The following is a 144,179-nucleotide window of genomic DNA, read 5'->3' as shown; positions in this document are numbered from 1 at the left end:
CATGTTTATGGAGATGGCAGTGTAGATATTTTCATGTTTATAGAGATGGCGGTGTAGATGTATCCATGTTTATAGAGATGGCGGTGTAGATATTTCCATCTTTATACAGACGGCTGTGTACATATTTCCATGTGTATACAAATGGAAGTTTAGATATTTAAATCTTTATACAGATGGTGGTATAGATATTTTTCATGTTTATACAGATGACTGTGTAGATATTTCCATGTTTTTACAGATGGTTTTGTAGATATTTCCATGTTTATAGACTTAGCGGTGTAGATATTTCCATGTTTATGCAGATGGTGGTGTACATATTTCCATTTTTACAGAGATAGCAGTGTAAATATTTCCATGTTTATACAGATTGCCGTGTAGATATTTCCATGTTTGTACAGATAGCGGTGAAGTTATTTCCATGTTTATAGAGATAGGGCTGTAGTTATTTCCATGTTTATGAAGATATCAATGTAGATATTTCCATGTTTATGCAGATAGTGTTGTTGATATTTCCATGTTTAAGCAGATAGCGTTGTAGATATTTTCATGTTTCTACGGATAGCGGTGTAGATATTTCAATGTAAATACAGATAGCGGTGTAGATATTTCCATGTTTATAGAGATGGCGGTGTAGATATTTCTATGTTTATAGAGATGGCGTTGTAGATATTACCTTGTTTATTCAGATAGCGGTGTAGGTATTTCCAAGTTTACAGAGGTATCTGTGTGCATATTTCCATGTTTATATGGACAGCGGTGTAGATATTTCTATGTTTATACAGATTGGGCCTTAGATATTTCGATGTTTATACAGAAAGCGGTGTAGATATTTCCATGTTTATAAAGATAGCGGTGTAGATATTTCCATGTTTATAGAGATACCAGTGTAGACATTTCCATGTTTATACAGGTAGCGGTGTAGATATTTCCATATTTATAGAGATAGTGGTGTAGATATTTCCATGTTTATACGGATACCGGTGTAGATATGTCCTTCTTTATAGAGATGGCGGTGTACATATTTCCATGTTTATACAGATATTGATGTAGATATTTCCATGTTTATACAGATAGCGGTGTAGATATTTCCATGATTATAGAGATGGCGGTGTAGATATTTCCATGTTTATAGACGGAGCGTTGTAGTTATTTCCATGTTTATAGAGAATGCGGTGTAGATATTTCCATGTTTATAGAGATAGCGGTGTACATATTTCAAAGTTTTACAGATAGCTGTGCAGATATTTCCATGTGTATAAAGATAGAGGTGTAGATATTTCCATGTTTATAGAGATAGGGCTGTAGTTATTTCCATGTTTATAAAGATATGAATGTAGATATTTCCATGTTTATGCAGATAGTGTTGTTGATATTTCCATGTTTAAGCAGATAGCGTTGTAGATATTTTCATGTTTCTATGGATAGCAGTGTAGATATTTCAATGTAAATACAGATAGCGGTGTAGATATTTCCATGTTTATAGAGATGGCGGTGTAGATATTTCTATGTTTATAGAGATGGCGTTGTAGATATTACGTTGTTTATTCAGATAGCGGTGTAGGTATTTCCAAGTTTATTGAGGTATCTATGTACATATTTCCATGTTTATATGGACAGCGGTGTAGATATTTCTATGTTTATACAGATTGGGCCTTAGATATTTCGATGTTTATACAGAAAGCGGTGTAGATATTTCCATGTTTATAGAGATACCAGTGTAGACCATTCCATGTTTTTACAGGTAGCGGTGTAGATATTTCCATGTTTATAGAGACAGTGTTGTAGATATTTCCATGTTTATACAGATCATGGTGTAGATATTTCCATGTTTATACAGATAGCGTTGTAGATATTTCCACGTTTATACAGACAGCGGTGTAGATATTTCCATCTTTATACAGATAGCGGTGTAGATATTTCCATGTTTATACAGATCACGGTGCAGATATTTCCATCTTTCTGCAGATGGCAGTGTAGATATTTCCATGTTCATACAGATGGCCGTGTAGATATTTCCACATTTATATAGATGGCGGTGTAGTTATATCCTTGTTTATGTAGATGGCGGTGTAGATATTTCCATGTTTATAGAGATGGCAGTGTAATTATTTCCATGTTTATAGACATAGCGGTGTAGATATTTCCATGTTTATAGTGCGCGCGGTGTAGATATTTACATGTTCATACAGATGGCAGTGTAGATATTTCCATGTTTATACAGATGGCGGTGTAGATATTTCCATGTTTATACAGATGTCGGAGTAGATATTTCCATGTTAATGGAGATGGCAGTGTAGATATTTCCATGTTTATAGAGATAGCGGTGTAGTTATTTCCATGTTTATAGAGCTAGCGGTGTAGTTATTTCGATGTTTATACAGATGGCTGTGTAGATATTTCCATGTTTGTACAGATAGCGGTGTAGATATATCCAAGTTTATAGAGGTAGCGGTGTAGATATTTCCATGTTTGTACAGATAGCGGTGTAGATATTTCCATGATTATAGAGATGGCGGTGTAGATATTTCCATGTTTATAGACGGAGCGTTGTAGTTATTTCCATGTTTACAGAGAAGGCGGTGTAGATATTTCCATGTTTATAGAGATAGCGGTGTACATATTTCAAAGTTTTACAGATAGCTGTGCAGATATTTCCATGTGTATAAAGATAGAGGTGTAGATATTTCCATGTTTACAGAGATAGGGCTGTAGTTATTTCCATGTTTATAAAGATATCAATGTAGATATTTCCATGTTTATGCAGATAGTGTTGTTGATATTTCCATGTTTAAGCAGATAGCGTTGTAGATATTTTCATGTTTCTACGGATAGCGGTGTAGATATTTCAATGTAAATACAGATAGCGGTGTACATATTTCCATGTTTATAGAGATGGCGGTGTAGATATTTCTATGTTTATAGAGATGGCGTTGTAGATATTACCTTGTTTATTCAGATAGCGGTGTAGGTATTTCCAAGTTTATAGAGGTAGCTGTGTACATATTTCCATCTTTATATGGACAGCGGTGTAGATATTTCTATGTTTATACAGATGGGGCCTTAGATATTTCGATGTTTATACAGAAAGCGGTGTAGATATTTCCATGTTTATAAAGAGAGCGGTGTAGATATTTCCATGTTTATAGAGATACCAGTGTAGACATTTCCATGTTTATACAGGTAGCGGTGTAGATATTTCCATGTTTATAGAGATAGTGGTGTAGATATTTCCATGTTTATACGGATACCGGTGTAGATATTTCCTTCTTTATAGAGATGGCGGTGTACATATTTCCATGTTTATACAGATAGTGGTGTAGATATTTCCATGTTTATACAGATAGTGGTGTGGATATTTCCAAGTTTACACAGATAGTGGTGTAGATATGTCCGTGTTCACATAAATAGTGGTGTAGATGTTTCCATCTTTATACAGATAGCGCTGTAGATATTTCCATGTTTATAGAGATAGCAGTGTCGCTACTTCCTTGTTTATACAGATAGCGGTGCAGATATTTCCATGTTTATACAGATCATGGTGTAGATATTTCCATCTTTATACAGATAGCGGTGTAGATATTTCCATGTTTATACAGATCGCGGTGTAGATATTTCCATCTTTCTGCAGATGGCAGTGTAGATATTTCCATGTTCATACAGATGGCCGTGTAGATATTTCCACATTTATATAGATGGCGGTGTAGATATATCCTTGTTTATGTAGATGGCGGTGTAGATATTTCCATGTTTATAGAGATGGCAGTGTAAATATTTCCATGTTTATAGACATAGCGGTGTAGATATTTCCATGTTTATACTGCGCGCGGTGTAGATATTTACATCTTCATACAGATGGCAGTGTAGATATTTCCATGTTTATACAGATGGCGGTGTAGATATTTCCATGTTTATACAGATGTCGGAGTAGATATTTCCATGTTAATGGAGATGGCAGTGTAGATATTTCCATGTTTATAGAGATAGCGGTGTAGTTATTTCCATGTTTATAGAGCTAGCGGTGTAGTTATTTCGATGTTTATACAGATGGCTGTGTAGATATTTCCATGTTTGTACAGATAGCGGTGTAGGTATATGCAAGTTTATAGAGGTAGCGGTGTAGATATTTCCATGTTTGTACAGATAGCAGTGTAGATATTTCCATGATTATAGAGATGGCGTTGTAGATATTTCCATGTTTATAGACGGAGCATTGTAGTTATTTCCATGTTTATAGAGAAGGCGGTGTAGATATTTCCATGTTTATAGAGATAGCGGTGTACATATTTCAAAGTTTTACAGATAGCTGTGCAGATATTTCCATGTGTATAAAGATAGAGGTGTAGATATTTCCATGTTTATAGAGATAGGGCTGTAGTTATTTCCATGTTTATAAAGATATCAATGTAGATATTTCCTTGTTTATGCAGATAGTGTTGTTGATATTTCCATGTTTAAGCAGATAGCATTGTAGATATTTTCATGTTTCTACGGATAGCGGTGTAGATATTTCAATGTAAATACAGATAGCGGTGTAGATATTTCCATGTTTATAGAGATACCAGTGTAGACATTTCCATGTTTATACAGGTAGCGGTGTAGATATTTCCATTTTTATAGAGATAGTGGTGTAGATATTTCCATGATTATACGGATACCGGTGTAGATATTTCCTTCTTTATAGAGATGGCGGTGTACATATTTCCATGTTTATACAGATAGTGGTGTAGATATTTCCATGTTTATACAGATAGTGGTGTGGATATTTCCATGTTTACACAGATAGTGGTGTAGATATGTCCGTGTTCACAGAAATAGTGGTGTAGATGTTGCCACCTTTATACAGATAGCGCTGTAGATATTTCCATGTTTATAGAGATAGCAGTGTCCCTACTTCCTTGTTTATACATATAGCGGTGCAGATATTTCCATGTTTATACAGATCATGGTGTAGATATTTCCATGTTTATACAGATAGCGTTGTAGATATTTCCACGTTTATACAGACAGCGGTGTAGATATTTCCATCTTTATACAGATAGCGGTGTAGATATTTCCATGTTTATACAGATCACGGTGCAGATATTTCCATCTTTCTGCAGATGGCAGTGTAGATATTTCCATGTTCATACAGATGGCCGTGTAGATATTTCCACATTTATATAGATGGCGGTGTAGTTATATCCTTGTTTATGTAGATGGCGGTGTAGATATTTCCATGTTTATAGAGATGGCAGTGTAATTATTTCCATGTTTATAGACATAGCGGTGTAGATATTTCCATGTTTATACTGCGCGCGGTGTAGATATTTACATGTTCATACAGATGGCAGTGTAGATATTTCCATGTTTATACAGATGGCGGTGTAGATATTTCCATGTTTATACAGATGTCGGAGTAGATATTTCCATGTTAATGGAGATGGCAGTGTAGATATTTCCATGTTTATAGAGATAGCGGTGTAGTTATTTCCATGTTTATAGAGCTAGCGGTGTAGTTATTTCGATGTTTATACAGATGGCTGTGTAGATATTTCCATGTTTGTACAGATAGCGGTGTAGATATATCCAAGTTTATAGAGGTAGCGGTGTAGATATTTCCATGTTTGTACAGATAGCGGTGTAGATATTTCCATGATTATAGAGATGGCGGTGTAGATATTTCCATGTTTATAGACGGAGCGTTGTAGTTATTTCCATGTTTACAGAGAAGGCGGTGTAGATATTTCCATGTTTATAGAGATAGCGGTGTACATATTTCAAAGTTTTACAGATAGCTGTGCAGATATTTCCATGTGTATAAAGATAGAGGTGTAGATATTTCCATGTTTATAGAGATAGGGCTGTAGTTATTTCCATGTTTATAAAGATATCAATGTAGATATTTCCATGTTTATGCAGATAGTGTTGTTGATATTTCCATGTTTAAGCAGATAGTGTTGTAGATATTTTCATGTTTCTACGGATAGCGGTGTAGATATTTCAATGTAAATACAGATAGCGGTGTACATATTTCCATGTTTATAGAGATGGCAGTGTAGATATTTCTATGTTTATAGAGATGGCGTTGTAGATATTACCTTGTTTATTCAGATAGCGGTGTAGGTATTTCCAAGTTTATAGAGGTAGCTGTGTACATATTTCCATCTTTATATGGACAGCGGTGTAGATATTTCTATGTTTATACAGATGGGGCCTTAGATATTTCGATGTTTATACAGAAAGCGGTGTAGATATTTCCATGTTTATAAAGAGAGCGGTGTAGATATTTCCATGTTTATAGAGATACCAGTGTAGACATTTGCATGTTTATACAGGTAGCGGTGTAGATATTTCCATGTTTATAGAGATAGTGGTGTAGATATTTCCATGTTTATACGGATACCGGTGTAGATATTTCCTTCTTTATAGAGATGGCGGTGTACATATTTCCATGTTTATACAGATAGTGGTGTAGATATTTCCATGTTTATACAGATAGTGGTGTGGATATTTCCAAGTTTACACAGATAGTGGTGTAGATATGTCCGTGTTCACATAAATAGTGGTGTAGATGTTTCCATCTTTATACAGATAGCGCTGTAGATATTTCCATGTTTATAGAGATAGCAGTGTCGCTACTTCCTTGTTTATACAGATAGCGGTGCAGATATTTCCATGTTTATACGGATCATGGTGTAGATATTTCCATCTTTATACAGATAGCGGTGTAGATATTTCCATGTTTATACAGATCGCGGTGTAGATATTTCCATCTTTCTGCAGATGGCAGTGTAGATATTTCCATGTTCATACAGATGGCCGTGTAGATATTTCCACATTTATATAGATGGCGGTGTAGATATATCCTTGTTTATGTAGATGGCGGTGTAGATATTTCCATGTTTATAGAGATGGCAGTGTAAATATTTCCATGTTTGTAGACATAGCGGTGTAGATATTTCCATGTTTATACTGCGCGCGGTGTAGATATTTACATCTTCATACAGATGGCAGTGTAGATATTTCCATGTTTATACAGATGGCGGTGTAGATATTTCCATGTTTATACAGATGGCGGAGTAGATATTTCCATGTTAATGGAGATGGCAGTGTAGATATTTCCATGTTTATAGAGATAGCGGTGTAGTTATTTCCATGTTTATAGAGCTAGCGGTGTAGTTATTTCGATGTTTATACAGATGGCTGTGTAGATATTTCCATGTTTGTACAGATAGCAGTGTAGATATATCCAAGTTTACAGAGGTAGCGGTGTAGATATTTCCATGTTTGTACAGATAGCGGTGTAGATGTTTCCATGTTTATACAGATGGCTGTGTTGATATTTTCATGTGTATACAGATGGTGGTGCAGATATTTCCATGTTTACACAGATGGAGGTTTAGATATTTCCATGTTTCTGCAGCTGACTTTGTAAATATTTCCATGTTTTTACAGATGGCGGTGTAGATATTTCCATGTATATACAGATAGCGGTGTCCCTATTTCCATGTTTATAGATATAGCGATGTGGATGTTTCCATGTTTATACAGATAGCACTGTAGTTATTTCCATGTTTATACAGATAGCGGTGGAGATATTTGCATGTTTATACAGATGGCGGTGTAGATAATTCCATGTTTATAGAGATAGCGGTGAAGATATTTCTAAGTTTGTACCTATGGTGATATAGATATTTCCATGTTCATACTGACAGCGGTGAAGATATTTCCATGTTTATACCAATAGCGGTGGAGATATTTCCATGTTTATACAGATAGCGTTGGAGATATTTCCATGTTTTTAGAGATGGTTGTGTATATATTTCCATATTTAGACAGATAGCCGTGTAGATATTTCGATGTTTATTCAGATGGTTGTGTAGATATTTCCATGTTTATAAAGATAGCGGTGTGGGTACTTCCATGTTTATACTGATGGCAGTGTGGTTATTTCCATGTTTATACAGATAGCGATGAGGATATTTCCATGTATATCGAGATATCGGTGTAGATATTTCCATGTTTATACAGATGGCTGTGTGGATATTTCCATGTGTATATAGCTGGCAATGTAGATATTTCCATGTTTACACAGATGGAGGTGTAGTTATTTCCATGTTTATATAGATGACTGTTTAGATATTTCCATGTTTTTACAGATGGTGGTGTAAATATTTCCATGTATATACTGATAGTGGTGTGGCTATTTCCATGCTTATACAGTTGGCAGTGTAGATATTTCCATGTTAATACAGATAGCATTGTAGATATTTCCATGTTTATACAGATAGCGTTGTATATATTTCCATGTTTATACAGATAGAGGTGGAGATATTTTCATGTTTATACAGATAGCGGTGTAGATATTTCCATGTTTAAACAGATAGCGGTGTAGGTATTTCCATGTTTATACACATAGCGGTGTAGATATTTCCATGTTTATAGAGATGGATGTGTTGATATTTTCATGTGCACACAGATGGCAGTGTAGATATTTCCATGTTTACACAGATGGAGGTTTAGATATTTCCATGTTTCTACAGATGACTTTGTAGATATTTCCATGTTTTTACAGATGGCGTTGTAGATATTTCCATGTTGATACAGATAGCGGTGTGGCTATTTCCATGTTTATAGAGATAGCGATGTAGATATTTCCATGTTTATACAGATAACAGTGTAGTTATTTCCAAGTTTATACGGATAGCGTAGGAGATATTTCCATGTTTATACAGATAGCGGTGTAGATATTTCCATGTTTATACAGATGGCGGTGTAGATATTTCCAAGTTTATGCAGATAGCGGTGTAGATACTTCCATATTTACAGAGATAGCGGTGTAGATATTTCCATGTTTATTCAGATGGCGCTGTAGATATTTCCAAGTTTATACAGATAGCGGTGTGTCTGTTCCATGTTTATACACATGGCAGTGTAGATATTTCCATGTTTACACAGATAGTTGTGTAGATATTTCCATATTTATAAAGATAGCGGTGTAGGTATTTCCATGTTTATAGAAATAGCGGTGTAGATATTTCTGTGTTTATACAGATGGCTGTGTAGATATTTCCATGTGTATAAAGATGGCGGTGTAGATATTTCCATGTTTATAGAGATGGTTGTGTAGATATTTCCATGTTTGTACAGATGACTGTATAGATATTTGCATGTTTATACAGATGGCGCTGTAAATATTACCATATTTATATAGATAAGGTGCAGATATTTCCGTGTTTATAAAGATAGCCGTGTAGATATTTCCATGTGTGTAGAGATAGTGGTGCAGGTAGTTCCATGTTTATACAGATGGCGGTGTAGATATTTATATGATTATACAGATGGCAGTGTAGATATCTCCTTGTTTATACAGATTGCAGTGTAGATATTTCCATATTTATACACATAGCGGTGTAGATATTTCCATGTTTACAGAGATAGTCGTGTAGGTATTTCCATGTTTATACAGATTGCGGTGTAAATATTTCCATGTTTATACACATAGCGGTGTAGATACTTCCATGTTCATACTAATAGCTTTGGAGATATATCCATGTTTATACAGATAGCGATGTAGATAATTCCATCTTTCCACAGATAGCAGCGTAGATATGTCTATGCTTATACTGATGGCGGTGTAGATATTTTCATGTTCATGCAGATGGCGGTGTAGGTATTTCCATGTTTATAGATATGGCGATGTAGATATTTCTATGTTTATAAAGATAGCGGTGTTGATATTTCCATGTGTAGAGAGATGGCGGTGTAGGTATTTCGATGTTTATAGAGATAGTGGTGAAGATATTTCCATGTTTCTACAGATAGCGGTGTCGACATTTCCATGTTTATACATATAGTGGTGTAGATATTTCCATGTTTATACAGATGGCGGTGTAGATATTTCCATGTTTATGGAGATGGTGGTGTAGATATTTTCATGTTTATAGAGATGGCGGCGTAGTTATTTCCATGTTTATAGAGATTGCGGTGTAGATATTTCGATGTTTAAAGAGATAGCGGTGTAGGAAATACCTTGTTTATAGAGATAGCGGTATAGATATTTCCATCTTTATAAAGATGGCTGTGTAGATATTTCCATGTGTATACAGATTGCAATGTAGATATTTCCATGTTTATAGACATGGTGTTGTAGATATTTCAATGCTTATACAGATGACTGTGTAGATATTTCCTGGTTTATACAGATGGCGGTGTAGATATTTCCATGTTTATACAGATAGCGTTGTACATATTTCCATGTTTTTACAGATAGCGGTGTAGATATTTCCATGTTTATACAGACAGCGGTGTTGGTATTTCCATGTTTATACAGATAGCGGTGTAGATATTTCCATGTTTATACAGCTCGCAGTGTACATATTTCCATCCTTATACAGATTGCAGTGTAGATATTTCCAAGTTTACACAGATAGTGTTGTACATATTTCCATGTTTATACAGATGGCGGTATAGTTATTTCCATGTTTCTCGAGATGGTGTTGTAGATATTTTCATGTTTATAGAGAATTTTCCATGTTCATAGAGACTACGGTGCACATATTAATTGTTTATTGAAATAGCGGTGTAGGTATATCCATGTTTATAGAAATATCAGTGTAGATATTTCCATGTTTATACAGATAGCTCTGTAGATATTTCCATGTGTATAAATATAGCGGTGTAGATATTTCCTTGTTTATAGAGATGGTGGTGTAGATATTTCCATGTTTATACAGATGACTGTGTAGGTATTTGCATGTTTATACAGATGGCGGTGAAAATATTTCCATATTTATAGAGATAAGGCGTAGATATTTCCTTCTTTATAAAGATAGCCGTGTAGATATTTCCATGTTTATAGAGATAGCCGTGCAGTTATTTCCATATTTATACAGAGAGCGGTGTAGATATTTCCATGTTTATACAGATGGCGGTGTAGATATTTCTATGTTTAAGGAGATAACGGCCTAGATATTTCCATGTTCATAAAGATAGCGGTGTGGATATTTCCATGTTTATAGAGATAGCGGTGCAGTTATTTCCACATTTATACAGAGAGTGGTGTAAATATTTCCAAGTTTATAGTGATGGCGGTGTAGATATCTCCATGTTTATACAGATGGCGGTGTAGATATTTGCTTGTTTATACAGATAGTGGTGTAGTTATTTCCATGTTTATACAGATAGTGGTGTAGATATTTCCATGTTTACAGAGATAGCAGTGTAGATATTTCCATCTTTGCACAGATTGCGGTGTAGATATTTCCATATTTACACCGATACCTGTGATTATATTTCCAAGTTTACACAGATAGCTATGTAGATATTTCCATGTTTACACAGATAGCGTTGTAGAAATTTCCATGTTTATACAGATAGCAGTGTAGATATTTCCATATTTATACAGATAGCGATGTAGATATTTCCAAGTTTATAAAGATGGCAGCGTAGACATTTCCATGTTTATAGAGATTGCGGTGTAGATATTTCCATGTTTTTAGAGATAGCGCTGTTGTTATTTCCATGTTTATAGAGAGAGTGGGTAGATATTTCCATGTTTATACTGATGGCTGTGTAGGTATTTCCATGGGTACACTGATAGCGGTGGAGTTATTTCCTTTTTTGTACAGATCGCGGTGTATATATTTCCATGTTTATACAGATAGCAGTGGAGGTATTTCCATGTTTATAAAGGTAGCGGTGTAGATATTTCCATGTTTATACAGATGGCGGTGAAGATATTTCCATATTTATACAGATGTCGGTATATGTATTTCCATATTTATACAGATAGCGGTGTAGATTTTTCCATGTTTCTAGAGATGGCGGTGTAGATATTTCCACATTTATACAGATAGCGGTGTAGATATTTCCATGTATATACAGATTGCAGAGTAGATATTTCCATGTTTACACAGGTAGCGGTGTAGATATTTCAATCTTTCCCACATTGCGTTGTGCATATTTCCATATTTACACAGATAGTGTTGTAGATATTTCTGTGGTTACACAGATAGCTCTGTAGATATTTCCATGTTTACACAGATAGCATTGTAGATATTTCCATGTTTACACAGATAGAGTTGTAGATATTTCCATGTTTATAGAGATAGCGGTGTAGATATTTCCGTGTTTATACATGTGGCGGTGTAGGTATTTCCAAGTTTATAGAGAGAGTGGTGTAGATATTTCCATCTTTATAGAGATGGCAGTGTAGATGTTTCAATGTTTATACAGATAGCGCTGTAGATATTTCCATGTTTATACAGATGGCGGTGTAGATATTTCCATGTTTGTGGAGATGGCGGTGTAGATATTTTCATGTTGATAGATATGGCGGTGCAGATATTTCCATGTTTATAGACATTGTTGTGTAGATATTTCCATGTTTCTAGAGATGGTGGTGTAGATATTTCCATGTTTATACAGATGACTGTGTAGATATTTGCATATTTATATAGATGTTGGTGTAGATATTTCTATGTTTAAAGAGATAATGGCGTAAATATTTCCATGTTTATTAAGATAGCGGTGTATATATTTCCAAGTTTATAGAGATAGCGGTTCAGATATTTCCATATATATACAGATGGCGGTGTAGATATTTCCATGTTTATACAGATGCTGGTGTAGATATTTCCATGTTTATACAGATGGCGGTGTAGTTATTTGCTTGTTTATATTGATAGTGGTGTGGATATTTCCATGTTTATACAGATAGCGGTGCAGATATTTCCATGTTTACAGAGATAGCGATGTAGATATTTCCATCTTTGCACAGATTGCGGTGTAAATATTTCCATCTTTACACAGATAACTGTGTATATATTTCCAAGTTTAAACAGATAGCTCTGTAAATATTTCCATGTTTACACAGATAGCGTTGTATATATTTCCATGATTATACAGATAGCGGTGTAGATGTTTCCATGTTTATAAAGATAGCGATGTAGATATTTCCATGTTTATACTGATAGCGGTGTCGATATTTCCATGTTTATACAGATAGCGATGTAGATATTTCCAAGTTTACATGGATGGCGGTGTAGATATTTCCATGTTTATAGAGATTGCGGTGTAGATATTTCCATGTTTATAGAGACAGCGCTGTAGATATTTCCATGTTTATAGAGATAGTGCATAGATATTTCCATGTTTATACTGATGGCTGTGTACGTATTTCCACGGGTATATAGAAATCGGTGGAGTTATTTCCTTTTTTATGTAAATCACAGTGTATATATTTCCATGTTTATACAGATAGCGGGGTAGATATTTCCATGTTCACAGACATAGCGGTGTAGATATTTCCATTTTTTTAGAGATAGCGTTGTAGTTATTTCCATGTTTATACATATAGCGGTGTAGATATTTCCATGTTTATACAGACAGCGGTGGGGATGGTTCCATCTTTATATAGATAGCGATGTAGATATTTCCATGTTTATACAGATATCGGTGGAGATATTTGCATGTTTATACAGATAGCGGTGCAGATATTTCCATGTATATACAGATAGCGGTGTAGATATTTCCATGTTTATGCAGATAGCGGTCTAGTTATTTCCCTGTTTACACAAATAGCGGTGTTGATATTTCCATGTTTATAGGGATATCGGTGTAGATATTTCCATCTTCATAGTTACAGTGGTGTAGGTATTTCCATGTATATACAGATAGCGGTGTAGGTATTTCTATGTTTATATATAAAGCGGTGTAGATCTTTCCATGTGTACAGAAATGGCGGTGTAGGTATTTCCACGTTTATAGAGATAGTGATGTAGATATTTCCATATTTATACAGATACCGGTGTAGAAATTTCCATGTTTATACAGATAGAGGTGTTGGTATTTCCATGTTTATACAGAGAGCGGTGTAGGTATTTCCATATTTATACAGAGAGCGGTGTAGATATTTCGATGTTTATACAGCTCGCGGTGTAGATATTTGCATCTTTTTACAGATGACAGAGTAGATGTTTCCATGTTTACACAGATATTGGTGTAAATATTTCCATGTTTATACAGATAGCGATGTACATATTTCCATGTTTACATAGATAGCGGTGTTGATATCTCCGTCTTTACTCAGATAGTGGTGTAGATATTTCCATGTTTATACAGATAGTGATGAAGATATTTCCATGTTCATACAGATGACGGTGTAGATATTTCCATTTTTGTAGAGATTGTGGTGTAGGTATTTTAATGTTTATAGAGATGGCGTTGTAGATATTTCCATGTTTAAACAGATGGCGGTGTAGGTATTTCCATGTTTATAGAGTTGGCGGAGTAGTTATTTCCATGTTTATACAGATTGCGGTGTAGAGATTTCCTTGATGACACAGATAGCGGTGTAGATATTTCCATGTTTATACAGATGGTGTTGTAGATATTTCCATGTTTATACAGATAGCAGTGTTGATATTTCCATGTTTATGGGGATACCGGTGTAGATATTTCCATGTTTATACATATAGCGGTGTAGGTAATTCCATGTTTATACAGATAGTGGTGTAGATATATGCATGTTTATACAGGTGGCTGTGTAGATATTTCCATGTTTATGCAGATGGCGGTGTAGGTATTTCCATGTTTATACAGATGGCAGTGTAGATATTTCCATATTTATAGAGATGGCGGTTTAGATATTTCCATGTTTATACATATAGCGGGGTAGATATTTCCATGTTTACACAGATAGTGGTGTAGCTATTTCCATGTTTATCGAGATGGCGGTGTAGATATTTCCATGTTTATGCAGATAGTGATGAAGATTTTTCCATGTTTATACAGATGGCGGTGTAAATATTTCCATTTTTATTCAGATAGCGGTGTTGATATTTCCATGTTTATGGGGATAGCGGTGTAGATATTTCCATGTCTATACCGATAGCGGTGTAGGTAATTCCATGTTTATACAGATAGCGGTGTAGATATTTGCATATTTATACAGGTGGCTGTGTAGATATTTCCATGTTTATACAGATGGAGGTGTAGATACTGCCATGTTTATACAGATGACTGTGTAGATATTTCCAGGTTTTTACAGATGGCGGTGTAGATATTTCCATGTTTATAGAGATAGCGGTGTGGCTATTTCCATGTTTATACAGATAGCGATGTAGATATTTCCATGTTTTTAGAGATGGCTGAGTGCATATTTCCATGTTTATACAGATGGCAGTGTAGAAATTTCGAAGTTTATAGAGATGGCTGTGTAGATATTTTCATATTTATACATATAGCAATGTAGATATTTCCATGTTTACATAGATATTGGTGTAGTTATTTCCATGTTTATTCAGATGACTGTGTAGGTATTTCCATGTTTATACAGATAGCTGTGTAGATATTTCCATGTTTATAGAGATAGCCTTGTAGATATTTCCATGCTTATACAGATAGCTGTGTAGACATTTCCATGTTTATAGAGATAGCAGTGTAGATATTTCCATATTTATACAGATAGCGGTGTAGATATTACCATGCTTATACAGACAGCGCTGTAGATATTTCCAAGTTTATTCAGATTGCAGGGTAGTTATTTCTATGTTTATACAGATGGTGGTCTATATATTTCCATGTTTATACAGATGGCAGAGTAGATATTCCATGTTTATAGAGATAACGGTGTAGATATTTCCATGTTTATACACATAGCCCTGTGGATATTTCCATGTTTATGCAGATGGCAGTGTAGATATTTCGATGTTTATACAGATAGCGATGTAGATATTTCCATGTTTATACAGATAGCGGTGTGCATATCTCCATGTTCATACAGATAGCATTGTAGATATTTCCGTGTTCATACAGATAGTGGTGGAGATATTTCCATGTTTATACACATAGCCATATAGATATTTCCATGTTTAAACTGACGGAGGTGTAGATATTTCCATGTTTATACAGATGACTGTGTAGGTATTTCCATATTTTACAGATGGCGGAGTAGATATTTCCATGTTTATACTGATAGCAGTGTGGCTATTTCTATGTTTATACAGATAGCGATGTTGATAGCGATGTTGATATGTTTATAGAGATGGCTGTGTAGATATTTCCAAGTTTACACTGATGGCAGTGTAGATATTTCCATGTTTATACAGATAGTGGTGTAAATATGCCCATGTTTATACAGATAGCGATGTAGACATTTCCATGTTTATAGAGATGGCAGTGTAGGTATTTCCATATGTATACAGATAGCGGTGTAGATATTTACGAGTTTATACAGATATCGGTGTAAATACTTCCATGCTTATACAGATAGCGGTGGATATATTTACATGTTTATAGAGATGGCGGTGTAGATATTTCCAAGTTTATACAGATAGCGGTGTAGATATTTCCATGTTTACACAGATAGCGGTGTAGATATAACCAGGTTTATACAGATAACGGTGTAGATATTTCCATGTTCATAGAAATAGTGGTGTAGATATTTCCAGGTTTATACAGATGTCTGTGTAGATATTTCCATGTGTAAACATATGGCAGAACAGATATTTCCATGTTTATACAGTTGGAGGTGTAGATACTTCCATGTTTATACAGGTGACTGTGTAGATATTTCCATGTTTTTACAGATGGCGGTGTTGATATTTCCATGTTTATACAGAGAGCGGTGTGGCTATTTCCATGTTTATACAGTTTGCGATGTAGATATTTCCAGGTTTATAGACATGGCTGTGTAGATATTTCCATGTTTATTCAAATGCCAGTGAACTTATTTCCATGTTTATACAGATACCTGTGTAGATATTTCCACGTTTATAGAGATAGCGGTGTAGATATTTCCATGTTTATACAGATAGCGATGTAGATATTTCCATGTTTATAGAGATAGCGGTGTAGGTATTTCTATGTTTATACAGATAGCGGTGTAGATATTTCCATGTTTATAGAGATAGCGGTGGAGATCTTTCCATGTTTATACAGATAGTGATGGAGATATTTCCGTGTTTATACAGATAGCGGTGGAGATATTTCCATGTTTATACAGATGGCAGTGTAGGGATTTCAAAGTTCATACAGATGGCGTTGTAGATATTTCCATGTTTATACAGATGGCAGTGTAGTTATTTCCATGTTTATACAGATATTGGAGTAGATATTTCCATGTCTATAGGGATGGCGGTGTAGATATTTCCTAGTTTATACAGATAGCAGTGTAGATATTTCCATGTTCATACTGACAGCAGTGTAGATATTTCCATGTATATACAGATAGCGGTGTCGGTATTTCCGTGTTCATAGAGATAGCGGAGTAGATATTTCCAGGTTTATACAGATGTCTGTGTAGGTATTTCCATGTGTATAGAGATGGCAGTGCAGATATTTCCATGTTTATACACTTGGATATGTAGATACTTCCATGTTTATACTGATGAATGTGTAGATATTTCCATATTGTTACAGATGGCGGTGAAGATATTTCCATATTTTTACAGATGGCGGTAAAAATATTTCCATGTTTATACAGTTAGTGGTGTAGGTATTTCCATTTTATATAGAGATAGCGGTGTAAATATTTCCATGTTTATACAGATAGCAGTGTGTCTACTTTCATGTTTATACAGATAGCGATGTAGATATTTCCAGGTTTATAGAGATGGTTGTGTAGATGTTTCCGTGTTTATACAGACAGCAGTGTAGTTATTTCCATATTTATACAGATAGTGTTGTAGATATTTCCATGTTTATACAGATGTCTGTGTAGGTATTTCCATGTTTATACAGATGGCGGTGTAGATATTTCCATGTTTATACAGATAGCAGTGGAGATGTTTCCATGTTTATACAGGTATCGGTGGATATATTTCCATGTTTATAGAGATGGCGGTGTAGATATTTCCAAGTTAATACAGATAGCGGTGTAGATATTTCCATGTTTATACAGACAGCGGTGTAGATATTTCCATGTATATACAGATAGCGGTGTAGGTATTTCCATCTTCGTAGATATAGTGGTGTAGTTATTTCCAGGTTTATACAGATGTCTGTGTAGTTATTTCCATATGTATAGAGATGGCAGTGCAGATATTTCCATGTTTATACACTTGGAGGTGTAGATACTTCCATGTTTATACAGATGACTGTGTAGATATTTCCATATTTATTCAGATAGCGGTGTAGATATTTCCATCTTTATGGTGATAGCTCTGTAGATATTTCCATATTTATACAGATAGCAGTGTAGATATTTCCATATTTATACAGATAGCCGTGTAGATATTTCCATATTTATAGAGATAGCGGTGTAGATATTTCCATGTTTATACAGATAGGGTTGTAAATGTTTCCTTGTCTATACAGATAGTAGTGTTGATATTTCCATGTTAATACAGATCGCGGTGTAGATATTTCCATCTATTTACAGATGGCAGTGTAGATATTTCCATATTTATACAGATAGCGATGTAGATATTTCCATGTTTATATAGATGGTGGTGTAGATATTTCCTTGTTTATGAAGATGGTGGTGTACATATTTCCATGCTCATAGAGATGGTGGTCTATATATTTCCATGTTTATAGAGATAGCGGTGTACACATTTCCATGCTTATATAGATGGCGTTGTAGATATTTTCTTGTTTATAGAGATGGTGGTGCAGATATTTCCATGCTTCTACAGTTGACTGTGTAGATATTTCCATGTTTTTACAGATGGCGTGGTAGATATTTACATTTTTTTACAGATGGCGGTGTAGATATTTCCATGTTTATACAGATAGCGGTGTAATTATTTCCATGTTTATACAGATCACCGTGTAGATATTTCCATGCTTACACAGATAGTGGTGTAGATATTTCCATGTTTATACAGATCACGGTGTAGATATTTCCATGTTTATACAGATAGCGGTGTAGATATTTCCATGCTTTTACAGATGGCGTTGTAGATATTTACATTTTTTTACAGATGGCGTTGTAGATATTTCCTTGTTTGTACAGATGGCGGTGTAGATATTTCGATGTTTATACAGATGGTGGTGTAGATATATCCATGTTTGCACAGATAGCGGTGTAGATATTTCCATGTTTATACAGATCACCGTGTAGATATTTCCATGTTTATACAGATAGAGGTGTAGATATTTCCATGTTGATACAGATGGTGGTGTTGATATTTCCATGTTTATACAGATGTCCGTGTACATATTTCCACTTTTATACAGATGGCAGAGTAGATATTTCCATGATTATGCCAATGGTGGTGTAGATATCTCCATATTCATAGAGATGGCGGCGTAGATACTTCCATGTTTATAGAGATAGCAGTGTAGATATTTCCATGTTTATAGAGACAGTGGTGTAGATATTTCCATGTTTATACAGTTAGTGATGTACATATTTCCATGTTTATGGAAATAGCGGTGTAGATATTTCCATATTTATACAGGTAGCAGTGTAGATATTTCCATGTTTATACAGATAGCGGTGTAGATATTTCCATGTTTACACATAGCGGTGTAGATATTTCCATGTTTATAAAGTTCATGGTGTAGACATTTCCATGTTTATACAGATATCGTTGTAAATTTTTCCATGTTTATACAGATAGTAGTGAAGATATTTCCGTGTTAATACAGATCGCGTTGTAGATATTTCCATCTATTTACAGATGGCATTGCAGATATTTCCATGTTTATGCAGATGGCGGTGTAGATATTTCCATGTTTATATATATAGCGCTGTAGATATTTCTTTGTTTATGTAGATGGCGGTGTAGTTATTTCCACGTTTATTGAGATGGCGGTCTATATATTTCCATGTTTATAGAGATAGCGGTGTAGATATTTCCATGTTTATATAGATGGCGGTGTAGATCTTTCCATGATTATGGAGATGGCATTTTATATATTTGTTGTTTATAGAGATGGTGGTGTAGATATTTCCATGTTTATAGAGATAGCGGTGTAGGTATTTCCATGTTTATAGAGATAGCGGTGTTGATATTTCCATGTTTATACAGATAGCGGTGTAGATATTTCCATGTTTATACAGAAAGCAGTGTTGGTATTTCCATGTTTATACAGATAGCGGTGTAGATATTTCCATCTTTATACAGCTCGAGGTGTCGATATTTACATCTTTATACAGATGGCAGTGTAGATATTTCCATCTTTATACGGATGGCGGTGAAGATATTTCCATGTTTATAGAGATAGCGGTGTAAATATTTCCATGTTTATAGAGATAGCAGTGTAGATATTTCCATGTTTATAGAGATAGCGGTGTAGTTATTTCCATGTTTATAGAGATAGCGGTGTAGATATTTCCATGGTTATACAGATAGCAGTGTAGATATTTCCATCTGTATGGTGATAGCTCTGTAGATATTTCTATATTTATACAGATAGCAGTGTAGATATTTCCATATTTATACAGATAGCTGTGTAGATATTTCCATGTTTATACAGATAGCGTTGTAGATATTTCCATGTTTATACAGATAGCATTGTAAATATTTCCATGTCTATACAGATAGTAGTGTTGATATTTCCATGTTAATACAGATCACGGTGTAGATATTTCCATCTATTTACAGATGGCAGTGTAGGTATTTCCATATTTATACAGATAGCGATGTAGATATTTCCATGTTTATATAGATGGCGGTGTAGATATTTCCTTGTTTATGAAGATGGCGGTGTAGTTATTTCCATGTTTATAGGGATGTTGTTCTATATAATTCCATGTTTATAGAGATATCGCTGTACATATTTCCATGCTCATATAGATGGCGGTGTAGATATTTTCTTGTCTATAGAGATGGTGGTGTAGATATTTCCATGGTTCTACAGTTGACTGTGTAGATATTTCCATGTTTTTACAGATGGCGTTGTAGATATTTACATTTTTTACAGATGGCGGTGTAGATATTTCCATGTTTATACAGATAGCGGTGTAAATATTTCCATGTTTATACAGATCACTGTGTAGATATTTCCATGCTTACACAGATAGCGGTGTAGATATTTCCATGTTTATACAGATAGCGGCGTAGATATTTCCAGGTTTATACAGCTCGCCATGTAGATATTTCCATTTTTATACAGAGGGTGGTGTAGATATTTCCATGTTTACACAGATGGCGGTGTACATATTTCCAGATTTATAAAGATGGCGTTGTTGATAGTTCTATGTTTATGGAGATGGCAGTGTAGATATTTTCATGTTTATAGAGATAGCGGTGTAGGTATTTCCATGTTTATAGAGATAGTGGTGTAGTTATTTCCATGTTTATAGAGATATCGGTGTAGATATTTCCATGTTTATACGGATGGCTCTGTAGATATTTCCATGTGTATACAGATGGCATTGTGGATATTTCCATGTTTATACAGATGGTGGTGTAGATATTTCCATGTTTATAGAGACAGTGGTGTAGATATTTCCATATTTACACAGATAGCAGTGTAGAAATTTCCATGTTTATACAGATATCGGTGTAGATATTTCCATGTTTATACACATAGCGGTGTAGATATTTCCATGTTTATACCGATCATGGTGTAGATATTTCCAAGTTTACACAGATAGCATTGTAAATATTTCTATGTTTATACAGATAGTAGTGTAGATATTTCCATGTTAATACAGATCGCGGTGTAGATATTTCCATCTATTTATGGATGGCAGTGTAGATATTTCCTTGTTTATACGGATACCGGTGTTGGTATTTCCATGTTAATACAGATAGCCATGTTGATATGTCAATCTTTATACGGCTCGCCATGTAGATATTTCCATTTTTATACAGATGGTGATGTAGCTATTTCCACGTTTATACAGATGGCGGTGTATATATTTCCATGTTTATACAGATGGCGGTGTAGATATTTCCATGTATTTACAGATGTCGGTGTGGATATTTCCATGTTTATGGAGATGGCGGTGTAGATATTTTCATGTTTATAGAGTTGGAGGTGTAGATATTTTCATGTTTATAGAAATGGCCGTGTAGGTATATCCATGTGTATACAGATGGCGGTTTTGATATTTCCATGTTTATACAGATGGCAGTGTAGGTATTTCCACGTTTATGCAGATGGCGGTGTAGATGTTTCCATATTCATAGAGATGGTGGCGTAGATATTTCCATGTTTATAGAGATAGCAGTGTAGATATTTCCATGTTTATAGAGATAGCAGTGTAGATATTTCCATGTTAATAGAGACAGTGGTGTAGATGTTTCCATGTTTATACAGATAGCGCTGTAGATATTTCCATGTTTATGGAGATAGCTGTTTAGATATTTTCATATTTATACAGACAGCAGTGTGGATATTTCCATGTTTATACAGATAGCGGCGTAGATATTTCCATGTTTATACATATAGCCGTGTAGATATTTCCATGTTTATACAGATAGCTTTGTAGATATTTCCATGTTTATACAGATAGTAGTGGAGATATTTCCATGTTAATACAGATCGCAGTGTAGAGATTTAAATCTGTTTACAGATGTCAGTGTAGATATTTCCATGTTTATGCAGATGGCGCAGTGGGTATTTCCATGATCATATAGATGGCTTTGTAGATATTTCCACGTTTACAGAGATGGCTGTCTATATATTTCCTTGTTTATGTAGCTGGTTGTGTAGATATTTCCATGTTTATAGAGATGGCGTTGTATATATTTCCATGTTTATAGAGACAGCGGTGTAGATATTTACATGTTTATAGAGATAGCAGTGTAGGTATTTCCATGTTTATAGAGATGGTGATGTAGATATTTCCATGTTTATACGGATAGCAGTGTAGGTATTTCCATGTTTATTCAGAAAGCGTTGTTGGTATTTCTATGTTTATACAGGTAGGCTTCTAGATATTTCCATGTTTATACAGCTCACGATGTAGATATTTACATCTTTATACAGATGGCAATGTACATATTTCCATGTTTATACAGATAGCGGGGTTGATATTTCCATGTTTATACAGATAGCGGTGAAGTTATTTCCATGTTTATACAGATGGCGGTGTAGATATTTCCATGTTTATACAGATAGTGGTGTAGATCTTTCCATGTTTATACAGATCGTGGTGTAGATATTTCCTTGTTTTTAGAGATAGCGGTGTTGATATTTCCATGATTATACTGATGGCGCTGTAGATATTTCCATGTTTCTAGAGATGACTGTATAGATATTTCCATGTTTTTACAGATTGTGTTGCAGTTATTTCCATTTTTTTACAGATGGCGGTGCAGGTATTTCCATGTTTATACAGATGGTGGTGTAGATATTCCCATGTTTATACAGATGGCGGTGTAGGTATATCCATGTGTGCACAGAGAGCGGTGTAGATATTTCCATGTTCATAGAGATAGCGGTGTAATTATTTCCATGTTTATGCAGATCGCAGAGAAGATATTTCCATGTTTACACAGATAGCGATGTAGATATTTCCATGTTTATACAGATCGCAGTGTAGATATTTCCATGTTTATACAGATAGCAGTGTAGATATTTCCATGTTGATACAGATGGCGGTGTTGATATTTCCATCTGTATACAGCTCGCGGTGTAGATATTTACATCTTTATACAAATGGCAGTGTAGATATTTCCATGTTTATACGGATAGCGGTGTAGATATTTCCATGTTTATAGAGTATAGTGGTGTAGATATTTCCATGGTTATACAGATGGCAGTGTAGATATTTCCATGTTTGTACAGATGGCGGTGTACATATTTCCATGTTTATACAGATGACTTTGCAGATATATCCATGTTTTTACAGATGACGGTGTAGACAATTCCGTGTTTATATAGATAGCGCTGTAGATATTTCCATGTTTACACAGATAGCGGTGTATATATATCCATCTTTACACTGATATCGGTGTAGATATTTCCATCTTTACACAGATGGCCGTGTAGATATTTCCATGTTTCCACAGATATCTTTGTAGATATTTCCATGTTTACACAGATAGCGTTGTAGATATTTCCATGTTTATACAGATGACTCTGTAGGTATTTCCATGTTTTTACAGATGGCGGTGTAGATATTTCCATGTTTATACATATAGCGGTGTAGATATTTCCATGTTTATACAGATAGCGGTGTAGATATTTCCATGTTAATAGAGATAGTGGTGTAGATATTTCCATGTTTATATAGATAGCCGTGTAGGTATTTCCATGTTTATACAGATAGCGGTGTAGGTATTTCCATGTTTGTACAGGTAGCTGTTTACATATTTCCATGTTTATACAGATAGCGGTGTAAATATTTCCATGTTTATAGAGATAGCGGTGTAGATATTTCCATGTTTATATAGATGGTTGTGTAGATACTTCCATGTGTATACAGATGGCAGATTAGATAATTCCATGTTTATTCAGATGGTGGTGTAGATATTTCCATGTTTATACAGATGACTGTGTAGATATTGCCATGTTTTTAAAGATGGTGCTGTAGATATTTCCATGTTTCTACACATAGTGGTGTAGATATTTCCATGATTATACAGATCCCGGTGGAGATATTTTCATGTTTATTCAGATAGCGGTGTTGATATTTCCATGTTTATACAGATAGCGGTGTAGTTATTTCCATGTTTATAGAGATAGCGCTGTAGATTTTTCCATGTTTATCCGAATAGCAGTGGAGATATTTCCATGTTTATACAGATAGCGGTATAGATATTTCCAAGTTTATAGAGATATCGGTGTAGATATTTCCATGTTTATACAGCTAGCCTTGTAGATATCTCCATTTTTATAGAGTTGGCAGTGTAGATATTTCCATGTTTATACAGATGTCGGTGTAGATATTTCCATGTTTATACAGATGGCGGTGAAGATAGTTCCATGTTCATGGAGATGGCAATGTAGATATTTTCATGTTTATAGAGATGACTCTGTAGATATTTCCATGTTTTCACAGATGGCGGTGTAGATATTTCCAAGTTTATACAGATAGCGTTGTAGATATTTCCATGTTTACAGATGGCAGTGTAGATATTTCCATGTTCATACAGATAGTGGTGTAAATCTTTCCATGTTAATTCAGATCGTGGTTTATATATTTCCTTGTTTATACAGATAGCGGTTTAGATATTTCCACGTTTATACAGATGGCGGTGTAGATATTTCCATGTTTAAAGAGATGGAGGTGTAGATATTTCGATGTTTATACAGATGACTGTGTAGATATTTCCATGTTTATACAGATGGCGGTGAAGATATTTCCATGTTTATACAGATAGAAGTGTAGATATTTCCATGATTATACAGATAGCAGTGTAGATATTTCCATGTTTATAGAGATAGTGGTGTAGTTATTTCCATATTTATACAGATATTGTTGTAGATATTTCCATGTTTATACAGTAGGCAATGTAGATATTTCCAGGTTTATACAGAAGGTGATGTAGATATTTCCCGGTTTATACAGATGGTGATGTAGATATTTCCATGTTTATACAGATGTCGGTGTAGATATTTCCATGTTTATACAGATGTCGGTGTAGATATCTCCATGTTTATAGAGATGGCGGTGTAGATTTTTCCATGTTTATACAGATGGCCGTGTAGATATTTCCAATTTTATAGAGATGGAGGTGTAGATATTTCCATGTTTATACAGATGACTGTGTAGATATTTCCATGTTTATACAGATAGCAGTGTAGATATTTACATGTTCCTACATATGGTGGTGAAGATATTTCCATGTTTATATAGATAGCGGTGTAAATCTTTCCATGTTTATATAGATATCGGTGTAGGTATTTCCTTGTTTATGGAGATACCGGTATAGATATTTCCATGTTTAAACAGATAGCATTGTAGATATTTCCATGTTTGTAGAGATAGCGGTATAGATTTTTCCATGTTTATACGGATAGCGGTGTAGATATTTCCATGTTTATAGAGATAGCGTTGTAGATATTTCCTTCTTTAAACAGATAGCATCGTAGATATTTTCATGTTTATTCAGATAGCCGTGTAGATATTTCTATCTTTACACAGATAGCGGTGTAGATATTTCCATGTTTATAGAGATAGCGGTCTAGATATTTCCATGTTTATACGGACAGCGGTGTAGATATTCCCATGTTTATACAGATAGCGGTGTAGATATTTCCATGTTCATAGAGATAACGGTGAAGATATTTCCATGTTTACAGATGGCAGTGCAGACATTTTCATGTTTAGAGAGATAGCGGTGTAGATATTTCCCTGTTTTACTGATAGCAGTGTAGATATTTCCATGTTTATACACACAGCGGTGTAGATATTTCCCTGTTTATACGGATATCAGTGCAGATATTTCCATGTTTTCAGAGATGGTGGTGTTGATATTTCCATGTTTATAGAGATAGTGGTGTAGATATTTTCATGTTCCAACAGATGGGTGTGTAGGTATTTCGATGTTCATAGAGATAGCGACGTAGTTATTTCCTACTAGAGATAGCGCTGCAGATATTTCCATGTTTATAGAGATAGCGGTGTAGATATTTCCTCGTTTATACAAATAGCGGTGTAGATATTTCCATGTTTATTGAGATATCGCTGTAGATATTTCCATGATTATAGACATAGCGGTGAAGGTACATCCTTGTTTATACAGATAGCGGTGGAGATATTTACATGTTTGTACAGAGAGCATTGTAGATATTTCCATGTTTATACATATAGCAGTGTAGATGTTTCCATGTTTATAGAGATAGCGGTGTAGATATTTCCATGTTTATACAGATAGTGGTGTAGATATTTCCATCTTTTTAGAGATAGCTGTTGAGATATTTCCATATTTATACAGATGGTGGTGTAGATATTTCAATTTTCATAGAGATGGCATTGTGGATATTTCCATTTTTATACAGATGGCGGTGTAGATATTTCCATGTATATAGAGATAGCGGTGTAGATATTTTCATGTTTATACAGGTAGAGGTGTAGATATTTTCGTGTTAATGCAGATGGCGGTTTAGATATTTCCAGGTTTATACAGATAGCGGTGCAGATATTCCCATGTTTATAGAGATAGCCGTGTAGAGATTTCCATGTTTATAGACATAGCGGTGCAGATATTTCTGAGTTTATACACATAGTGGTGTAGATATTTCCATGTTTATAGAGATAGCGGTGTAGATATTTCCATGTTTATAGAGATAGTGGTGAAGATATTTCCACGTTTGTACACATAGTGGTGTAGATATTTCCATGTTTACAGAGATAGAGGTGTAGATATTTCCATGTTTATACAGATTGCAGTGTAGATATTTCCATGTTTATACGGATAGCAGTGTAGATATTTCCATGTTTATAGCGATGGTGGTGTAGATATTTCCATGTTTATAGAGATAGCTGTGTAGATATTTTCATGTTCCTGCAGATGGGAGAGTAGATATTTCCATGTTTATAGAGATAGCGATGTAGATATTTCCATGTATATAGAGATAACGCTGTAGATATTTCCATGTTTATAGAGATAGCAGTGTAGATATTTCCTTGTTTATAGAGATACCGCTGTAGATATTTCCATGTTTTCAGAGTTAGCGCTGTAGATATTTCCATGTTTATAGAGATAGCGGTGTAGATATTTCCATGTTTATACAGATATCGTTGTAGATATTCCCATGTTTATACAGACAGCGGTGTAGATATTTCCATGTTCATAGAGATAGCCGTGTAGATGTTTCCATCTTTATACAGAAAGCGGTGTTGTTATTTCCATGTTTATAGAGACAGCAGTGAAGATATTTCCATGTTTATACAGATAGTGGTGTAGATGTTTCCATGTTTATACAGATAGCAGTGTAGACATTTTCATGTTTATAGGGATAGCGGTGTAGATATTTCCATGATGTTTTACAGACATCAGTGTAGATATTTCCATGCTTATACTGACAGAGGTGTAGATATTTCCATGATTATGGTGATAGAGGTTTAGACATTTCCATGTGCATACAAAGAGCGGTGTAGATATTTCCGTGTTTATACAGATAGTAGAGGAGATATTTCCAAGTTTCTATGGATTGTGGTATAGATATTTCCATGTTTATAGAGATGGCGGTGTAGATATTTCCATGTTTATACAGATAACGGTGTAGATATTCCCATGTTTACACAAATGGCGATGTATGTATTTCCATGTTTGTGGAGATAGCGTTGAAGATATTTCCATGTTCCCACAGATGGCGTTGTAGATATTTCCATGTTTACACAGATAGCGGTGTAGATATTTCCTTGTTTATAGAGATAGCAGTGCAGATATTTCCTTGTTTATACAGAGAGCAGTGTAGACATTTCCATATTTATACAGATATCGGTGTAGATATTTCCATGTTTATGGAGATAGCGGTGTAGATATTTCCTTGTTTATACACATAGTGGTTTCGATATTTCCATATATATAGAGATTGCGGTGTAGATAATTCCAAGTTTATACAGAAGGCTTTGTAGATATTCCCATGTTTATACAGATAGCGGTGGAGATATTTCCATGTTTATGCAGATGGCGGTGTAGATATTTCCATGTTAATAAAGATGGTAGTGTAGATATTTCCATGTTTATAGAGATAGCGGTGTAGATATTTCCATTTTTATACAGCTCGCCATGTAGATATTTCCATTTTCATGCTGATGGTGGTGTAGATATTTCCACGTTTCTACAGATGGCGGTGTAAATATTTCCAGGTTTATACAGATGGCGGTGTAGATAGTTCTATGTTTATGGAGATGGTAGTGTAGATATTTCCATGTTTATAGAGATAGCGGTGAAGATATTTCCATGTTTATACAGATGTCTGTGTAGATATTTCCGTGTGTATGCAGATGACATTGTGGATATTTCCATGTTTATACAGACGGTGTTGTAGATATTTCCATGTTTATACAGATAGCGGTGTAGATATTTCTATGTTTTTAGAGATAGCATGGTAGATATTTCCATATTTTACAGCTAGCAGTGTAGATATTTTCATGTTTATACAGATAGCGTTGTAAATATTTCCATGTTTATACAGATAGTATGGTAGATATTTCCATGTTAATACAGATCGCGGTGTAGATATTTCCATCTATTTACAGATGTCAGTGTAGATATGTCCATGTTTATACAGATGGCGGTGTAGATATTTCCATGTTTATACAGATGGCGGTGTGGATATTTCCATGTTTATGGAGATGGCAGTGTAGATATTTTCATGTTTATAGAGAAAGCGTTGCAGATATTTCCATGTTTATAGTGATAGCGGTGTAGATATTTCCATGTTTTTACAGATGACGGTGTTGATATTTCCATGTTTATATGGCTGGCGGTGTAGATATTTCCATGTTTATACAGATGGCGCTGTTGATACTTCTATGTTTATGCAGATAGCGGTGTTGATATTTCCATGTTTATACAGATGGCGGTGTAGATATATCCATGTTTGCACAGATAGCGGTGTAGATATTTCCATGTTTACACAGATATTGGTGTAGGTATTTCCATGTTTATATAGATGGCGGTGTAGATATTTCCATCTTCACACAGATAGCGGTGTAGATATTTCCATCTTTAAACTGATAGCGCTGTAGTTATTTCCATGATTACAAAGTTAGCGGTGTAGATATTTCCATGTTTATACAGATGGCAGTGTAGCTATTTCTAAGTTTATAGAGATGGTGGTGTAGATATTTCCATGTTTATACAGCTGACTGTGTAGATATTTCCATGTTCATACAGATGGCTCTGTTGATATTTCCATGTTTATAGAACTGGCGGTGTAGATATTTCCATGTATATACAGATGGCGGTGTAGACATTTCCATGTTTATAGAGAAGGCGGTGTAGATATTTCCATATTTATATAGATGGCGCTGTAGTTATTTCCATGTTTTTGGAGATAACAGTTTAGATATTTCTATGTTTACACACAAACCGGGGTTGATATTTCCATGTTTACACAGATAGTGGTGTAGATATTTCCATCTTTATTCATATTGCGGTGTAGATATTTCCATGTTTATACAGATAGTGGTGTAGTTATTTCCATGTTTATACAGATAGCGGTGTTGATATTTCCATTTTTATAGGGATAGCATTGTAGATATTTCCATGTTTATAGACATAGCGGTGTAGGTATTTCCATGTATATACAGATAGCGGTGTAGATATTTCCATGTTTATACAGATGGCGGTGCAGATATGTCCATGTTTATACACCTGGCGGTGTAGATATTTCCATGTTTATACACCTGGCGGTGTAGATATTTTCATGTTTACTCAGATGCCAGTGTAGATATTTCCATGTTTATAGAGATGGCGGTGTGCATATTTCCATGTTTATACAGATGGCGGTGTAGATATTTCCATGTTTATACAGACAGTGATGTAGAGTTTTCCATGTTCACAGAGATGATGGTGTAGATATTTCCATTTATATACAGATTGCGGTGTAGATATTTCAATGTTTATACAGATGGCGTAGTAGATATTTCCATGTTTACACAGATGGCGGTGTAGCTATTTCCTTGTTTATAGAGATGGCGGTGTAGATATTTCCATCTTTATATAGATTGCGGTGTAGAGATTTCCATGATTACACAGATAGCAGTGTAGATACTTCTATGTTTATACAGATGGCTGTGTAGATATTTCCATGTTTATACAGATAGCAGTGTAGTTATTTTCATGTTTATACAGATAGCCGTGTTGATATTTCCATGTTTATGGGGATAGCGGTGTAGATATTTCCATGTTAACACACATAGCGTTGTAGGTAATTCCATGTTTATACAGATAGCGGTGTAGATATTTGCATATTTATACAGGTGGGTGTGTAGATATTTCCATGTTTATACAGATAGCGTTGTTGATATTTCCATGTTTATAGGGATAGTGGTGTATATAATTCCATGTTTACACAGATAGTGGTGTAGATATTTCCATGTTTATGCAGATGGCAGTGTAGATATTTCCATGCTTATACAGACGGGGGTGTAGATATTTCCATGTTTATAGAGATGGCGGTGTAGATATTTCCCTGTTTATACAGATGACGGTGTAGTTATTTCCATGTTTATACAGATAGCGTTGTAAATATTTCCATGTTTAGACAGATGTCGGTGTAGATATTTCTATGTTTATAGAGGTAGCGGTGCAGATATTTCCATGTTTATACAGATAGCGATGTAGATATTTCCATGTTTACATAGATAGTGGTGTAGATATTTCCGACTTTACACAGATAGCGGTGTAGATATTTCCATGTTTATTCAGATAGCGGAGAAGATATTTCCATGTTTACACGGATAGCGGTTTAGTTATTTCCGTGTTTATAGAGAGAGCGGTTTTGATATTTCCGTGTTTATAGGGATAGTGGTGTAGTTAATTCCATGTTTATACAGATAGCGGAGCAGTTATTTCCATGATTATACAGATACCGGTGTAGATATTTCCATGTTTATACAAATGGGACTGAAGATATTCCCATGTTAATACAGATGGCAATGTAGATATTTCCATGTTTATACTGATGGTGGTGTAGATATTTCCATGTTTATACATAGGAGTGTGTAGATATTTCCATGTTTATACAGATTGCAGTGTAGATATTTCCATGTTTATACAGATGGTGGTGTAGATATTTCCATTCATATACAGATGGCAGTGTAGATATTTCCATGTTTATACAGATGGTGTTGTAGATATTTCCAAGTTTATAAAGATAGCGGTGCAGCTCTTTCCATGTTTATACAGATAGCGGTGTAGGAATTTGCATGTTTATACAAATGGCGGTGTAGATTATTCCATCTTTATACAGATCGCGGTGTAGATATTTCCATGTTTATACAGATAGTAATGTAGATATTTCCATGTTCATACAGATGACGCTGTAGGTATTTCCATGTTTATAGAGATGGCGGTGTAGATATTTCCATGTTTACAGAGATAGCCATGTAGATATTTGCATGTTTAAACAGATAGCGGTGTAGACATTTCTATCTTTATAGAGACAGCAGTGTAGTTATCTCCATATTTATACAAATGGCGGGGTAGATATTTCCATGTGTATAGAGTTAGCCATGTAGATAGTTCCATGTTTATACAAACAGCGATGTAGACATTTCCATGCTTATAGACATAGCGCTGTAGGTATTTCCATATTTATACAGATAGCCGTGTAGATATTTCCATGTTTATTCAGATGCCGGTGTAGATATTTCCATGTTTATACAGATTACGTTGTGGCTGTTTCCATGTTTATACAGATGGCAGTGTAGATATTTCCATGTTAATACAGATAGCGATGTAGATATTTCCATGTTTATACAGATAGCAGTGCAGATATAACCATGTTTACATATATCATTGTAGATATTTCCATGTTTATACAGATAGCGGTGTAGATATTTCCATGTTTATACAGATAGCGGTGGAGATATTTCCAACTTTATACAGATAGCGGTGGAGATATGTCCTTGTTTATTCAGATGGCAGTGTAGATATTTCCATGTTTATACAGATGGCGGTGTAGATATTTCCATGTTTATGCAGATAGCGATGTAGATATTTCCATGTTTATACAGATAGCGGTCGAGTTATTTCATGTTTATACAGATAGTGGTCGAGGTATTTCCATGTTTATACAGATTGCGGTGTTGATATTTCCAACTTTATGTAGATAGCGGTGTATATATTTCCATGTTTATAGAGATAGCAGTGAAGTTATTTCCATGTTTATAGGGATAGCGGTGTAGATATTTCCATATTTATACAGATAGTTGTGTAGATAATTCCATGTTTATTCAGATGGCGGTGTAGATATTTCCAGGTTTATACACATAGCAGTGTGGCTGTTTCCATGTTTATACAGACGGCAGTGTAGATATTTCCATCTTTATACAGATAGTGGTGTAGATATTTCCATGTTTATAAAGATATCGGTGTAGATATTTCCATGTTTATAAAGAATGCGGTGTAGATATTTCCACCGTTTATAGAGATAGCGGTGGAGATATTTCCATGTTTATAAAGATTGCAGTGTAGATATTTCCATGTTTATAGAGACAGCGGTGGAGATATTTCCATGTTTATATGGATAGCTGTCGAGATATTTTCATGTTTATACAGATAACGATGTAGATATTTCCATGTTTATACAGATAGCGGTGTACATATTTCCATGTTTATAGAGATGGCTGTGTAGACATTTCCATGTTTATGCAGATGGCAGTGTAGATATTTCCATGTTTATACAGATAGTGGTGTAGGTATTTTCATGTTTATACAGATGACTGAGTAGTTATTTCCATGTTTATAGAGATATCGATGTAGATATTTCCATGTTTATAGAGATAGCCATGTAGATATTTCCATGTTTAAACAGATAGCAGTGCAGACATTTCTATTTTTATAGAGATAGAAATGTAGGTATTTCCATATTTATACAGATAGCCGTGTAGATATTTCCATGTTTATTCAGATGCCGGCGTAGATATTTCCATGTTTATACAGATTACGTTGTGGCTGTTTCCATGTTTATACAGATGGCAGTGTAGATATTTCCATGTTAATACAGATAGCGATGTAGATATTTCCATGTTTATACAGATAGCAGTGCAGATATAACCATGTTTACATATATCATTGTAGATATTTCCATGTTTATACAGATAGCGGTGTAGATATTTCCATGTTTATACAGATAGCGGTGGAGATATTTCCAACTTCATACAGATAGCGGTGGAGATATGTCCTTGTTTATTCAGATGGCAGTGTAGATATTTCCATGTTTATACAGATGGCGGTGTAGATATTTCCATGTTTATGCAGATAGCGATGTAGATATTACCATGTTTATACAGAAAGCGGTGGAGTTATTTCATGTTTATACAGATAGTGGTCGAGATATTTCCATGTTTATACAGATTGCGGTGTTGATATTTCCAACTTTATGTAGATAGCGGTGTATATATTTCCATGTTTATAGAGATAGCAGTGAAGTTATTTCCATGTTTATAGGGATAGCGGTGTAGATATTTCCATATTTATACAGATAGTTGTGTAGATAATTCCATGTTTATTCAGATGGCGGTGTAGATATTTCCAGGTTTATACACATAGCAGTGTGGCTGTTTCCATGTTTATACAGACGGCAGTGTAGATATTTCCATCTTTATACAGATAGTGGTGTAGATATTTCCATGTTTATAAAGATATCGGTGTAGATATTTCCATGTTTATAAAGAATGCGGTGTAGATATTTCCACCGTTTATAGAGATAGCGGTGGAGATAATTCCATGTTTATAAAGATTGCAGTGTAGATATTTCCATGTTTATAGAGACAGCGGTGGAGATATTTCCATGTTTATATGGATAGCTGTCGAGATATTTCCATGTTTATACAGATAACGATGTAGATATTTCCATGTTTATACAGATAGCGGTGTAGATATTTCCATGTTTATAGAGATGGCTGTGTAGACATTTCCATGTTTATGCAGATGGCAGTGTAGATATTTCCATGTTTATACAGATAGTGGTGTAGGTATTTCCATGTTTATACAGATGACTGAGTAGTTATTTCCATGTTTATAGAGATATCGATGTAGATATTTCCATGTTTATAGAGATAGCCATGTAGATATTTCCATGTTTAAACAGATAGCGGTGCAGACATTTCTATTTTTATAGAGATAGAAATGTAGGTATTTCCATATTTATACAGATAGCCGTGTAGATATTTCCATGTTTATTCAGATGCCGGCGTAGATATTTCCATGTTTATACAGATAACGGTGTGGATATTTCCATGTTTATACAGATGGCAGTGTAGATATTTCCATGTTAATAGAGATAGCGATGTAGATATTTCCACGTTTATACAGACAGCAGTGCAGATATTTCCATGTTTATACATATATCATTGTAGATATTTCCATGTTTATACAGATAGCGGTGAGATATTTCCACGTTTATACAGATAGCGGTGGAGATATTTCCATGTTTATACAGATAGCGGTGGAGTTTTGTTCTTGTTTATTCAGATGGCGGTGTAGATATTTCCATGTTTATACAGATCGCGGTGTAGATATTTCCATGTTTATGCAGATAGCGTTGTAGATATTTCCATGTTTACACACATAGTGGTGAATTTATTTCCATGTTTATACAGATAGTAGTGTAGATATTTCCATGTTTATAAAGATAGCGGTGGAGATATTTCCATGTTTATAAAGATAGCAGTGTAGATATTTCCATGTTTGTAGAGATAGCGGTGGAGATATTTCCATGTTTATAGAGATAGCGGTCGAGATACTTCATGTTTACACAGATAAGGATGTAGATATTTCCATGTTTATACAGATAGCAGTGTAGATATTTCCATGTTTATAGAGATGGCTGTGTAGATATTTCCATGTTTATGCAGATGGCAGTGTAGATATTTCCCTGTTAATACAGATAGTGGTGTAGGTATTTCCATGTTTATACAGATGACTGTGTAGGTATTTCCATGTTTATAGAGATGGCGGTGTACTTATTTCCATGTTTATAGAGATAGCCATGTAGATATTTCCATGTTTAAACAGATAGCGGTGTAGACATTTCCATGTTTATAGAGATAGCGCTGTAGTTATTTCCATATTTATACAGATAGCCATGTAGATATTTCCATGTTTATTCAGATGGTGTTGTAGGTATTTCCATGTTTCTACAGATAGCGGTGTGGCTATTTCCATGTTTACACAGAGGGCAGTGTAGATATTTCCATGTTAATACAGACAGCGATGTAGATATTTCCATGTTTATACAGATAGCGGTGCAGATATTTCCATCTTTAGACAGATAGCGTTGTAGATATGTCCATGTTTATACAGATAGTGGTGTAGATGTTTCCGTGTTTATACACATAGCGGTGGAGATATTTCCATGTTTATACAGATAGCTGTGGTGATTTTTCTAGGTTTATAATGATAGCGTTGGAGATATTTCCGTGTTTATAGAGATGGCGGTGTAGATATTTCTAAGTTTATACAGATAGCGGTGTAGATACTTCCATGTTTATACAAATAGCGGTGTAGATATTTCCATGTTTATAGAGATAGCAGTGTAGGTATTTCCATGTTTATAGAGGTAGCGGTGTATATATTTCCATGTTTATACAGATGGCTGTGTAGATATTTCCATGTGTATACAGATGGCAGTGTAGATAGTTCCATGTTTATACAGATGGAGGTGTAGATATTTCCATGTTTATACAGCTCACGGTGTAGATATTTCCATGTTTTTTCAGATAGCGGTGTAGATATTTCCATGTTTATACAGATAGCGGTGTGGCTATTTCCATGTTTATACAGATAGCGATGTAGATAATTCCATGTTTATAGAGATGGCTGTGTAGATATTTCGACGTTTATACAGATCGCGGTGTAGATATTTCCATGTTTATGCAGATAGTGGTGTAGATATTTCCGTGTTTATGCAGATGACTCTGTAGTTATTTTTATGTTTATACAGATGGTGGTGTAGATATTTCCAAGTTTATACAGAGAGCGGTGTAGATATTTCCATGTTTATACAGATAGCGGTGTAGATATTTCCATGTTTGTACATATAGCGGTGTAGGTATTTCCGTGTTTATAGAGATAGCGGTGTAGATATTTCCATGTTGATACAGATGGCTCTGTTGAGATTTTCATGTGTATACAGATGACAGTGTAGACATTTCAATGTTTATACAGATGGAGGTGTAGTTATTTCCATGTTTCTACAGATGAGTGTGTAGATATTTCCATGTTTTTACAGATGGCGGTAAAGATATTTCCCTTTTTATACAGATAGAGGTGTAGCTATTTCCATATTTATACAGATAGTGGTGGAGATATTTCCAGGTTTATACAGAAGGCGGTGTAGATATTTCGAAGTTTATTCAGATAGCGGTGTAGGTATTTCCATGTTTATGGAGAGAGTGGTGTAGATATTTCCATGTTTATAAAGATAGCGGTGTAGTTATTTCCATGTTTATAGAGATAGAGGTGTAGATATTTCCATATTTATAGAGATAGCGGTGTAGATAATTCCATGTTAATAAAGATAGCGGTTTAGATATTTCCATGTTTGTAGAGATAGTGGTGGAGATATTTCCATGTTTATAGGGATAGCGGTGGAGATATTTCCATGTTTATACTGATATCGATGTAGATATTTCCATGCTTATACAGATAGTGGGGTAGATATTTCCATGTTTATACAGATAGCGGTGTAAATATTTCCATGTGTATACAGATAGCGGTGTAGGTATTTCTATGTTTATACAGATTGCGTTGGAGATATTTCCATGCTTATACAGATAGAAGTGTAGATAATTCCATGTTAACAGAGACAGTGGAGGGGATATTTCCATGTTGGTAGAGATAGCGCTGTACATATTTCCATGTTCATAGAGATATCGGTGTAGATATTTCCATGTTTATACAGATAGCGGTGTAGATATTTCCATGTGGATACAGATGGCAGTGTAGATATTTCCAGGCTTATACAGATGGAGGTGTAGAAATTTCCATGTTTATACAGATGACTGTGTAGGTATTTCCATGTTTTTACAGATGGCGATGTAGATATTTCCATGTTTATACAGATAGCGTTGTGGCTATTTCCATGTTTATACAGATAGCGATGTAGATATTTCCATGTTTTTACTGATAGCGGTGAAGATATTTCCATGTTTATACAGATAGTGGTGGAGATATTTCCATGTTTATACAAATGGCGGTGTAGATATTTCCAAGTTTATGCAGATAACGGTGTAGATATGTCCATGTTTATAGAGATAGCAGTGTAGTTATTTCCATGTTTATACAGATAGCGGTGTAGTTATTTCCATGTTTATAGAGATAGCGGTGTAGATATTTTCATATTTATACAGATAGCGGTGTAGATAATTCCATGTTTATTCAGATGGCGGTGTAGATATTTCGAGGTTTATACACATAGCGGTGTGTCTGTTTCCATGTTTATACAGATGGCAGTGTAGATATTTCCATGGTTATACAGATAGTGGTTTTGTTATTTCCACGTTTATATAGATAGCGGTGTAGATATTTCCATGTTTACAAAGATAGCATTGTAGATATTTCCATGTTTATAGAGATATCGGTGGAGATATTTCCATGTTTATAGAGATAGCGGTCAAAATATTTCCATGTTTATACATATAAAGATTTATATACTTCCATGTTTATACAGATAGCGGTGAAGATATATTGATGTTTATACCGATAGCGGTGTAGATATTTCCATGTTTATACAGATAACGCTGTGGCTATTTCCGTGTTTATACAGATGGCAGAGTAGACATTTTCATGTTAATACAGATAGCGATGTAGATATTTCCATGTTTATACAGATAGCCATATAGATATTTCCATGTTTATACAAATAGCGCTGTAGATATTTCCTTGTTTATACAGATAGCGCTGTAGATATTTCCATGTTTTTACAGATAGCGGTGGAGATATTTCCATGTTTATATAGATTGCGGTGGAGATATGTCCTTGTTTATTCAGATGGCGGTGTAGATATTTCCATGTTTATACACATGGCGGTGTAGTTATTTCCATGTTTATACAGATAGCGTTGGAGATATTTTCATGTTTATACCGATAGCGGTGGAGATATTTCCATATTTACACAGATGGCGGTGTAGATATTTCCATGTTTATACAGATAGTGGTATGGCTATTTCCATGTTTATACAGATAGCGATGTAGATAATTCCATGTTTATAGAGATGGCTGTGTAGATATGTCCACGTTTATACAGATCGCGGTGTAGATATTTCCATGTTTATACAGATAGTGTTGTAGATATTTCCGTGTTTATGCAGATGACACTGTAGTTATTTTTATGTTTTTACATAAGGTGGTGTAGATATTTCCAAGTTTATACAGAGAGCAGTGTAGATATTTCCATGTTTATACAGATAGCGGTGTAGATATTTCCATGTTCATACAGATAGCGGTGTAGTTATTTCCGTGTTTATAGAGATAGCGGTGTAGATATTTCCATGTTGATACAGATGGCTCTGTTGAGATTTCCATTTGTATACAGATGACAGTGTAGACATTTCCATGTTTATACAGATGGAGGTGTAGTTATTTCTATGTTTCTACAGATGAGTGTGTAGATATTTCCATGTTTTTACAAATGGCGGTAAAGATATTTCCATTTTTATACAGATAGAGGTGCAGCTATTTCCAAATTTATACAGATAGTGGTGGAGATATTTCCAGGTTTATACAGATGGCGGTGTAGATATTTCGAAGTTTATGCAGATAGCGGTGTAGATATTTCCATGTTTATGGAGAGAGTGGTGTAGATATTTCCATGTTTATAAAGATAGCGGTGTAGTTTTTTCCATGTTTATAGAGATAGCGGTGTAGATATTTCCATATTTATAGAGATAGCGGTGTAGATATTTCCATGTTAATAAAGATAGCGGTTTAGATATTTCCATGTTTATAGAGATAGCGGTGGAGATATTTCCATGTTTATAGGGATAGCGGTGGAGATATTTCCATGTTTATACTGATAATGATGTAGATATTTCCATGTTTATACAGATAGTGGGGTAGTTATTTCCATGTTTATGCAGATAGCGGTGTAAATATTTCCATGTGTATACAGATAGCGGTGTAGGTATTTCTATGTTTATACAGATTGTGCTGGAGATATTTCCATGCTTATACAGATAGAAGTGTAGATAATTCCATGTTAACAGAGACAGTGGAGGAGATATTTCCATGTTTGTAGAGATAGCGATGTACATATTTCCATGTTCATAGAGATAGCGGTGTAGATATTTCCATATTTATAGAGATAGCGGTGTAGATATTTCCATGTTAATAAAGATAGCGGTTTAGATATTTCCATGTTTATAGAGATAGCGGTGGAGATATTTTCATGTTTATACCGATAGCGGTGGAGATATTTCCATGTTTATACAGATAGTGGTGGAGATATTTCAATGTTTATACAGATGGCGGTGTAGATATTTCCAAGTTTATGCAGATGGCGGTGTAGTTATTTCCATGTTTATAGAGATAGCGGTGTAGATATTTCCATGTTTATACAGATAGCGGTGTAGTTATTTCCATGTTTATAGAGATAGCGGTGTAGATATTTCCATAGTTATACAGATAGCGGTGTAGATAATTCCATGTTTATTCAGATGGCGGTGTATATATTTCCAAGTTTATACACATAGCGGTGTGGTTGTTTCCATGTTTATACAGACGGCTGTGTAGATCTTTCCATGTTTACAGATAATGGTGTAGATATTTCCATGTTTATAAAGATAGCGGTGTAGATATTTCCATGTTTATAAAGATAGCGGTGTAGATATTTCCATGTTTATAGAGATAGTGGTTGAGTTCTTGCCATGTTTATAGAGACAGCGGTCGAGATATTTCCATGTTTATACAGATAACGATGTAGATATTTCCATGTTTATACAGATAGCGGTGTAGATATTTCCATGTTTATAGAGATGGCTGTGTAGATATTTCCATGTTTATGGAGATGGCAGTGTAGATATTTCCATGTTTATACAGATAGTTGTGTAGGTATTTCCATGTTTATACAGATGACTGTGTAGGTATTTCCATGTTTATAAAGATGGCGGTGTAGATATTGCCATGTTTATAGAGATAGCCATGTAGATATTTCCATGTTTATGTAAATAGCGGTGTAGACATTTCCATGTTAATACAGATAGCGATGTAGATATTTCCATGTTTATACAGATAGCCGTGCAGATATATCCATGTTTATACATATAGCGTTGTAGATATTTCCATGTTTATACAGATAGCGGTGGAGATATTTCCATGTTTATACAGATAGCGGTGGAGATATTTCCATGTTTATACAGATAGCGGTGGAGATATGTCCTTGTTTATTCAGATGGCAGTGTCGATATTTCCATGTTTATACAGATGGCGGTGTAGATATTTCCATGTTTATAGAGATAGCGGTGTAGTTATTTCCATGTTTATGCAGATAGCGGTGTAGTTATTTCCATGTTTATAGAGATAGCGGTGGAGATATTTCCAGGTTTATAAAGATAGCAGTGTAGATATTTCCGTGTTTATAGAGATAGCGGTGGAGATATTTCCATGTTTATAGAGATAGCAGTCGAGATATTTCCATGTTTATACAGATAACGATGTAGATATTTCCATGTTTATACATATAGCGTTGTAGAGATTTCCATGTTTATACAGATCTTGGTGGAGATATGTCCTTGTTTATTCAGATGGCAGTGTCGATATTTCCATGTTTATACAGATGGCGGTGTAGATATTTCCATGTTTATACACATAGCGGTGTAGATATTTTCATGTTTATACAGATTGCGGTGGAGTTATTTCCATGTTTATACAGATAGTGGTGGAGATATTTCCATGTTTATACAGATGGTGGTGTAGATATTTCTAAGTTTATGCAGGTAGCGGTGCAGATATTTCCATGTTTATACAGATAGCGGTGGAGATATTTCCATGTTTATACTGATAGTGGGGGACATATTTCCATGTTTATACAGATGGCGGTTTATCAATTTACAATTTTATGCAGATAGCGGTGTAGATATTTCCATGTTTATAGAGATAGCGGTGTAGTTATTTCCATGTTTATACAGATAGCGGTGTAGTTATTTCCATGTTTATAGAGATAGCGGTGTAGATATCTCCATATTTATACAGATAGCGGCATAGATAATTCCATGTTTATTCAGAGGGCGGTGTAGATATTTCCAGGTTTATACACACAGCGGTGTGGCTGTTTCCATGTTTATACAGACGGCAGTGTAGGTATTTCCATGTTTATACAGATAGTGGTGGAGATATTTCCATGTTTATAAAGATAGCAGTGTAGATATTTTCAAGTTTATAAAGAATGCGGTGTAGATATTTCCACGTTTATAGAGATAGCGGTGGAGATATTTCCATGTTTATAAATATAGCAGTGTAGATATTTCCATGTTTATAGAGATAGCGGTGGAGATATTTCCATGTTTATAGAGACAGCAGTCGACATATTTCCATGTTTATACAGATAACGATGTAGATATTTCCATGTTTATACATATAGCGTTGTAGAGATTTCCATGTTTACACAGATCACGGTGTAGATATTTCCATGTTTATACAGATAGCAGTGGAGATATTTCCACGTTTATACATATAGCGGTGGAAATATGTCCTTGTTTATTGAGATGGCGCTGTAGATATTTCCATGTTTATACTGATAGCTTTGTAGATATTTTCATGTTTATAGAGATAGCGGTGGAGATATTTCCATGTTGATACAGATAGTGGTGGAGATATTTCCATGTTTATACAGATGACGGTGTAGATATTTCCAAGTTTATGCAGACAGCGGTGTAGATATTTCCATATTTACACAGATAGCGGTGAAGTTATTTCCATGTTTATACAGATAGTGGTCGAGATATTTCCATGTTTATACAGATGGCGTTCTTGATATTTCCAAGTTTATGCAGATACTGGTGTAGATGTTTCCATGTTTATAGAGATAGCGGTGTAGATATTTCCATGTTTATGCAGATAGCAGTGTAGTTATTTCCATGTTTATAGAGATGGCGGTGTAGATATTTCCATATTTATACAGATAGTGGTGTAGATAATTCCATGTTTATGCAGATAGCGGTGTAGATATTTCCATGTTTGTAGAGATAGCGGTGCAGTTATTTCCATGTTCATGCAGATAGCGGTGTAGTTATTTCCATGTATATAGAGATAGCGATGTAGATATTTCCATATTTATACAGATAGTGGCGTAGATAATTCCATGTTTATTCAGATGGCGGTGTAGATATTTCCAGGTTTGTAAACATAGCTGTGTGGCTGTTTCCATGTTTATACAGACGGCAGTGTAGATATTTCCATGTTTATACAGATAGTGGTGTAGATATTTCCATGTTTATAAAGATAGCGGTGGAGATATTTCCATGTTTATAAAGATAGCAGTGTAGATATTTCCATGTTTATAGAGATAGCGGTGGAGATATTTCCATGTTTATAGAGATAGCGGTTGAGATACTTTCATGTTTACACAGATAAGGATGTAGATATTTCCATGTTTATACAGATAGCAGTGTAGATATTTGCATGTTTATAGAGATGGCTGTGTAGATATTTCCATGTTTATGCAGATGGCAGTGTAGATATTTCCATGTTAATACAGATAGTGGTGTAGGTATTTCCATGTTTATACAGATGACTCTGTAGGTATTTCCATGTTGATAGAGATGGCAGTGTAGTTATTTCCATGTTTATAGAGATAGCCATGTAGATATTTCTATGTTTAAACAGATAGCGGTGTAGACATTTCTATGTTTATAGAGATAGCAGTGCAGGTATTTCCATTTTTATACAGATAGCGGTGAACATATTTCCGTGTTTATAGAGACAGAGATGTAGATATTTCCATGTTTATACAGATAGCGTTGTAGAAATTTCCATGTTTATAGAGATAGCGGTGTAGTTATTTCCATATTTATACAGATAGCCATGTAGATATTTCCATGTTTATTCACATGGTGGTGTAGGTATTTCCATGTTTATACAGATAGCGGTGTGGCTATTTCCATGTTTACACAGAGGGCAGTGTAGATATTTCCATGTTAATACAGACAGCGATGTAGATATTTCCATGTTTATACAGATAGCGGTGGAGATATTTCCATGTTTATACAGATAGCTGTGGTGATTTTTCTAGGTTTACAATGATAGCGTTGGAGATATTTCCGTGTTTATAGAGATGGCGGTGTAGATATTTCTAAGTTTATACAGATATCGGTGTAGATACTTCCATGTTTATACAGATAGCGGTGTAGATATTTCCATTTTTATAGAGATAGCAGTGTAGGTATTTCCATGTTTATAGAGGTAGCGGTGTAGATATTTCCATGTTTATACAGATGGCTGTGTAGATATTTCCATGTGTATACAGATGGCAGTGTAGATAGTTCCATGTTTATACAGATGGAGGTGTAGATATTTCCGTGTTTATACAGCTCACGTTGTATATATTTCCATGTTTTTACAGATGGCGGTGTAGATAATTCCATGTTTATTCAGATGGCGTTGTAGATATTTCCAGGTTTATAAACATAGCGGAGTGGCTGTTTCCATATTTATACAGACAGCAGTGTAGATATTTCCATGTTTATACAGATAGTGGTGTAGATATTTCCACGTTTATACAGGTAGCTGTGTGGCTATTTCCATGTTTATACAGATAGCGATCTAGATATTTCCATGTTTATAGAGATGGCTGTGTAGGTATTTCCATGTTTATACAGATCACGGTCTAGATATTTCCGTGTTTATAAAGATAGTGATGTAGATATTTCCGTGTTTGTGGAGATGACTGTGTAGGTATTTCTATGTTTATACAGATGGTGGTGTAGATATTTCCAAGTTTATACAGATAGCGGTGTAGATATTTCCAAGTTTCTACAGATAGCGGTGTAGATGTTTCCATGTTTATACAGATAGCGGTGTGGCTATTTCCATGTTTATAGAGATAATGGTGTAGATATTTCCATGTTTATACTGATAGCGGTAGAGTTATTTCCATGTTTATACAGATATCGATGTAGATATTTCCATGTTTATACAGATGGCTCTGTAGGTATTTCCATGGGTATACAGATGGCAGTGTAGATATTTCCATGTTTATACAGATGACTGTGTAGTTATTTGCATGTTTATACAGATGGCGGTGTAGATATTTCAATGTTAATAGAGATAGCAGTGTAGGTATTTCCATGATTATACAGATAGCGATGTAGATATTTCCATGTTTATAGAGATAGCGGTGTAGGTATTTCCATGTTTATAGAGATAGTGGTGTACATATTTCCATGTTTATACAGATGGCTGTGTAGATATTTCCATGTATATGCAGATGGCAGTGTAGCTATTTCCATGTTTATAGAGATGGTGGTGTAGATATTTGCATGTTTATACAGATGGCGGTTTAGATATTTCCATGTTTATAGAGATAACAGTGTAGATATTTTCATGTTTATATAGATAGCGGTGTAGGTATTTCCATGTTTATAGAGATAGCGGTGTAGATATTTCCATATTTATACAGATTGTGGTGTAGATATTTCCATGTTTATACAGAAGGAGGTTTAGATATATCCATGTTTATACAGATGGTTGTTTATATATTTCCTTGTTTATACAGATTGCGGTGTAGATATTTCCATGTTTATACAGATGGCTGTGTAGGTATTTCCATGTTTATACTGATAGCGGTGAAGATATTTCCATGTTTATACAGATAGCGGTGCAGATATTTCCATGTTTATAGAGATAGCAGTGTAGGTATTTCCATGTTTATACAAATGGCGGTGTAGTTATTTCCAAGTTTATGCAGATAACGGTGTAGATATGTCCATGTTTATAGAGATAGCAGTGTAGTTATTTCCATGTTTATACAGATAGCGGTGTAGTTATTTCCATGTTTATAGAGATAGCGGTGTAGATATTTTCATATTTATACAGATAGCGGTGTAGATAATTCCATGTTTATTCAGATGGCGGTGTAGATATTTCGAGGTTTATACACATAGCGGTGTGTCTGTTTCCATGTTTATACAGATGGCAGTGTAGATATTTCCATGGTTATACAGATAGTGGTTTTGTTATTTCCACGTTTATATAGATAGCGGTGTAGATATTTCCATGTTTACAAAGATAGCGTTGTAGATATTTCCATGTTTATAGAGATATCGGTGGAGATATTTCCATGTTTATAGAGATAGCGGTCAAAATATTTCCATGTTTATACATATAAAGATTTATATACTTCCATGTTTATACAGATAGCGGTGAAGATATATTGATGTTTATACCGATAGCGGTGTAGATATTTCCATGTTTATACAGATAACGCTGTGGCTATTTCCGTGTTTATACAGATGGCAGAGTAGACATTTTCATGTTAATACAGATAGCGATGTAGATATTTCCATGTTTATACAGATAGCCATATAGATATTTCCATGTTTATACAAATAGCGCTGTAGATATTTCCTTGTTTATACAGATAGCGCTGTAGATATTTCCATGTTTTTACAGATAGCGGTGGAGATATTTCCATGTTTATATAGATTGCGGTGGAGATATGTCCTTGTTTATTCAGATGGCGGTGTAGATATTTCCATGTTTATACACATGGCGGTGTAGTTATTTCCATGTTTATACAGATAGCGTTGGAGATATTTTCATGTTTATACCGATAGCGGTGGAGATATTTCCATATTTACACAGATGGCGGTGTAGATATTTCCATGTTTATACAGATAGTGGTATGGCTATTTCCATGTTTATACAGATAGCGATGTAGATAATTCCATGTTTATAGAGATGGCTGTGTAGATATGTCCACGTTTATACAGATCGCGGTGTAGATATTTCCATGTTTATACAGATAGTGTTGTAGATATTTCCGTGTTTATGCAGATGACACTGTAGTTATTTTTATGTTTTTACATAAGGTGGTGTAGATATTTCCAAGTTTATACAGAGAGCAGTGTAGATATTTCCATGTTTATACAGATAGCGGTGTAGATATTTCCATGTTCATACAGATAGCGGTGTAGTTATTTCCGTGTTTATAGAGATAGCGGTGTAGATATTTCCATGTTGATACAGATGGCTCTGTTGAGATTTCCATTTGTATACAGATGACAGTGTAGACATTTCCATGTTTATACAGATGGAGGTGTAGTTATTTCTATGTTTCTACAGATGAGTGTGTAGATATTTCCATGTTTTTACAAATGGCGGTAAAGATATTTCCATTTTTATACAGATAGAGGTGCAGCTATTTCCAAATTTATACAGATAGTGGTGGAGATATTTCCAGGTTTATACAGATGGCGGTGTAGATATTTCGAAGTTTATGCAGATAGCGGTGTAGATATTTCCATGTTTATGGAGAGAGTGGTGTAGATATTTCCATGTTTATAAAGATAGCGGTGTAGTTTTTTCCATGTTTATAGAGATAGCGGTGTAGATATTTCCATATTTATAGAGATAGCGGTGTAGATATTTCCATGTTAATAAAGATAGCGGTTTAGATATTTCCATGTTTATAGAGATAGCGGTGGAGATATTTCCATGTTTATAGGGATAGCGGTGGAGATATTTCCATGTTTATACTGATAATGATGTAGATATTTCCATGTTTATACAGATAGTGGGGTAGTTATTTCCATGTTTATGCAGATAGCGGTGTAAATATTTCCATGTGTATACAGATAGCGGTGTAGGTATTTCTATGTTTATACAGATTGTGCTGGAGATATTTCCATGCTTATACAGATAGAAGTGTAGATAATTCCATGTTAACAGAGACAGTGGAGGAGATATTTCCATGTTTGTAGAGATAGCGATGTACATATTTCCACGTTCATAGAGATAGCGGTGTAGATATTTCCATATTTATAGAGATAGCGGTGTAGATATTTCCATGTTAATAAAGATAGCGGTTTAGATATTTCCATGTTTATAGAGATAGCGGTGGAGATATTTTCATGTTTATACCGATAGCGGTGGAGATATTTCCATGTTTATACAGATAGTGGTGGAGATATTTCAATGTTTATACAGATGGCGGTGTAGATATTTCCAAGTTTATGCAGATGGCGGTGTAGTTATTTCCATGTTTATAGAGATAGCGGTGTAGATATTTCCATGTTTATACAGATAGCGGTGTAGTTATTTCCATGTTTATAGAGATAGCGGTGTAGATATTTCCATAGTTATACAGATAGCGGTGTAGATAATTCCATGTTTATTCAGATGGCGGTGTATATATTTCCAAGTTTATACACATAGCGGTGTGGTTGTTTCCATGTTTATACAGACGGCTGTGTAGATCTTTCCATGTTTACAGATAATGGTGTAGATATTTCCATGTTTATAAAGATAGCGGTGTAGATATTTCCATGTTTATAAAGATAGCGGTGTAGATATTTCCATGTTTATAGAGATAGTGGTTGAGTTCTTGCCATGTTTATAGAGACAGCGGTCGAGATATTTCCATGTTTATACAGATAACGATGTAGATATTTCCATGTTTATACAGATAGCGGTGTAGATATTTCCATGTTTATAGAGATGGCTGTGTAGATATTTCCATGTTTATGGAGATGGCAGTGTAGATATTTCCATGTTTATACAGATAGTTGTGTAGGTATTTCCATGTTTATACAGATGACTGTGTAGGTATTTCCATGTTTATAAAGATGGCGGTGTAGATATTGCCATGTTTATAGAGATAGCCATGTAGATATTTCCATGTTTATGTAAATAGCGGTGTAGACATTTCCATGTTAATACAGATAGCGATGTAGATATTTCCATGTTTATACAGATAGCCGTGCAGATATATCCATGTTTATACATATAGCGTTGTAGATATTTCCATGTTTATACAGATAGCGGTGGAGATATTTCCATGTTTATACAGATAGCGGTGGAGATATTTCCATGTTTATACAGATAGCGGTGGAGATATGTCCTTGTTTATTCAGATGGCAGTGTCGATATTTCCATGTTTATACAGATGGCGGTGTAGATATTTCCATGTTTATAGAGATAGCGGTGTAGTTATTTCCATGTTTATGCAGATAGCGGTGTAGTTATTTCCATGTTTATAGAGATAGCGGTGGAGATATTTCCAGGTTTATAAAGATAGCAGTGTAGATATTTCCGTGTTTATAGAGATAGCGGTGGAGATATTTCCATGTTTATAGAGATAGCAGTCGAGATATTTCCATGTTTATACAGATAACGATGTAGATATTTCCATGTTTATACATATAGCGTTGTAGAGATTTCCATGTTTATACAGATCTTGGTGGAGATATGTCCTTGTTTATTCAGATGGCAGTGTCGATATTTCCATGTTTATACAGATGGCGGTGTAGATATTTCCATGTTTATACACATAGCGGTGTAGATATTTTCATGTTTATACAGATTGCGGTGGAGTTATTTCCATGTTTATACAGATAGTGGTGGAGATATTTCCATGTTTATACAGATGGTGGTGTAGATATTTCTAAGTTTATGCAGGTAGCGGTGCAGATATTTCCATGTTTATACAGATAGCGGTGGAGATATTTCCATGTTTATACTGATAGTGGGGGACATATTTCCATGTTTATACAGATGGCGGTTTATCAATTTACAATTTTATGCAGATAGCGGTGTAGATATTTCCATGTTTATAGAGATAGCGGTGTAGTTATTTCCATGTTTATACAGATAGCGGTGTAGTTATTTCCATGTTTATAGAGATAGCGGTGTAGATATCTCCATATTTATACAGATAGCGGCATAGATAATTCCATGTTTATTCAGAGGGCGGTGTAGATATTTCCAGGTTTATACACACAGCGGTGTGGCTGTTTCCATGTTTATACAGACGGCAGTGTAGGTATTTCCATGTTTATACAGATAGTGGTGGAGATATTTCCATGTTTATAAAGATAGCAGTGTAGATATTTTCAAGTTTATAAAGAATGCGGTGTAGATATTTCCACGTTTATAGAGATAGCGGTGGAGATATTTCCATGTTTATAAATATAGCCGTGTAGATATTTCCATGTTTATAGAGATAGCGGTGGAGATATTTCCATGTTTATAGAGACAGCAGTCGACATATTTCCATGTTTATACAGATAACGATGTAGATATTTCCATGTTTATACATATAGCGTTGTAGAGATTTCCATGTTTACACAGATCACGGTGTAGATATTTCCATGTTTATACAGATAGCAGTGGAGATATTTCCACGTTTATACATATAGCGGTGGAAATATGTCCTTGTTTATTGAGATGGCGCTGTAGATATTTCCATGTTTATACTGATAGCTTTGTAGATATTTTCATGTTTATAGAGATAGCGGTGGAGATATTTCCATGTTGATACAGATAGTGGTGGAGATATTTCCATGTTTATACAGATGACGGTGTAGATATTTCCAAGTTTATGCAGACAGCGGTGTAGATATTTCCATATTTACACAGATAGCGGTGAAGTTATTTCCATGTTTATACAGATAGTGGTCGAGATATTTCCATGTTTATACAGATGGCGTTCTTGATATTTCCAAGTTTATGCAGATACTGGTGTAGATGTTTCCATGTTTATAGAGATAGCGGTGTAGATATTTCCATGTTTATGCAGATAGCAGTGTAGTTATTTCCATGTTTATAGAGATGGCGGTGTAGATATTTCCATATTTATACAGATAGTGGTGTAGATAATTCCATGTTTATGCAGATAGCGGTGTAGATATTTCCATGTTTGTAGAGATAGCGGTGCAGTTATTTCCATGTTCATGCAGATAGCGGTGTAGTTATTTCCATGTATATAGAGATAGCGATGTAGATATTTCCATATTTATACAGATAGTGGCGTAGATAATTCCATGTTTATTCAGATGGCGGTGTAGATATTTCCAGGTTTGTAAACATAGCTGTGTGGCTGTTTCCATGTTTATACAGACGGCAGTGTAGATATTTCCATGTTTATACAGATAGTGGTGTAGATATTTCCATGTTTATAAAGATAGCGGTGGAGATATTTCCATGTTTATAAAGATAGCAGTGTAGATATTTCCATGTTTATAGAGATAGCGGTGGAGATATTTCCATGTTTATAAAGATAGCGGTTGAGATACTTTCATGTTTACACAGATAAGGATGTAGATATTTCCATGTTTATACAGATAGCAGTGTAGATATTTGCATGTTTATAGAGATGGCTGTGTAGATATTTCCATGTTTATGCAGATGGCAGTGTAGATATTTCCATGTTAATACAGATAGTGGTGTAGGTATTTCCATGTTTATACAGATGACTCTGTAGGTATTTCCATGTTGATAGAGATGGCGGTGTAGTTATTTCCATGTTTATAGAGATAGCCATGTAGATATTTCTATGTTTAAACAGATAGCGGTGTAGACATTTCTATGTTTATAGAGATAGCAGTGCAGGTATTTCCATTTTTATACAGATAGCGGTGAACATATTTCCGTGTTTATAGAGACAGAGATGTAGATATTTCCATGTTTATACAGATAGCGTTGTAGAAATTTCCATGTTTATAGAGATAGCGGTGTAGTTATTTCCATATTTATACAGATAGCCATGTAGATATTTCCATGTTTATTCACATGGTGGTGTAGGTATTTCCATGTTTATACAGATAGCGGTGTGGCTATTTCCATGTTTACACAGAGGGCAGTGTAGATATTTCCATGTTAATACAGACAGCGATGTAGATATTTCCATGTTTATACAGATAGCGGTGGAGATATTTCCATGTTTATACAGATAGCTGTGGTGATTTTTCTAGGTTTACAATGATAGCGTTGGAGATATTTCCGTGTTTATAGAGATGGCGGTGTAGATATTTCTAAGTTTATACAGATATCGGTGTAGATACTTCCATGTTTATACAGATAGCGGTGTAGATATTTCCATTTTTATAGAGATAGCAGTGTAGGTATTTCCATGTTTATAGAGGTAGCGGTGTAGATATTTCCATGTTTATACAGATGGCTGTGTAGATATTTCCATGTGTATACAGATGGCAGTGTAGATAGTTCCATGTTTATACAGATGGAGGTGTAGATATTTCCATGTTTATACAGCTCACGTTGTATATATTTCCATGTTTTTACAGATGGCGGTGTAGATAATTCCATGTTTATTCAGATGGCGTTGTAGATATTTCCAGGTTTATAAACATAGCGGAGTGGCTGTTTCCATATTTATACAGACAGCAGTGTAGATATTTCCATGTTTATACAGATAGTGGTGTAGATATTTCCACGTTTATACAGGTAGCTGTGTGGCTATTTCCATGTTTATACAGATAGCGATCTAGATATTTCCATGTTTATAGAGATGGCTGTGTAGGTATTTCCATGTTTATACAGATCACGGTCTAGATATTTCCGTGTTTATAAAGATAGTGATGTAGATATTTCCGTGTTTGTGGAGATGACTGTGTAGGTATTTCTATGTTTATACAGATGGTGGTGTAGATATTTCCAAGTTTATACAGATAGCGGTGTAGATATTTCCAAGTTTCTACAGATAGCGGTGTAGATGTTTCCATGTTTATACAGATAGCGGTGTGGCTATTTCCATGTTTATAGAGATAATGGTGTAGATATTTCCATGTTTATACTGATAGCGGTAGAGTTATTTCCATGTTTATACAGATATCGATGTAGATATTTCCATGTTTATACAGATGGCTCTGTAGGTATTTCCATGGGTATACAGATGGCAGTGTAGATATTTCCATGTTTATACAGATGACTGTGTAGTTATTTGCATGTTTATACAGATGGCGGTGTAGATATTTCAATGTTAATAGAGATAGCAGTGTAGGTATTTCCATGATTATACAGATAGCGATGTAGATATTTCCATGTTTATAGAGATAGCGGTGTAGGTATTTCCATGTTTATAGAGATAGTGGTGTACATATTTCCATGTTTATACAGATGGCTGTGTAGATATTTCCATGTATATGCAGATGGCAGTGTAGCTATTTCCATGTTTATAGAGATGGTGGTGTAGATATTTGCATGTTTATACAGATGGCGGTTTAGATATTTCCATGTTTATAGAGATAACAGTGTAGATATTTTCATGTTTATATAGATAGCGGTGTAGGTATTTCCATGTTTATAGAGATAGCGGTGTAGATATTTCCATATTTATACAGATTGTGGTGTAGATATTTCCATGTTTATACAGAAGGAGGTTTAGATATATCCATGTTTATACAGATGGTGGTGTATATATTTCCTTGTTTATACAGATTGCGGTGTAGATATTTCCATGTTTATACAGATGGCTGTGTAGGTATTTCCATGTTTATACTGATAGCGGTGAAGATATTTCCATGTTTATACAGATAGCGGTGCAGATATTTCCATGTTTATAGAGATAGCAGTGTAGGTATTTCCATGTTTATAGAGATAATGGTGTAGATAATTCCATGTTTATACAGATGGCTGTGTAGATATTTCCATGTGTATACAGATGGCAGTGTAGATATTTCCATATTTATAGAGATGGTGGTGTAGATATTTGCATGTTTATACAGATGGCTGTGTAGGTATTTCCATGTTTATACTGATAGCGGTGAAGATATTTCCATGTTTATACAGATAGCGGTGCAGATATTTCCATGTTTATAGAGATAGCAGTGTAGGTATTTCCATGTTTATAGAGATAATGGTGTAGATAATTCCACGTTTATACAGATGGCTGTGTAGATATTTCCATGTGTATACAGATGGCAGTGTAGATATTTCCATATTTATAGAGATGGTGGTGTAGATATTTGCATGTTTATACAGATAACTGTGTAGCTATTTGCATGTTTATATAGATCGTCGTGTAGATATTTCCATGTTTATAGAAATAACAGTGTAGATATTTCCATGTTTATATAGATAGCGGTGTAGATATTTCCAAGTTTACACAGATAGCTGTGTACATATTTCCTTGTTTGCACAGATAGCGTTGTAGATATTTCCATGTTTATACAGATAGCGGTGTAGATATTTCCATGTTTAAACAGATAGCGGTGTAGGTATTTCCAAGTTTATACTGATAGCTGTGGAGTTATTTCCATGTTTATTCAGATATCGATGTAGATATTTCCATGTTTATACAGATGGCTGTGTAGTTATTTCCATGGGTATACAGATGGCAGTGTAGATATTTCCATGTTTATACAGATGACTGTGTAGTTATTTGCATGTTTATACAAATGGTGTTGTAGATATTTCCATGTTTATAGAGACAGTGGTGTAGGTATTTCCATGTTTATAGAGATAGTGGTGTTGATATTTCCATGTTTATACAGATGGCTATGTAGATATTTCCATGTTTATACAGATGGCTGTGTATATATTTCTATGTGTATACAGATGGCAGTGTCGATATTTCCATGTTAATAGAGATGGAGGTGGAGATATTTCCTTGTTTATACGGATGACTGTGTAGATATTTGCATGTTTATATAGATGGCAGTGTAGATATTTCCATATTTATAGAGATAACAGTGTAGATAATTCCATGTTTACATAGATAGCGGTGTAGATATTTCCATGTTTATAGAGATAGCGGTGTAGGTATTTCCATGTTTATAGAGATAGCGGTGTAGATATTTCCATGTTTATACAGATGGCAGTGTATATATTTCCATGTGTATACAGATGGCAGTGTAGATATTTCCATGTTAATAGAGATGGAGTTGTAGATATTTCCTTGTTTATATGGACGACTGTGTAGATATTTGCATGTTTATATAGATGTCTGTGTAGATATTTCCATGTTTATAGAGATAACAGTGTAGATATTTCCATGTTTACATAGATAGCGGTGTAGATATTTCCATGTTTATACAGATGGCGATGTAGATATTTCCATGTTTATAGAGATGGTGGTGTAGATATTTCCTTGTTTATACAGATAGCGGTGTAGATATTTCCATGTTTATACAGATAGTGCTGTACATATTTCCATTTTTACACAGATAGCGGAGTAGATATTTCCATTTTTTACAGATAGCGGTGTAGATATTTCCATCTTTTCACAGATAGCGGTGTAGATATTTCCATGTTTACACAGATAGCGGTGTAGATATTTCCATGTTTATACGGATGGCTGTGTAGATATTTCCATGTATATGCAGATTGCAGTGTAGATATTTCCATGTTTATAGAGATGGTGGTGTAGATATTTGCATGTTTATACAGTTGACTGTGTAGATATTTGCATGTTTATATAGATTGTGGTGTAGATATTTCCATGTTTATAGAGATAACAGTGTAGGTATTTCCATGTTTATATAGATAGCGTTATAGTTATTTCCATGTTTATAGAGATAGCGGTGTAGATATTTCCAGGTTTATACAGAAGGCGCTGTAGATATACCCATGTTTATACGATGGTGGTGTATATATTTCCTTGTTTATACAGATAGCTCTGTAGATTTTCCATGTTTATACAGATAGCTGTGTAGATATTTCCATGTTTATATAGATAGTGCTGTAGATATTTCCATGATTATACAGATGACTGTGTAGGTAATTCCATGTTTATACAGATGTCAGTGTAGATATTCTCAGGTTTATACAGATAGTGGTATAGATATTTCCATGTTTATACAGATAGCGGTGTAGACATTTCCATCTTTACAGATATAGCGGTGTAGATATTTCCATATTTTTACAGATAGTGGTGTAGATATTTCCATGTTTATACAGATAGCGGTGTAGATATTTCCATGTTTACAGAGATAGCGGTGTAGAAATTTCCATCTTTGCACAGATTTCGGTGTAGATATTTCCATCTTTACACAGATATCTGTGTAGATATTTCCAAGTTTACACAGATAGCTGTGTAGATATTTCCATGTTTATACGGATGGCTGTGTAGATATTTCCATGTATATGCAGATTGCAGTGTAGATATTTCCATGTTTATAGAGATGTTGGTGTAGATATTTGCATGTTTATTCAGATGACTGTGTAGATATTTGCGTGTTTATATAGATTGCGGTGTAGATATTTCCATGTTTATAGAGATAACAGTGTAGATATTTCCATGTTTATATACATAGCGGTGTAGGTATTTCCATGTTTATAGAGATAGCGGTGTAGATATTTCCATGTTTATACAGAAGGCGGTGTAGATATATCCATGTTTATACGATGGTGGTGTATATATTTCCTTGTTTATACAGATAGCTGTGTAGATATTTCCATGTTTATACAGATAGCTGTGTAGATATTTCCATGTTGATACAGATAGCCATGTAGATATTTCCATGTTTGCAGAGATAGTGGTGTAGATACTTCCATCTTTGCACAGATTGCGGTGTAGGTATTTCCGTCTTTACACAGAGAGCTATGCAGATACTTCCAAGTTTACACAGATAGCTCTGTAGGTATTTCCATGTTTACACAGATAGCGTTGTAGATATTTCCATGTTTATACAGAAAGCGTGTAGATATTTCAATGTTTATACAGATAGCGGGGTATATATTTCCATGTTTATACTGATAGCGGTAGAGATATTTCCATGTTTATACAGATATCGATGTAAATATTTTCATGTTTATACAGATGGCTCTGTAGGTATTTCCATGGGTATACAAATGGCAGTGTAGATATTTCCAGGTTTATAGAGATGACTGTGTAGTTATTTGCATGTTTATTCAGATGTCGGTGTAGATATTTCAATGTTTATAGAGATAGCGGTGTGTGTATTTCCATGATTATACAGATAGCGATGTAGATATTTCCATGTTTATAGAGATAGTGGTGTAGGTATTTCCATGTTTATAGAGATAGTGGTGTAGATATTTCCATGTTTATACAGATGGCTGTGTAGATATTTCCATGTATATGCAGATGGCAGTGTAGATATTTCCATGTTTATAGAGATGGTGGTGTAGATATTTGCATGTTTATACAGATGACTGTGTAGATATTTGCATGTTTATATAGATGGCGGTTTAGATATTTCCATGTTTACAGAGATAACAGTGTAGATATTTCCATGTTTATATAGATAGCGGTGTAGGTATTTCCATGTTTATAGAGATAGCGGTGTAGATATTTCCATATTTATACAGATTGCGGTGTAGATATTTCCATGTTTATACAGAAGGCGGTGTAGAGATATCCATGTTTATACAGATGGTGGTGTATATATTTCCTTGTTTATACAGATAGCGGTGTAGATATTTCCATGTTTATACAGATAGCTGTGTAGATATTTCCATGTTTATGCAGATAGCGGTGTAGATATTTCCATGTTTACAGAGATAGCGGTGTAGATATTTCCATCTTTGAACAGTTTGCGGTGTAGATATTTCCATCTTTACACAGAGAGCTATGTAGATATTTCCAAGTTTACACAGAGAGCTGTGTAGATATTTCCATGTTTATACAGATAGCGGTGTAGATATTTCCATGTTTATACAGATAGTGGTGTAGATATTTCCATGTTTATACTGATAGCGGTAGAGATATTTCCATGTTTACACAGATAGCGATGTAGATATTTCCATGTTTATAGATATGGGGATGTAGATATTTCCCCGTTTATAGAGATTGCGGTGTAGAGATTTCCATGTTTATAGCGATAGCGGTGTAGGTATTTCCATGTTTATAGAGATAGCGGAGTAGATATTTCCATGTTTACACAGATGGCTGTGTAGGTATTTCCATTGGTATACAGATGGCAGTGTAGATATTTCCATGTTTATAGAGATGACTCTGTAGATATTTGCATGTTTATACAGTTGGCTGTGTAGATATTTCAATGTTTATAGAGATAGTGGTGTAGGTATTTCCATGATTATACAGATAGCGGTGTAGATATTTCCATGTTTGTAGAGATAGCGGTGTAGGTGTTTCCATGTTTATAGAGATAGCGGTGTAGGTGTTTCCATGTTTATAGAGATGGCAGTGTATATATTTCCATGTGTATACAGATGGCAGTGTAGATATTTCCATGTTAATAGAGATGGAGTTGAAGATATTTCCTTGTTTATATGGACGACTGTGTAGGTATTTGCATGTTTATATAGATGTCTGTGTAGATATTTCCATGTTTATAGAGATAACAGTGTAGATATTTCCATGTTTACATAGATAGCGGTGTAGATATTTCCATGTGTATACAGATGGCGATGTAGATATTTCCATGTTTATAGAGATGGTGGTGTAGATATTTCCTTGTTTATACAGATAGCGGTGTAGATATTTCCATGTTTATACAGATAGTGCTGTACATATTTCCATTTTTACACAGATAGCGGAGTAGATATTTCCATTTTTTACAGATAGCGGTGTAGATATTTCCATCTTTTCACAGATAGCGGTGTAGATATTTCCATGTTTACACAGATAGCGGTGTAGATATTTCCATGTTTATACGGATGGCTGTGTAGATATTTCCATGTATATGCAGATTGCAGTGTAGATATTTCCATGTTTATAGAGATGGTGGTGTAGATATTTGCATGTTTATACAGTTGACTGTGTAGATATTTGCATGTTTATATAGATTTTGGTGTAGATATTTCCATGTTTATAGAGATAACAGTGTAGGTATTTCCATGTTTATATAGATAGCGTTGTAGTTATTTCCATGTTTATAGAGATAGCGGTGTAGATATTTCCAGGTTTATACAGAAGGCGCTGTAGATATACCCATGTTTATACGATGGTGGTGTATATATTTCCTTGTTTATACAGATAGCTGTGTAGATTTTCCATGTTTATACAGATAGCTGTGTAGATATTTCCATGTTTATATAGATAGTGCTGTAGATATTTCCATGATTATACAGATGACTGTGTAGGTAATTCCATGTTTATACAGATGTCAGTGTAGATATTCTCAGGTTTATACAGATAGTGGTATAGATATTTCCATGTTTATACAGATAGCGGTGTAGACATTTCCATCTTTACAGAGATAGCGGTGTAGATATTTCCATATTTTTACAGATAGCGGTGTAGATATTTCCATGTTTATACAGATAGCGGTGTAGATATTTCCATGTTTACAGAGATAGCGGTGTAGAAATTTCCATCTTTGCACAGATTTCGGTGTAGATATTTCCATCTTTACACAGATATCTGTGTAGATATTTCCAAGTTTACACAGATAGCTGTGTAGATATTTCCATGTTTATACGGATGGCTGTGTAGATATTTCCATGTATATGCAGATTGCAGTGTAGATATTTCCATGTTTATAGAGATGGTGGTGTAGATATTTGCATGTTTATACAGTTGACTGTGTAGATATTTGCATGTTTATATAGATTGTGGTGTAGATATTTCCATGTTTATAGAGATAACAGTGTAGGTATTTCCATGTTTATATAGATAGCGTTGTAGTTATTTCCATGTTTATAGAGATAGCGGTGTAGATATTTCCAGGTTTATACAGAAGGCGCTGTAGATATACCCATGTTTATACGATGTTGGTGTATATATTTCCTTGTTTATACAGATAGCTCTGTAGATTTTCCATGTTTATACAGATAGCTGTGTAGATATTTCCATGTTTATATAGATAGTGCTGTAGATATTTCCATGATTATACAGATGACTGTGTAGGTAATTCCATGTTTATACAGATGTCAGTGTAGATATTCTCAGGTTTATACAGATAGCGGTATAGATATTTCCATGTTTATACAGATAGCGGTGTAGACATTTCCATCTTTACAGAGATAGCGGTGTAGATATTTCCATATTTTTACAGATAGCGGTGTAGATATTTCCAGGTTTATACAGATAGCGGTGTAGATATTTCCATGTTTACAGAGATAGCAGTGTAGAAATTTCCATCTTTGCACAGATTTCGGTGTAGATATTTCCATCTTTACACAGATATCTGTGTAGATATTTCCAAGTTTACACAGATAGCTGTGTAGATATTTCCATGTTTATACGGATGGCTGTGTAGATATTTCCATGTATATGCAGATTGCAGTGTAGATATTTCCATGTTTATAGAGATGTTGGTGTAGATATTTGCATGTTTATTCAGATGACTGTGTAGATATTTGCATGTTTATATAGATTGCGGTGTAGATATTTCCATGTTTATACAGATAGTGCTGTACATATTTCCATTTTTACACAGATAGCGGAGTAGATATTTCCATTTTTTACAGATAGCGGTGTAGATATTTCCATCTTTTCACAGATAGCGGTGTAGATATTTCCATGTTTACACAGATAGCGGTGTAGATATTTCCATGTTTCTACGGATGGCTGTGTAGATATTTCCATGTATATGCAGATTGCAGTGTAGATATTTCCATGTTTATAGAGATGGTGGTGTAGATATTTGCATGTTTATACAGTTGACTGTGTAGATATTTGCATGTTTATATAGATTGTGGTGTAGATATTTCCATGTTTATAGAGATAACAGTGTAGGTATTTCCATGTTTATATAGATAGCGTTGTAGTTATTTCCATGTTTATAGAGATAGCGGTGTAGATATTTCCAGGTTTATACAGAAGGCGCTGTAGATATACCCATGTTTATACGATGGTGGTGTATATATTTCCTTGTTTATACAGATAGCTCTGTAGATTTTCCATGTTTATACAGATAGCTGTGTAGATATTTCCATGTTTATATAGATAGTGCTGTAGATATTTCCATGATTATACAGATGACTGTGTAGGTAATTCCATGTTTATACAGATGTCAGTGTAGATATTCTCAGGTTTATACAGATAGTGGTATAGATATTTCCATGTTTATACAGATAGCGGTGTAGACATTTCCATCTTTACAGAGATAGCGGTGTAGATATTTCCATATTTTTACAGATAGCGGTGTAGATATTTCCATGTTTATACAGATAGCGGTGTAGATATTTCCATGTTTACAGAGATAGCGGTGTAGAAATTTCCATCTTTGCACAGATTTCGGTGTAGATATTTCCATCTTTACACAGATATCTGTGTAGATATTTCCAAGTTTACACAGATAGCTGTGTAGATATTTCCATGTTTATACGGATGGCTGTGTAGATATTTCCATGTATATGCAGATTGCAGTGTAGATATTTCCATGTTTATAGAGATGGTGGTGTAGATATTTGCATGTTTATACAGTTGACTGTGTAGATATTTGCATGTTTATATAGATTGTGGTGTAGATATTTCCATGTTTATAGAGATAACAGTGTAGGTATTTCCATGTTTATATAGATAGCGTTGTAGTTATTTCCATGTTTATAGAGATAGCGGTGTAGATATTTCCAGGTTTATACAGAAGGCGCTGTAGATATACCCATGTTTATACGATGGTGGTGTATATATTTCCTTGTTTATACAGATAGCTCTGTAGATTTTCCATGTTTATACAGATAGCTGTGTAGATATTTCCATGTTTATATAGATAGTGCTGTAGATATTTCCATGATTATACAGATGACTGTGTAGGTAATTCCATGTTTATACAGATGTCAGTGTAGATATTCTCAGGTTTATACAGATAGCGGTATAGATATTTCCATGTTTATACAGATAGCGGTGTAGACATTTCCATCTTTACAGAGATAGCGGTGTAGATATTTCCATATTTTTACAGATAGCGGTGTAGATATTTCCATGTTTATACAGATAGCGGTGTAGATATTTCCATGTTTACAGAGATAGCAGTGTAGAAATTTCCATCTTTGCACAGATTTCGGTGTAGATATTTCCATCTTTACACAGATATCTGTGTAGATATTTCCAAGTTTACACAGATAGCTGTGTAGATATTTCCATGTTTATACGGATGGCTGTGTAGATATTTCCATGTATATGCAGATTGCAGTGTAGATATTTCCATGTTTATAGAGATGTTGGTGTAGATATTTGCATGTTTATTCAGATGACTGTGTAGATATTTGCATGTTTATATAGATTGCGGTGTAGATATTTCCATGTTTATACAGATAGTGCTGTACATATTTCCATTTTTACACAGATAGCGGAGTAGATATTTCCATTTTTTACAGATAGCGGTGTAGATATTTCCATCTTTTCACAGATAGCGGTGTAGATATTTCCATGTTTACACAGATAGCGGTGTAGATATTTCCATGTTTCTACGGATGGCTGTGTAGATATTTCCATGTATATGCAGATTGCAGTGTAGATATTTCCATGTTTATAGAGATGGTGGTGTAGATATTTGCATGTTTATACAGTTGACTGTGTAGATATTTGCATGTTTATATAGATTGTGGTGTAGATATTTCCATGTTTATAGAGATAACAGTGTAGGTATTTCCATGTTTATATAGATAGCGTTGTAGTTATTTCCATGTTTATAGAGATAGCGGTGTAGATATTTCCAGGTTTATACAGAAGGCGCTGTAGATATACCCATGTTTATACGATGGTGGTGTATATATTTCCTTGTTTATACAGATAGCTCTGTAGATTTTCCATGTTTATACAGATAGCTGTGTAGATATTTCCATGTTTATATAGATAGTGCTGTAGATATTTCCATGATTATACAGATGACTGTGTAGGTAATTCCATGTTTATACAGATGTCAGTGTAGATATTCTCAGGTTTATACAGATAGTGGTATAGATATTTCCATGTTTATACAGATAGCGGTGTAGACATTTCCATCTTTACAGAGATAGCGGTGTAGATATTTCCATATTTTTACAGATAGCGGTGTAGATATTTCCATGTTTATACAGATAGCGGTGTAGATATTTCCATGTTTACAGAGATAGCGGTGTAGAAATTTCCATCTTTGCACAGATTTCGGTGTAGATATTTCCATCTTTACACAGATATCTGTGTAGATATTTCCAAGTTTACACAGATAGCTGTGTAGATATTTCCATGTTTATACGGATGGCTGTGTAGATATTTCCATGTATATGCAGATTGCAGTGTAGATATTTCCATGTTTATAGAGATGGTGGTGTAGATATTTGCATGTTTATACAGTTGACTGTGTAGATATTTGCATGTTTATATAGATTGTGGTGTAGATATTTCCATGTTTATAGAGATAACAGTGTAGGTATTTCCATGTTTATATAGATAGCGTTGTAGTTATTTCCATGTTTATAGAGATAGCGGTGTAGATATTTCCAGGTTTATACAGAAGGCGCTGTAGATATACCCATGTTTATACGATGGTGGTGTATATATTTCCTTGTTTATACAGATAGCTCTGTAGATTTTCCATGTTTATACAGATAGCTGTGTAGATATTTCCATGTTTATATAGATAGTGCTGTAGATATTTCCATGATTATACAGATGACTGTGTAGGTAATTCCATGTTTATACAGATGTCAGTGTAGATATTCTCAGGTTTATACAGATAGCGGTATAGATATTTCCATGTTTATACAGATAGCGGTGTAGACATTTCCATCTTTACAGAGATAGCGGTGTAGATATTTCCATATTTTTACAGATAGCGGTGTAGATATTTCCATGTTTATACAGATAGCGGTGTAGATATTTCCATGTTTACAGAGATAGCAGTGTAGAAATTTCCATCTTTGCACAGATTTCGGTGTAGATATTTCCATCTTTACACAGATATCTGTGTAGATATTTCCAAGTTTACACAGATAGCTGTGTAGATATTTCCATGTTTATACGGATGGCTGTGTAGATATTTCCATGTATATGCAGATTGCAGTGTAGATATTTCCATGTTTATAGAGATGTTGGTGTAGATATTTGCATGTTTATTCAGATGACTGTGTAGATATTTGCATGTTTATATAGATTGCGGTGTAGATATTTCCATGTTTATAGAGATAACAGTGTAGATATTTCCATGTTTATATACATAGCGGTGTAGGTATTTCCATGTTTATAGAGATAGCGGTGTAGATATTTCCATGTTTATACAGAAGGCGGTGTAGATATATCCATGTTTATACGATGGTGGTGTATATATTTCCTTGTTTATACAGATAGCTGTGTAGATATTTCCATGTTTATACAGATAGCTGTGTAGATATTTCCATGTTGATACAGATAGCCATGTAGATATTTCCATGTTTGCAGAGATAGTGGTGTAGATACTTCCATCTTTGCACAGATTGCGGTGTAGGTATTTCCGTCTTTACACAGAGAGCTATGCAGATACTTCCAAGTTTACACAGATAGCTCTGTAGGTATTTCCATGTTTACACAGATAGCGTTGTAGATATTTCCATGTTTATACAGAAAGCGTGTAGATATTTCAATGTTTATACAGATAGCGGGGTATATATTTCCATGTTTATACTGATAGCGGTAGAGATATTTCCATGTTTATACAGATATCGATGTAAATATTTTCATGTTTATACAGATGGCTCTGTAGGTATTTCCATGGGTATACAAATGGCAGTGTAGATATTTCCAGGTTTATAGAGATGACTGTGTAGTTATTTGCATGTTTATTCAGATGTCGGTGTAGATATTTCAATGTTTATAGAGATAGCGGTGTGTGTATTTCCATGATTATACAGATAGCGATGTAGATATTTCCATGTTTATAGAGATAGTGGTGTAGGTATTTCCATGTTTATAGAGATAGTGGTGTAGATATTTCCATGTTTATACAGATGGCTGTGTAGATATTTCCATGTATATGCAGATGGCAGTGTAGATATTTCCATGTTTATAGAGATGGTGGTGTAGATATTTGCATGTTTATACAGATGACTGTGTAGATATTTGCATGTTTATATAGATGGCGGTTTAGATATTTCCATGTTTACAGAGATAACAGTGTAGATATTTCCATGTTTATATAGATAGCGGTGTAGGTATTTCCATGTTTATAGAGATAGCGGTGTAGATATTTCCATATTTATACAGATTGCGGTGTAGATATTTCCATGTTTATACAGAAGGCGGTGTAGAGATATCCATGTTTATACAGATGGTGGTGTATATATTTCCTTGTTTATACAGATAGCGGTGTAGATATTTCCATGTTTATACAGATAGCTGTGTAGATATTTCCATGTTTATGCAGATAGCGGTGTAGATATTTCCATGTTTACAGAGATAGCGGTGTAGATATTTCCATCTTTGAACAGTTTGCGGTGTAGATATTTCCATCTTTACACAGAGAGCTATGTAGATATTTCCAAGTTTACACAGAGAGCTGTGTAGATATTTCCATGTTTATACAGATAGCGGTGTAGATATTTCCATGTTTATACAGATAGTGGTGTAGATATTTCCATGTTTATACTGATAGCGGTAGAGATATTTCCATGTTTACACAGATAGCGATGTAGATATTTCCATGTTTATAGATATGGGGATGTAGATATTTCCCCGTTTATAGAGATTGCGGTGTAGAGATTTCCATGTTTATAGCGATAGCGGTGTAGGTATTTCCATGTTTATAGAGATAGCGGAGTAGATATTTCCATGTTTACACAGATGGCTGTGTAGGTATTTCCATTGGTATACAGATGGCAGTGTAGATATTTCCATGTTTATAGAGATGACTCTGTAGATATTTGCATGTTTATACAGTTGGCTGTGTAGATATTTCAATGTTTATAGAGATAGTGGTGTAGGTATTTCCATGATTATACAGATAGCGGTGTAGATATTTCCATGTTTGTAGAGATAGCGGTGTAGGTGTTTCCATGTTTATAGAGATAGCGGTGTAGGTGTTTCCATGTTTATAGAGATGGCAGTGTATATATTTCCATGTGTATACAGATGGCAGTGTAGATATTTCCATGTTAATAGAGATGGAGTTGTAGATATTTCCTTGTTTATATGGACGACTGTGTAGGTATTTGCATGTTTATATAGATGTCTGTGTAGATATTTCCATGTTTATAGAGATAACAGTGTAGATATTTCCATGTTTACATAGATAGCGGTGTAGATATTTCCATGTTTATACAGATGGCGATGTAGATATTTCCATGTTTATAGAGATGGTGGTGTAGATATTTCCTTGTTTATACAGATAGCGGTGTAGATATTTCCATGTTTATACAGATAGCGCTGTACATATTTCCATTTTTATACAGATAGCGGTGTAGATGTTTCCATTTTTTACAGATAGCGGTGTAGATATTTCCATCTTTTCACAGATAGCGGTGTAGATATTTCAATGTTTACACAGATAGCGGTGTAGATATTTCCATGTTTACACAGATAACTTTGTAGATATTTGCATGTATATACAGATAGCGGTGTAGATATTTCCATGTTTATACAGTTAGCAGTGTAGATGTTTCCATGTTTATACAGATAGCGGTGTAGATATTTCCAGCTTTACACAGGTAGCGGTGTAGATGTTTCCATGTTTATACAGATAGCCGTGTAGATATTTCCATGTTTATACAGAGAGCGGTGGAGATATTTCCATGTTTATACAGATGGCGTTGTAGATATTTCCATGTTTATACAGATGGTGGTGTAGATATTTCCAGGTTTATAGAGATGACTGTGTAATTATTTCCATTTTTATAGAGATGGTGGTTTAGACATTTCCATGTTTATAGAGATAGCCGTGTAGATATTTCCATGTTTATACAGACAGCGGTGTAGACATTTCCATGTTTATAGAGATAGCGGTGTAGATTTTTCCATATATATACAGATCACGGTGTAGATATTTCCATGTTTATAGAGATTGCAGTGTAGATATTTCCAAGTTTATACACATAGCGGTGAAGATATTTCCGCATTTATTCACATTCCAGTGTAGATATTTCCACGTTTATACAGATAGCAGTGTAGATATTTCCACGTTTGTATACCTAGCGATGTAGATATATCTACGTCAATACAGATAGCGGTTTAGATATTTCCATGTTAATACAGATAACAGTGTAGATATTTCCAGATTTATAGAGACAGCGGTGTAGATATTTCCATGTTTATACAGATAGCGGTGTAGATATTTCCATGTTTATAGAGACAGTGGTGTAGATATTTCCATGTTTATCCAGATAGCGGTGTAGTTATTTCCATGTTTATACAGTCACTGGTGTAGATATTTCCATGTTTTAACAGATAGCCATGTATATATTTCCATATTTATACCAACAGCGGTGCAGATATTTCCATGTTTTACAGATACCGGTGTAGATATTTCTATGTTTATAGAGATAGCGGTGTAAATATTTCCATGTTTATAGAGATAGCTTTGTAAATATTTCCATGTTTATACAGATAGCGGTGTAAGTATTTCCATGTTTATAGAGATAGCGGTTTCGATATTTCCATGTTTATAGAGATTGCGGTGTAGATATTTCCATCTTTATAGAGATAACCTTGTAGATATTTTCCATGTTTATAGAGATGGAAGTGTAGATATTTCCATGTTTATAGAGATAGCGTTGTAGGTATTTCCATGTATATAGGGATGGCTGTGTAAATATTTCCACGTTTATACAGATAGCGCTGTAAATGTTTGCACGTTTACAGAGATAGCGGTGTAGGTATTTCCACGTTTATGCAGATAACTGTGTAGATATTTCCACGTTTACAAAGATAGCGGTGTAGATATTTCCACGTTTATGCACATCGCAGTGTACATATTTCCACGCTTATAGAAATAGCGGTGTAGATATTTCCACATTTATAGAGATAGCGGTGTAGATATTTCCAAGTTTAGATAGCGGTATAGATATTTCCACGTTTATACAGATTGTGCTGTAGATATTTCCACGTTTATAGACATAGCGGTGTAGATATTTCCAGGTTTATACATATAGCGGTGTAGATATTTCCACATTTATACTTACAGCGGTGTAGATATTTCCAGGATTATAGAGATAACCGTGTAGATGTTCCCACGTTTATGGATATAGCGGTGTAGATATTTCCATGTTTCTAGAGACAGCGGTTTAGATATTTCCATGTTTATAGAGATAGCGGTGTAGATATTTCCATGTTTATAGAGATAGCGGTGCAGATATTTCCACGTTTATAGATATAGCGGTGTAGATATTTCCATGTTTCTAGAGACGGCGGTGTAGATATTTCCATGTTTATAGAGATAGCGGTGTACATATTTCCATGTTTATAGAGAGAGTGTTGTAGATATTTGCATGTTTATAGAGATAGCGTTGTAGATATTTCCATGTTTATAGAGACACTGGTGTAGATATTTCCATGTTTATACAGATAGAGGTGTAGATATTTCCATGTTTATAGAAACAGCGGTGTAGATATTTCCATGTTTTTACAGATAGCGGTGTAGATATTTCCATGTTTATAGAGATAGCGGTGTAGATATTTCCATGTTTATATAGATAGCTGTTTACATATTTAAATGTTTATACAGATAGCGGTGTAAATATTTCCATGTTTATGGAGATAGCGTTGTAGATATTTCCATGTCTATAGAGACGGCGGTGTTAATAGTTCCAAGTTTATACAGATAGCATTGTAAATGTTTACACATTTACGTAGATAGCAGTGTAGATATTTCCACGTTTATACAGAAAGCGGTGTAGATATTTCCACGTTTACAGAGATTTTATGAAAAGTTATTTTATGAAGACGAAACAAGTCATTGGGGTACCTAACTTATGGCATTTTTTTGCATTGAGAGTGTTAAAAATACCCCTCCCCTAACCAAAACCCTGACAAATAGAGCCAGGGAAGGCCATGCAAAAAAGGATTCTTGGACTTGTATGCCTGATAACAAAAACTTGTCACAGAAGACTGCAAAAAACACAATCTTGCACAAGGCCCATTGCAACTTTGCACACAACAATGCTTCTGAAGGATATTTGCCCAACAACTGCCTGTCCAACCTGGGCCTGGCATCACCTTTGTTATTGATCTTTGTAGCCAAGGATAATCATTTCCAAATGATTATATAATCTTCCTCATTTTTTCTTTTGTCTTCCTTTACCTCCGTGAATATGCATATAGTTTACTCTGCCTTGCCTGTTTCTATTGCAAGGCTCTGTTTCCAAACGAATATCTTTTTCTTGTGGAGAGTCTCTCTCTGTTTGTTATTTAGGTTGATAAGAGAAATGTGAACATTTGAGAGCTCAGGTAAAAGGCCTTAGTCTACAGTGAAACTCTTTTGCACCCTTAGATGCTTACTTCCACTACAACTTGCAGGTGGGCCTTGAAAAGTTCTTGGAATAAGTTTGAGCTTTGTTCTTCTCCGATTCATTTAGCATAGATTCTCAAAATGTGGTCCCTGGACACACAGCATCAGCATCACCTGGAGATTGTTAGAAATGCAAATCATCGGGCCTCATTCCAGACCCTCAGCTGGAAGCTCTAGGGGCATGGCGAGACCCTCTGTAGCTGAACAAGCCATCCAGGTGGTTTTGATGCAGCTAAAGTTCTGGAACAACTAATGTGGCCCCATTTGGAAAACTTGGTTCTACAGGCCTCCCTAGCTGGTAAGCTGCTAGCATTTTTTGTTTGCTGGTTTCTTTGTTTTGATACTGGGTCTCGCTCTGTTGACCAGACTGTGACCTCCTGGGTTCAAGTGAGGACTCAGCCTCCTGAGTAGCCGGGACTACAGGTATGTGCCACCACCATGCCCAACTACTTTTTGTATTTTTTTTTTGTAGGGATGGGGTTTTAGCCCAGGCTAGTCTCAAACTCCTGGACGCAAGCAATTTGCCCACTTTAGCCTCACGAAGTGCTGGGATTCTAGGCATGAACCACTGTGCCTAGCCCTGCCAGCTTTGTATAAGCTGAGGAGTTTTTAAAAATACCTAGACTCAGGGCAAACCCCAGACAGTTAAGTCAGATTCTCTGGGAGGTGAAGCCCAGGCACTGGTATTTTTAAAGTCTCTACAGATGGTTCTAATGTGCTGCTAAGTTAGAGAACCGCTGATCTAGACCAGGCCTTTTCAAACTTAATGTGCACGTGAATTACCTGGACCTTGTTAAAATGCAGATTCAGTCTGCATAGGCCTGGGGTGGAGCCTGAGCTTCTGCATTTTTAACAAGTCTCTAGAGGATGCTGCTGCATCTGGGCTGCTAACTACACTTGGAGATAGGAGGTTCTGGAGAGCAGAGGAAAGAGCATGTACCATAACCTAGGGGCTGGTAGTCCTGACTTCCGAGCCAAGGTTTGCCTTTATGTGGCTGGCAACTTGCTTGGACTCCTACCTCAATTCTTTGGGCCCAAGGTTTGTCCTGCCTCAGAAGGATGTCAAGAAAATTGAGTGAGTAATGCAGAATTGTTTCTTAAAGTGTGTGCAGATGCTCCATGAATTTAGAGAGTATGTGGATGCACATTAGTAAATTTTAGTAGTTGTGACCATGTTGTTATGAGTACTTAGAACAAGTAATAATGGCTTTTGATGTATAGTAGTAAGAAAGCTTCCTTTTAAAAGGCATGTATTTAAGTTTCAAAAGTGGGGCTATTTAAAAATATATGAAATAAATAATAGTAGAGGTAATTGACAGAGCAAAATTAGGAAGGCAGGATGAGAATGACTCAAGTTTGGGAAATGCTGAGAAAGCAGAAGCCCAAGGGCTATGAAAACTTAAAAAAATAGGTAGCACTTGATTTGGATTGGCTGAATGAGATGATGTGTTTGATCATTTATGGGGTTGGCATTTGGCAACATGCACTGGGTGGCTGGGATCACTGTTTATTAAAAAATATTTGAGTCTCTACTTTGCACTAGATACTCTTTTAGTCTCTTGGAATAGGGATTCGGGGGCAGGCAGGATAAAAACAAATCATTTATGCCCACAAGAAAATTGCAGGAAGATAAAAGTCATGAAATAAACTCTATGCTTCTAATTTAATATTATTTTATAGATTATGAGAAAAAAATTTTGCTCACTATCAGCTAGGAAAGCTGTCTTAGCACAACCATTCATTCTTGCACAAATCAAAATCAAGACGAGCCAGATTTAGTTTAATATTCTTTCACAGATTATGAGAAAAAAGTTCTAATTTAAATTTTTTTATAGATTATGAGAAAAAAGTTTCGCTCTCTATCAGCTAGGAAAGCTGTCTTAGCACAACCATTCATTCTTGCACAAATCAAAATCAAGATGAGCCAGAAGGCTCCATTCTGACAGCTTCTAATGGAGAAGCTACATTTACTGGACATGGGGAAAGTTGCTGGGCTCTAAGGACTGTGCTCATTTCTTGAACTAGATAAATGGTCTTGGTGTAGCATAATACCAAAACTTCTTGTCGCAGCCCATAAGGACAGAACTCAATCAGCCTGAAAAGGAAGTCAGTGACTCCGACTCAACACAGGAATGTTCTGTGATCCCTAAAGAAGGATGTAGGAGTGTGGCACAATTCAACCACAGTCTGTGGCCCTGTGCCTCTGCCTTGACATGAGTGGGATTTCCCAGCTGGTCATTTTCTTCTTATCTAAGACATTGGGAACAAATTACTTGACCTCCTCTGGGCTTCAGTACTCCCACTCATCAAATTAGAGGACTGGGCAGTCGCTAGGCTCTCTTTAGGCATCATAGTTTAGTTTCTGTGATTTTAAATTTGAGAAGGGGTGTCTAAGGGAGAATACATAGGGGAGGGGGAAAGGCTTATTAAAAGTGTAGTTAGACACTGAATGTTTAAGAATTGCATTTTGTAATAATACCTTTACCTAATCAGGACTGACAATCTTACCTGATGACAGCACCTGGAGGAATGGCTGCATTCAAAAATAAAAATGAAATAAAACAAGACCTTATTTGAACTTAGCAATAATGCTGATTCCTCTTTTTGATTTGAGGAGGTTATAGCTGTTGTAAATGCTTGAATTGGGTCTGCCCAGGCAAAACGGAGTCAAGAGTCCATGTCGGATGAATTTTAACAATGTAGACAATAGAAAGGGTTGCTTAAACTGCCCCTCTTTTACCAAAACACATTTACAAATGAAAGAACAACACTTCCATTTTTTATAAGCATTTTTTGAGATGAAGTCTTCCTTTGTCACCCAGAGTGGAGTGCAGTGGTGCGATCTTGGCTCACTGCAAACTTTGCCTCCTGGGTTCAAGTGATTCTCCTGCCTCATCCTCCCGAGTAGCTGGGACTACAGGCGCTCAACACCATTCCTAGCAAATTTTTGTATTTTTAGTAGAGACAGGGTTTCACCATGTTGGCCAGGCTGGTCTCGAACTCCTGACCCCAGGTGATCCGCCGACCTCGGCCTCTGAAAGTGCTGGGATTACAGGCGTGAGCCAACACGCATGGCCAAAAAATTTCCATTTTTAATTGCAGGGTCTGGGGAATTAAATTGCGTCCATAATTTCTTGCATCTCTCCGCTCGGGCTTGCATGAATGCAGAGGGATGGGGAGGACTTCTTGAGGCAAGCATCCCCCTCTTGTCGCCTGCCATCTGGAGAGAGAGGGCTGTGATTTATCTCACTTTAATCAGGAAGGACCCGATGGGTGGATGGAGAGGTCTGACGGCTTTGTTGCTCCATGTGGGAAAGAAACGGACAGAGTGAATTTGTGTATGATCCCTAAGGAGAAAGTGTCTTTGTGCTCTATTTCTTTTTGACCTGGAGCCCCTGAAAGCAAGCTAGTTACAAGTTGAAATAGGCCATTTCTAAAGTGTGATTTTGTTTGTGTATGAGCCTTGATTACAAAGGGGAAAAAAATCCGCTTAATTTACATACACCACATGTAGTGCAGGATCCCCTGGGCTGTCTTTTCAGGTATCAGGGAACTTTGATGAAAGTCGCTTGTCTCATCTAGGAGTCATTTCATATTGTTTAGCAGAGCCTGGTATTAACATTTCCTTCCAACTGTTTACTGGAATCTGTGTGTTCCCTTCAAGTGATGCATACTAGGTGCACAGGCTTCCTGCCACTGTCATCCTAATCTTTCCTTGCAGACAGGAGCAGAGGGGAGAGCGCTGAGCCAGGCCCCAGCTTGCTTTTCTTTCCTGACACAGCCCGGCTCCGCTGCACTTCTCAGCTCTTGCTCTAGGTGGTGATGTTTGACCATTTTCTTCCTGTGACCCTCCACTCGGTAATATAAATTCATTCGGAGGATGACCTGATATCAAAAAAAAATTCCTTTTGATTAGTAGAATCAACTTGTTTCTTCACACGATACTCTTCCCACTGAGACACATGGAGACAATTCTGACTCCAGGTTTGCAACCTTGAGGTTTCTCTCAGATGCAATAAAAAAAACAAAAAAGCATTTTGAGTGGCACAGTGATGCCAAGTGCATGATCATGTTTGTCTGCTCAAACATTAAAGGGAAACTTGTGGGTTTGAGGATGCCCAGCAGCACGACAGCTGCCAATGTAAATGAGCCGTATAGAGAGAGAGCGGGCGGGAGGGGACTACAAACTTCAGAATATGAGCTGATCGTTTATAAGTTAAAAAAAAAAAAAAAAAAAACAAGTCAAAAGGGAGCCCGGGATGGTGCAAGAAAGAGGAGAAAGGAAGATTTTCCTTGCAGCTAATCAGGAGAGTTCATAAGGGCTGATTACATGAGTGGAAGCCTTAAGTTATTTTTTTAAAAAAATGTGAAAGTTTGCATGTATGTATGTATGTATGTATGTATGTATAGCTTCGTGTATTACCATTATTATTGCAATCAGCAAATGGATTTACTTCCTTTATCTCATGGGCTCCTTCCCACTCACTTCTGGCAGCACATTTTCCTTTCTCCTTCATCCCAGAACACCAAAGAACAGATGCGCTTCCTAACCCTGGCTCCAGGGGACTTTAAACAATGTAAACAGTGCACCTCTAACATGGTTCACTGCTTAGAGAACGTGTGTCCCATTTTAAAACTGTGACTCCTTTATATTTTGCAGTGCTTATTTTAATAAGAGACATTGGACTTGTGACTTATTTTTCATGGAGGAGTGAGCTTAATGGTTGAAAGTAATCGATAAACTTATTTTTCCTCTGATGCCATCAGCCAAGATCCTATGGCAATAGTAAGAGGATGACACTGGGCTGGCACACCCTCCATAACATATTTGGACCTTGTTTTTCCCCCAGAATGCACATGCAATAGCTTTGGTTTGGTAAGAGAGAGATGGTGTACTTGGGTTCCTTCTGTCACACTTTTGGTGAAATGAATTAGACTTTTAAATCAGGAAATTCAGCGAGATGAGTTAGATTTTTGCACAAGAGCAGTGGAGGACTTCCAGCTGGTTGGGGGAATGATACGGAAATATCTTGCTAAATCAGGGTCTGGTGGAATGCTGCTCCCCTGGCAGGCTCCTCTTCACAGGGAGCAATCTGTGGGTTGCTTATAGAACAGAGCGAGCAGGAGGCATAGCATGGTCTTGCTCAGGGGAAGACCCGGTGTTCAGATGTTTGTCATTAGGAACTGGGTGTGGGCTTTTTCAAGTTAAACTGAAGCAGCAGTTCTATTAGGAAGAGCCTCCCAGATCAGCATCTTCTGTTTCTGGATACTCTCCCTTTGAAAAGCCAGGTTTCAGCAAAAAGCTTTGCTAATGGTGAAATTGCACAACTGAAACCCTATGGGAGCAATGGGAAAGATGGAGAAAGAGGTGGTTATATCATGTACTTCAACAGTTTATTTAGAGGCTGTTGACGTTAGAATAACAAGCCAAGACAAACAAAAATACTCATTTTGGATGAAAATATTGTCTTTTCATGTTATTATAGATAGCTGAGTCCTAAGACTTATACAGAAACACATTTTCCTAATGAGTGGCTGATTTTTCTGGTTGTGCAAGTAATATCCAAATTGTTGTACAAATGTTTGGCTCAGGAGCAAACATTGTATTGCATATTGAGCTAATCACTTGCCCTTTCTAAGGTAAGCCCTCACCTCTGCTTTCCCTTCATCTTGTCATTTCTGTTTGTTGGGTACAGGTTTCCTGTTGGTTCTTTCTGTTGGCTCTGATGTAACATGAATGAAGTTCTTAACATCCTTTCAGACATAAACACAACTTAGCTCATTGTTTCTGAGTTCATATAGAGGTTTTCTTGCCCCTGAGACTTTCGTGTCAGACAGCTGGATGTTGCTGTGTTCAAGGCTCTATATGTTGATTTTGTATCCTACAACTTTACTGATTTCACCTATCAGTTCAGTTCTAACAGTTTTCAAATTGTGTTTATTTGTTTTTGTTTTTTAAATATTGTATGTTTCATTTTAGAGTCAGGAGGGTAGATGTACAGGTTTCTTAAACAGGTATATTGCATGGTGCTGAGGTTTGGGCTTCTAATGATCCCACCACCCAAGCAGTGAGCATAGTAATCGATAGGTAGTTTTTCAACCCTTGCTCCCACCATCCTTCCCTCCCACCTTTGGAGTCCCCCAGTGTCTATTGTTCCCTTCTTTGTGTTGAGTTCAAACCTTTTTTTAGTGAAGTTTGTAGGGTTTTCTATATATAACAAGATCATGCCGTCAGTAGAGACAGTTTCACTTCTTCCTTTCCTATTAGGATGCCTTTTATTTCTTTCTTTTGCCTAATTACCCTGAGAAGTGGTGTCTGTGGGCATCCTTGTCTTGTTCCTGATGGTAGAGGAAAACTTTCAACTTTTCACCATTGATTATGTTGTTAGCTATGGGTTTGTCATATATGGCCTTTATATTCTTGGGATACAGTCCCTCAATACGTGATCTGTTGGGTGTTTTTTTTTCACCATGAAAGGGTTTCGAATTTTGTCAAAAGCTTTTTCTATATCTATTGTGATGGCCATATAGTTTCTATCCTTTATTTTTCTAATATGGTATATTATATGTATTGATTTGCTTATGTTGAACCATGACATGATCATGGTGAATGATTCTTTCAATGTGCTATTGAATTTGGTTTGCTAGGATTTTGTTGAGGATTTTTGCATCTATGTAGATCAAGGATATTGGCCTGTCATTTTCCTTTCTTGTAGTGTTCTTGTCTGGCTTTGGAATCAGGGTAATGCTGGCCCTGTAAGATGAGTTTGGAAGTATTCCCTCCACTTCAGCTTTTTGGAAGAGTTTGAGAAAGACTGGTATTAGTTCTTCTTAAAATATTTGGTAGAATTAATCTGGGAAGCCATCTGGTTTTGGGATTTTCATTGATAGGATACATTTTCTTACTGATTCAACCTCCTTGCTTGCTATTAGTCTGTTCAGATTTTTAAACTTCTTCATGAGTCTATCTTGGTAGGTTTTATGTGTCTGGGAATTTATCCATTTCTTCTAGATGATCCAATTAGTTAGTGTGTAATTATACCTAGCAGTTTCTTAGGATCCTTTGTATTTCTGTGATATTGGCTATGATGTTTCATCTTTCATTTCTGATTTTATGCTCTATTGAAAACATGAGGCATAGCAGGTAGGGGGCACTGGTCAGGACTTGGGGTATAAACTGGCAGATGTTAAGGTGGGTGATTCTGGTTAACTCAGAAACTCCGAAGTCCCGTGTGGAAGAATTAACTGCCCGTACTCACCTAGTAATGTATATCCTTGGTCAAAAAGATCCAGCTGAGAATGTTGGATGAAGGGACCAAATCAATATTCATCATTATATTGAAAACAAGTCAGATTGGCTGTGGTCTTTTGACAGCAGGTCAGTGGCTAAGTCTATTTGAACAAAGTTAGGGCAGGTTCAAGGGAGAATCCTGAGATCGGTATTCTTTGTTCCATACAAACTTGCCTTTCAGTTTCTTCTCCCCATGCCTCCAGGATGTCCCTGCACAGCCCGTAGGGCCCCCTCCTTCAGTACCTTGCCTTACGAAGGGGAGAAAATGAGTTTTCCAATGTTAGCATATATTTAGCTTTCCAAAATTTTCTATTTCTATTTTAGGGGAGCTCTAGGAAAACAGCAGATTACTCTAAATCCCCAGGTAAAAATCTGAAATGGTGGAATTTCATATGACCAGGAGACATATTTTGGGGCAAGTGGGCTTTTCACAATCACTTGAACATGAAGGCATCTGCCTCTTCTATGCCTAAAATAGTCCTTCAATGTAGTAGTTTAATTCCTCTTCCTCTTTTTCAAATTTCAAGACAATACATGTAGTGACTGAACAATTTGGATCCAAGTTTCACTATTTAACTGCCAGTGTGATCTTGGGCGAGTCACTTAATCTTTTCAAGGCTCAATTTCATCATGTAAAGTAGAAGTACAAACAATCCCTGACTTAGAATATTTTGACTTATGATTTTTCAACTTTAAGATAGTTTGAAAGCAATACACATTCAGCAGAAGCTGTACTTTGAGTACTCATACAACCATTCTGTTTTCCACTTTCAGTACAGTATTCATTATATTATATGAGATATTCAAAGCCCACTTTATTATAAAATGGGCTTTCTGTTAGATGATTTTGCCTAACTGTAGGTTAATGTGAGTGTTTAAGGTAGGCCAAGCTAAGCTATGATGTTTAGTAGGTTAAGTGTATTAAATGCATTTTCAGCTTACAATATTTTCATAAGTTTATTGGAATATAACCCCATTGTAAATTGAGGGGTATTTGTAATAGTGATATCTCTTCAAGGAGAATTTGTGAGCCTCTCATAGGAAAATGCATACACAGATGCATATAAATATATAATCTTTCTTTTCCATACATATGATATTCTTTAAGGATATTCAAAAATCTGGAAACGGTTGCCTCCAGGGAGATAAATGGTAGTGGGTTGGGAAACTTTTAACTGTATACGCTTTTGTACCTTTTGCATTTTGAATCAGATGAATGTATAATCTACATAAAATATTAAGATTAATACATCACCGAATAACTTATCAGGGGTTTGGTGAACATAAGGGAAGGCCACCTATGGTGGCTGTATTTTATTCAGTGTTGGTCACTTTTGGGCACTTCATAGAGCTTATTTCATTTCATCCTCACAAGCGCCGTAGGAGGAAGGGTCCCCAGAGGGATTCATGGTTAGAATAGCAGAGTAGGAGCATTTGGCAGCTATATTCTGTGTAGGTGATAACTTTAAAGATATTTTTGTTATAAAATGTTTCAAACATACAAAAAATATAGAGAAGCAGTTTTCTATAGTTATTAAATATTGTTAATGGGTAGTCACAGAAATTATCATCCAAAGTGGGATATTCTTGAGAGAAAAAGGAGGTTCTATTTATAATTATGGTGGGATAACAAACTTAAGATGAACAGCTCTGGACAAACTGGGTTGTATGGTCCCTGGAAAACAAGGATTACTGTAAATGTGAGTCCCGCCTTGTGCTTCTCTCTGTCCCACCAAGAAAATATGATCTTGATACAGATGTTCATTGTGTCAAGGCAACCATGGCAAGCATGATCTAGATACACTGTTCAAGTTTTATGCTGATCCTACCTATATATGTCTCAGGAACTTTCCAGAGTTTCCTTTGAGTGCTTCTAAATTTTGCATAAATGGTATGTTGTCCCTTGTCTCTTTTTAAAACCAGTAAGCCATTTTCCCTTCTTTTCCTGGAAAATTAAAGGAACAAAGACCAGGAAATAACAATGTATTAGCTAAGGTTCTGTTGATTGAAAGCAACAGAACCTAATTCTGGCTAGCTTAAACCATGCTAGGATTTAATGAAGAATACTGCAGAATCTTAGATATCTTATGACTGGGAAAGAGGAGGTTCAGGCAGTTCCTGGGATGTCAGCAACAGGTAGCTGTCAATTAACTGCCCCCACACCACCCACTGCTGCCGTCATCAATATAGCACACCACGATGGCTCCCAGCCTCTGTACGTCTGGGTTCCGGTGTTCAAATTCTAGAGACAGCAAGAGAAATCCCATTGAGTCAGGGATCCTTCCCTGGGTCACACTCCCTGCATATGGTCAGAAATGCAGGATTATGTACTAAAGACACAGCTAAAGAGGACCCACTTCACTGTTTTGGGACCATTTGCAGGGGAGGCAAAATTGTGAGCTACTCACTTAAAGAGGTGATAACCATAAGTTTGCAGGAAAAAAAAAATTGGAGAAGAGAAGGATAACACTATCCTACGGTTTCTTCTGAAAATGGACGAAGGGAACAGCATTTCCATTTGGAAATTCTCTCCTGGCATTTCAATATTTATGGATTCTGAATTCTGAGAAAAATCAGTTGAGAAATTAGGAAAATGGGAAGGAACATTCTAATTTTCCTGTGAAAATTACAGCTTAATAGTCAGTATAGAGAACTTACTGGCTTGAAGAAATGCACTGACTTCAAGTCAAGCAAGATGAGGAAGCACTGACATGTGGAGATGAAAGTTAAGGTGAACAGGACAGGAGCAGTAAAGGAGCCTCAGTCAGACTTTCTTGTATCTGTTGCTGTGTTACAAGTGTGTGTTCATGGCCTTCTCCACTGCTAACAGTGAACCATTTCTGCAAATAAATATTAATGTGTTCATAGGCATAGTATATGTTTTACAAATCCTATGAGAGGTTTTCTAAGAAATGCCAAGTTTTAGAAACAAAATATGCCCTTAAATCTGCAATTTTGACAGTTGCTTCTTTCTAGTGCTATTCATCTTGCCAGGAGATCAGAATATTATGTTATTTAAATGGTATTGGAGGGGATGATTGATGCTTTGTTTAACAATGTCATGTAAACAATGATTAAAGCATTAAGTATTTGTGGTGTTACCTTTCAATCTTTAAAGGACTTTTCTCTAGCATTTATTTTGTGATAACATTCATTTCTTTTTAATGTTTTCTCTATTAATGCTATTGGATTTTATAATCTTGTTACAATATGTTGGCTCATAATAATAATAAATCATCATTTGTTATCATATCTCTTTAAAACAGAAGACTACTAAAACTTTTCACATAATCCTGTTACAGAAAAAAACGACTATTTGCTTGTTATTATAGTCACTTATTATTTTTCAAAAACTTGTAAGTGAAGTGTTATGAAAATCATATGAATTTGGGAATTCCCAAGCATTCTCAGAAATTCTATTTCCTTGTTCCCAAATCCCAATGATTAATATCTGCCAGGAGTCAGAAAACAGTGAAAGGAAGTAACATCCTATGTTGGATACCTGGTAGGGTTAGTGAAGAAACGTTATTGCTGAGCTCTGTGTTACGCTCACGAATGATGCCATTGAGGAAATCACGCTTGTTGAAAGGAATGCAGATACACAAAGAGTTTTGCTGCTGTCTGTTGGATAAGAACCCCCTGGTCGATTTCAGCTCCTACTGCAAGTTACAAAAATCAATCCAATGATAAATGAAAAGTGCCCAGTGTGCTGGGAAATAACTTATTTTTTGACTTCAGAGGAAATTTTAGAAACAGTGCCAAGTGAAACATAAAAACAAACTACGAAGACGTTCATGAATTTCCCTCTGAAGCTGACAGCCGTATTTTAGCAGATGGAACTCCTACTATTAGCCCAACTCTTGGGTTGAAACAGTGTGTCCAGGAAACCCTATGTTAAAATGCAATGTGTTGGGGATATTGTTCCTCTATTTGCTTGAGTTAATTTTCAAATTAGTGTACTCTTGCTTAGCTGTGCTCTGAGGGAATGAACAAAAGATTGGTAAACTCTGATGGAGAACACTGGTCAGGCAGGGCACATAGAATCCCTGGGGATGGTGGTTCCTGACAAATGGGGGAGGAGGCCCTGAGCCAGGCTTGGGCTGGGCTGGAGGAACATGAAGATGGGATCTACTCACAACCCCCAAAACTGAGGGGTCCTGGTAACACATTATTTCACCCTCAGCCATGCAAATTCATTATTTTTATGGATAAAATAGCTTTAAAAAACTAATTTACATTGAAATGTTAAAATATTTCTATAGAGATTAGAAATATTTATATAGAGATTATTGGGAATCCCCTCCTAAAGCCCAAACATAAAAACTACCAAAAAAAATTTCCGTGTAGGCTAAGATTGCAAATGACTGATGGAATGTAATTTAAATTAAACATGGAAAATATATTTCCTCTTTAATAAAGATCTAAATTCTATTCTTTTTAGGAGCCTTCAGAAATGAAATTCAACTATTAAAAAAAGTATAGAGAAGCCTTTAGAAAAGAAACTTTTCTTTTGCTGTATTATATATTAAAGAACTTTGATGAGAATAGTTCTAAATTGTTTAATAATCGATTCCACTGATGTTTCTAGGTATTGTGGGGAATACCTAGAAATTAAATCTTCATCTTTGGCAGATCAGAGGCCTATTATTTTTAGGTAAAACAATTAAAATCTGCTTTTAATAAATCACAAATTTTGCAAGTTAGCCATTAATAGTAAGTGCTTTTCAAAGTTTGGCCCAATACATGAAAAAGCCAGAAAAACATACCTGCATTAGTTTTGCCCATCACCTTCTTATGCTGGCCTCAGGAGATTTATTAACAGCATTCAATATTTTAGGTAGGCTGGATGTGGTGGCTCATGCCTGTAATCCCAGTACTTTGGGGGGCTGAGGTGGGAGGATGGCTTGAGACCAGGAGTTCAAGACCAGCCTGGTCAACCTAGTGAGCCCCTCGGTCTCTCTGAAAAGAAAAAAAAATTAGGGATCCTGTGGCTACCTCCAAAAACAAACTCCAGAGGAACTGAATTTTTTTTTTTTATTTCATGTGTTGGGATAATGGCTTCTTTTGCAGTTACTTACGAAGAATTTAAGGGTCAGTAAAATATTTTTTCATCCTTAATAACATGAATTCTCTAATTTGTGTGTGATATAATGCTAGATATTGTGCCAAAAGTGTTACATAGACATAATCCATGCCCATTTTCAAAGATAATACTAATATAGAGAATAAGAATCATTATTATTGTAGTAATTATTATTTTAGTAATAGTAGTAATAATCAAAACAATTACATCAAACACTTATTAAACCCTTATTATGTGATAGGTACTGTGTAAGCAATTTCCACATATTAGCTCCTTAAATGTGATCACTAACCCCATGAGGTAGGTAGCATTATGTCCATTTTATAGATGCAGAAACTGAGCTTTGAAGAGGGAAAGCAACTTGCCCAAGGCCGTGCAGGCAGTCATTGATAAGGTTGGGGAGCGAGAAGTTGAAGTCTGAGATGTAAGTTCACAGACACGAGTACACAAACACGTACAAGATACTCGTATGACATGTGGGGTTGCTTGAAATATGTAATTGACTTTCCCCAGCACAAGAAAGTGTTTGGACATATTTCAAAGGCATCTAACACCTCCTTAGAGGACTGCCCTACGACATTTTTCCGTGTGCTTTTCTGCCTCTTGTCCTATACTTTTGGCATTTCTTCTGCTCTTAGAGGCAATGAGTCAACAGCATATTTTTAGCACCTCCTGTGTGCATGGAAGTGGCCCCTGACTCAATGGGAGTGTATAACTACCATGGGCCAAATCAGTGTGCTTTCCTGTTAGCCAGGGGATTATAGAAGAACACGCTCCCCTGATTCCAACAGAACTTGCTGCCACTCTGATGTCTTCATTGTAAGGACTCTAAATGAATGTTCAAGAAATTCATGTTAAAGGCACGTGTCATATGTGTAACTTGTAAACATTTGTGTACTTGTCTCTGTGTCCTTACACCTCAGGCTTCAACTCTTGTTTTTACCTTTATCAATGACTACCTGTGTGCTGTGTGGCTTTGGACCAATTGCTCACCCCCTCTAAAGCTCAGTTTCTGCATCTGTAAAATGGATATAATGCCATATATACATAGATATAGTTATACATACATCAATATATATACACACATATATATGTGTGTATATACATATATATATAATATACAAACTGAAATATATAGTTATATAAATATTTCAGTTTAAGTTTCAAAAATCACTGGAGGGTATTTTTATAATACCCTTCAGCAATTTTACCTGCTGCCTTTGCACATTCTGGTGAATTTCTAAATGGAAGTCTGATAGAGATTAATCTTTTAATGCATCATAAATAAAAAAGAAAATCACAGAATGATGTAGCTGGAGAGGACCCTGGGGATCTAGTGTTTCATGAAAGATTAATGTCCTTGATCTGTTTGTAAGTGTTTTGGAAAAATCTTCCATGGTCAAATAAAACTTGGCAATGTTGGATTAAAGTTAAATAGGTTTTTTTTTTCCTGCAGAACTTCATAGTCTTTAATATGCTAATATGTTTTGTGAATCTACAAGGAATGAAGTGTTTCAATGCTTATTTTACCCAGATTCTCATTTTGGGACAGGCTGGTCAAGCTGAGTCAGATAATATATCCTCTAGATGGAGATGATGGCTGATGCCTTTTTGAGAGCAAGAGAGTCCCCAGGGGAAGCAAGGGTATATCAGTTGCTCCATTTCATGCCAAGGATCCTCAGTCTTTAGAGGCTCAGAGAAGGCTGAAAGGCTACTCTAGGCTATCAGGGCTACCATTCATTGTGACCCATGCTACAGAGAAGTTTTGAGCTCAGTGCAAAGGAGTGACCAGCCCTTGAGAATCAGGAAAATTTATTTATTCCTGACCTAGTCCACTGAGGACATACAAGGAATGGGGCAGGGGAGTGTCACCAGCTATGGTTACAAGCTAGTCTGATTCTCTTTCATTAAGAAAACTGGTCCCTGTGAGTTTAGATTGGGAAGCACCAGGTTAAAAAAATTTTAGGCCAGGAGTGGTGGCCACTGTACTCCAGCCTGGGTGACAGAGTGATAATCTGTCTTAAAAAAAAAAAAAAAAAAAAAGTTAAGTGATGTCTTCTGTTGAGGATCTCTCAGAACTTTTAATATGAAAGTGTGCATTGTGAAGAATGGGAGTAGAGTGTACAGGAGTTTTAAAAGCTACTTGGTCATGAAACTCTTGCTTTGCGCAGGATTCGAGGGGCACTAACATTCTGAGGAAAATATTTTGGGAAACATTGATCTAATCCAAACTTCTCATTTTACCAGCAAACAACTGTGGGGCCCTCTAAGTTTCCTTTCTCCATCATTGTGACAAATTCATTGGAATTAATTCAATTAAACCTGGGGTCAGCTTTGAAGAGATTTATTTAGCAGGTAAATCTGTTTTGTACATTTTGAGGGAGTTCTGAGTTTACATAATCAAAAACCACAGATCAATTTAACCAACCTTTATGGAATATCACCTATGGCCCAAAGACCCTTTAGCTACAGTGATGGTCTACAAAAATATAAACTGTAATTCTTGCAATACAGGAGATTAGTAATAATGGTAAATATAATGATGATGACACCATGAATAGCTAACATTTATTGCATGCCTTTCTATTAGTCAGGCACTTTACTAAGTATTTTAATCCTCCCAACAATTTATGAGGTAGGGATTATAATAATTCCCATCTTATAGTGAGGACACTGAGGTTAGGAAATTATCCTAGCCTAAATGTTAAGTATAAGCATGAATAGAAAGGTGTTATCAGCCTATAAGACATTCCTTTATGAGTGATACAAAGTCCTATATAAATTCAGAGAAAAGGAAAGTGGTTTTAGAAATCCTTGATCAGTGAGTGTGAAGCATGTGGTGGCCCGGTTACTGTTTGGTTGCCCATCTGTCCTCCCCCTGGGGATCAGCACCCCCTTACTTTGGAAGAATTGTTTTCCTTTTCACTGTAAGGTTCTTTCTGGCTATGCGATGGGGCACATTGCCTCAAACTAGCCCTGCTCCAGTCTTTGAGAACCTTGAAATTGGAACCAAGGGAAGAGGATTGCCTCTTGAATGGTAATTCTCTAAAATCTAGTCTGAGGTGCTGGTGCCTAATCCCTGGGTCTGTGGAAGGAGCTGGGCTGTGAGAGGGGAGAATGATGTTGATGTCAAGAGAGAGGCAGGTGCTAGGAGCAGAGAAATGGAGGCCTGGAGGGTTTCTGGGCTTCTCTGAGGCTTAGGGTTTGGATCATTGTCTTCGTTACTGGAACAAAGGATTTACCATACCTGCTCTTCTGGGAATGAAACTGTCCTACTTTGCAAAATAAAGTGTCATTAGAAAGAGATCTTAAAAACCCCACACCATAGACAGGTGCACAGATCCGTAGAAGTGTTAAAGTTCTGTCTGTTGGATGCTAAGCCAAGACTCTTAAGTATGTTCTAAAGAGAAACTGGTGTGTGTAGGCTGTGCACTCCCAGGGAGATAAAAAGTTAGGAACTTTATGGGTTGGGCTTGGTGGCTCCCACCTGTAATCCCAGCACTGTGGGAGGCTAAAGTGGGCAGATTGATTGAGCTGAGGAGTTCGAGACCAGCTTAGGCAACATGGTGAAACCCCATGTCTACAAAAGCTGTAAAAATTAGCTGGGCGTGGTGGCATGTACCTGTAGGCGGGAGGATCGCTTGAGCCCAAGAGGGAGAGGGTGCAGTGAGCCATGATTGTGCCACTGCACTCCACCTGGGTGACAGGAACTTTCTGGGGAATGGGATCTTGGAGACTGAGTAGAGACTAGAGGAAAAAAAAAAAAAACTACCTCCCCAACTGGCCACACTATTCTTTTAAAAAAATGTTAATTGACAAATTAAAATTGTATGTATTTACGGAGGTATAATGTGATGTTATGATATATGTATACATTGTGGAATAATTAAATCCATAGAATTAATAGATTCATCACCTCAAAACCTATCTTTTTTGTGGTGAGAACATTTGAAATTTATTGTCTTAGCAATTTTGAAATACACAATACTTCATTGTTAACTACAGTCACCATGCTGTGCTGTAGATCTCAACAAAATGTATTCTTCCTGTCTCAACTAAAACATTGTACTCTTTGACAACATTTCCCCATTCCTCTCACCCCCTCCAAAAACACCCATTCTTTATGTTGAAGCGAATGGCTAAAAAGTCCCAGCAGGTTTCAACTGACGGCTTCAGTGGTTGTCCCATCACACTTCAATGTTATTAATAGAAAGGGGAGGGGCAATACATAATTCGGACAGGCGGAAAGTACCATTGTAACCACTTTCCTGACTTCACAGAAAAAGTCCTCTTGTTTTCATCTGTAAAATGGGAACTGCGTGAATACCATTCTTCTTTTCTTCAGCCTCCAAAGAAAAAACAGATGCAAAGCCTTTTATCAATTGCAAAACAGTATACAATGTGTGTTATTACTCACAGTTGTCTTACTGTGACCAAACACTTTATAAGCCTGTGGCAAGTCAGCCTTACTCTCAGGAAGTGGACAATATTTGGGGAAGGAGAAGCAGCAGGATCTTTCAGGACAGTAGCCTTGGTGGGTCCAAAAATTCCTTGAGCAAAATGGGAGACAAAACTTTCTTCCTGCTTTGGGGTTTATCCTGTTAGTCTTTTCTCTCTTCACTCCTATTTTCTATGGAGAATTTCCTGGTTTTGGAGTTTGGGTGCGTTTTATGGAGAGGAGGCAGAACATCTTTAGCTCCAGCAGAATGAAAGGATACATGCAAAGGAACCTAGCACAGTATGTGGTACCCAGTTCCCCTTTAACTTGGCTTTATTCATTCACTCCTGGTAGGGCATTAATAAGGGATTTAGCCCCCTCCTATTGAAAACGATTAATTCAGGGAAGAGTTCAGGCAGTGTGGACAGATACAGTGTAGGCCAAGCCTGTTTCTAAGGCAGGAGCTGGGTAGGGAGGGTGAGAAGGGCGAGAAGAATAGGGAAATATGTGTCGTCTGTGTTGCTGCTGTTGCAACCACCACAACAAACAAACAAGTGAAAAAAAAAAAAAAGAATTGTCCATACCGGAAAGTGTGCTGTTTTCGAGGAGGCTGGGGAAAGTGTGGATGGCTCGAGTGGGTCCTGTTGGATTGAAGTCTGACAGTGGTGATTCCCTTCAACAAATGGTCGGGGTGGGACGGTAAACACACACATACACACACACACACACCCCACACGCAGCGCCCAGCCTCCGATTTCAGCGCTGGCAGGAGATAACCATTCTTAGCTCGCCTTTCCAGGGTTATTTTTGGCTGAGGCTGTTCGCTGATGGCAAAAGATTTCAGCCCCCTCCCAAATCCCTCCCCGTGCTTGTTCTAAAGAGAAACTGGTGCGTGTAGGCTGCGCACTCCCAGGGAGACAGGGAGACGGGCCTGGCGCCGGAGAGGAACCCGGACTCTGCCCAAAGTCTCGCCGCCCGCCGGCTGTTTTCTGGCGGAGGGTGTGCCCCGGAGGGCGGCGATCGCGCGTGAAGGCTGGGGCCAGGCGCGGGTGCAGGCGTCACCAGGGTCGGGCTAGCAGGCCCTGGAATCAGGCTTTTGGGACAACCCGAAAGTGAGTCCAACTTGGGGAGAAACTGAGGGCACCTCGGGCGGTCTGGCAGCGGAGAAGGTGGGCGGGAGAAAACTTTACAGGAAGGCAGAAGCAATCTCCGCCGAGGGAGTCAGCGAGCGGCCACGTGGAGAGGAGGGGCGGGCGGTCCCCAGGGGGGCGGGCGCAGGGCACAGGGTGCCGACCTGCCGGAGAGGGGGCCCGGGCGCGAGGCGGAATCCCGGCATGGGGCCAGGCTGGTGGAGGCCCCCGGCAGGCTGCAGATTCCCTCCAGCCCCGGGAGCCGCAGCAGGACCGGCCAGGAGGCACCACGGAGGGGAGCCCCATCCCGGTGCTGACAGTGCCCACCGTGCCCTACGAGGACTCGCGGCCGGCCGGCGGCGGGGGTCTGCGGCGACCTACCGGCCTCTTCGAGGGCCAGCACAACTACCTGCCCAAATTCATCCAGAGCGTGCTGTCGTCCATCGACCTGCGCGACTGTCGGGGCTGCACCACGGTGTTGGGCAGCGACGGCAGGTACTTTAGCAGGACGGCCATCGAGATCGTGGTGCAGATGGCCGCGGCCAACGGGGTGAGTGTCTGGATGCCCCTCGCTTCCCGCCGCGCTGCCGCCATGCCCTCTCCTAGCCCTTGTCCCCCTGCTGCCTCTGGGCCCAGCTGGGAGGCCCGTGCCCGGCCCCGGCTTTGCTTCCTAACTCCCGCGTCCTCACCCTACATCGCCCCACTCCCACCGTGCTGACAGCCTCCCCGGCGCACCCCGGACACTGGGTTCTATTAGTACCCACCGCCCCCAAAGGCCTTGAGGGGTGTCCGTCCTTCCTGGAGCCACTCCGGGCGCCCTGGACTCTTCTCCGACTCTGCACCCATCCCGCACCTGCTCATTTTTCTTTCGGACATTCTCTTACCCGGCCCTGTAGATTCCAAGGCAGCTCCCAGTTTTCCATATTGTTCCCAACGCGTTCACTGCCCACAGTCCCCACACAAACTTCTTTCCCAGGCTCACAACATAGTCCCTCTGCCCCGTGCCCTTTTTGCAATAATCTGCCAGTCCCCTAAGTCTTAGCTCTGCCTATTTAACAGTAGTGGTGTCTCAGAACACACACACACACACACACACGCACACACACACACACACACACACACGATCCCTGACATATTTGGCAAGAGTAGGCCCTGAAGGTTTTTAATATTTTGGTTCTTTAACCCAGTTGAATTACTGAATGATTTATTTAATAAGGGTAGGGATGGAGTGGATCCATTTGTTTGATGCTAAACAGCCTGAGCTCGCAGTTCCCAGGGGGCATATCTCTAAATGGTCTGAAATGAGATTTGCAGTGGTTTTCTTAATGCAATTCCCAACTTCTCTCCAAATGCCTTTTGACATTTGACAACATTTCATGCCTCTTCCCCTTTCGCTTTTCATCCTTGTTTTCTCTCCCTTCTCCCACGACCTCGGTAGTCTTCTGCAATCCAGATTCTCAGACTTCGGGTTTTTCTCCCTCTGCCCCTTTCCTCTCTGTCCTATAACTAGAAGCACCTTTTGGCATAGACCCGTATCCCAGTTTCCTCTTTCCCAGGTCCAGCAGCATCTCAAGGACATCTACAAGAGGAATACCTAACTTCAGGGGTCTCTGAATGATATGTGGGAAACATCGTCTAAAAAAGTAATTTTATCCTTATTCATGCAACCAGACCCACACTCATAGAACTTTTCTTTAAGGGGAGTGTCTTGCAGATGTATAAATGAGTGTTAACATCTTTAAAAGCGAAACTGAACAATTCCCTGGCATTTGAATTCCCTCCTTCCTTCCCAACCCTCTCCTTTTCATTTTCTCATTTATTATTAAAAACATTTTTAAAGGATCTCCATGCTTCATATTTATCTACTATAATTCCTCCTTCTCGGTGTTGCAGGGATGGGGAAAGAGGATTTTTTAAAAAACACAATAAAAAGCAATTGGGAGAAACAGGGCCAGTGGTGTTGGGGTGGGTAGTGGAATTGTGATTTTTGACTCCAGTAGACAATGATGCTGGATATATGGGGTTTGATTTCTCTCTGGCTCCTCACTTGAGATTGATGAAGTTTGGCTAGAATCAGGGAGTTGAAGAGAGGTTGACAAATGGTCTTTCACTCTTCTCTGACAGGCTGTTCCTGTGGAGTGATGGAGAATAATGAGCCTTGGGAGAGCTATGGGAGCTCTCATACTCCTTCCCGAGCCAATTTTTTAGGGAGTGAGAGAAACATGGCCTGTCCAATACTTGTTGTGGGTCAAGATATTTTTGAAGCTACGGTTGTTGATTTGCATGGGAAAATTATTATGTCTTATTATTTCTTGTCCCACTTTACCATAAGGGCTCCTCAGCTTCTTACTTCAATGGGTCTTCCATGACACACACACTTTATTAACTCTAAGAGTGGAATTTATTTTAACAGATAATTAGCATAGGTCAATATATGCTTAAAATAGAGTCAAATTAAACCTACTAGCTGTTATAAAGGACAGATGACAAAATCCACATAGAAGCATCGACTCTTAAATAATCTGAAAGTACTACTTCTAAGAGGGGCGGGCATGGGTGAAGGGAATGGTGGACATGTTTCAGAATTTCAAATGCCAACTTTAACCAATCGTTTCCTCATTTTGTTCACCTTCTTGGGGGCTTATGCTAAAGTGAAGTGAATAGCCATAAGGCTGGCTTCAGGAGAAAGGTGGTCTAAAAGAAATGGATAATTATAAGCAAAATCGGTCTCGAATGATTGAAAATTGATGAGAATGTGCTTTCCTGATTTGGCATCCTGAGTTAGACTCAGGAATACTGAACATGGATCCCAAAGGCTTTGGTCTTTTTTGATATCCTATTGGATAATCATAAGCAGGCTAGAAAAATAGGAAACTAGAATTTATTCTCTTTGAACTGACAAATCTGACCAGTGGGCTGCATTCTCTATATCTGAAAAATCTTGGTTTTGATTGAAAAAGTTAATTTTACAAAGCAATTTTCTTTTTTTCAATTAAATTTCATTTTTTTTTGACACAGGGTCTCACTTTGTTGCCCAGGCTGGAGTGCAATGGTACAGTCTTGGCTCACTGTAGCCTTGACCTCCCCAGATTCAGGTGATCTTCCCACCTCAGCCTCCTGAGTAGCTGGGGCTATAGGTGCACGCCACTACGCACAGCTGATTTTTGGGTTTTAACTACGCATAGGGTTTCTATGTGTTGCCCAGTCTAGTCTCAAACTCCTGATCTCAAGAGATCTGCCTGCCTTGGCCTCCTAAAGTGTCATGAACCACCATGCCCAGCCCACAAAGCAATGTTCTAGGAAAAACTACAGTTACTCTTTGATTATGTAATTGCTGGAGAAGAAAAGCATGGCATTTCTAAAATGATGAACTATATTACTTATATTTTAATATCTCATAAAGTTTGAAATAGACATTTCAAACATGAACATGTATAAAAATTTTTATAAATTATAAAATCAAAAACATTTTACAATTATTTTATTATAAAATTATTATAGAATCAAAAACATTATAAATTTAAACAACTTTTTAAAAAATTTATTTTGGGATTTCCCATGGAGTGATGGAGAATAATGAGCCTTGGGAGAGCTATGGCAGCTCTCATACTCCTTCCTGGGCCAACTGTTTTAGGAAATGGGAGAAATATACCCTGTTCAATGTTTATTGTGGGTCAGGATATTTTTGAAGCTATAGTTGTTGATTTGCTTCAAACTTTAAAAAATTTATTATAAAATTATGGGATGTAAAAAAATTTATTATAAAACTTTGAAATTTTCAAACTTTCAGAAAACAGAGAGATGAGATTAATGGCACTCACAGGCAAGCATAGAACATAGATTGTAAACATTTTGCTATATTTGTGTCATGACTATTTTTTGCTTGTGTTTGAAAGTTTATTAAAGAAAATGATATTTTACCCCTAAATTCTTTAGTACAGATTTCTAAAAAAATAAGAACATTTTCCTGTATAGTTACAAAATCATCTTTTCAAACAAAATAAAAAATGGCTTTTTTATATCATTTATTACCCAGTCCACATTCAGATTTCCTCAATTATTATGAAATGTCCTTTTATTTTTTGAGACAAAGTCTTGCTCTTTCACACAGCCTGAAGTGCAGTGAAACAATCATAGCTCATTGCAGCCTCAAACTCCTGGGCTCAAGTGATCTTCCTGCCTCAGCTTCCTGAGTAGCTAGGACTATAGGTGCACACCACCATGCCCAGCTAATTGATTGTTTTTGTAGAGATGGAGGTCTTACTACGTTGCCCAGGCTGGTCTCAAACTCCTGGCCTCAAGTGATCCTTCCAGCTTGGTCTCCCTGAAATATCATTTGTGGCTGGTTTGTTCAAATTAGTTTCTTCTAATCAAGGGACACACATTGTGTTTGATTATTTAGCTCAAGACTTTTTTAACCTGGAAAATACCCATACTCTTTGTTTATGTATTTATTTAGTGAAATTGACTTGTTGAAAAACTAGTCAGTTGTCCTGTAGAATATTTCCCCTTCTGGAATTTTCTGGTTGCTTTTTATGGTGTCATTTAATTTTCACTCTGTTTTTTCCTGGTTAACTGGAAGTTAGTTCTAAAGGCTTTTAGGCCTGCTATAACAAAATACCAAAAACTGGATGACTGATAAAGAACAGAAATTTATTTCTCACAGTCCTAGAGGCTAGCAAGTTTAAAATCAAGGAGCATGTGGTTTTGATATCTGGTTAGGACCAACTTTCTGGTTCATAGATTGGCCTTCTTGCTGGGCCCTCACATAGTGGGAGAGACTAGCTAGCTCTCTGGGGCCTCTTTTATAAGGGCACTAATTCCAATCATGAAGCCTCTGTCCTTATGATCTAATGACCCCCTAAAGGCCCCACCTTTTAATACCAGCACCTTTGGGGTTAGGATGTCAACATATTAATTTGGGGAAGACATACACGTTCAGCCCATTGCAAGGTTTAGTTAGATTCAGGTTCAACTTCTTTTTTTAAAGACTATTTCATAGGCAATAATGTGTATTCACATCCCATCATTAGTGATGGTGAGATGATCGCAAGGTTAGGGTGATCACTGCCTATCTCCTCTGCTATATTCCCCCTTGGGTCAAGCCAGTAGTCTGTGACGTGAACTTTGTACCATGTGTATATTCAGTTATATTCTGTATCAATAGTTACTTGATTGTTTTAGCATTTATTAATGATCCTTGCTTGAGTTGATTATTTCATCAGGGGTTTCAAAATGGTGAATTTCTAATTCTCTAATTCTATCTACATGCTTTAGCTGGCATTTTTCTATAAGCAGACCATTTTCTTCACAACTGGGTTATTTGGCTACCCTGAAACATAGTTCCTTCCGGGAAGGCAGAACATATGTTTATTTCTGTCTTTTAAAAATTACTGGTGTTTGGAGTGAAGATTAGGTGAGTTAACTACCTCCACAGGTGACAAATGAATTTTGTTTTGTCTCACTTTTGCTTTTTTGAATATCACTGTGGCTGCTTGGATTTTTATATTTAATTTGAATGGATTAGGGAATAAATGAGAAGATAGGTTTTATCTGTTTCTGTAGTTTTTATGTGGCTGTGTGAACTTACTTTTAAAAATTCCCAGAAATATTTTAATTCCCCTTTAAAGATATAAACTATGTCATACTATAAAGCAAAAGAAAAACCAATCATGTGAAGAGTAAATAGTATCGTTTAAACGAATTGTGGTTAAGCTTAGTTTGTAACTAATTAGTTTTTTATTTTCTTTCTACTTTTATCTGCTTCAGAGCCTCTTCAGTGGTTTAGATCTTCTATGTGTCAAATTATTCTAATCTCTTAAAAAGTTTAAGAGCTAAAATACAACACAATGACTACAAGAATGCCTTTGTCCTTTTCTGGGTAGGTCCACCTAAGGCAACTTCTTTTTCTCTTCTTTGTTCTCTTCTTCTTTCTTACTCTTAAATCATCTTCAATATTGGACAGATGACAGCACTATGCCTGCCTCAAGATGTTTCTGACTTTTTCTTTTTCTTTTTTTTTTTTTTTTGAGATGGAGTCTTGCTCTGTCACCCAGGCTAGAGTGCAGTGGCACAATCTTGGCTCACTACAACTTCTGCCTCCTGGGTTCCAGTGATTCTCCCAACTCAGCCTCCTGAGTAGCTGGGGTTACAGGCATGCACCACCACGCCTAGCTAATTTTTTGTATTTTTACTAGAGACGGGGTTTCACCATGTCGGCCAGGCTGGTCTTGAACTCCTGACCTCGAGGGATCTGCCTGCCTTGGCCTCCCAAAGTGCTGGGATTACACGTGTGAGCCACTGCGCCCGGCCGTTTCTGACTTTTTCTAAAGTCTTCTTTCTCTGGAGATGACATTATATAATAGCACTGTTCAATAGAAGTTTCTTTGATGATGGAACTGTTCTATAATCTGCATTGTCCCAGCCACTAGCCATATGTGACTACTGTAACACTTGAAATGTGGCTAGAGCAACTGAAGAACTGAATTTTGCATTTTACTTAATTTTAATTAATTAAAATAGAAATGCAAATAACCATAAGTGGTTAGTAGCTACCATACTGGACAGCAAAGATCTATAATTCAGCATTTAAAATCGATTTTGTTTTGTTTTCAAAAATGGAGTCAGACTGTTACAACCCAAAAGAACTGTAGGTTAAATTAAGGTAAATCACCAAATACTACATACACATTTGGGAAATCCAAACCAGATTTTTTCATGTGATAACCACACCCTCTTTTGACTTTTGCCTTGGAGGTAATGGAGTATGGCAGAAAAAACCCTGTATCAGCAGCTGGAAGACTCACCTTCTTTTCCTAGCTCTGCCATATATTGACCAAAAGAGTCAAAGTCCATTCAGATGGTTGAGGGTCCTTGGAATTTTGTTTTTGGTTTTCACATACAATTTGGAGGGCAGATGCGTTAGCCTCTTGAAATACCCAGAAACCACTTGTTTCCTCATCTAAAAATCAGGTATGACAGGATCATTTAATTATCCTGGAAATCAGATGAAGCACTGCATATGAAAGCACTTTGTAACGTCGATAGCACTGGGAAATGTAAAGACCTTTTACTGAAATATAAAGGTGTATGGTCAACTGAATATATCTCAGATAGTTAGGATTTGACTGTATATATTGAATATAACCTGTAGTGGGCCCCTTGGTAAACAGCTTACAGTTTTGTTGCAAGTTTTAGCCAAGAGAAAATTTATTTGTTGACTAGTCATGCCCTTAATTGGCCACATGATGAGGAGCAAAGGTATTAACACACAGTGCACCTTGCAGAATTCAAGAATGTCTCAGTGTCTTGTGAACTAGGAAGCTGAAATGCAGTGGTATGCAGAAGGCTGGCTCAGTAGGAGCCTTGGGAGTGTCCTCCAGATAGATGTTTGTGCAGGTTGTATTTGATTCCAATTGGCCATGAAAAGCTGGTTGCTCTAAAGAATGAGAATATACTTGGTTTTGCATTTACTAGAACTATCTGGGGAACAAATCTTGGGGTGGAAGAAAGAAGGGAGGGAGGGAAAGCTGTGCTTCAATACCTAGGGCTTCTTTCCTGGAATGGATCTGAGAATCTGGGATTGGGTGGCAAATAGCTCATCTCTAGAAGGGAGAAAGAACTGGGTGGTGATGGCTTTGTATTTTCTATTGGAGTCCACTACAGAATAGGTGAATGGAATGGGCTGTTATGATCCAGACATTAGGGAGGACAGGTTTGTGATACATTAGAAAACTTGAATGAGCCCTTCTATGATTCTCTCTTCCCTCTTTCTGCTTCCCATTCTTAATCACCATCCGCAGGTTGTGGAATTAGCAAATCTATTATGTGAGCAATAGCAAACTTACAGGAGCCCTTGGCTCCATCTATCTCCCTGTTTGTGTCAGTTCCTTCTGGATGCTTTTAGTCTGTGGTCTTCATTCACTCTTTTTCTGGGGAAGTAAAAGGAGTGGGACAGATTATGAGAACAGCTGGGTCCTCCCAGTTGCTGGGGTGGTTATTTTAAGCTTTGTTTAATGTGTCCAGAGACCCAGATGGCGTTTTTAACTAAGCTGCTTTATTAAATCTTGTGATAAAGCATAGTGATGTTTATTGAAAAGGCAGACACACATCAGCAACATTATGCGTGAAACTTGCTCTAAGAATTTTCTGTAAAACATCTGTTCTCTTTGAGCCTTTTGTGAACTCTGGAAGTTTGGTAGTTTCTATACAGACTTGAGGACAAGAAGTTGGAACCCACTTTTGGAGATGTCCAAGCATAGGTATTGGAATCATTAATCCTAACCCTCTCAGTTTTAAGGCCCCAGATACCCTTCTGTTAGACAACAGTAACATGAGCAAGCACTGTAATAAACTTTAAACAAGATTATTTGGAAATAGTGGACAAGAAAAATTAGTATAAATTGTTTGGGGATTTTAAAATTAAAGATAAAAAGCTAGGGCTTCAATGACCTGTGCCAGCCTATAGCCTTAAGAGTCAATTTGCAAACACACAAGATTTGGCCAATATGCCTCTACTACTTCTACTTAACACAGTCAAAGGGAAATTTTTAGATTCTTTCATCTGATTTGACTCTCTTAGTTACGAATAAGAGGATATCCAGAATATATATGTGACTTGTTAAAATGAAAATCCACCTTCTCTGAGTCTTCAAATATCTTTCATATCTTACATTTTTTAGTCACATCAACTTTTGAAGTCATGTCCGTAGTTGTATGAAAAGAAAAATTTCAGGAACATTCAACCTCAAAAGTTCTTTTTCTTAGTCTGAAGTCGTAGAAGCATTTGAATTTTACTTTCTCTTTTTAAGTTTGTACTAGTAGGTATTTTGTATAAATATAATATTTAATTATTGCCTTTGTATTCTTTTTCTCTAGTAAACATCCTGGTTTTTAGCTATCAATATGTAGTTTTACATTTAGGGATTTCTAATGGAAAGAGAAAGGAATCTGAAATCAGAGGACGAGAGTTTATTCTACTTGACCAAACACATACACAATACTGGAAGGAGAGTTTTACAACAAATATTTAATATCTATGACATGTAAAACGTTTTTTGAAATCAAGAAAATTCAAACAATTCAATACAAATATCATCAATAATAACACATGAACAGGTGGCCAACCTTATTAACAATCAGAGAAATATAAATTAAAACAATCCATCAACTTGTAAAAAAGATGAAATTACCCAGAGTTGGTGTAGGTGATGGAAAATTATCATGTTTGTATACTGTTCATAGAAGTTAAATTGACATAACTTTTTGGTCAGGCAATTTGGAAGTATATATCTAAATTAATAGAGTAGTTTTCTAATAACCTGGGAATCTCTTAATCTAAGAATCTTTACTGTAGATTTTTCTAGAACAAATGTACAAACATCTGTGTACAAGGGTACACACTGCAGCATTTTGCTAAGGAAAAACTCAGAAAAAATCTATATGTTCAACAGAGAACAGGTACAAAATTTATGACACTACTGCACAATATACACCACTAAAATAAAGGATATAAATTTATATGTAGTATGAAAAAGATGTGAATGATAGCTTGTTGGTGAAAAACAGCAATGACTGGAATATTGTGTGTAACATAATCCTGCTTTTCTGTATATAATGTAGGCATAGAAAATAGGATTGAAAGGACATACTCTAGTCAACAGTGTATATAGCTTGGGTGGAGGGGGTGTATAATGGGGAAGGAGAGTCCCTTTTCCTATCTATTCCATATACATCTCTGGATTTAAAAGATCATACATGCATATGCATTACCTTCAAAATTAAAATGATAAAGACAAAAGGAGAAGCTTTGGATTTGAATCATGATACTACTGTTTGCAACTTCTATGACCGTGGGGAAGTCGCCTAGCCTCCTGGGGTTTATTTCCTCATTTATAAAAATAGGGAAAGTAATAATACTTGTCTACATGTCTTCTAGGGTTGTTGGGAGGATTGAATGTGATAATGGGTTACAGCATTATGAATTATTTATTCATATAACACAATTATTATAAAAATAGTTTGCTCTGATTAAAATAAAAGAAGGACGAGATCGTGTGTGTTTTTCAGTCCCAGTAGCTTTACTAACCAGAAAGCGCCAGCTGATGTGGTGATCACAGTTGCTTTGGTGCAGCTTCCTCTTGACTTTTGGCATTTCTCCATGCTGCTAGCTAAGGCTGAGGTGGCGACTATGGAAGGTGTGATCTCCTCCCCCTCCCAGCACACATTTGTGTGCATACTCACACTCACGCACACACAAACACACACATGCACACTGTATCACAGTACATGAGGTGGCAGCAGCTGCTCCGGCATAGACTTTCACACAAAATAAAGGGCTTTTTTGGTGTGGTCTTTGCATTATTTCCTGTTAAGCATGAGCTGAGTCAGTGCCATGCTTTTCCATCTGAAACCTTTCTGAGGCTCAGGCTGTGTTAAGAGCAAACCCTCTCCCCTCCATGCCCACCCCATGGCCCTCTACTGAAGCCAGATCATAATCTGCTCATTTCATGAGGATTTTCAAACCGAATGGACTGGGCCATGTGAGAGATCACTGAAAGGAACAGACCAAGCAGAGGCTAAGAGACTCCACGCTAATCTGCTGAGTCATCTGAAAATGCACAGCTGTGGGAGCTCACGGTGCTTTAAAGTACTTTGGCAGGATGTTTGTTCAGGGGGCCTGTTCCTGCAGCCCTGCTGAATGTTTGGTTAGGAGGCATAATCATTTTTTGGACAGGATCTCCCAAATGTAAAGTGATAGATGCTAATGTGGAATAAGATACAGAAGATCCAGCTCGGATGTCATAAATAACAATAAATTGTTTAATCTTGCTGAGTTGTAAATCTATGATTGCCAGAGGTCTTTAGTTCACTGGAACATAGTATGGGGGCAGGGGCACATAGCAAATAGGCAGTTATTATTTTCCAACGAGACAGAAACTGGTCTGATGGAATTTATCTAAAAAGGCATACACATGTATTTTAATTAATTGTGACAATTACTCAGAGAAAACATATGAACCTAAAGAGGCTGATTGGTTTTTTTTGTTCTACCTATAAATGTATATGTATATTCACCTATATTCTACCTATGTATAAGTAAGAGAATGAGTTTTTGTTTTGGGGATATATATATATAAATATCTATACAGATTGATATACACATACTTAATTTCTGTCTACCTATTAAGGTGCGGTGCCAGATGGAAAGTATTTTTAAACATTTAGATAGCTTATTCTATAGCATATGTGTGCATATAGCCCCCCCATAAAGCTTTGTCTCTTTTCTGGATATATTTAACAAGAGGCTAGAATAGAGTCCAAAATGTCAGAAATGATTGAACATTCCATAGAAATGAAGGAGGTGTTTCCAAATGACCTATGTTTCTAAGGCAATAAATAGAACTTGTGCTGCGTTGGATGGGTCAGGAGTAAGGAATATAAACAGTGTAAGTATGACTATTCCAGGCAGAAATCTACCTTGTAAGAACAGATTTGTGCAGTGAGCTCAACAACATTGATCAGTTAGCAGTCCGGTTCAGTACAACATTGATCAGGTAGCAAGCCGGTTCGGCAGTGCCAGTCGGAGACACAGATGGGGACAATCAAAGAAGATGCAGGTCAGGACAAGGATGCAGACATGTACCTGTCACTACCATGGACTTCAGCAGCTTCATAGTGAGCAGGTTTATGATCAAAGAAGAAAGACATCATTGATATGTAAGCATGTTACAATTAATTTGCTGTTTAGTTATTAGCAAACTACATCAAGTTTTTAGTTTTAGGTTTTTTTTCTTTTTTCCTTTTTTGAAACAGGTTCTTGTTCTGTCATCCAGGATGGAGTGCAGACGTTATCCAAGCTCACTGCAGCCTTAAACTCCTGGGCTCCATGGATCCTCCCACCTCAAACTCCAAAGAGGCTGGGACTACAGGGGCACGCCACCATGGCCAGATAATTTTTCTTATTTTTTTGTAGAGATGAGTTCTTCCTGTATTGCCCAGACTCCTCTTGAGCTCCTGGCAGTGTAGATATTCCCAAGTTTATACAGATGGTGGTGTAGACATTTCCATGTTTATACAGATGAGTGTGAAGATATTTCAATGTTTTTAAGGATGGCGCTGTAGATATTTCCATGTTTATAGAGATAGCGGTGTAGATATTTCCATGTTTATAGAGATAGCGGTGTAGATATTTCCATGTTTATAGAGATAGCAGTGTAGACATTTCCATATTTACACAGATAGCGGTGTAGTTATTACCATGTTTATACAGATAGCGGTGTAGATATTTCCATTTTTATACGGATCGCGGTGTACATATCTGCATGTTTATATAGATTGCGGTGTAGGTATTTCCATGTTTATACAGATTGTGGTGGAGATATTTCCATGTTTATACAGATAGCGATGTAGATATTTCCAAGTTTATACTGAAGGCGGTGTAGATATTCCTATGTTTATACAGATGGCGGTGTAGATATTTCCATGTTTATAGAGATGGCGTGGTAGATATTTCCATGTCTATAGAGATGGCAGTGCAGATATTTCCACGTTTATACAGATGGCGGTGTAGATATTTCCAAGTTTATACAGATAGCGGAGTAGATATTTCCACGTTTATATAGATAGCGGAGCAGATATTTCCATATTTACACAGATAGCGGTGTAGATATTTCCATCTTTACACAGATAGCGGTGTACATATTTCCATGTTTATACAGATAGCGGTGTAGATATTTCCATGTTTATACAGATACTGGTGTAGGTATTTCCATGTTTTCACAGATAGTGGTGAAGGTATTTCCATGGTTATATAGATAGCGGTGTAGATATTTCCATGTTTACACAGAGAGCGGTGTAGATAATTCCAGCTTTACACTTACAGAGGTGTAGATATTTCCATCATTACATTGATAGCGGTGTAGATATTTCCATCTTTACACAGATAGCGGTGTGGATATTTCCATGTTTATACCGATGGCAGTGTAGATATTTCCATGTTTATACTGATAGCGGTGTAGTTATTTCCATGTTTATAGAGATAACATTGTAGATATTTTCATACTTATTCAGATGGCTGTGTAGATAATTCCATGTTTATAAAGATAGCGGTGTAGATATTTCCATGTTTATAAGATCGCGGTGTAGATATTTCCATGTTTATACTGATTGCATTGTAGATATTTCCATGTTTATACTGATAGTGGTGTAGATATTTCCATGTTTATACATATCGCTGTGTAGATAGTTCCATGTTTATGGAGATGGCAATGTAGATGTTTTCATGTTTATAGAGATGTCGGTGTAGATATTTCCATGTCTATAGATATAGCAGTGTAGATATTTCCATGTTTATAGAGATAGCGGTGTAGATATTTCCATGTTTATACAGATAGCGGTGTAGATATTTCCATGTTTATACACATGGTGGTGTAGATATTTCCAGGATTATACAGATGGCAGTGTTGATACTTCCATGTTTATACAGACAGCAGTGTTGATATTTCCATATTTATGCAGATGGCAGTGTAGATATTTCCATGTTTATACAGATGGCGGTGTAGGTATTTCCATGTTTATTCAGATGGCAATGTAAATATTTCCATGTTTATAGAGATGGCGGTGTATATATTTCCATGTTTATAAAGATGGCAGTGTAGATATTTTCATGTTTATGCAGATGACAGTGTAGATGTTTCCATGTTAAATCTGATAGCAGTGTAGATATTTCTATGTTTATACAGATTGCGGTGTAGTTATTTCCATGTTTATAGAGAAAACGGTGTAGATATTTCCATATTTATACAGATAGCTGTGTAGATAATTCCATGTTTATACAGATAGCGTTGTAGGTATTTCCATGTTTATACATATCACGGTGTAGATATTTCCATCTTTATACAGATCACGGTGTAGATATTTCCATGTTTATACTGTTAACCGTGTGGATATTTCCATGTTTATACATATTGCGGTGTAGATAGATCCATGTTTATGGAGATGGCATTGTAGATATTTTCATGTTTATAGAGATGGCGGTGTAGATATTTCCATGTTTATAGAGATAGCGGTGTAGATATTTCCATGTTTATAGAGAGAGCGGGGTATATATTTCCATGTTTATACAGATAGCGGTGTAGTTATTTCCATGTTTATACTGATAGCAGTGTAGATATTTCCATATTTATAAAGATGGCGGTGTAGATATTTCCAAGTTTATACAGATAGCGATGTAGGTATTCCCATGTTTATACAGATAGCAGTGTAGATAATTACATATTTATACAGATAGCGGTGTAGATCTTTCCATGTTTATACAGATAGCGGTGTAGATTTTCCATGTTTATACAGATAGCGGTGTAGATATTTGAATGTTTATACAGATGGCGGTGTACATACTTCCATGTTTATAGAGATGGCGGTGTAGATATTTCCATGTTTATAGAGATGGCGTTGTAGATATTCCATGTTTATACTGATGGCGGTTTATATATTTCCATGTTTATACAGATGGCTGTGTAGATAATTCCATGTTTATTGGTATGGCGGTGTAGACATTTGCATGTTTATACAGATGGCGGGGTGGATATTTCCATGTTTATATTGATGGCGGTGTAGATATTTCCTTGTTTATGTAGATGGCAGTGTATATAACTCCATGTTTATAGAGATGGCGGTGTATATATTTCCATGTTTATAGAGATAGCGGTTTAGATATTTCCATGTTTATACAGAGAGCGGTGTAGATATTTCCATGTTTATAGGGATGGTGGTGTAGATATTTCCATGTTTATAGAGATATCAGTGTAGATATTTCTATGTTTATACAGATAGCGGTGTAGATATTTCCATGTTTATAGAAATAGCAGTGTAGATATTTCCGGGTTTATAGAGATGGCGGTGTGTTTATTTATATGTTTATAGATATAGCGGTGTAGATATTTCCATGTTTATACAGATAGCGGGATAGATATTTCTATGTTTATAGGGTTAGCAGTGTAGATATTGCCATGTTTATAGAGATGGTGGTGTAGATATTTCCACATTTATGGAGATGGCAGTGTAGATATTTCTATGTTTATACAGATAGTGGGGTAGATATTTCTATGTTTACACAGATAGCGGTGTAGATATTTCCATGTTTATGCAGATGGCGTTGTAGATATTTCCATGTTTATACGGATAGCGGTGTCGGTATTTCCATGTTTATACAGATAGCGGTATTGGTATTTCCGTGTTTATACAGATAGCGGTGTAGATATTTAAATGTTTATACAGCTCGCTGTGTAGATAATTACATGTTTATAAAGATGGCGGTGTAGAGATTTCCATGTTTATAGAGATAGCGGAGTTGATATTTCCATGTTTTTGCATATAGCTGAGTAGATGTTTTCATGTGTATAGAGATTGCGGTGCAGATATTTCCATATTTGTACATAAAGCGGTGTAGATATTTCCACGTTTATAGAGACAGTTGTGTAGATATTTGAATGTTTATAGAGATAGCGGTGTATTTCCATGTTTATAGAGACAGCGGTGTAGAGATTTCCCTGTTTATACAGATGGCTGTGTAGATATTTCCTTTTTTATACAGATGGCAGTGTAGATAATTCCATGTTTGTACAGGTGGTGGTGTAGATATTTCAATGTTTATGCAGATGACTGTGTAGGTATTTCCATGTTTTTACACATGGCGGTGTAGATATTTCCACGTTTATAGAGATAGCGGTGTAGATATTTCAATGTTTTTATAGATAGCAATGTAATTATTTCCATGTTTATACAGATCACGGTGTACATATTTCCATGTTTATAGAGATAGCAGTGTAGATATTTCTATGTTTATACAGATAGCGGTGTCGGTATTTCCATGTTTATACAGATAGCGGTATAGATATTTCCATGTTTATACAGCTCACGGTGTAGATATTTACAGGTTTAAACAGATGGTGGTGTAGATATGTCCATGCTTATACAGATGGCCGTGTAGATATTTCCATGTTTATACAGATGGCGGAGTAGATAGCTCCATGTTTGTGGAGATGGCTGTGTAGATATTTTCAAGTTTATAGAGATGGCAGTGTAGATATTTCCATGTTTATAGATATAGCGTTGTAGATATTTCCATGTTTATAGAGATAGCGGTGTAGGTATTTCCATGTTTTTAGAGATAGTGGTGTATATATTTCCAAGTTTATAGAGATAGCGGTGTAGATATTTCCATGTGTATAGAGTTGGCAGCATAGATATTTCCATGTTTATACAGATGTTGGTGTAGGTATTTCCATGTTTATACAGATGACTGTGTAGATATTTCCATGTATTTACAGATGGCAGCGTAGAGATTTCCATGTTTATAGTGATAGCGTAGTAGATATTTCCATCTTTATACATAGAGCTGTGTAGATATTTTCATGTGTATAGAGATTGCGGTGTAGATATTTCCACATGTATACAGAGAGCATTGTAGATATTTCCATGTTTATACAGATATCGGTGTAGATATTTCCATGTTTATACAGATTGCTTTGTAAATATTTCCATGTCTATACAGATGGCTGTGTAGATATTTCCACGTTTATACAGATGGCACCGTAGATATTTCCATGTTTATACAGATGACTCTGTAGATATTTCCATGTTTATTGAGATAGCGGTGTAGATATTTCCATCTTTATACAGATAGCAGTGTAGGTATTTCCATGTTTATACAGATCATGGTGTAGATATTTCCATGTTTATACAGATAGTGTTGTAGATATTTCCACGTTTATACAGATAGCAGTGTAGATATTTCCATGTTTATACCGATCGCGGTGTAGATATTTCCAAGTTTATAGAGATAGCATTGTGGATATTTCCATGTTTATATAAATGGCAGTGTAGGTATTCCTTGTTTATGTAGGTGGCGGTGTAGATATTTCCATGTATATAGAGATGGCGGTGTATGTATTTCCATGTTTATAGAGATAGCGCTGAAGTTATTTCCTTGCTTATAGAGGTAGCGGTGTAGGTATTTCCATGTTTATAGAGATAGTGGTGTAGATATTTCCATGTTTATATAGATAGCGTGGTAGATATTTCCATGTTTATACAGAAAGCGGTGTTGATATTTCCATGTTTATAGGTATAGCGGTGTAGATATTTCCATGTTTATGCAGATAGCGTTGTAGATATTTCCATGTTTATACAGATGGTTGTGTAGATATTTCCATGTGAATACGGATGGCAGAGTAGATATTTCCATGTTTTTACAGATGGCGGTTTATAAATTTCCATGTTTATAGAGACAGCGGTGTAGGTATTTACAAGTTTATAGGGATAGCGGTGTAGACACTTCCATGTTTATACTGATAGCGGTGTAGATATTTCCATGTTTATACAGATAGCGGTGTAGAAATTCCCATGTTTATACAGATCTTGGTGTAGTTATTTCCATGTATATAGAGAAAGCGGTGCAGATATTTCCATGTTTATACAGATAGTGGTGTAGATATTTCCATGTTTATACAGATATCAGTGTCGACATTTCCATGTTTATACAGATGGCGGTGTAGATACTTCCATGTTTTTGCAGATAGGGGTGTAGATATTTCCAAGTTTATAGAGATGGCAGTGTAGATATTTCCATGTTTATAGAGATAGCGGTGTAGATAATTCCATGTTTATGGAGATGGCGGTGTAGGTATTTCCATGATTATGGAGATAGTGGAGTAGTTATTTCCATATTTATACAAATAGCGATGAAGTTATTTCCATGTTTATACAGATAGAGGTGTTGGAATTTCCATGTTTATTCAGATAGCGGTGTAGATCTTTCCATGTTTATTCAGCTCACTATGTAGATATTCTCATCTTTACAGATGGCAGGGTAGATATTTCCATATTTATACTGATAGCGGTGTGGATATTTCCTTGTTTACACAAATGGCGGTGTAGATATTTCCATATTTATGCAGATCGCAGTGTAGATATTTTCATGTTCATAGAGATGGCTGTGTAGATATTTCCATGTTTATAGAGATTGTGTTGTAGATTTTCCATGTTTATAGAGACAGCTGTGTAGTTATTTCAATGTGTATAGAGATAGCGGTGTAGATGTTTCCATGTTTATACTGATGGCTGTGTAGATATTTCCATGTGTATACAGACGGCAGTGTAGATGTTACCATGTTTATAGAAATGGCGGTGTAGATATTTCCATGTGTATACAGATGGCAGTGTACATATTTCCATGTTTACACAGATGGCGGTGTAGATATTTCCATGTATATACACATGGCGGTGTAGATATTTCCATGTATATACAGATAGCGGTGTAGATATTTCCATGTTTATACAGATAGCGGTGTAGATATTCCCATGTTTACACAGATAGCGGTGTATATATTTCCATCTTTGCACACATTGCGGTGTAGAAATTTCCATCTTTACACAGATAGCTGTGTAGATATTTCCATGTTTACACAGATAGCGGTGTAGATATTTCCATGTTTATACAGATATCGGTGTAGATATTTCCATGTTTATACAGGTAGCGGTGTAGATATTCCCATGTTTACACAGATCACAGTGTAGATACTTCCATGTTTATAGAGATAGCGCTGTAGATATTTCTATGTTTATACAGATAGCGGTGTTGGTATTTCAATGTTTATACAGATGGCGGTGTAGATATTTCCGTGTTTATACAGCTCGCGGTGCAGATATTTCCATGTTTATACTGATGGCGGTGTAGATATTTCCATGTTTATATAGATGTCGGTGTAGATATTTCCTTGTTTATACAGATGGCGTTTTAGATAGCTCCAAGCTTATGGAGATGGCAGAGTAGATATTTTCATGTTTATAGAGATGGCAGTGTAGATATTTCCATGTTTATGGAGATAGCGGTGTAGATATTTCCATGTTTAAAGACATAGCGGTAAAGGTATTTCCATGTTTTTTAGAGATAGCGGTGGAGATATTTCAATGTTTATACTGATGGCTGTGTAGATATTTCCATGTGTATACAGATGGAAGTGTAGATATCTTCATGTTTGTGCACACGGTGGTGTAGATATTTCCATGTTTATACAGATGACTGTGTAGATATTTCTGTGTTTTTACAGATGGCGGTGTAGATATTTCCATGTTTATAGAGATAGCGGTGTAGATATTTCCATGTTAATTCATATAGCAGTGTAGATATTTCCCAGTGTATAGATATAGCGGTGTCGATATTTCCATATTTATGCAGAGAGCGTTGTAGATATTTCCATGTTCATATAGATGGCAGTGTAGATATTTCCATGTTTATACAGATGACTGTGTAGGTATTTCCAAGTTTACAAAGATGGTAGTGTAGTTATTTCCTTGTTTATACAGATAGCGGTGTAGATACTTCCATGTTTATACAGATAGCGATGTAGATATTTGCATGTTTATATAGATAGCTCTGTAGATATTTCCATCTTTATAGAGATAGCGGTGTAGATATTTCCAAGTTTATACAGATCACAGTGTAGATATTCCCATCTTTCTACAGATGGCAGTGTAGATATTTCCATGTTTATACAGACGACGGTGTAGATATTTCCATGTTTATATAGATGGCGGTGTAGAAATTTCCTTTTTTATGTAGATGGCGGTGTAGATATTTCAATGTTTATTGAGATGGCAGTGTATATATTTCCATGTTTATACTGATAGCGTTGTTGATATTTCCATGTTTATAGCGATAGCGGGGAAGGTATTTCCATGTTTATAGAGATAGCGGTGTAGATATTTCCATGTTTATACAGATAACGGTTTAGGTATTTCCATCTTTATAGAGATAGCGGTGTACATATTTCCATGTTTATAGAGATAACGGTGTAGGTTTTTCAATTTTATACAGATGGCCGTGTCGATATGCCATGTTTATAAAGATAGTTGTGTAGATATTTCCATGTTTATACAGATGACTGTGTAGATATTTCCATGTTTATACAGATGGCGTTGTAGATATTTCCATGTACATACCGATGGCAGAGTAGATAATTCCATGTTTATGCTGATGGCGGTGTAGATATTTCCATGTTTACATAGATAGCGGTGTAGATATTTCCATCCTTATAGAGATAGCGGTGTAGATATTTCCATGTTTATACAGATAGCGGAGTAGATATTTTCATGTTCATGCAGATGGCGGTGTAGATATTTCCATGTTTATTCAGATGGTGGGGTAGATATTTACATTTTTATACAGATAGCGGTGCAGATATGTCCAACTTTATACAGATGGTAGTGAAGTTATTTCTAAATTCATAAAGTTTTCGGGGTACATATTTACACCTTTATACAGATAGCGGTGTCGATATTTCCATGTTTAAAGTGATGGTGGTGTAGATATTTCCATGTTAATACAGTTAACTGTGTAGATATTTCCATGTTTATACAGATGGCGATGTAGATATTTCCATGCTTATAGAGATAGTGGTGTAGAAATTTCCATGTTTCTACAGATAGCGGTGTAGATATTTCCATGATTATACATATAGCGGGGTAGATATTTCCATGTTTATACAGATCATGCTGTAGATAATTCCATGTTTATACAGATAGCAGTGGTTATATTTCCATGTATATACAGATAGCGGTGTAGATATTTCCATGTTTATACAAATAGCCGTCTAGACATTTCCATGTTTGTAGAGATAGCGGTGTTAATATTTCCATGTTTATACAGATTGAAGTGTAGATATTTCCAGGTGTATACAGATGGCAGTGTAGATATTTCCATGTTTATACAGATGGAGGTGTAGATATATCCATGTTTATAAAGATGACAGTGTAGATATTTCCATGTTTTCACAGATGGCAGTGTAGATATTTCCATGTTTATACAGATAGCGGTGTGGCTACTTCCATGTTTATACAGATAGCGGTGTAGATATTTCCATGATTATAGAGATGTCTGTGTAGATAATTACATGTTTATACAGATGGCATTGTAGATATTTCCATGTTTATACAGATAGTGGTGTACATATTTCCATGTTTATACAGATGACTGTGTATGTATTTCCATGTTTATAGAGATGGCGGTGTAGATACTTCCATGTATATTGTGATAGCATTGCAGATATTTGCATCTTTGCACTGACTGCGGGATAGATATTTCCATGTTTACACAGATAACGCTGTAGATATTTCCATGTTTATACAGCTAGCGGTGTAGATGTTTCCATTTTCATACAGACATCGGTGGAGTTATTTCCGTGTTTATACAGATAACGGTGTAGATATTTCCAGGTTTATACAGATAGTGGTGTAGGTATTTCCATGTTTTTACAGACGACTGTGTAGGTATTTCCATGTTTAAACAGATGGCGGTGTAGATATTTCCATGTATGTAGAGATAGCCATGTAGATATTTCCATGTTTATACAGATAGCAGTGGAGACATTTCCATGTTTATAGAGATAGCGTTGTAGATATTTCCATGTTTATACAGATAGCAGTGGTGACATTTCCATGTTTATACAGATAGCGTTGTAGATATTTCCATGTTTATAGAGATAGCGGTTTGGTTATTTCCATGTTTATACAGATAGCGGTGTAGACATTTCCATTATTATAGACATAGCGGTGTACATATTTCTATATTTAAACAGATAGCGGTGTAGATATTTCCATGTTTATACAGACGGCGGTGTAGATATTTCCATGTTTATACAGATGGCGGGTTAGATATTTCCATGTTTATACAGATAGCGGTGTATATATTTCCATGTTTATACAGATAACGGAGTAGGTATTTCCATGTTCACGAAGATGGTGGTGTAGATATTTCCATGTTTATAGTGATGGCACTGCAGGTATTTCTATGTTTATAGAGATAGCGATGTAGATATTTCCATGTGTACAGAGATGGCGGTGTAGGTATTTCCATGTTTATAGAGATAGTGGTGTAGATATTTCCATGTTTATACAGATAGTGGTGTATATATTTCCATGTTTATACAGATAGCGGTGTTGGTATTTCCATATTTATACAGATACCGGTGTAGATATGTCCATGTTTATACTGCTCCCGGTGTAGATATTTCCATCTTTATAGAGATGGCAGGGGAGATATTTCCAAGTTTGTAAAGATAGCGTAGCTGTGTAGATACTTCCGTGTTTATACAGATGGTAGTGTAGTTAGTTCCTTGTTTATGTAGATGGCAGTGTAGATATTTTCATGTTCATAGAGATGGCAGTGTAGATATTTCCATGTTTATAGAGATGGCGGTGTAGATATTTCCATGTTTATACAGATAGCGGTGTAGATATTTCCGTGTTTATACAGATGGCAGTGTAGATAGTTCCATGTTTATGGAGATGGCTGTGTAGATATTTTCATGTTTATAGAGATGGCCGTGTGGATATTTCCATCTTTATAGAGATGGCGTTGTAGATATTTCCAAGTTTATACAGATGGCTTGGTAGGTATTTCCTTGTTTATACAGATGGCATTGTTGATATTTCCATGTTTAAAGTGATGGTGGTGTAGATATTTCCATGTTAATACAGTTAACTGTGTAGATATTTCCATGTTTATACAGATGGCGGTGTAGATATTTCCATGCTTATAGAGATAGTGGTGTAGATATTTCCATGTTTATACAGATAGCGGTGTAGATATTTCCATGTTTATACAGATTGTGGTGTAGAAATTTCCATGTTTCTACAGATAGCGGTGTAGATATTTCCATGATTATACATATAGCGGGGTAGATATTTCCATGTTTATACAGATCATGCTGTAGATAATTCCATGTTTATACAGATGGCAGTGGTTATATTTCCATGTATATACAGATAGCGGTGTAGATATTTCCATGTTTATACAAATAGCCATCTAGACATTTCCATGTTTGTAGAGATAGCGGTGTTAATATTTCCATGTTTATACAGATTGAAGTGTAGATATTTCCAGGTGTATACAGATGGCAGTGTAGATATTTCCATGTTTATACAGATGGAGGTGTAGATATTTCCATGTTTATAAAGATGACAGTGTAGATATTTCCATGTTTTCACAGATGGCAGTGTAGATATTTCCATGTTTATACAGATAGCGGTGTGGCTACTTCCATGTTTATACAGATAGCGGTGTAGATATTTCCATGATTATAGAGATGTCTGTGTAGATAATTACATGTTTATACAGATGGCATTGTAGATATTTCCATGTTTATACAGATAGTGGTGTACATATTTCCATGTTTATACAGATGACTGTGTATATATTTCCATGTTTATAGAGATGGCGGTGTAGATACTTCCATGTATATTGTGATAGCATTGCAGATATTTGCATCTTTGCACAGACTGCGGGATAGATATTTCCATGTTTACACAGATAACGCTGTAGATATTTCCATGTTTATACAGCTAGCGGTGTAGATGTTTCCATTTTCATACAGACATCGGTGGAGTTATTTCCGTGTTTATACAGATAACGGTGTAGATATTTCCAGGTTTATACAGATAGTGGTGTGGGTATTTCCATGTTTATACAGACGACTGTGTAGGTATTTCCATGTTTAAACAGATGGCGGTGTAGATATTTCCATGTATGTAGAGATAGCCATGTAGATATTTCCATGTTTATACAGATAGCAGTGGAGACATTTCCATGTTTATAGAGATAGCGTTGTAGATATTTCCATGTTTATACAGATAGCAGTGGTGACATTTCCATGTTTATACAGATAGCGTTGTAGATATTTCCATGTTTATAGAGATAGCGGTTTGGTTATTTCCATGTTTATACAGATAGCGGTGTAGACATTTCCATTATTATAGACATAGCGGTGTACATATTTCTATATTTAAACAGATAGCGGTGTAGATATTTCCATGTTTATACAGACGGCGGTGCAGATATTTCCATGTTTATACAGATGGCGGGTTAGATATTTCCATGTTTATACAGATAGCGGTGTATATATTTCCATGTTTATACAGATAATGGAGTAGGTATTTCCATGTTCACGAAGATGGTGGTGTAGATATTTCCATGTTTATAGTGATGGCAGTGCAGGTATTTCTATGTTTATAGAGATAGCGATGTAGATATTTCCATGTGTACAGAGATGGCGGTGTAGGTATTTCCATGTTTATAGAGATAGTGGTGTAGATATTTCCATGTTTATACAGATAGTGGTGTATATATTTCCAAGTTTATACAGATAGCGGTGTTGGTATTTCCATATTTATACAGATACCGGTGTAGATATGTCCATGTTTATACTGCTCCCGGTGTAGATATTTCCATCTTTATACAGTTGGCAGGGGAGATATTTCCAAGTTTGTAAAGATAGCGTAGCTGTGTAGATATTTCCGTGTTTATACAGATGCTGGTGTAGTTAGTTCCTTGTTTATGTAGATGGCGGTGTAGATATTTTCATGTTCATAGAGACGGCAGTGTAGATATTTCCATGTTTATAGAGATGGCGGTGTAGATATTTCCATGTTTATACAGATAGCGGTGTAGATATTTCCGTGTTTATACAGATGGCGGTGTAGATAGTTCCATGTTTATGGAGATGGCTGTGTAGATATTTTCATGTTTATAGAGATGGCCGTGTGGATATTTCCATCTTTATAGAGATGGCGTTGTAGATATTTCCAAGTTTATACAGATGGCTTGGTAGGTATTTCCTTGTTTATACAGATGTCATTGTTGATATTTCCATGTTTAAAGTGATGGTGGTGTAGATATTTCCATGTTAATACAGTTAACTGTGTAGATATTTCCATGTTTATACAGATGGCGGTGTAGGTATTTCCATGCTTATAGAGATAGTGGTGTAGATATTTCCATGTTTATACAGATAGCAGTGTACATATTCCGATGTTTATACAGGTAGCGGTGCAGAAATTTCCATGTTTATACCTATCGCGGTGTAGAAATTTCCATCATTCTACAGATTGCGAGGTAGATATTTCCATGTTTATACAGATGGTAGTGTTGCTATTTCCATTTTTGTACAAATGGCAGTAAAGTTATTTCCATCTTTATGCAAATGGCGGTGTAGATATTTCCATGTTTATAGAGATGGCGGTGTAGATATTTCTATGTTTATAGAGATAGCGGTGTAGATATTTCCATGTTTATACAGATGGCGGTGTAAGCATTTCCATGTTTATAGAGATAGCGGTGTAGATATTTCCATGTTTATACAAATAACAGTGTAGATATTTCCATGTTTATACAGATAGCGGTGTTGGTATTTCCAAGTTTATTCAGATAGCGGTGTAGATATTTTCATGTATATACAGCTCGCGGCATAGATATTTCCACATTTATACAGATGGCAGTGTAGATATTTCCATGTTTATACAGATAGCAATGTAGTTATTTCCATGTTTATACAGATGGTGGTGCAGATAGTTCCATGTTTATACAGATGGCGGTGTTGATATTTCCAAGTTAATATAGAGAGCGGTGTAGATATATCCAAGTTTATATAGATGGCAGTGTAGATATTTCCAATTTGTGTACAGATGGCATTTAAGATATTTCCATGTTTATACAGATGGAGGTGTACATATTTCCATGTTTATACAGATGGCGGTGTAGTTATTTCCATGTTTATAGAGATGGCTGTGTAGATATTTCCATCTTTATACAGATGGCTGTGAAGATATTTCCATGTTTATACAGATGGCAGTGTAGATATTTCCATGTTTATACAGATAGTGGTGTAGATATTTCCATGTTTATACAGATGACCGTGTAGTTATTTCCATGTTTATATAGATGGCCGTGTAGATATTTCTGTGTTTATGCAGAAGGCGGTGTAAATATTTCCAAGTTTATAGATATGGCGGTGTAGATATTTCCATGTTTATAGAGATAGCGGTGTAGATATTTCCATGTTTATAGAGATGTCGGTGTAACTATTTCCATGTTTATAGAGATAGCGGTGTAGATATTTCCATGTTTATACAGATAGCGGTGTAGATATCTCCATGTTTATTCAGATAGCAGTGTTGGTTTTTCCATGTTTATACAGATAGCGGTGGAGATATTTCCATGTATATACAGATTACGCTGTAGTTAGTTCCATGTTTATGGAGATGACGGTGTAGATATTTTCATGTTTATAGAGATAGCAATGTAGATATTTCCAAGTTTATACAGATGGCTGTGCAGATATTTCCGTGTGTATACAGATGACCGTGCAGATATTTCCACGTTAATAGAGATGGTGGTGTAGATATTTCCATGTTTATACTGATGGTGGTGCAGATATTTCCATGTTTATACAGATGGCGGTGTAGATATTTCCATGTTTTTACAGATCCGGTGTAGATATTTCAATGTTTATACAGATAACGATGTAGATATTTCCATGATTGTAGAGACAGCGGTGTAGATATTTCCATGCTTATACAGATAACGATGTAGATATTTCCATGTTTGTAGCGATAGCGGATTAGATATTTCCATGTTTATACAGATGGCGGTGTAGATATTTCCATATTTATACAGATAGCGATGTAGGTATTTCCATGTTTGTACAGATAGCGGTGTAGATATTTGCATGTTTGTATAGATCACCGTTTAGGTATTTCCATGTTTATACAGATGGTGGTGTAGATATTTCCATATTTATAGAGATAGCCATGTAGCTATTTCCATGTTTATACAGATAGCGGTGTAGATATTTCCATGTTTATGGAGATAGTGGTGTAGATATTTCCATGTTTATACAGATAGCAGTGTAGCTATTTCTATGTTTATAGAGATAACGGTGTAGAGATTTCCATATTTATACTGATAGCGGTGTAGATATTTTCATGTTTATACAGCTGGCGGTGTAGATATTTCCATGTTTATAGAGACGGCGGTGTAGATATTTCCATGTTTATACAGATGTCGGTGTAGATATTTCCATGTTTATACAGATAGCGGTGTAGATATTTCCATGTTTACACAGATAGCGCTGTAGATATTTCCGTCTTTACACAGATAGCGGTGTACATATTTCCATGTTTACACAGAGAGGCCTGTAGATATTTCCATGTTTACACAGATAGCGTTGAAGATATTTCCATTTTAATACAGATAGCGGTGTAGGTATTTCCGTGTTTATACAGATAGCGGTGTAGTTATTTCCAAGCTTGTTCAGATAGCGGTGTAGATATTTCCAGGTTTATAGAGATGGCTGTGTACATATTTCCATGTGTATACAGATGGAAGTATAGATATTTCCATGTTTACAGAGATTTTGGTGTAGATATTTCCAAGTTTATACAGATGACTGTGTAGATATTTGCATGTTTATACAGATGTCGGTGTAGATATTTCCATGTTTATACAGGTGGCTGTGTAGATATTTCCATGTTTATAGAGATAACCATGCAGATAATTCCATGTTTATACCAATAGCGGTGTAGAAATTTCCATGCTTATAGAGATTGCGGTGTAGATATTTGCATATTTATACAGATAGCGGTGTAGATATTTCCATGTTTATACTTGTATAGGTGTAGATATTTCCATGTTTATACAGATCGCGGTGTAGATATTTCTATCTTTCTACAGATGTCAGTGTAGATATTTCTATGTTTATGCAGACGGCAGTTTAGATATTTCCATGTTTACAGAGATAGTGGTGTAGATATTTCCATATTTGCACAGATTGTGGTGTAGATATTTCCGTCTTTTCACAGAGAGCGGTGTACATATTTCCATGTTTACACAAATAGCTGTGCAAATATTTCCATGTTTACATGGATAGTGTTGGAGATATTTCCATGTTTATACAGACAGCAGTGTAGATATTTCCATGTTTATAAAGATAGCGGTTTAGATATTTCCAAGTTTATAGTGATAGCGGTGGAGTTATTTCCATGTTTATACAGATAGTGGTGTAGGCATTTCTATGTTTATACAGAAAGCGGTGTAGATATTTCCATGTTTATACAGATAGCAGTGTAGATATTTCCATGTTTATACAGATAGCGCTGTAGATATTTCCATGTTTATACAGATGGAAATGAAGATATTTCCATGTTTATACAGGTGACTGTGTAGATATTTCCATGTTTTTACACATGGCGGTGTAGATATTTCCATGTTTATACAGATAACGGTGTGGCTATTTCAATGTTTATACAGATAGCGGTGTAGATATTTCCATGTTTATGCAGATGGCGGTGTAGATATTTCCATGTTTATAGAAATGTCGGTGTAGATATTTCCATGTTTATAGAGATAGCGGTGTAGATAATTCCATGTTTATAGAGATGGCAGTTTAGGTATTTCCAGGTTTATAGAGATGGCGGTGCAGATATTTCCATGTTTATACAGATAGCGGTGTAGGTATTTCCATGTGTATGGAGATAACTGTGTAGATAATTCCATGTTTATAGAGATGGTGGTGTAGATATTTCCATGTTTATACAGATGACTGTGTAGATATTTGCATGTTTATACAGATGGCGGTGTAGATATTTCCATGTTTATAGAGTTAGCGGTGTAGATATTTCCATGTTTATACAGGTAGCGGTGTGGCTATTTCCATGTTTATACAGATAGAGGTGTAGATATTTCCATGTTTTTACAGATGACTCTGTAGCTGTTTCAATGTTTATACAGATGGCGGTATAGATATTTCCATGTTTATAGAGATAACCATGTAGATATTTCCATGTTTATACAGATAGCGGTGTAAACATTTCCATGTTTATAGAGATAGCGGTGTAGATATTTCCATGTTTATACAGATGACTGTGTTGATATTTGCATGTTTATACAGATGTCGGTGTAGATATATCCATGTTTATTCAGATATCGGTGGAGATATTTCCATGTTCATGCAGATAGCGGTGTAGATATTTCCATGTTTATACTGATAGCGTTGGAGTTATTTCCATGTGTACACAGATGGCAGAGTAGATATTTCCATGTTTATACAGATGGAGGTGTAGCTATTTCCATGTTTATACAGATGACTGTGTAGGTATTTCCATATTTTTACAGATGGCGGTTTAGATATTTCCATGTTTACACAAATAGAGGTGTGGCTATTTCCATGTTTATACAGATAGCGGTGTAAACATTTCCATGTTTATAGAGATAGCGGTGTAGACATTTCCATGCTTATAGATGTAGCAGTGTAGATATTTACATGTTTATACAGATAGCGGTGTAGATATTTCCATGTTTCTATAGATAGCAGTGTAGATATTTCCATTTTCATAGAGGTGGCTGTGTAGATATATCCATGTTTATACAGATGGCAGTGTAGTCATTTCCATGTTTATACAGATTGTGGTGAGGATATTTCCATGTTTATACAGATGACTGTGTAGTTATGTCCATGTTTATACAGATAGCGGTGTAGATATTTCCATGTTTATACAGATTGTGGTGTAGATATTTCCATGTTTCTACAGATAGAGGTGTACATATTTACATGTTTATACAGATCATGGTGTAGATAATTCCATGTTTCTACAGACAGCGGTGTAGTTATTTCCATGTTTATACAGGTAGCGTTGTAGGTAATTCCATGTTTATGCAGATCGCGGTGTAGACATTTCCATGTTTTTACACATGACTGTGTAACTGTTTCCATGTTTATACAGATGGCGGTATAGATATTTCCATGTTTATAGAGATAGCCATGTAGATATTTCCATGTTTATACAGATAGCGGTGTAAACATTTACATGTTTATAGAGATAGCTGTGTATATATTTCCAGGTTTATACAGATAGCGGTGTAGATATTTCCATGCTTATAGAGATGGCTGTGTAGATATTTCCATGTTTATACAGTAGGCAGTGTAGATATTTCCATGTTTATACAGATGATGGTGTAAATATTTCCATGTTTATGCTGATGACTGTGTAGTTATCTCCATGTTTATAGAGGTGTCGGTGTAGATATTTCCATGTTTAGACATATAGCGGTGTAGGTATTTCCATGTTTATAGAGACAGCGTTGTAGATATTTCCATGTTTATACAGATGGCTGTGAAGATATTTCCATGTGTATACAGATGGCAGTGTAGATATTTCCATGTTTATAAAGATGGAGGTGAAGATATTTCCATGTGTGTACAGATGACTGAGTAGATATTTCCATGTTTTTACAGAGGGCGGTGTATATATTTCCATGTTCATACAGGTAGCGGTGAGGCTATTTCCATGTTTATACAGATAGCGGTGTAGATATTTCCATGTTTATTGAGATGGCTGTGTAGATATTTCCATGTTTATACAGATGGCATTGTAGATAATTCCATCTTTCTACAGATGTCGGTGTAGATATTTCCTTGCTTATGTAGATGCCAGCATTGATATTTCCATGTTCATAGAGATGGCGGTGTATATATTTCCATTTTTATAGAGATAGCGGTGTAGATATTTCCATATTTACACAGATGGCTGTGTAGGTATTTCCAGGTGTTTACAGATGGCAGTGTAGGTATTTCCATGTTTATACAGATGGAGGTGTAGATATCTCCGTCTTTATAAAGATGACTGGGTAGTTATTTCCATGTTTTTACAGATGGCGATGTAGGTATTTCCATGTTTATAAAGATAACGGTGTGGCTATTTCCATGTTTAGACAAATAGCGGTGTAGCTATTTCCATGTTTGAAGAAATAGCTGTGTACATATTTCCTTGTTTATACAGATGTCAATGTAGGTATTTCCAAGATTATACAGACGGTGGTGTAGATATTTCCATGTTTATGCAGAAGCCGGTGTAGTTATTTCCATATTTATACAGATGGCGGTGTAGATATTTCCATGTTTATACAGATAGCCGTGAAGATATTTCCATGTTTATACAGATAGCGGTGTAGACATTTCCGAGTTTACAGAGATAGCGGAGTACATATTTTCATATTTATACAGGTCGCGCTGTAGATATTTCCATGTTTATTCAGATAGTGGTGTAGATATTTCCATGCTAATACAGATAGCGTTGTAGATGTGTCCATGTTTATACAGATCGCAGTGTAGATATTTCCATGTTTTTACAGCTCGCGGTGTAGATATTTCCATGTGTATACAGATGGCAATGTAGATATTTCCATATTTGCAGATGGAGGTGTAGATATTTCCATGTTTCTATAGATGACTGTGTTGATATTTCCATGTTTATACAGATGGCGGTGTAGATATTTCCATGTTTATACAGATGACGGTGTGGCTATTTCCATGTTTATACAAATAGTGGTGTAGCTATTTCCATGTTTGAAGAGATGGCTGTGAAGGTATTTCCATCTTTATACAGATGGCAGTGTAGATATTTCCATGTTCATACAGATGGGGGTGAAGGTATTTCCATGTTTATACAAATGATTGTGTAGGTATTTTCATATTTATACAAATGGCGGTGTAGATGTTTCCATGTTTACAGAGATTGCCGTGTAGATATTTCCATGTTTATACAGATAGCGGTGTAGGCATTTCCATGTATATAGATATAGAGTTGTACATATTTCCATATTTATACGTATCACAGTGTAGATACCTACATGTTTATAAAGATAGCGGTGTACATATTTCCATGTTTATACAGATATCTCTGTTGATATTTCCATGTTTATAGGGATAGCGGTGTAGAAATTTCTATGTTTATACAGTTCACGGTGTAGATGTTTCCATTTTTATGGAGACGGCTGTGTTTATATTTTCATGTTTATACAGATGGTGGTGTAGATATTTCAATTTTATTGAGATAGCGGTGTAGATATTTCCATGTTAATACAGCTCGCGGTGTAGATATATACATATTTATCCAGATGTCAGTGTAGATATTTCCATGTTTATACAGATGGCGGTGTAGATATATCCATGTTTACACAGATGGTGGTGTAGATAGTTCCATGTTTATGTAGAACGCAGTGTAGATATTTTCATATTTATACAGATAGCGGTGTAGGTATTTCCATGTTTATAGAGATAGCGATGTAGCCATTTCCATGTTTATTCAGATAGCGGTGTAGATATTTCCATGTTTACACAGATAGCTGTGTAGATATTTAAATCTTTGCACAGATTGCGGTGTAGAAATTTCCATCTTTACACAGATACCGGTGTAGATATTTCCATGTTTATACAGATAGCGGTGTAGATATTTCCATTTTTATACACTTAGCGGTGTAGATATTTCCAAGTTTACACAGATAGCAGTGAAGATATTTCCATGTTTATACAGATCGCGGTGTAGATATTTCCATGTTTATACAGCTCGCGGTGTAGATATTTACATCTTTATCCGGATGGTAGTGTAAATATTTCCATGTTTATACAGATGGTGGTGTAGATATTATCATGTTTATACAGATGGCAGTGAAGATATTTCTATGTGTATTCAGACGGCAGTGTAGATATTTCCATGTTTATACAGATGGGGGTGTAGATATTTCCATGTTTCTATAGATGACTGTGTAGATATTTCCATGTTTTTACAGATGGCGGTGTAGATATTTCCATGTTTATACAGATGACGATGTGTCTATTTCCATGTTTATATAAATAGCGGTGTATCTATTTCCATGTTTGAAGAGATGGCTGTGTAGATATTTCCATGTTTATACAGATGGCAGTGTAGATATTTCCATCTTTATACAGATGGTGGTGTAGATATTTCCATGTGTATACAGATGACTGTGTAGGTATTTTCGTATTTATACAGATGGAGGTGTAGATGTATCCATGTTTATAGAGATACCCATGCAGATATTTCCATGTTTACACAGATAGCGTGTAGACATTTCCATGTATATAGAGATACCGTTGTACATATTTCCATATTTATACAGATCGCGGTGTACATATTTACATGTTTATAAAGATAGCGGTGTAGATATTTCCATGCTTATAGAGATAGCCGTGTAGATATTTCCATGTTTATACAGATAGCGGTGTAAATATTTCCATGTTTATAGAGATAGTGGTGTAGATATTTCCATATTTATACTGATAGCGGTGAAGATATTTCCATGTTTATACAGATAGCGGTGTTTGTATTTCCATGTTTATACAGGTAGCTGTGTAGATATTTCCATGTTCATACAGCTCGCGGTGTAGATATTTTCATCTTTATCCAGATGGCAGTGTAGATATTTCCATGTTTATACAGATGGCGGTGTAGATATTTACAGGTTTATGGAGACGGCAGTGTAGATATTTTCATGTTTATACAGATAGCGGTGTAGATATTTCCATGATTATAGAGATAGAGATGTAGATATTTCCATGTTCATCCAGATAGCCGTTGATGGTATTTCCATGTGTATACAGATAGCGGTGTAGATATATCCATGTTTACACAGATAGCTGTGTAGATATATAAATCTTTGCACAGATTTCGGTGTAGAAATTTCCATCTTTACACAGATAGCGGTGTTGATATTTCCATGTTTACACAGATAGCTGTGTAGATATTTCGACGTTTACACAGATAGCATTGTAGATATTTCCATGTTTATACAGAGAGCAGTGTAGATATTTACATGTTTATGCACATAGCAGTGTAAATATTTCCAAGTTTATACAGATAGCGGTGTAGATATTTCCACTGTATGCAGATCGCGGTGTAGATATTTCCATGTTTACACAGATAGCGGTGTAGATATTTCCATGTTTATACAGATCGCGGTGTTGGTATTTCCAAGTTTATACCGATAGGGGTGTAGATAGTTCCATTTTTATACAGCTCACGGTGTAGATATTTCCATGTGTATACGGATGGCTTTGTAGATATTTCCATGTTTATACAGATGATGGTGTAGATATTTCCATGTTTATAGAGAAAGCGGTGTAGGCATTTCCATGTTTATAATGATGGCTGTGTAGATATTTCCATGTGTATACAGACGGCATTGTAGATATATCCATGTTTATACACATTGCGGTGTAGGTATTTCCATATGTATAGAGATAGCGGTGTAGATAATTCCATATTTATACAGATAGCGGTGTAGATATTTCCATGTTTATAGAGATGACGGTGGTGTTCTTTCCATGTTTATACAGATAGCGGTGTAGGTATTTCCATATTTATACAGATAGCGGAGCAGATATTTCTGTCTTTTTATTGATGGAATAGTAGATATTTCTATGTTTATACAGATGGTGGTGTAGATATTTCGATGTTTATACAGATGGCGGTGTAGATATTTCCATGTTTATGCAGATGGCGTTGTAGATATTTCCTTGATTATAGAGATGGCTGTGTATATATTTCTATGTTTATAGAGATAGCGGTGTAGATAATTCCATGTTTATAGAAATGGCGGTCTAGGTTTTTCCATATTTATGGAGATAGTCGTGAAGATATTTGCATGTTTATACAGATAGTTTTGTAGACATTTCCATGTTTATGGAAATAGCGGTGTTGTTATTTCCATGTTTATACAGGTAGCGGTGTAGTTATTTCCATGTTTATTCAGCTCCCGATGTAGATATTTCCATCTTTGCACAGATCGCGGTTTAGAAATTTCCATCTTTACACAGATAGCGGTGTAAATATTTCCATGTTTACACAGATAGCGGTGAAGTTATTTCCATGTTTATACAGATAGCGGTGGGGATATTTCCATGTTTACACAGATAGCGGTGTAGATATTAACATGTTTTTAAAGATGGCGGTGTGGATATTTCCGTGTGTATACAGATGGCTGTGTAGATATTTCCATGTTTATATAGATGGAGGTGTAGATATTTCTATGTTTATAGAGATGGCGTGCTTATATCCATGTTTTTACCGATAGCGGTGTAGATATTTCCATGTTTATAGAGATTTTTGTGTAGATATTTCCATGTTTATACAGATGGCAGTGTACATATTTCCATGTTTATACAGATGGCAGTGTAGATATTTCCATGTTTATACAGGTAGCGGTGTAGATATTTCCATGTTTATACAGATCGCGGTGTAGATAATTCCATCTTTCCACAGATGGCAGTGTAGATATTTCCATGTTTATACAGATGGTGGTGTAATTGTTTCCATGTTAATACAGATAGCGGTGTAGGTATTTCCATGTTTATGCAGATGTCGGTGTAGATATTTCCACGTTTATAGAGATGGCGGTGCAGATATTTCTATCTTTAGAGAGATAACGGTGTAGATATTTCCATGTGTATAGAGATGACGATGTAGGTATTTCCATGTTTATAGACATAGTGTTGTAGTTATTAAAATGTATATACAGATAGCAGTGTAGATATTTCCATGTTTATAGAGATAGCGGTGTTGGTATTTCCAAGTTTAAACAGACTGCGGTGTAGATATTCCCATGTTTATAAAGCTCACGGTGTAGATATTTCCATCTTTATAGAGATGGGAGTGTAGATATTTCCATGTTTATGAAGATAGCCGTGTAGATATTTCCATGTTTATACAGATGGTGGTGTAGATAGTTCCATGTTTATGGAGATGGCGGTGAAGATATTTTCATGTTTATAGAGAAGGTGGTGCAGATATTTCCATGTTTATAGAGATAGCGGTGTAGATATTTCCATGTTTACACAGATAGCTGTGTAGATATTTCCATGTGTATACAGAGGGCAGTATAGATATTTCCATTTTTATAGAGATAGCGGTGAAGATATTTCCATGTTTATACAGATTGTGGTGTAGATATTTGCATGTTCATACATATAGCGGTGTAGATGTTTGCATATTTATACATATAGCGGTGTAGATATTTACATGTTTATACAGATGATGATGTAGATATTTCCATGTTTATAGAGATGGCGGTGTAGATCTTTCCATGCTTATACAGATGGCGGTGTAGATATTTCCAGGTTTATACAGATAGCTGTGTAGATATTTCCATGTTTATACAGATTGCGGTGTAGTTATTTCCATGTTTACAGAGATACTGGTGTAGATATTTCCATTTTTGCACAGATAGCGGTGTAGATATTTCCATCTTTACACAGACAGCGGTGTAGTTATTTCCATGTTTACACACATAGCTGTGTAGATATTTAAATCTTTGCACAGATTGCGGTGTAGAAATTTCCATCTTTACACAGATAGCGGTGTAGATATTTCCATGTTTACACAGACAGCTGTGTAGATATCTCCATGTTTACTCAGATAGCATTGTACATATTTTCATGTTTATACAGATAGCGGTGTAGATATTTCCATGTTTATACACATAGCGGTGTAGATATTTCCAAGTTTATACAGATAGAGGTGTAGACATTTCCATGTTTATACACATCGCGGTGTACATATTTCCATGTTTACACAGATAGCGGTGTAGATATTTCCATGTTTATACAGATCGCTGTGTAGATATTTCCGTGTTTACACAGATAGCGGTGTAGATATTTCCATGTTTATACAGGTCGCGGTGTTGGTATTTCCAAGTTTATACAGATAGGAGTGTAGATATTTCCATTTTTATACAGCTCTGGGTGTAGATATTTCCATGTGTATACAGATGGCGGTGTAGATATTTCCATGTTTATACAGGTGATGGTGTAGATATTTCCATGTTTATAGAGAAAGCAGCGTAGATATTTCCATGTTTATAGAGATAGCGGTGTAGGCATTTCCATGTTTTTACAGATGGCGGTGTAGATATTTCCATGTTTATAGAGACTGCCATGTAGATATTTCCATGTTTATGCAGATGGCGTTGTAGATATTTCCTTGTTTGTAGAGATGGCCATGTAGATTTTTCTATGTTTATAGAGAAAGCGGTGTTGAAAATTCCATGTTTATACAAATGGCAGTGTAGGTTTTTCCATGTTTATGGAGATAGTCGTGAAGTTATTTCCATGTTTATACAGATAGTAGTGTAGATACTTCCATGTTTATACATATGACTGTGTAGATATTTCCATGTTTATACAGATGGCAGTGTAGATATTTCTATGTTTATTCAGATGGTGGTGTAGATATTTCCATGTTTATACAGATGGCGGTGTTGGTATTTCCATGTTTATACAGATGGCGTGTAGATATTTCCATATTTATAGAGATGGCAGTGTAGATATTTCCATGTTTATACAGATAGCGGGGTAGATATTCCCATGTTTACACAAATGGAGGTGTAGCTATTTCTATGTTTATACAGATGGCGGTGTAGATATTTCCATGTTTATTCAGATTGTGGTGTAGAGATTTCCATGATTACCCAGATAGCGTTGTAGATATTTCCATGTTTATAGAGATAGCGGTGTAGTTATTCTCATGTTTATACAGATAGCGGTGTTGATATTTCCATGTTTATACAGATAGCGGTGTAGATATTTGCATGTTTTTAGAGGTGGCTGTGTAGATATTTTCATTTTTATACAGATGGCAGTGTAGATATTTCCATGTTTATAGAGATGGTGGTGTAGATATTTCCATGTTTATACAGATGACCTTGTAGATATTTCCATGTTTATACAGATGGCGGTGTTGGTATTTCCATGTTTATACAGATGGCGTGTAGATATTTCCATATTTATAGAGATGGCAGTGTAGATATTTCCATGTTTATACTGATAGCGGGGTAGATATTCCCATGTTTACACAAATGGAGGTGTAGCTATTTCTATGTTTATACAGATGGCGGTGTAGATATTTCCATGTTTATACGGATAGTGATGTAGACATTTTCACGTTTATACAGATGATGGTCTGGATATTTCCACTTTTATAGAGATTGCGATGTAGATATTTCCATGTTTACACAGATAGTGGTGTAGATATTTCCATGTTTATACAGATGGCGCTGTAGTTATTTCCATCTTCATACAGATGGCGGTGAACTGAATTCCATGTTTATACAGATGGCTGTGTAGATATTTCCATGTTTATACAGATGGCTGTGTAGATATTTCCATGTTTATACAGATTGTGTTGTAGCTATTTCCATGTTTATACATATGACTGTGTAGTTACTTCCATGCTTATACAGATTGCAGTGTAGATATTTCCATGTTTATACGGATGATGGTGTAGATATTCCCGTTCTTATACAGATGGCATTGAAGATATTTCCATGTTTATACGGATGATGGTGTAGATATTTCCGTTCTTATACAGATGGCATTGTAGATATTTCCACGTTTATACAGATGGCGGTGTAGATATTTCCATGTTTATAGAGATAGTGGTGCAGCTATTTCCATGTTCACACAGATAGCAATGTAGGAATTTGTATGTTTATACAAATTGGCGGTGTAGATAATTCCATCCTTATACAAATTGCGGTGTAGATATTTCCATATTTATACAGATGGCGGTGTAGATATTTCCATGTTTATATAGACGGCGGTGTAGATATTTCCATGTTTGTAGAGATGGCAGTGTAGTTATTTCTGTGTTTATACAGATGGCGGTGTAGATATTTCCATGATTATACAGATAGTGATGTAGATATTTCCATGTTCACACAGATGACGGTGTAGAGATTTCCATTTTTATAGAGATTGTGGTGTAGATATTTTAATGTTTATACAGATGGCGTTGTAGATATTTCCATGTTTATACAGATGGCAGTGTTGATATTTCCATGTTTATACAGATTGCGGTGTAGATAATTCCATATTTATACAGATATCAGTGTGGCTATTACCATGTTGATACGGATATTTGTGTAGATATTTCCATGTTTATGGAGATGGCTGTGTAGGTATTTCCATGTTTATACAGATGGCTGTGTAGATATTTCCATGGGTATACAGATGGCAGTGTAGTTATTTCTATGTTAATACAGATGGAGGTGTAGATATTTCCAGGTTTATACAGAGGACAGTGTAGATATTTCCAAGATTTTACAGATGGCGGTGTAGATACTTCCATGTTTATACAGGTAGCGGTTTGGCTATTTCCATGTTGATATGGATATTTGAGTAGATATTTCCATGTTTATAGAGATGGCTGTGTAGATTTTTCCATGTTTATGAAGATGGTGATGTAGGTATTTTCATATTTATACAGATGGCGGTGTAGACTTTTCCATGTTTATAGAGATTGCGGTGTCGGTATTTCCATGATTACAGAGATAGCCATGTCGGTGTTTCCATGTATATAGTGATAGCGGTGAAGGTATTTCCGTGTTCATACAGATGGCAGTGTAGATATTTCCATGTTTACAGAGATGGTGGTGTAGATATTTCCATGTGTATACTGATGTCTGTGTAGATATTTCCATGTTTATTCAGATGGTGGTGTAGATATTTCCATGTTTATAGAGATAGCGGTGTAGATGTTTCCATCTTTAAACAGATAGCGGTGTAGATGTTTCCATGTTCATAGAGATATCGGCATAGATATTTCCATATTTATGCCGATATCATTGTAGATATTTCCATGTTTATACAGATGGTGGTGTAGGTATTTCCATGTTTATAGAGATGGCGTTGTAGATCTTTCCATGTTTCTACAGAAAGCGGTGTAGTTATTTCCATGTTTATACAGAGAGCGGTGTAGATATTTCCATCTTTTTACAGATGGCAGTGTAGATATTTCTATGTTTACAGATGGTGGGGCAGATATTTCCGTGTTTATACAGACGGCGGTGTAGATAATTCCATGTTTATAGAGATGGCGGTGTATGTATTTCCATTTTTATGGAGATAGTGGTGAAGATATTTCCAGGTTTACACTCATAGCGGTGTAGATATTTGCATGTTTGTGCAGCTCGCGATGTAGATATTTCCATCTTTCCACAGATTGCGGTGTAGAAATTTCCATCTTTACACAGATAGCGGTGAAGATATTTCCATGTTTACACAGATAGCTCTGTAAATATTTCCATGTTTACACTGATAGCGTTGTAGATATTTCCATGTTTATACAGATAGCGGTGTAGATATTTCCATGTTTATACACATAGCTGTGTAGATATTTCCATGTTTGTACAGATACCAGTGGAGATGTTTCCAAGTTTATACAGATAGCGATGTAGATATTTCCATGTTTATATAGATAGCGGTGTAAATATTTCCATGTTTATACAGACAGCAGTGTGGATATTTCCATGTTTATAAAGATACCGGTGTAGATATTTCCATGTTTATACAGATAGCGGTGAAGTTATTTCCATGTTTATAGAGATAGTGGTGTAGGTATTTCCATGTTTATACAGATAGCGTTGTAAATATTTCCAGGTTTATACAGATAGTAGTGTACATATTTCCGTGTTAATACAGATCGCGGTGTAGATATTTCCATCTATTTACAGATGGCATTGTAGATATTTCCATGTTTATACAGACGGCGGTGTAGATATTTCCATGTTTATATAGATGGCGGTGTAGATATTTCCTTGTTTATGTAAATGGAGGTTTAGATATTTCCATGTTTATTGAGATGGCATTGTATATATTTCCATTTTTATAGAGATGGTGGTGTAGATATTTCCATGTTTATAGAGATAGCGGTGTAGGTATTTCCATGTTTATAGAGATAGTGGTGTACATATTTCCATGTTTATACAGATAGCGGAAGAGGTATTTCCATGTTTATACAGAAAGCGGTGTTGGTATTTCCATTTTTATACAGATAGCGTTGTAGATATTTCCATGTTTATACAGCTCACGGTGTAGATATTTACATCTTTATAAAGATGGCAAAGTACATATTTCCATGTTTATACAGATAGCGGAGTTGGTATTTCCATGTTAATACAGATAGCGGTGTAGATATTTCCAAGTTTATACAGCTCGCGGTGCAGATATTTACATCTTTATACAGATGGCCGCGGGGATATTTCCATGTTTATACAGATGGCGGTGTAGATAGTTCCATGTTTATACAGATAGCGTTGGAAATATTTCCATGTTTATACAGATAGTAGTGTAGATAATTCCATTTCAATACAGATCTCGGAGGAGATATTTCCATCTTTTTACAGATGGAAGTGTAGATACTTCCTTGTTTATACAGATAGCGGTATTGGTATTTCCATGTTAATACAGATAGCGGTGTAGATATTTCAATCTTTATACAGCTCGCCATGTAGATATTTCCATTTTTATACTGATGGTGATGTAGATATTTCCACGTTTATACAGATGGCGGTGTATATATTTCCATGTTTATACAGATGGCGGTGTAGATATATCCATGTTTATACAGATGGCGGTGTGGATATTTCCCTGTTTCTGGAGATGGCGGTGTAGATATTTTCATGTTTATAGAGATGGTGTTGAAGTTATTTTCCTGTTTATAGATATGGCGGTGTAGATATATCCATGTTTATAGAGATGGCGGGGTAGATATTTCCATGTTTATAGAGATAGTTGTGTAGGAATTTCCATGTTTATAGAGATAGCAGTGTAGATATTTCCATGTTTATACAGATAGCATTGTGGATATTTCCATGTTGATACACATGGCGGTGTTGATATTTCCATCTTTATACAGATGGCGGTGTAGATATTTCCATGTTTATGCAGATGGTGGTGTAGATATTTCCATATTCATAGACATAGTGGCGTAGATATTTCCATATTTATAGAGATAGCGTTGTAGGTATTTCCATGTTTATACAGATAGTAGTGTAGATATTTCCATGTTAATACAGATCGCGGTGTAGAGATTTCCATCTATTTACAGATGGCAGTGTAGATATTTCCATGTTTATACAGATGGCGGTGTAGATATTTCCATGCTTATATAGATGGCGCTATAGATATTTCCTTATTTATGTAGATGGCGGTGTAGATATTTCCATGTTTATAGAGATGGCGGTCTATATATTTCCATGTTTATAGAGATAGTGGTGCAGATATTTCCATGTTTATATAGATGACGGTGTAGATATTTCCTTGTTTATGTAGATGGTGGTGTAGATATTTCCATGTTTATAGAGATGGCGTTGTATATATTTCCATGTTTATAGAGATCGCGGTGTAGATATTTCCTTGTTTATAGAGATAGCAGTGTAGGTATTTCCATGTTTACAGAGATAGTGGTGTAGATATTTCCATGTTTCTACAGATAGCGGTGAAGGTATTTCCATGTTTATACAGAAAGCGGTGTTGTTATTTCCATGTTTATACAGATGGCAGTGTAGATATTTCCAAGTTTATACAGATGGTGGTGTAGATATTTTTCCTGTTCATACAGATGACTGTGCAGATATTTCCATGTTTTTACAGATCGTGGTGTAGATATTTCCATGTGTATAGAGTTAGTGGTGTAGATATTTCCATGTTTATGCAGATGGCAGTGTAGATATTTCCATGTTTATAGAGAAAGCTGTGTAGATATTTCCATGTTTATACAGATGACGGTGTAGATATTTCCATGTTTATACAGATAGCGTTGTAGATATTTCCATGTTTATACAGATGGCGGTGTAGATATTTCCATGTTTATACAGATAGTGGGTAGATCTTTCCATGTTTATACAGACCATGGTGTAGAAATTTCCTTGTTTATAGAGATAGCGGTGTAGATATTTCCATGTTTATAGAGGTGGCGGTGTAGATATTTCCATGTTTATACAAACGGCGGTGTAGATATTTCCATGTTTATGCAGATGGTGGTGTTGATATTTCCATGTTTATACAGATGGCAGTGTAGATTTCTCCATGTTTATACAGATGGCGGTGTAGGTATTTCCAAGTTTATTCAGATGGCGGTGTAGATATTTTCATGTTTATAGAGATTGCGGTGTAGATAATTCCATGTTGATACAGATAGCGGTGTTGATATTTCCATCTGTATACAGATCACGGTGTAGATATTTACATCTTTATCCAGACGGCAGTGTAGATATTTCCATGTTTATATGGATGGCGGTGTACATATTTCCATGTTTATAGAGATAGTGGTGTAGATATTTCCATGGTTATACAGATGGCAGTGTAGATATTTCCATGTTTATACAGATGCTGGTGTACGTATTTCCATGTTTATGCAGATGACTATGTAGATATTTCCATGTTTTTACAGATGACGGTGTAGACATTTCCATGTTTATATACATAGCGCTGTAGTTATTTCCATGTTTACACAGACAGCGGTGTATATATTTCCATCTTTACACTGATTGCGGTGTAGATATTTCCATCTTTACACAGATGGCCGTGTAGATATTTCCATGTTTACTCAGATATCTGTGAAGATATTTCCATGTTTATAGAGACAGCGATGTAGATATTTCCATATTTATACAGATAGCGGTGTAGTTATTTCCATGTGTATAGAGATAGCGGTGTAGATATTTCCATATTTATACAGATAGCGGTGTAGATATTTCCACGTTTATAGAGATAGCGGTGTGGATATTTCCATTTTTATACAGATAGCGGTGTAGATATTTCCATGTTGATACAGATGGCGGTGTTGATATTTCCATGTTTATACAGATGGCCGTGTAGATATTTCCATGTTTATACAGATAGCGGAGTAGATATTTCCATGATTACGCAGATGGTGGTGTAGATATTTTCATATTCATCGAGATGGCGGCGTAGATATTTCCATGTTTATAGAGATTGCGGTGTAGATATTTCCATGTTTATAGAGATAGCGGTGTAGATATTTCCATGTTCATACATATAGTGGTGTAGATATTTCCATGTTTATGGAAATAACGGTGTAGATATTTCCATATTTATAGAGATAGCAGTGTAGATATTTCCATGTTTATACAGACGGCGGTGTAGATATTTCCATGTTTATATAGATGGCGGTGTAGATATTTCCTTGTTTATTTAGATGGTGCTGTAGATATTTCCATGTTAATAGAGATGGTGGTCTATATATTTCCATGTTTATAGGGATAGCGGTGTAGATATTTTCATGTTTATATAGATGGCGGTGTAGATATTTCCTTGTTTATGTAGATGATGGTGTATATATTTCCATGTTTATAGAGATGGCGTTGTATATATTTCCATGTTTATAGAGATAGTGGTGTAGATATTTCCATGTTTATAGAGATAGCGGTGTAGGTATTTCCATGTTTATAGAGATAGTGGTGTAGATATTTCCATGTTTATACAGATAGCAGAGTAGGTATTTCCATGTTTATACAGAAAGCGGTGTTGGTGTTTCCATGTTTATACAGATAGCATTGTAGATATTTCCATGTTTATACAGCTCACGGTGTAGATATTTACATCTTTATACAGATGGCAAAGTACATATTTCCATGTTTATACAGATAGCGGAGTTGCTATTTCCATGTTAATACAGATAGCGGTGTAGATATTTCCAAGTTTATACAGCTCGCAGTGTAGATATTTACATCTTTATACAGATGGCCGCGGGGATATTTCCATGTTTATACAGATGGCGGTGTAGATAGTTCCATGTTTATACAGATAGCGTTGGAAATAGTTCCATGTTTATGCAGATAGTAGTGTAGATAATTCCATTTCAATACAGATCGCGGTGGAGATATTTCCATCTTTTTACAGATGGAAGTGTAGATATTTCCTTGTTTATACAGATAGCGGTGTTGGTATTTCTATGTTTATACAGATAGCGGTGTAGATATTTCAATCTTTATACAGCTCGCCATGTAGATATTTCCATTTTTATACTGATGGTGATGTAGATATTTCCACGTTTATACAGATGGCGGTAAATATATTTCCAAGTTGATACAGATGACTGTGTAGATATTTCCATGTGTTTAGGGATGGCGGTGCAGATATTTCCATGTTTATACAGATAGCGGTGGAGATATTTCCATGTTTATACAGATGGCGGTGTAGATATTTCCATGGTTATGCAGATGGCGCTGTAGATATTTCCATGTTCATAGAGATGGCAGCGTAGATATTTCCATGTTAATAGAGACAGCGGTGTAGATATTTCCATGTATATAGAGATAGCAGTGTAGATATTTCCATATTTATACAGATAGCGGTGTAGATATTTCCATGTTTATACAGATTGCTGTGTAGATATTTCCATGTTTATAGACATTGCGGTGTAGATATTTCCATGTTTATACAGATCATGGTGTAGATATTTCCATGTTCATACAGATAGTGTTGTAAATATTTCCATCTCTTTAGAGATGGCCGTGTAGATATTTCCATGTTTATACTGATGGCGGTGTAGATATCTCCATGTTCATATAGATGGCGGTGTAGATATTTCCTTGTTTATGTAGATGCTGTTGTAGATATTTCCATGTTTATATAGATGGCGGTGTAGATATTTCCATGTTTTCACAGATGGTGGTGTAGATATTTCTATGTTTATAGAGTTATTGATGTAGATATTTCAATGTTTATGCAGATGGCGGTGTAGATAGTTCTATGTTTATGGAGATGGCAGTGTAGATATTTTCATGTTTAAAGAGATGGCGGTGTAGATATTTCCATGTTTATAGAGGTAGCGGTGTAGATGTTTCCACGTTAATAGAGATAGTGGTGTGGGTATTTCCAAGTTTATAGAGATAGCGGTGTAGATATTTCCATGTTTATACAGATGGCTGTGTAGATATTTCCATGTGAATACAGATGGCATTGTAGATATTTCCACGTTGATACAGATGGTGGTGTGTATATTTCCATGTTTATACAGATGACTGTGTAGATATTTCCATGTTTTTACAGATGGCGGTGTGGATATTTCCATTTTTATACAGATGGCGGTATAGATATTTCCATGTTTATACAGATGGCGGTGTAGATATTTCCATGTTTATACAGATGGCAGTGTGGATATTTCCATGTTTATGGAGATGGCAGTGTAGATATTTTCATGTTTTTAGCGATGGCGTTGTAGAAATTTCCATGTTGATAGAGATGGCGGTGTAGATATTTCCATCTTTATAGAGATAGTGGTGTAGATATTTCAATGGTTATACAGATGGCAGTGTAGATATTTCCATGTTTATACAGATGGTGGTGTACATATTTCCATGTTTATACAGATGGTGGTGTACATATTTCCATGTTTATACAGATGACTTTGTGGATATTCACATATTTTTACAGATGACGGTGTAGACATTTCGATGTTTATATAGATAGCGGTTTAGATATTTCCATGTTTACACAGATAGCGGTGTATATATTTCCATCTTTACACTGACAGCGGTGTAGATATTTCCATCTTTACACAGATAGCCGTGTAGATATTTCCATGTTTACACAGATATCTGTGTAGATATTTCCATGTTTACACAGATAGCGTTGTAGATTTTCCGTGTTTATACAGACGACTGTGTAGATATTTCCATGTTTTTTCAGAAGGCGGTGTAGATATTTCCATGTTTATACTCATAGCGCTGTAGATATTTCCATGTTTATATAGATGGCGGTGTATATATTTCCATGTTTATACAGATAGCGGTGTAGGTATTTCCATGTTTACACAGATATTGTTGTAGAAATTTCCATGTTTATACAGATATCGGTGTAGATATTTTCATGTTTATAGAGATGGCGGTGTTGATATTTCCATGTTTATAGAGATAGCGTTGTAGATATTTCCACATTTATATAGATAGTGGTGTGGGTATTTCCAAGTTTATAGAGATAGTGGTGTAGATATTTCCATGTTTATACAGATGGCTGTGTAGATATTTCCATGTGTATACAGATGGCATTGTAGATATTTCCACGTTGATACAGATGGTGGTGTAGATATTTCCATGTTTATACAGATGACTGTGTAGATATTTCCATGTTTTTACAGATGGCGGTGTGGATATTTCCATTTTTATACAGATGGCGGTATAAATATTTCCATGTTTATACAGATGGCGGTGTAGATATTTCCATGTTTATACAGATGGCAGTGAGGATATTTCCATGTTTATGGAGATGGCAGTGTAGATATTTTCATGTTTATAGCGATGGCATTGTAGATATTTCCATGTTGAAAGAGATGGCGGTGTAGATATTTCGATCTTTATAGAGATAGTGGTGTAGATATTTCCATGGTTATACAGATGGCAGTGTAGGTATTTCCATGTTTATACAGATGGTGGTGTACATATATCCATGTTTATACAGATGACTTGTAGAAATTTCCATGTTTTTACAGAAGACGGTGTAGACATTTCGATGTTTATATAGATAGCGGTTTAGATATTTCCATGTTTACACAGATAGCGGTGTATATATTTCCATCTTTACACTGACAGAGGTGTAGATATTTCCATCTTTACACAGACAGCCGTGTAGATATTTCCATGTTTACACAGATATCTGTGTAGATATTTCCATGTTTACACAGATAGCGTTGTAGATTTTCCATGTTTATAAAGATGAATGTGTAGATATTTCCATGTTTCTACAGATGTCGGTGGAGATATTTCCATGTATTTACTCATAGCGGTGTAGATATTTCCATGTTTATATAGATGGCGGTGTATATATTTCCATGTTTATACAGATAGCGGTGTAGATATTTCCATGTTTATATAGATGGCGGTGTAGATATTTCCTTGTTTATGTAGATGGCGGTGTAGATATTTACATGTTTATAGAGATGGCGGTGTATATATTTCCATGTTTGTGGAGATAGCGGTGTAGGTATTTCCATGTTTATGGAGGTAGCGGTGTGGGTTTTTCCATGTTTATAGAGATAGCGGTGTAGATATTTCCAGATTCATACATATAGCGGTGTAGATATTTCCATGTTTATACAGAAAGCGGTGTTGGTATTTCCATGTTTATACAGATACCGGTGTAGATATTTCCATGTTTATACAGCTCGCGGTGTAGGTATTTCAATCTATATACGGATGGCAGTGTAGATATTTCCATGTTTATACAGATAGCGGTGTAGATATTTCCATTTTTATAGAGATAGCGGTGTAGATATTTCCATGTTTATACTGCTTTCCGTGTAGATATCTCCATTTTTATACAGATGGCTGTGTAGATATTTCCATGTTTTCACAGATGGTGGTGTAGATATTTCCATGTTTATAGAGATAGTGGTGTAGATCTTTCCATGTTTACACAGATGGCGGTGCAGATATTTCCATGTTTATACAGATAGCGGTGTAGATATTTCCATGTTTACAGATGGCGGTGTAGATATTTCCATGTTTATACAGATAGTGGTGTAGATCTTTCCATGTCAATACAGATCGTGGTGTAGATATCTCCTTTTTTATACGGATAGCGATTTCAATATTTCCATGTTTATACAGATGGCGGTGAAGATATTTCCATGTTTACACAGATGGCGTTGTTGATAACTCCATGTTTATACAGATAGCGGTGTTGATATTTCCATGTTTATACAGATGGCAGCGTAGATAATTCCATGTTTATGGAGATGGCAGAGTAGTTACTTTCATGTTTATAGAAATGGCGGTATAGATATTCCCATGTTTATAGAGATAGTGGTGTGGATATTTACATGTATATACAGATAGCGGTGTAGGTATTTCCATGTTTATAGAGAAAGCGGTGTAGATATTTCCATGTTTACAGAGATAGCGGTGTACGCATTTCCATGTTTATAAAGATGGTTGTGTAGATATTTCCATGAGTATACAGATGGCAGTGTAAATATTTCCGTGTTTATACAGATGGTGGTGTAGATATTTCCATGTTTCTACAGATGACTGTGTCGATATTTCCATGTTTTTAAAGATGGCGGTGTAGATTTTTCCATGTGTATAGAGATATCGGTGTAGATATTTCCATATTTATACTGATAGTGGTGTAGGTAATTCCATGTTTATAGAGATAGCAGTGTAGATACTTCCATGTTTATACAGTTCGAGATGCAGATATTTCCATCTTTCTACAGATGGCAGTGTAGATATTTCCATGTTTATACAGATGGTGGTGTAGATATTTCTATGTTTATAGAGATAGCGGTGTAGATAATTCCAGGTTTATAGATGTGGCGTTGTAGGTATTTCCATGTTTATGGAGACAGTGATGTAGATACTTCCTTGTTTATACAGATAGCAGTGTAGGTATTTCCATGTTAATACAGATAGCTGTGTTGATATTTCCATGTTTATACAGATAGCGGTGTAGGTATTTCCATGTTTACACAGATAGCGGTGTAGATATTTCCATATGTATACAGATAACGGTGGGGATGTTTCCATGTTTATACAGAGAGCGGTGGAGATATTTCCATGTTTTTACAGATGACGATGTAGATATTTCCATGTTTATACAGATAGCGGTGCAGAGATTTCCAAGTTTATACAGATAGCGGTGTAGATATTTCCATGTTTATACAGATGGCGGTGTTGATATTTCCATGTTTATACAGATGTCCGTGTAGATATTTCCATTTTTATACAGATGGTGGAGTAGATATTTCCATGATTATGCAGATGGTGGTGTAGATATTTTCATATTCATAGAGATGACAGCGTAGATATTTCCATGTTTATAGAGATAGCGGTGTGGATATTTCCATGTTTATAGAGATAGCGATGTAGATATTTCCACGTTTATACATATAGTGGTGTAGATATTTCCATGTTTATGGAAATAGCAGTGTAGATATTTCCATATTTATACAGATAGCAGTGTAGATATTTCCATGTTTATACAGATAGCGGTGTAGATATTTCCATGTTTATACACATAGCGGTGTAGATATTTCCATGTTTATACATTTCATTCCGTGTTAATACAGATCGCGGTGTAGACATTTCCATTTATTAACAGATGGCATTGTAGATATTTCCATGTTTATATAGATGGCGGTGTAGATATTTCTTTGTTTATGTAGATGGCGGTGTAGATATTTCCATGTTTATAGAGATTGTGGTCTGTATATTTCCTTGTTTATAGGGATAGCGGTGTAGATATTTCCATGTTAATATAGGTGGCGGTGTAGATATTTCCTTGTTTATGTAGATGATGGTGTAGATATTTCCATGTTTATGGAGATGGCGTTGTATATATTTCCATGTTTATACAGATAGTGGTGTAGATATTTCCATGTTTATACCAATAGCGGTGTAGTTATTTCCATGTTTATACAGAAAGCGGTGTTGGTATTTCCATGTTTATACAGATATCAGTGTAGATATTTCCATGTTTATACAGCTCGCAGTGTAGATATTTCAATCTTTGTACTGATGGCAGTGTAGATATTTCCATGTTTATAGAGATAGCGGTGCAGATATTTCCATGTTTGTATAGATGGCGGTGTTGATATTTCCATGGTTTTACAGATGGCCGTGTAGATATTTCCAAGTTTATACAGATGGTGGTGTAGATATTTCCATGTTTATGCAAATGGCGTTGTAGATATTTCCATGTTTATAGAGAAGGCCCTGTAGATATTTCCATGTTTATAGAGTTAGCGGTGTAGATATTTCCATGTTTATACAGATCACGGTGTAGATATTTCCATGTTTGTATAGATGGCGGTGTTGATATTTCCATGTTTTTACAGATGGCCGTGTAGATATTTCCAAGTTTATACAGATGGTGGTGTAGATATTTCCATGTTTATACAGATGACTGTGTAGATATTTCCATGTTTATGCAGATGGCGATTTCAATATTTCCATGTTTATACAGATCGCGGTGTAGATATTTCGATGTTCATACAGATAACGGTGTAGATATTTCCATATTTATGCAGATAGCGGTGTAGATATTTCCTTGTTTATACAGATGGCGCTGTAGATATTTCCATGTTTATACAGATGGCAGTGTAGATATTTCAATGTTTATACAGATAGTGATGAAGATATTTCCATATTTATACTGATAGTGATTAAGATATTTCCATGTTTACAGAGATACAGGTGTAGATATTTCCATATTTGCACAGATTGAGGTGTAGATATTTCCATCTTTACACAGATAGCGGTGTAGATATTTCCATGTTTACACAGATATCCGTGTAGATATTTCCATGTTTACACAGATAGCGTTGTAGATATTTCCATGTTTATACAGATAGCAGTGCAGATATTTCCATGTTTATAAAGATACCGGTGCAGATATTTCCATGTTTATACAGATAGCGGTGGACATATTTCCATGTTTATACAGATAGCGATGTAGATATTTCCATGTTTATACAGATAGCGATGTAGTTATATCCATGTTTATACAGACAACGGTGTAGATTTATCCATGTTTATGCAGAAAGCGGTGAAGATATTTCCATGTTTATACAGATAGTGGTAGAGATATTTCCATATTTACACAGATAGCGGTGGAGATATGTCCATGTTTCTACAGATGGCGATGGAGATAATTCCATGTTTATACAGATCACGGTGCAGATATTTCTATCTTTCTACACATGGTGTTGTAGATATTTCCTTGTTTATAGGGATAGCGGTTGAGCTATTTCCATGTTTAGACAGATAGCGGTGTAGATATTTCCATGTTTATACAGATCACGGTGTAGATATTTCCATGTTTATTCAGATAGCAGTGTAGATATTTCCATGTTTATACAGGTAGCGGTGTAGGAATTTCCATGTTTATACAGGTAGCGGTGTAGATATTTCCATGTTTATACAGATCGCGGTGCAGGAATTTCCATGTTTGTAGAGATAGCGGTGTAGATATTTTCATATTTCTACAGATGTCTCTGTAGATATTTCCATGTGTATACATATGGCAGTGTAGATATTTCCATGTTTATACAGATGGAGGTGTCGATTTTTCCATGGTTATACAGATGACTGTGTAGATGTTTCCATGTTTTTACAGATGGTGGTGTAGATATTTCCATGTTCATACAGATCACCGTGTGGCTATTTCCATGTTTATACAGATAGCGGAGAAGATATTTCCATGTTTATAGAGATGGCTGTGTAGATATTTCCATGTTTATACAGATGGCAGTGTAGATCTTTCCATGTTTATACAGATGGTGGTGTAGATATTTCCATGTTTATACAGATGACTGTCTAGGTATTTCCAAGTTTACCCAGATTGCGGTGTAGATATTTCCATGTATATAGAGATAGCCATGTAGATATTTCCATGTTTACAGAGACAGCGGTGTAGACATTTCACGTTTATAGAGATAGCGGTGTAGATATTTCCATATTTATACAGATAGCGGTGGAGATATATCCATGTTTATACAGATAGCGATGAAGATTTTTCCATGTTTATACAGATAGCGGTGAAGATATTTCCAAGTTTATACAGAAAGCTTTGTAGATATTTCCATGTTTATATGTATAACAGTGTAGATATTTCCATGTTTATACAGATTTGGTGGAGATATTTTCATGTTTATACAGATAGCGGTGGAGATATTTCCATGTTTATACAGATAGCGGTGGAGATATTTCCATGTTTATACATATGGCTGTGTAGATATTTCCATGTTTATACAGATGGCGGTGTAGATATTTCCAAGTTTATACAGATAGTGGGATAGATATTTCCACGTTTATACAGATAGGTGGGTAGTTATTTCCATGTTTATACAGATAGCGGTGTTGGTATTTCCATGTTTTTAGAGATAGCGGTGTAGATATTTCCATGTTTATTCAGTTGACTATGTAGATATTTCCATGTGTGTACAGATGGCAGTGTAGATATTTCCATGTTTATACCGATGGATGTGTAGATATTTCCAAATTTATACTGATGACTTTGTAGTCATTTCCATGTTTATAGAGATAGCGGTATAGATATTTCCATGTTTTACAGATAGCAGTGGAGATATATCCCTGTTTATACAGATAGCAATGTAGGTATTTCCATGTTTATACAGATAGCGGTGAAGATATTTCCATGTTTACGCAGATAGCTTTGTATATATTTCGATGTTTATACAGATAGCGTTGTAGATATTTCCATGTTTATACCGATAGCGGTGTAGATATTTCCATGTTTATGCAGATAGCGGTGGAGATATTTCCATGTTAATAGAGATGGCGGTGGAGATATGTCCGTGTTTATACGGATAGCGGTGTAGATATTTCCAAGTTTGTAAAGATAGCGGTGTAGGTATTTCCATGTTTATACAAATATTGGTGTAGATATTTCCATGTTTATATAGATAGCGGTTTAGCTATTTCCATGTTTACAGAGATAACGGTGTAGATATTTCCATGTTTATACATATGACTGTGTAGATATTTCCATGTGTATACAGATGGCAGTGTAGATATTTCCATGTTTATACAGATGGAGGTGTAGATATTTCCATGTTTATACTGATAACTGTGTAGATATTTCCATGTTTTTACATATCGCGGTGTACATATTTCCATGTTTATACAGATAGCGTTGTGGCTATTTCCATGTTTATACAGATAGCGGTGTAGATATCTCCATGTTTATAGAGATGGCTGTGTAGATATTTCCAAGTTTATACAGAGAGCGAAGTAGTTATTTCCATGTTTATACAGATGGAGGTGTAGATAGTTCCATGTTTATGGAGATGGAAGTGAAGATATTTTCATGTTTATAGAGATGGCAGTGTAGATATTTCCATGTTTCTAAAGATAGCATTGTAGGTATTTCCATGTTTTTAGAGATTGTGGTGTAGATATTTCCATGTTTATACAGATGGCTGTTTACAAACTTACATGTGCATACAGATGGCAGTGTAGATATTTCTATGTTTATATAGATGATGGTGTAGATATTTCCATGTTTATACAGATGACAGAATAGATATTTCCATGTTTATACATATGGCAATATAGATATTTCCATGTTTATAGAGATAGCGGCGTAGATATTTCCATGTTTATACAGATAGCATTGTAGATATTTCCATGTTTATAGAGTTTGCTGTTTAGATATTTCCATATTTATACAGATAGCGGTGCAGATATTTCCATGTTTATACATACAGCGGTGTAGATATTTCGATGTTTATAGAGATGGTGGTGTAGATATTTCCATGTTTATACAGATAGCGGTGTAGATATTTCCGTTTTTATACAGATGGCGGTGTAGATGTTTCCATGTTTATACAGATCATGGTGTAGATATTTCCATATTTACAGAGATATCGGTTTAGATATTTCCATGTTTATGCAGATAGCAGTGTTGGTATCTCCATGTTTATACAGATAGCGGTGTAGATATTTCCATGTTTATACAGCTCACGGTGTAGATATTTCCATGTTTATTCAGATGGCAGTGTAGACATTTCCATGCTTATACAGATAGCGGTGTAGATATTTCCAAGTTTATACAGATAGCAGTGTAGATATTTCCATGTTTATGCAGATAGCAGTGGAGGTATTTCCACATTTACAGTGATAGCGGTGTAGATATTTCCATGTTTATACTGATGGCTGTGGAGATATTTCCATGTGTATACAGATGGCAGTGTGGATATTTCCATGTTTATGCTGATGGAGGTGTAGATATTTCCATGTTTATACAGATGACTGTGTAGATATTTCCATGTTTTTACAGATGGTGTTGTAGATATTTCCATGTTTATACAGATATCGGTGTAGATATTTCCATGATTTTACAGATAGCGTTGTAGATATTTCCATGTTCATACAGTTCGCGGTGTAGATATTCCCATCTTTATACAGATTGCAGTGTAGATATTTCCATGTTTATAGAGATAGCGGTGTACATATTTCCATGTTTATACAGATAGCGTTGAAAATATTTCCATGTTTATAGAGATAGCGGTGTAAATATTTCCATGTTTATTCGGATAACGGTTTAAATGTTTACACATTTACAGAGATAGCGGTGTTGATAATTCCATGTTTACTCAGAAAGTTGTGTAGATATTTCCACGTTTACAGAGATAGCGGTGTAGTTATTTCCACATTTATACAGATAGCGGTGTAGATATTTCCACGTTTATAGAGATAGCAGTGTAGATATTTCCATGTTTATGCAGACAGCAGTGTAGATATTTCCACGTTTATGCTTATAGCGGTGTAGATATTTCCACGTTTATAGAGATAGCGGTATAGATATTTCCAAGTTTATACAAATATCGGTGTAGATATTTCCATGTTTAGAGAGACACCGGTGCAGATATTTCCACGTTTATAGAGATAGAAGTGTAGATATTTCCATGTTTTTAGAGACAGTGGTGTACATATTTCCATGTTTATAGAGATAGCCATATAGATATTTCCAAGTTTGTGGAGACAGCGGTGTAGATATTTGCATGTTTATAGAGACAGCTGTGTAGATATTTCCATGTTTTTAGAGACAGCAGTGAAGATAATTCTTGTTTATACAGATAGCATTGTAGATATTTCCATGTTTATAGAGACAGCAGTGTAGATATTTCCATGTTTATACAGCTGGCGCTGTAGGTATTTCCATGTTTATACAGGTAGCGGTGTAGATATTTCCATGTTTATAGAGATAGCGGTGTAGATGTTTCCATGTTTATAGAGATAGCGGTGTATATATTTCCATGTTTATACAGATATCTGTGTGGCTATTTCCATGTTTATACAGTTAGCGGTGTAGATATTTCCATGTTTATAGAGATGGCTGTGTAGATATTTACATATTTATACAGATGGCAGTGTACATATTTCCATGTTTAGACAGATAATGGTGTAGATATTTCCATGTGTATACAGACTGCGGTGTAGGTATTTCCATGTTTATAGAGATAGCGGTGTAGATATTTCCATGTTTATACAGATGGCTTTGTAGATATTTCCATGTGCATACAGATGGCTGTGTAGATATTTCCATGTTTATACAGATGGAGGTGTAGATATTTCCATGTTTATACAGATGACTGTGTAGATATTTCCATGTTTTTACATATGGCGGTGTAGGTATTTCCATGTTTATGCAGATAGCGGTGTGGCTATTCCTATGTTTATACAGATAGCGGTGTAGATATTTCCATGTTTATAGAGATGGCTGTGAAGATGTTTTCATGTTTATACAGATGGCAGTGTAGATATTTTCATGTTTATACAGATAGTGGTGTAGATATTTCCAGGATTATACAGATGACTGTGTAGTTATTTCCATGTTTATACAGATGGCGGTGAAGGTATTTCCATGTTAATAGAGACAGCCATGTAGATATTTCCATGTTTATACAGATAGATGTGTAGACACTTCCATGTTTATAGAGATAGCGGTGTAGATACTTCCATATTTATACAGATAGCGGTGTGATTATTTCCAAGTTTATACAGATAGCGGTGGAGATATTTCCATGTTTATACAGATAGCGGTGGAGATATTTCCAGGTTAATAGAGATAGCGGTGTAGATATTTCCATGTTTATACAGATAGCTGTGTGGCTATTTCCAAGTTTTTACAGATAGCTTTGGAGATATTTCCATGTTTATACAGATGGCGGTGTAGATATTTCCATGTTTATGCAGATGGCGGTGCAGATATTTCCATGTTTATACAGATAGCGGTGTACATATTTCCATATTTATACAGATGACTGTGTAGTTATTTCCATTTTTATACAGATGGCGGTGAAGATATTTCCATGTTTATACAGATAGCGGTGAAGATATTTCCATGTTTATACAGATGACTGTGTAGATATTTTCATATTTTTACACATGTCGGTTTAGATATTTCCATGTTTATACAGATAGCGGTGTGGCTATTTCCATGTTTATACATATAGCAGTGTAGATATTTCCATGTTTATAGAGATGGCTGTGTAGATATTTCCATGTTTATACAGATGGCAGTGTAGATATTTCCATGTTTGTACAGACAGTGGTGTAGATATTTCCATGTTTATACAGATTACTGTGTAGGTATTTCCATGTTTAGAGAGATCGCGGTGTAGATATTTCCATGTTTATACAGATAGCGGTGTGGCTATTTGAATGTTTATACAGATAGCGGTGTAGGTATTTCCATGTTTATAGAGATGGCTGTGTAGATATTTACATGTTTATACTGATGGCAGTGTAGATATTTCCATGTTTATACAGATAGTGGTGTAGCTATTTCCAAGTTTATACAGATGAATGTGTAGGTATTTCCATGTTTATACAGATGGCGGGTTAGATATTTCCATGTTTATTGAGATAGCGATGTCGATATTTCCATGTTTATACAGATAGCGGTGTAGACATTTCCATGTTTATAGAGATAGCGGTGTAGATATTTCCATATGTATACAGATAGCGGTGTCACTATTTCCATGTTTATACTGATAGCGGTGGAGATATTCCATGTTTATACAGATAGCGGTGGAGATATTTCCATGTTTATACAGATAGCGATGGAGATATTTCCATGTTTATAGAGATAGCGGTGTTGATATTTCCATGTTTATACAGATAGCTGTGTGGCTATTTCCATGTTTATACAGATAGCGGTGTAGATATTTCTATGTTTATAGAGATGGCTGTGTAGATATTTACATATTTATACAGAGGGCAGTGTAGATATTTCCATGTTTAGACAGATAATGGTGTAGATATTTCCATGTTTATACAGATTGAGGTATAGGTATTTCCATGTTTATAGAGATAGCGGTGTAGATATTTCCATGTTTACACAGATAGCTGTGTGGCTATGTCCATGTTTATACAGATAGCGTTGGAGTTATTTCCAAGTTTATAGAGATGGCGGTGTAGATTCTTCCATGTTTATGCAGAAGGCGGTGCAGATATTTCCATGTTTATACAGATAGTGGTGTACATATTTCCA

This window comes from Pan paniscus, chromosome 8 (genome assembly GCF_029289425.2).
Source record: "Pan paniscus chromosome 8, NHGRI_mPanPan1-v2.0_pri, whole genome shotgun sequence".
NCBI lineage: Eukaryota > Metazoa > Chordata > Mammalia > Primates > Hominidae > Pan > Pan paniscus.
This window is presented reverse-complemented; position numbering follows the sequence as displayed.